The following is a 144179-nucleotide window of genomic DNA, read 5'->3' on the forward strand; positions in this document are numbered from 1 at the left end:
CTAGGCGCTGTAATGCCAACTAAAATCATAGCAGTTACAAGCTGGGTTGTAACTAATGAATTCAGCCTCTTCTGCTATTTATACTAATAGTTGGGGTCATGTGAAATTACTGACCTGTATGTGGGATGACAACCAGAAAGAACTTAAGAATCTGCATGCTCAGAAACATCAGTTTTATCCAAGACTTTTAAAAAAGTCTGCCTTACCATGAAAAAATGACAAGGATTCCCACATTACTTCTTCAGAACAAACGGCTTTGAGAAAATTGATATTTCAGCCCCTGCCAGGATTTTCTGTTCTAAATCACAGAATTTACATTTCATTTAATGATCTGGAAAACCTGATGTACAAGGAGGAAAGAGTGGGTTTGTGCTGTTTGCGCTCCTTTCAGTTGTATACATGAAGCCAGAGAGGTTTATTCCTGAAGAAAACTAGGGGAAAGGTCATGTTCACATGGGTTTTCTCACTCTGGAAGTGTATATCATCTCTTCTGTACTAGAAATTTTGCTAATTCCCAACAGTACTATAGGAATTTCCATCATGGATTTCCATGAGCAAAAATGGCTCTGGAAGTCTTTTTGTTGCCATATTAGCAACGCTGACAAACAGGTTTGACTACAGTCTTTCAACAAGAGGTGTACAATTTGTCAGTCCTGATATTTCTGTAAGCAAACAAGCTGAAATGCATATATATTTAAATATAATAATGGGCTTCTCGGTTGTTTGTCAGGACTTACGCGCTGATGTTTTCTACATGTACCTCCCGCTAACCTTTGAGCCCAGTGGCCACTTTCCATCGAACTTCACAAAGGGTAGCAGGGCTTTCTGGGATATTACAATAGTGAAGGTTTCAAGAATAAGGGGCTATTAAGAGAGAGGGAGAGTGCAAGCTTACAAGCATATCCACTGATAAGAACGCTAATAAGCTTTCTCCTTTCTAGCCACCAGAGAATTCAAATGGAGCAGGCTGAGAGGGAAATACGGAACTACTTGCTTTCACTTGCAAATCACCTGTAAAGAATGTGGCAGTTCAAGGCCCCACTAGTCTGCAATAGGTGACTGGCGGACAGACTGCAACATGGAACTGGACTTCCAATTACTTCAGCTGGGCTGTGCAGTTTCAACATTTAACTAACTTCTGGAAGGAAATCCTGCAAGACCAAATACCTGGTTTCTAACAGGGGTGTGAAGTTGGTTTTATTGACAAATCCTGAAAACACGTATTACTCGGTGCGATGTTACTAGCAGGGGTAGTCCAGTTGGCAACAAACGTGTAAGGAATAACTTCTTGAAATGGTTAAATGAAAATGTGATTCATCTGCAAATAATTTTGCCCTGATGATATCTTCAAGACTGAAGACGAGTAGCAGTTATCTGTAAATTTTCCCTCTAACACGTGAGGTGCTTCAACAGAGACATACAGGTAAGAGAATGTCATGGTATCTTGTTTCAAGGCAAATCAAACAATAAATATGCTGGTTAAACAACTGCAGAGATAGAAAAGTTTTAGGTGAGCAGTGGCTTTCTGGGACAGAACTTAAATGGACCCTTCTTTATCCTGTAAAACTGCAGTATAAAAGAGCTAGACCGCTGTGTTATACGGTCTCAGATCAGATCTCTGATTTGATCTCAGACATGGACTATGGTTGTAGAGAATGGCTTTTTGCTTACGGATTTAGCATGGAGTTTTATTTGGAACTTTTTTTTGTGTGCTATTAATTCTTCCTAAGTATGGGTTCAAATTAGACCTATTTTGTCAATAATTTGTCATCCATTTTAAACATGAGAATTATCCAAACCATTGTTAAAATGTCTATAAATTGTTTTGTTGCGGAGTGCTGAAAAGACACAATTTCAAATATTCAATTTAAAACAAATTGTTAAAATGGCCATGGGAAATCTAGCAAAACCAGGTACCGTCATGATTTTTTTTTTAGAAGAGCATTTGTCTTTGTAAAAAATACTATTTCCATTTAGCAAATTCCTTGTCTTTTTAAATCTCAGATAATTCTAAGTCACCACCAAGAAAAACTGGAGTTAAATCATCATTGCTACGAAGGAAGATCTCTTTTGCAGGGCAGTGAATAGAAGAAAAGAAAATCTACTAATATAATTGATTTTTAACTTTCAAAAAGCCTTTGACCTTATTGCCTGCAAGAGGCTACTGAGGAGATCAGTGGTGTGATCCAGCTTCTGCTTTCATCCGCAGCATTCTTTATTCATGTGACGGCCCATTGGCATTAAGGGACCTAGCAGCCTGCCCACATGAAAGAAATGGCAGTCACTTCCTACACAGACACTGATAGGGTAATACGTGATAGAGGGACACCGAGAGCTGAAAAATTATTCCTCACTCTAAATGTTTCCTTGTTTTCTGTTTCTTGCTTGACTTTCTTGTGAGGTTATAAGCCCTTTGGGGTAGAGACCATTCTCCACAGTGCCTAGCTGTAGACTGAGTAACTAGCTCCTTGTGCCTGGAGACATGCGTGAAATGAGGTAGGTGCATAACTGTCTGCAGAATCGGGGCTTATTTGTGCATTACATCCTGGCACAGTGCATGGTGCCCCAGAGTTCTGGGTCCTATAACCTTAGAAATTGTAAGTCCTAAGGGATCTCTCATTATTTGAGAACAAAGCCATATTTAATTAAATCTAGAGGAAACACAGTTAAAACCAATGAGACCCTTTTTCTTAGCTCTTTTTACAATAGCATATAATTAGGCCATGGAACTTAACTGCCTCAAGATAGCACCAAGCCCCAGTGTGGGGGGTAGTGTCAAGGATTTGGTTAGGGAAGGGCACACTTACAGGGGGAATGGAGTAACTTCTCCCCCATCTAAGAACTACCCAGCTGCAGCCTGAGAAGATGCCTGTTCCATTCTCTGTAATATACAAGCTAAGTTGAGGCATTGCCTATAAGGGTATCATCCCTTCCACCTCCAGGAAGCAGTGATGGACTCGTCTGGATCAATGGCAATGTAAAATTTACTGTCATTGGAAAGATCACTCCTTCCTATAGGCTAAATTTTTCTCTGACTGTGTTCAGGATTAAAAACTGATAAAGGAAAGAAAACAAGCGACTTGATGGTAGCCAGAATTTTTCACGCTCAAAGGAAAAGTTCTGAAACCTGATAGGTTGTTGATTTACATTACAAGGGCTCTGTCAGATATTTTAAAAGTGTTTTATCTTGCCTTGCGTAAAGTTTGTGCCAGCATCTCTAATTTCAGCTCAGGACAACACAGGCAGAAATGCGGATACAGGCATCTCCTGGCACGTACTCAGATAACTAGCACCTGTGCAGTAAGCGTGACATGCTCCAGATACCTCAGATTTACATTCACTTGAAGTGCAGTTGACCTGTGTATGTGCGCTGGCCATTTATCAGGACAGCCATCATTTGATCTGCACTGTTACACATCCAGTCAGGTTGCTAGCTATCCAGAAATCCCAGACATGAGGCCAAATTCCTGTTTTTCTGTTTGAACAAAATTTAGGGGGTGAGGGCAAGAAAGGACACGCATGGAAAGAATTAAGATATGTAAGTGAATACCCAGCTTTTTATTATAGAAAGGATTGCTCTTCCACTAACTGCTACAGTGCTGTTTGTCTCCGAGTGCCTCCCCAGCTCCCGGGACATGGTGTGAGGAAGTGGCAAGGGCAGAGCAGAGCAGCACTGCTAGTTCCAAGCCTTCTTCACCACTCTCCAGGCACGGCATGGCCCAGCACCACTGCCTTATTCCGGTGGCATCTGAGGCAGAAGGAGTGTCCGGGTAGGAATAGGGTAGGGGGAGCGCAGTGATGAAAATGCTTGGATTAGCAAGGCAGCTCCTCCCTGCTTGCAACTCTGGTGTCATCATTGCCTCCTGGCAGTATCCCTCGCAACGCTGCCTGCGGCATTTCTCTCTCCCCCACTACCATATGCCCTGTGTGTCAATGCTGCACAGGTTGAAAATAGCCACATAAATAATTCCCAGATTGTTGGGAGAGCATGCAAGGCCAAGAATGTACTTTTGTGAGGTGGAAGAGGAAAAACTTTTAAGACCTGCCAATCTAATGATTATGAAATGTCTAATCTTTTCTCCGCCTCTGCTTTATAGCTTTACATATAAGGCTTATTATTATTTGTAACAGAAATGGCCACGTGCTTGCTAAGTATTATCCAGTCCATAGAAAAGAAACCATCGCTCTTCAGAAGAATTTATCATTTTCGAAGTTCCATTCCTACAGGTTTGCAAATGTCACTGCACATGACTGGAGACTTACAGACTCTAACCAGTAACTTTACACATGATCAATCCCAGGAAACTCAATGCATCCACTCATGTGCATAAGTCCTTACAGAAACAAGATCCAGTTGTTCTGGAAATCCGTATGTTTTGTATATTTATAATTTGTGCTGTCTGAGCCACTGTCTCATGTCAGTCGTGATGACACTCATTTATTTTTGAGTGGAAACAAGCTGGTTTAGGTTTTGCTTCCAAATGCTTTCAAATATTTTGTTTTCAAATGCTTCTCTATACTTGTTTGTCTTTTTAGGTGTCATCCTTACATCTGTACTCTGGAAAATATAACCACCTCGGCCTGAAATGCTCTTCTTGTAGCTGTAAGATTTTATAATAGCATGATATTTATCTCTGTCCATTAAATATCACACTCTTATTAAAGGAAGTTTTTACAAGTTCTTGAGTATTAGAAGGAGAGTCTCGAGTCTCAGTTTAAAGTCTCAAATGCTTGTTGCCGATACGTGTGGAGCTTTACACTGTGTTGTGAGAATCTATAGTAACATCTCATTTACAATAGCAAGATATAATAAAATAACCTAGGAGTGGTATTTTGCCTGTAGTTCTTGATGCCTTGGCTTTTGGTTGTTCTAAAAATTGGAAAGGGTGATTTCAGCCTATATGTTATGTAGGCAATAGGGATTAAACATAGTTAGAATTTAATTCAGGCCGTGCTGAAGTGGTTGCAGGAGGAAGAAGGGCCCAGTTTCCTCACAGTGACACTTCAAAGCGAAGTCTTAGTCGTGTAAATCTGGATGCTCCAGTTCCAGCAAGGGTAGGAACCATACGTGGATATGTAGGTCAGCTAGCTCCAACAGTTGCAATCAGCCCTCCGCCTCGACAGCGTTTAGCGCCTCCACAGCAGCACTGCAGGTTACACGGCTCCTCCTAAACCTACGGAGGATGGTGGGACTTCATTCACCATTTGTGAAAACGACGTTCTGTAAGCTGTCGTGAGGCTCACTGTGCAGAGTCGGTTGCTCTGGTCAGTCTTGATCCCTACAGTTGTTTCGTAACAATGTAAGACTGGTTTTATATTTACACGTAGTTTGATGCCTCACTATGTTTTCGTGAATGCCTTTTGGACTGCTCAGCCAGCCACTTGTGCACTAAGTATGCCAGGTATTTTTTTCAGTTTGCTGACACAGACGCTGTTCCTGCTGAGCCTTGTATGATTATTAACCAACGCTTCATTTTCCTTTAAGGATTGCAGAAGCCTTTTGGTAAAAGGGAGCTTCTTGACATTGTTCAGGATCTAGGTGTTACTGTAATACAAAGTGTCTTTAAAAGCAGCGTTTCATCCACTTTCATTCCATTTTCGCATCTTTCATTGTAGTTGTATGAACTTGAAATGTTCTTCATTAGTTTGTTTCAGTAAGAGCCTGGCAAGACCTGGACTTCCTGCAAGATTCCATGGTCTTAGGATATGCGAGCCCTTAAGTCACGTAACACGCAGGGTATTGCACATCAGACTCCATTTTCAAACACCTGCATCATCGCACTACCTATGAACAGCTCTTAAACGCAGTTAAATATCCTGAATAATTGCTGAGTCAAAGACTCCCATCCCCTTATTTTGCCAGGTTGCTTTGTCAACATTGTGTTGGTGTCCAGAGTGTTTCTCTGACTTCTACAAAGTGCTCGGTGTTCAGCAAACACCAACCTGAGGTGTCAAAAGGCGAACAGGACGGCCACAGGCATCAGGGAGTCTTGTCACATTCTTTGGTGGAAATGTATTCTGATTATGATTTTCTCTTAGCCCTATGCAGCAGCGGGGACGTGGGAACGGAGCCCTTGCATGTCAACTGCAAGATGCGATGCCAACTTACACTTGGGGAAAATACATGGCACATGCTTAGGAGTGCTTATACACGCAGCTACCTAACCAGATGTCAAAGCAATGAGTAATAAGGAGAGCCAGCAAGTTACTAATCAGCTATTAATTGTGTGCTTCGGTAATTAGCTTCTGCTGAAAACCAGTTTTCCACAGGCCACAATTTTAGGATGGAAATAGAGAGCGAGTTAAATGACAAGCACATAAACATGCTGTGGTTAACCTTGTCAGTCAGTAGATGGCTGTATTGCTTCTAGCCATCTTCAGGGAAGAAAACTGCATTTCCATGGCCAAGAACGAGAGCGCCTTTCCCCAGGGATATAAGGAGCCACTGACAGTGCATGCAGACCTTTGCACTTTGTTGTTTTAAAATGGTTCAATTTGCATTCAATATTGTTCCTCTTTTTTTTTTTTTTATGTAATTATTTGTTAGTTGCACGAAATCTTTTTAACGCTGTGGTTCAGCAGTCTGTCTGTTGCTGTTTTATACAACTTAGCTGAAGTAATTATCATCCGCTCTTGACATCACCTTAATTTCACAGCAATAGGTTGCAAAATCACAAATAAGCCACTATGGGGGAACTGAGTATTTCAACTGTTTAAAAGTGGGCTGTGAGTTTCTTCAGCTGTGTTGTGGGCTCAGATCTGGTCCATATTCATAGTCACTGTCCTGGTTCCTTCTCATTCTCACCTGGTGGCCTAGCAACCGTACACGTGAGTGGTTTCCTGTCAGTTTAAAACACGCCGATGCTCACATCACCAAAAAATACAATTGCTTCATTGATGAGCCCCAGCAATGAGAATGAATAAGCACAGAGTTCAATCTGCTCTTTCCTTCCAAAAAACCAGTCACACCAAATTGGAATTGCAGGAGACTGCCAGGGCATCAGGAGGAAGCTTGCAGTGTTAGGCTCTATTCTGCAGATAAAAACATTTCAGTTACCCAGAAAATCTACTAATGGGTTTTCTCATGCATTAAATGACCACACAAAGCCCTCTTCCCCTCTGCCCTAAAAACACAAGCCAGCATGATGCCAGAAGATCTCAGTGGTGGAGGAATTTGCAACAGGCACAAGGAGATTGTATTGGCTGCAATGGAAAGAAATGAAAAAAGAGACAAGTTTATTCTTTGGCAGTTGTGGGCAAGTACATGAAAATAAGAGGCAGATGTAAAAAGCTCAGGAAAAAAAAAATAGTAAACACTTTCAGACATAGGTGGATTTATGTTCAGAAGGTAGTGATATTATCCGAGTTCTTGGAGTGCTGTCACGGCACAAGGAAAGCAGCCTGGAGGCAGGATCCGCAGTCCTCTGAAAGCACTGGGAACGTTTTTATGGGTTTCAATAGCCCACAGAGCAATGGAGCTGCCAAATGTCATGCATTTCACTCAGGCTAGCGAGGACCTTCTCACGCTGGCCTGGCTCTCGGCTGGGTTGTCAGGCGGTCAGGTTGGCGGTGGGAAAATGTGGCAGGCTTTTGGCTTGTAGGTCTGTCTCGGGGCTGCTAGGGGCCCCCGTGGCTCTGTTCCTGAGGCACCGAACCATGTCCTGTCTGTAACTGGATTATGCCCCTAAGCAGTGGACCTGATCCAGGCTAAGGCAACCAGGATAAAGGTTCCCAAGCTGACACGTCTGTAGCCAGTTACGGCAGGATCCCTTCCAACATTTTGCTCCGCAGGTCAAGTAGCTTCTACCTGTAGAAAGTCCAAAAGCCAGAGCATCCACTGCTTTCCTCACCCAGCAATGTCTTACCCGTCCAGCATCCTTCTGCCACTGAAATCGTCTGGGTCCAATGTCTCTCTGCTTCCCTACCGATGGTACAGTCAGCCTTGGCGACCATCTCTCCCCATCAATCCCCTTGCTACTTCCCAGCAGCACCCATCCAGTAGCCCTCTCCAGCACTGCACTACCTTGCGCCTCTGCTCCGACATGGCTTAAAGCAATGTGTGTTGCTCGCTAGTCTGAAAATTGTTTGCAAGTATGTGTAAAATTGCACACAGGGGGTGGGGCACCTTTCGAAAGCGCTGTTTCAGTCCCAGTCTGGGACAACATAATGAGGAGAATAATAACAACAAAATCAAAGAAACAGTAGTAGCTGAGGCACATCAAACGTTTCAGCTCATGGAAAATGCCTGCAGTCAAGAACAGCATATGGAAATGAACGACCAAGCTCTGGAACAAGACAGGATTTATATTGCCATAGGTTTCATACTGGATTGCAAAAAAACAGCAAACATTGAAATAGCAGGGGAATTTATCTAGAAAATGCTGCCTTACAGAGCTATGAGAACATGGAACGTTAAAAATTCACACTCAATGAGGGGTCAAGAGAGATATTTAACCTTTCTTGGACTGTACACATATGAAAAACTTGTGTTAGATGGTTACAAGCTTTAAAGAAGACTGACCCATTTTGCTGTTTAAAATATTCTGAGACTTCCATGGAGACTTATCTGATGCCACCTATATATAATGACCTAGATTTTAAAAACAGTTGGGAAGCAGACGTCTGGAAACCTGCTGTGAATTTTAACATTTCCCATACAAAGATCAAGTGTAAACTTGTAGTTTCGTTTCACTTAGGAAAGACTAAAATGCTTTTAGGACTTCTCAGTTACACAATTAGGATCATCTTGTTTGGGAGATGACCATGAAGTGACAACAGAGCCATCCTTTCCCAGGCAGATTCCTGTCTTAAAGGACACTCAGGTAAGCACAGGTCTAAAGTCATTACTATCTATTAACTGTATAATTGTCTATATGCTGTATCTTAATATGCTTATTAGTAAATGGGTGTCAGTGTCACAAAATTCACCGGCACCATTAGTGGCTGCCGGCTGAGTTATCACAGTGACCGACAAATGAAGCGGTGAAGAGAATGAATTACTTTGCCAAGATGAAGCATGCAGAATAAAAAAGACATGTGATGATCAGGATGAAGCAATTTAGAGGATGGCTTCCCCTCTCCTCAGATTAACAGGCTTCGGTCCACAGGTTTGTCTTCCCAGCTATATTCTCTGGAAGTCACTCAACCATCCAAAGCATGGACTATGTGAAGTGGCATTTCTAGAGTTCAGTAGGCAGGCTGCCAAAAGAATCTCCTCTACTCCTATTTTAACATGAATTTCTATGAGTTGGGGAAACAAAATTAAGCAGTCATATAAAAGGGAATTGCTGGCAGAAAATATTTGGGAAAAAAAATAAAAGGAAACTGAAATGTCTCCTTTTGGATTTTAAATAGGAAAAATATCCCAGAGCCTCATAGGCTTAGGGATCCAAAGGTCAGTAGAAACAATAAGTAGTAAGCCTTAAAAAAATAAATAATCTAGTAGAGGGAAAAAAGGGAAATTTGTAAAAATAAGCAAAAGCAAGTTAAAGGGTAATTAGTGAGATAAATAATAGTGAATTCCAAAAAAATATTTTGGCTGACAGCAAAGGGGGACAAATATGTTTTTAGTGGAAGTCAACCAAAGATAACTAAAAATTGGTCCATGGGAGCATAATTGTCTTGATTGTCACAGCTATTCAAATAGGAGTTTTGAGATTATGAAAACAGTTGTGTGATACTGCTGAAAGGGCTCATTAAAATAAAGCAGGCATTTCTGCAGGCTGCTAACGAGAGTTTCCTAGGAAAAGGTTTGATTAGAGTTTGTTCTTGAAAACCTCTGCAGAGCTTTTGGAGACCAGTGTACACGTGGAACCAGAGGAAAATAGAATTAACTATCTTCACTTTTCTCCCACGGTTTCATCAAAACCTTAGTGAATCACAGTCTCTCTTATAAAATCAATGCTCTTTCTAATGCCCTGCAAGTCTCACAAGTGCAATCCCTGTTACACAAACAAGGATGACTCCAGACACAACAATTATGTCTTGAGAAATATCAAGCCAGATCATCTTTCACCAGGACAAATAAAGACCAGAAAAGATAAAATACTATAAAAGTATGTTATCCATTTTAGCAGATGTCAAGGAATAATCTGTGTTATAGTGGTAATACTGAATGAAGTCAGGGCTAATCTTAAAGTGATTATTGTTGTGCAGAACAATACGTTAGCAGACCTGTGTGCTACGAATCCAAACATACCAGATGCTTGTTCAGATGAGTCTTTGCAAAAATGAAGTCTAGCGCAATAAATTTTACAGCTTCAGCTTCTCAGAACATGCTTTGAACTACTGCCCGTAAATATTTGGTGGTTACTCTTGCAACTCTTCTTATTTCCTGGCTGCAGTCCTGTTAGTATGAGCTGATGTTCCTTGAGGCTATTTAAGTCCAGCATCAGAGGGGACTTCCACCTGTTTTATGCTGGCCCCGTGGCAGAACACACGGGTTTTCGACAAGGCAAGCATCAAGGGCATTTGAGTGGCTACTGGAGGCACCAGGTGGAAACCCGTGGCAAAGGAAGGCCTGCAGCGGTGCAGTGGACACACAGAGCCTGAGCAGAAGGCAAGAAAAAGCTAGGGATGGACAGAAGACCAGTGCTACCAGACCTGATGCTTTAATATCACCTGAGTAACATCCAGTAATTTTCACTTAACTGTTCTTTCTTACAGCTGGAACACAGAGAAGTTTCGCCAAAGCCTCGCATTCTTAACTGCACTTTTGCAGTGGAGAATTTAAACCTCGCAGAAGCCAAGATGGTACTGCTGGCAGCAGAATGGGTTTTGTACCGGATTTTTTTTAACTGCAAATGGAACTAAACTTTTGGTAGTGTATATTCTAATTTCCAAAATTGACTAGTTATTGCCTATCATAGATTCCAACTTTATTTAAGAATAACTCAGATGGTAAAAACATATAGCCACTTAACCATCTCATAGCTTGCAAAGTTGTCTTCCCAATAATTTATAGTTCATGCCCTCCACAAACATGACAAGAGTCAATCCCCAGAAGTTAAACGAACCACATCCTCTGTGAATATACCAGCCCCCAGCCATCTGCAGAAGGCCTGAGAAAATAGAGCTAGCAGCATAACCCAGAAGGTCAATAAACTGATTCTTTCAAACCTGCACTATTTTGGAGTTGGAGATAAAAGCCAGGATGTGAGCTCTCTGAGGCCATTGCTTCTCTATCTATAGCTGCACGTTCATAAACTGCCTAAAGACAATTCAGGGCTATGTAAAGTCTTCAGCTTTTCACACTTATTTGATATTTCCTCGTTACAATTCCCCTCAGTGACAGGCCGATTGACATTCCTATGATCCCTGTTGTAGTTGTTTTGCAGGCTTCCTTTATCTACATAAACATTTCCTGTTCTGCTTTCTCATCCTCCCCCAGTGTCCTATAATGGCTTCCTATCATCGTCTTTTTATCATTTCTTTCACTTGAGTCCAAATTGTTTTTCACTGGTGACAGCTCTCTCTGTGATATTTCTTGCTGTAGAAATACATCACAGCTTCTCACCAAGTGAAGTAGTTTTCTGTGTGCTACTAAATGCTTTAGATAAAATGTGTAGCATAATGTTTAAAATTCTTGACTGCATCTTAATTTGACCAGAGCTCGGGCGCATCTGGTTCATTGTATTGTTGTGATGGCACCACTCTCTTCTGCACACTCACGACATACAGAGGGTTCTTGTTGGACAAGAGATCCTCTCAAAACTAAAATTAACTTTCTTTTACCACTACTTTTTCCCAAAAAAACCTGCTCCACTAGTATTCCCACCCTGTTGCCAGAACCACTCCACAAGTACAAGTTCTGCATCCTATCCTTTTGTAATCTATTTATGCAATTCATTTTTACAGCTGGGTAGGTTATTATTCATAGAGCACCACAGGTGTCCTTTAGATACCATTCAGGTGCTGTGATTCTCTGCGCTTTATACTTTACCGCTATAATGGTTTACTATGGAGCTTGCGGTCTGACTGAGAAAGTTACAGACCACACAGCAAAAACCAAGGCAAAGACTGAGGCCGTACAGCACCAGTGTGGAAGTTAGTTCATTAAAGTCAAGTCAAAGTCAAGCCAAAAGAGAGGAATCTTAAGGAGGATCTTAAGTCTTTGTTCTGTGGAATAAGGGAGGTAGTGCATCCTGAGGAAGGTCTGGGAAACAAGCCTGAGTGACGTTTGTCTGTCCTCACACTCGCTGTTCTGCTCTGACCCAAAAACTTGCCTCCAGTGACTGCTTCATCCTCTGCTCTCTCTCCTTACTGGCCTTAAACCGTATTAGTCACTTCTACAGCCTTTGCTTCTCATTTTCTTCCTTTCTAGCCATGCAATTTATGAATATCCCCCAGCTACCACCATTGGCCCTGTCCTCCTTACCAGCTCCACCAGCCTCTTGTTCTTCCTATGCCTACAATTTTGGGTATCATAATCATGTGCATGTCTGCAGCACATTTTGCTGCCAGTCACCTAAACCTCACCAACACTACAGCCCAAGGGATTCTCCCAGTAACACTTAAGGGGGCTTTGTGCTCTCTTTGGTGCTTTTCATTGCAAAAATGTACAAGCCTGGTCTTTTTCCCTTCCCTGAAGGCCTTTCATGAAATACTAGTTTGCAGCATGTAACTGCATCCTTCTCTGCGATGGTGAGGGACTCCACCCTCTACACCTGCAGGCACTTCTGTTGGTGGGTCTCAGTTCTCAAGTAAGAGTACTCATCGTTAACCCATATGCATTCCCATCGTAATTGTCATTATTGGGTATGGCCATCAAATAAAAGACACAATTTTCCACATCGCTTTGCTAAAACAAGGGCCAGTTTTAACTCAGATGGGAGAGAAGATGGGACGTGGCTGCTTTTTAGCATGCTGCATGTCACTTAAGAGGAAGACGTTGTAAACATGGCTTCACCTAGCTCTGAGGATTGTGTTGGTCCATCCTCAGCTGGAATGTCACTTCTATAGCTCTTGTCTTTGGAGGAATTAGTGGATATAGTACAGTTCAAGTAGGAGACGAGGGAGGTCATTTAGCAAGCAATGTATCACTGCTTCTGTTGACGGAAGGCTTAGAATAGAATATAGAATAGACTATTTCAACTGGAAGGGACCTACAATGATCATCTAGTCCAACTGTCTGACCAGTTCAGGGCTGACCAAAAGCTAAAGCATGGGATTAAGGGCATTGTCCAAATGCCTCTTAAACACTGACAGGCATGGGGCATCGACCGTCTCGCCACGAAGTCTGGTCCAGGGTTTTACCACCCTCTTGGTAAAGAAATGCTTCCTAATGTCCAGTCTAAACCTTCCCCGGCGCAGCTTTGAGCCATTCCCACGCGTCCTGGCACTGGCTACCAGGGAGAAGAGCTCAGCACCTCCCTCTCCACATCCCCTCCTTAGGAAGCTGTAGAGAGCCATGAGGTCACCCCTCAGCTGCCTTCTCTCCAAACTAGACAAAGCCCCTGTCCTCAGCCGCTCCTCAGAGGACATGCCTTCCAGCCCCTTCACCAGCTTTGGTGCCCTCCCCAGGACACATTCAAGGACCTTCACATCCTTTTTAAGTCATGGGGCCGAGAACTGCACACCATACTCAAGGCAAGGCCACAGCAGCGTTAAATACAGCAGGCTAATCACCTCTTTTGACCAGCTGGTTATGCTGTGTTTGATGCACCCCAGGATGCAGTTTGCCCCCTTGGCTGCCAGGGCATGCTGCTGACTCACATTGAACCTGCTGGCGACCAGCACCCCCAGACCCCTTTCTGCAGGGCTGCTCTCCAGCCACTCCTCTCCCAATTTATACTTGTGCCTGGCAGTATTCCATCCCAGGTGCAGAATGCAGCATTTGTTCTTGTTCAACGTCATGCCATTGATTGCCCAGTGCTCCAAGCTATCCAGATCCCTCTGCAAGGCCTCTTGTCCCTCAAGAGAGTCAACAGCACCTCCCAGTTTGGTGTCATCAGCAAACTGGCTAATGGTGCATTCAACTCCTGCATCCAAATCAATGATAAATATATTGGACAAAATTGGCCCTAGAATTGAGCCCTGAGGAACACCGCTGGTGACCGGTCACCAGCCAGCTGTAGCCCCATTCACTACAACCCTTTGAGCTCTGCCCTTCAGCCAGTAAAAGCTTGAGTAAACAATATGCATCTTGCAATCTTTTTTAAAAAAAGCAAGCAATGATCTTCTGCACTTTTTCTTTTTTTTTCTTTGCCAGATGAATTTCTGTAGCAAATGTGTGTTCTTCACACTCAGTCTCCTGAACTGATCAGAGTTTCATTTCAGTCATGACAATTACATCATCCCCTCTCAGCAAGTATCCTTGGAGTGGTAGGGAGGAAATACAGTCATTAATGGGGTTGAACCCTATCCCGTGGAAAGCCGAAAAGAGAAAGATCATTGTTCTGGGTTAAAGCAGCTACTGAATGTGGAGTCACTAAGCTGCAGGGAAATATGTTCTGACATGGTCCCATTTGCCTTTGCAGCTCAAGAGATGCGTAACTGCATGGTGGACCAGTTAACGGTTCTGAGCAGCCTTCTGATCAGTTTAAAAGATAGAGCATTCCCATCTTCCATCTTAGAAATAGAGTCCCAGGGATGAATGCCGCAGTCCCAAGAGCAGGTTGGATTAATATGGAAGGAGATGTAAGATGGCTTCATGGGTGTTCAAACACTGGTCAGAATTAAGTACTACCTGAATGCTGATATTCTTGATTTCTCGTATATAATCTCTCCTTAGCAACTGATGGAAGGAGGGGAAAGTCGTGATTTCCTTAAAGTGCAGTACCATCTGTCAGCTCTACTCATCTTTTCTTCAAACTTATTTTGAGTTAGCTCCTTTTCTCCTTCTGACATTCACTGTTCCAAGGCTTGGCTATAGTTGGATGATTGTAATGTTCAGTACAGATTATGAGATACATATAACTGTTCATTTTAAAAATCTGAAGTATCTCATCAAGTGACATCCCATTGACGCAAATATTGACAACTCGCTTTCCATGAGGGGATGTGAAGCAAGGAAGATAACCAATATGACCCTGGGGAGTGCAGATAGTTTTCATCTGCACTGATCCCAGTTTTCATCTGCATCTGATCCCAGATAGCTTCTGTAGAAAAGCAGCCAGATCTTAAGTTCATTTGTGTCAAAAGCTGCTGATAAACCTTGCAGACTTTTACCAGAGATAAGAGGATCATGTTGCACAATGGCCATAAACCATGCTAAGAAAGGTTTGGATTCCTGTGAAATTTGTGCATTACTGAACCTGGATTTTTCATATTTTTCTTGAACTCAAAAAATACAGTGATTATACAATGCAATAAATATGATTCTTTTATATTTAAACATGATTCTTTTATTGAGTAACATCATTGCTGTTCAACAATGCACATTTTAAATCCTGTCCCTGTTTTATCAATTTTAGTTTTGCCTATACTTTTTTTTGGCTTTTTAATTTTCTTTTTGCTGTCAGTAGGTCTTTATTTTAGGGTTTGAATGTTTGGACTTACCCTTTGCAGTCTTTCTCTTCGACAGAGCACTAACCCTCAAGAGGTTAAAATGACAAAAAGGGCACATCCTCATACAATCAGGATGCTAAACCCAGCTGAGCAAAGCAAAGCAGAGTGCAGATGCAAGACAGAAATAAAATATGCAGCAAACTCAGAAGGGAAAGAATAAAGAAGTCAGTATGGCAAACAGTGAGAAACTAAACAAACACATTCAAAACACAGCCCACGAGGGAAGCAAACACGCACCAAATACAATGAGAAAGGAAAAGTCAGGCTTGGGCCATCCCCACTCATTGGCAACACATGAAGAGAGTCAGCAAATGGAAACTGCACGGGTTTCTCTAAAAAGAAAGGCTTGATTTTCCAGAAGCACTTTTGAGGATGGAATTTTCTTCTTCCCATGAAGCAGCAGACCGCTTTGTAAAAGTTAATCTCTCCAAAAAGTCAAGGCAAATACCGGAATGTGGTTTAGTGTTTTGTCTTCTGGGGAAATGTTTACCCCTGCTAACTAGGGGTAATTGGAAAGGAAGCATTATAAATTATCTGTGGAACTTCAAAATTTGTCTTTTTCATTGTGTCATGTGCTGGCAGTAAAGCAGAAGTAAGTAAGTTAACATCGGGGGTTCGGGGGCGGGAGAGCTGGAACAGGAAACATCAGGCACAGCTAATCCATAATACGTAATTCCCAATATGTGGATGTTATACACACACCTGGCGCAAAACATGTGTATGTACGCACATGAGTATGTATGCACACACCTCCGCCACGCAGACGCTGAGGCAAGAGGCAGAAAGACTGGAGAAACGAACAGCTTAAGTGCCCTGGGCCTATGTTCACACATGTTAGACCTCTGTCCCAAGCCCACCCACACCAAGCCCTTTTTGTCTACTTTGCTAGTCTCGAAAAATCTGATGAAGAGCCCTGGCACATGGGAAAAAGCTAGTGGTTTGCTAAAGCTCTTAGCGGTTGGTCTCCTTTTTAAATCCTGTGTTAAATGTGCTCACAGCCCGGAATACATACTTTTTTATGTTTCACAAATTGAAATCCAAATAAATAAATAGCTAAAAGGAGCTTGCTGGCAAATTTAAATTATTTATGTGTTGTTATAATTCTGCTAGCAAACACAGAGTTTTTCAGAGGACAGCAGACAGGGCTCAGGGCTTAGAAGAACAAAAAAGCAGAAATAAGGGAGCAGAGAGCTACATCCTATGCCACCAGCCCAGCACCTATTACTAATGTTGTCATACAGAGGCAGCAGTGATGTATTCTGAGCTCAGGAAGATCTCTCATATATCACATAGATGGAAATAACAAAATTTAAAAAGATGTGTCATTTTAAAGGATAATCAATAAAGATCTATGTGCCTTGTTCCGTATTCCAGAAATGAGCATATATTCCGAACAGGGAACTGAATAAACCTATCGCTTCACATCACCTTCAATTCTTCTTCCATAATTTTCACAGCCAGAATAACTTAATGGGAAGGTGACACAGGTCACCAACATAGCAAAAAGCTGAACGTCAGATGGTGAGGAAAAAAAAATCATCAGTGGCTGTAATATTATCAAGAGAATCAGAGGCCCGTGCTTCCCTGAAGCAAATGCTGTCTACAGCCAGCTCTGACAGCATTTGAACTAGGGGAACTGCTGATGCAAACGAGGCAAAGCGAAATGAAGTTCAAGTAAAGACCTATTGCCAGGGGTGGAAAGGTTTAAGCACAACAAATGCCTCAGCTTGACAATGTAAATTCTGCAAAGACTCAAACAGAAAGGGGCAATTACTACCTTATGTTCCAGTTCTAATCTTAAATTACAGGATCGTTGACTAATGAGGGGGAACATTGCCGGAGACAGCCGTGGTGGATGGAAGGGAACACTGCTGTAATTACAGATCCTTGCACATCGGTGACAGAAGTTCCCAAACTCTGGGGGGGAAACACCTTAGTAATGTTTGTTTTTGCAGAATCAAATAACATTCTCAATTTGCAATGGAAGGGAAACTTTCGAGTATGTGAGCCTTTAAACCAGATTGCAGCCCTACCTGGTGCATGTTAGGAGCTAGACTAAATTGGCAGAGGTGAGCTAGTGCACTGGGATCCTAACTCAGAGTGGGGGTACAGTAATGATGGTCAGCTAGAGAAATGCACGATATGGCAGTGGCAATCTAGAGAAAGAAAACAAATAAAGAAAACAAGGAGAGAAGTCTTAGACAGAACATCTGATGCGGCAAATTCAAAACAAACGTGTTCCCTTCTTTCAAGATTACTGCTAGCAGCAAGGGTGCTGAATGTTTCATGCACTGTCTTATTACACAGAGCATGTTAGTGGAAGGACTGAGAAAACGATTCTTGATTTAACAGCGTTTTTTTGCCTTTGTGAGCTATACAGTCGGAGACAGTGGTTTACAACATGTGGTCTACAGACTCCTAGGGTTCCACAGATGACTTCCAAGGGCCGCAGAAGAGGTAACTAAGGAACAAGCTGTTGTCTTGTCCCTATCCAAGGGTCTGTATCTCTCCTGCAAAGTTTATAGGGACCTACAAGTGAAGAAAGCTCAAAACCACTGCTTGTACACTATTACTATTACATGAAAAGAAATGGGTGGTATTTTTCCAATTCATACTTCCATGGATGACTCAGCTCCTAGTAGCATGATACATAACTATATTTTCAGGGTAGCTCTGCTTCAGCCAGTACACAGAACAAGAGCTGGTCGTGTAATGAGCAACTGTTCAATGATTTGTATTCTCCTGGTTGTTTAATGGGGCTTCAGACTTTACTGTTCTGTATTCTTTTATTTTGCTCTGAAGGAAGAATTGTTTGTTCCCCAAGGTACTTATTTACTGGCATTTAATGTTATAAAATCTGAATACTTCACAAATATTAATGTTTTTTTTAAATAAAACTCTGAGGTGAGTGTATGAAAAAATGGGGGAAAAGATAAATTAATTTTGGCATCCAATTTGAGATATTAAAACCTGATCCTTCTAAGCACTTGACTTTTTTTTTTTTTTTTGTATACATGAAAAACATAGCCTCCATTGACTTTAGTTATAGCTCTGAACACTCAGCACTTTCTCACGTCAGGCATCACTTTGATCACTGGGGAAATGAGGAGCTTCCAGGTATCCATATGCAAAGCTTGCCTGGTGTGCAAGGAGTTCCGGAGCAGTGGGACAGAGTCCAAGGCAGCATTTAAACCCCAGGGGCCATTTATCCACACCGCATCTTCTCCTTGCTCTCAGCTTTAAGTCCTGTACCTCTGATTGAGCCAGCCCTCGCCTCCGCTCCGTAAACTTCCCGCCCAGTCCTAATCTTCTTGCTCAGCAAATCCTGGGCCCTAGCAAATCCGAGATAAGTGGACTGCAGACATCAGCCCCATGCACAGCTCGTTGCCTGGACCAGCGCCGTTAGCCTCTCCCTGTCTCGGTGTCGCTGTCCCCGCTGCCTTTCTCCCTTTCTCCCATGCCACCTCAGGCAGGTTCAGCCCCAAGCTCTGCTCGTGGGTACTTCCCAGGTCCCCCCGCTCTGATGCTCCCTTCCCAGCTCCCTTCCAACTTCTGCCTTGCCATTTGCTTCAGCGCCAGCGTTCTGCCCCCATCTCTGCCGCCAGTTTAAACCTCTTGCCCTTCCTCCTGCCACCTCCGGGGCCAGTTTATGCCATTCTGAGGCTCCTTCTCCCCAGCGGCTTCCCCTTCCCTCCGTAGCGCCAGCCAGGGCATGCTGGCTGGAAACCAGGCTGTGTCCCCCACTCAGTTCGGATCTCAACATTAAGCGTGACCTACCACAGAGCCTTGTAACTACTGTACGGGGGAAAAAACTATCTTAAATTTGGACCGGGGTGTGCTCAAGGCAGACAAAATCATCGGGGAGGTTAGCTGCTAAAATTGTAAAGGTTTCTGTTGAACATGTGTGAGCTGCAAGCTTTCAAAGGTCTCTCTCTGCCTGAGCTAACTGTGGCTGAATTTGTTGAAGGAGTGTAAAAGAGAGAGCCCTTTCAGAAAGACCACTTCTCCCTCCTCCCCCCACACCTCCTGACTGCAAAGGCCAAATCCTCACTCCAAACCCCTTCGACCTGAGCAAGATAGACGTTTTACTTTTATCCTGTATCTGAAAAGTCCAGCCACATATGCGTAGGTGTACCTAGTACAGCCAGACGGCTCTAAATGGCTCAATTCTAGGAGCTGCACTCAGAAGTTACAACCGGCTGGAAACAGGGCTTTGTAATGAGATGTGCAGGCAGCTTTAATAATACCTGGAGCCACCAGCCTCACCTACAGTAACTGATTTCATTTGGAGAAATCTATACAAGAACTGTTTTGGTGAAGGCTACAGTAAACAGGCTTTTGTTTTATCCTCCTCCTCCCCATGTTAATTGTGACAGATACAGCCTGACATCATTTTCATCTGGGAACCAGATAGTTAGGAGAGCAATTGCAGCCACGCCAGCACCTAGCTTTCCTCTGACTTCTTTTTGCTCTTTGATCTCTTTAGCTGACTAATTAAGAAGCTTGAATCAGCACCCTGCCGAAATAGGTTGTGCCTTTTTCCGTACCTGTGACCCTCAGAAAGAGCATCCAGTGTACTCATGTTCAGTAAGAAACGTATTACTTGCGAGTCTTTCAGCTCTGTTCATTTAGGCGACCATATAAATGTGTGCTGTGTTCTACTACGGACCCTCCTCTTTCTGCGTTTCCTATTTTAAGATTAATTGAGGGGGGAAAAAATATAAGCCTTGACATCACATTTTGCAAAGGAAGCAAATGCATTCCTCCCTAAAGTCTAAATGAATGGCCTTTTAAGGTGACTGCTGAATTAAATTCCTGAATGATGAAATCAACAGGCATTAGAAGGTTCTTATTTCCGAAAAAGAAAAAAGCTGCAGGAAAAAAAAACAACCACCCTACCCCATAGTGTGATTGCAGGGCTGAGAGCTGAATAGGAGCTGTTTACACTGACTCAATAAAGACACTTTACTCAGCTTTGGTAGTAATGCAGCTTCACAGGCTGAAGGGAAACGGGGATATACATATTCTGAGCCTGCTAAGCTTCTCTAATGTAAGACATATGCATTTAGCTGAAGTCCTGAAATACCTCACTAAGAAGAAAGATGATTGAAACCCCAAGCACATCTTTCTGTTTATCATACGTTACATATTTCTGACATATTTTAAGCAGTACTGTATGCAGCCAACATTGGTCTTTATATATATAATATGCCTGTAAGGTATGCAGCTAAAACCCAGTTTCTGTGAAGACCTAAAATACCCTCAAGACAGAGTAAAAATAATCTCATTAGGGGAATGGGGCATGTCTGGACATTCTCAGGATAGAAGCTCTACCCGAGCACAGCAAGTCACTCTACCCTTGCAGGGGGAAATCACAGTGAATCCGACCACCATGAAACACAGAAATGAAACAATCTCCCTGTAATCTTGAAAAAAAGAGCCAGAGACCTCCATAAAAGCCATAAATTCCCTAGAGCTCAGGAGGTCGCTAGTGGTTGATTAACACTACCTAAGCACTTATTTAATCATTTTTCACAGGGTTATCGCAGAAAGACAAGAACACAATGGACATGAAATCTAGTTCCCATTTTTTTCCTCTCCTTATATCTGCTGCCCCAGTGTAACTCCAAAACTCCACCAGACTTTCCTCCATAACGTCTTCCATTGTTGGGACTTCCCTTGTGGCTGGAGTGTCGATTGCAATATGAGCTTTAGGGCAGGAGAGGTACTGTTAGGCTTTGGTATATTTTTTTTTTTATTATTACTACATCAACAAGACTTGCTTTAAGTAAGGTTAGACCACACAGTGATAAAACACTGATGTCTTATCTTAATTGTTCTCAGTCTTGCTACAGGCAATGGTGCTACACCAGAGATAACTGACTGTTAGGGGAGGGTGGCTATTTTAGACAAGCCTACATCTGCAGGAAGGAAGGGAATGTGACACCTCTGTAGGGATTTAGTTTTAAGATAAATGAAGCAGAAAGCAGTGATTTTCCTTTTTTGAACGTAATTCCTCCTACTATCACAGATTTACAGATAGTAAATTAATTACTTGGACAGTTCAAATAGGGAATGAAGAGGGAGCTGAATGATGGCTTGAAGACTTTCCACAGCTTAGTCACTTCAGTGGACTAGGAGGATGTTAGGGCCAGATTATCACACCAGGCAGGGGAACACTACAGTGAAAGCTACTTTCTGTGTTGTGATCTGGAGCTAACCCTGAATTCGATGTCTCAGCAGGAGATGTGACAGCACTACACTCTTTTAAGTTCTTCTGTCTTCTTTGCTCTCTGTCTACTAAAAGAGTGAATTCTGAGTTTTGGACCCTACGTATATTTTATCCATAGCAACCACAACACTTCCCTCAGATTTGCTAAAACGCAAGTCTTTAATTTAGAACAAGGAAGACGGACCTTCCCCCTGATACTCTACTTCTGAGCTTGACTGAAATTTAGAAGCCAGCATCTTTGTTAGCATCAGGGCTTCCTGATGGCCCTTCCCATCTTAGAGCCTCCAAACTCTGGCTTAGCAACCCATGACCTTTGCTAGCAATCATGGGGAAAGCACTGAAGAAAAATCGTTGAGTGATGACTCACTCTGCCGCAGTTTGGTTGCTTTATCATTTTCTAATGCTGCTGATGGGAAGATATTTTCTATTGTGAGAGGCTTGTTTTCCTGCTCCACAGGAACAATGATCCATAAGGATTTCCTGGGGAGTGACTTCTCCTTAGAGTGTGTGAGATTTCTTGTCTCTGAGCTCCTGGAAGGCTAATTTAATTACCCATCACCCAGTTACTTATTACCTTCCTGTTCCCTCTCGCCTTTTCAACACCTTCTTTAATGCAGAGGTCTCCTCATAGGACACAGGCACTGGGAAACAGGGTGTGACTAATGAAAAGCCTTCATAAATCAGCAGCAGAGGAGGAAACGCGTAGGACCGGGCTAGGGCAATCAGGGGCCGCGTGTGGACAACAGCGTGGGGGATCGCACATGGAAGGGAGCAACGCTGCAGGTTCAGTCCTGGCTCTGCTGGCCTTCTGTGTGAACTCCAGCGTGGAACGGCCACGGCCGATGACGAAGGTCACAGCAGAGGACTTCTCTCTTCTCTGATCACAAGCAGCACTTGGGGCTTCTTAAGAAAGCAAAGGCGCAACAGCAGTCAAGGTTTATCTGCTTGGGCAAAAGGCCCAAAGCCACTATATTCTTCTCCTTTTATTTACGGCCTTCGGCGGGGACTCTTCTCCTCTGATGATCGCAGACTGTAATGTTTCCTTGCAAGCACAGCTGGCTGGTTTGGGCGGCTTACGGGCAGAGCGGCACCTGTTAGATTAGATGCTAAGAAAAAAGACATGTTCTGACAGATAGAGGGAAATTGTCTGATCAGTGATGGATTGCAGGGCCATAAGAGTTTGTTAAGACCATCCTGTGTGACCTCCTGCATTGACCATCCGTTGACTCCTGGTTGGGTGACAGAAAGTCTTTTAAGATGATACTGAACCTATAGAAATGACTCTGACCTGATGGTGAGTATGGGCAAATACATGTGTGTGCCTTGAGGCTGGCGGGGTAGAAGAGATGTCAATCATACTGCATAGCTCGCTATTGTCCCCTTCTCTGCTCCCAGAGGCCGGGAGAAGCAGCTGTATTGCAGGGATGCCAACTGTCAGCAAAATACAGCAATTGTTTTATGAGTTTAATGCTCTTTATCTCCTAATTTATTTACCAGGGGCATGTGTAATGCTCAGTGAAAGCCAGTTTGCTGAAGAGAAAAGTCTTAAGAAAACCCTTGCATTTGATAATGTGTTGTTTCTTAATAAATAAAAGTGTTATGCTTTAGGCAATGAAAGCTTTATTAAAAAAAAAAACAAACAAAACAAACCAAAAACCGAGGGTGGGGAGGGAAGGGACAGACAGGCAAACTCCAGAATAGCGAAATACCTGCTCGGCGCACGCTGAGAGAAGACAGCAACAGGTAAATGGGAAAGCAGGGCAGCCAGGTCTCATCTTCTTTTTCTAATTACTTGCCCCAGCAAGGATGGGGACCCCATTGCCCTGGGAGCGTATGGTCCCTGCCCAAAGGCTCACATGCTGAAGGGTGACCGGTTGATTTGTGTAACCATACCTGAAGGAGTTCCATCTGATCTCCATGCAAATGCGAGAAAGCTGCTGGCTTGGTATTTGTTAGCTCAGGTACTGCTATCATCTCCTTCGTGTTTACGTACAGATGTCTGTAATGGCTGGGACCCCACGGTGAGCACTGCCAGCCTCTGTACCAAGTGGAATTAATTGCAGGATAGGGGCCTGCTGTGGGGCAGATAAGAAGGATCTAGAAAAGCGATGGAGGCCAGACAGCATTAGATAAATGGTGGTGAGAAAGCTTGCATTAATAGCACTAATGTAGCTGTGTTTCCTGAAAAGAGAGCAAGAAATTCCCTAGTGTAGACATACTTCTTGTTGGCCAAAAAGCATTCTGAATTCCTCAACAATCAGGCAGGAAGTGGTAAAATCCGTCAAAGTGACCAATATGTTATTTTTTCCAATATCAAAAATATATTTTAGGTCATAACTACTAGAGAAAAACATTTTGTGGCCAATCAGATTTATTTTTTCAGCCATACTAAATTTGTCGGTGATGTATAGCAAATGGAATTCCTGTACACAAAAATGTATTTTAAGAACTTTGTTTCAGTCCAGATCAGTACTTTACCTAATGCGTGCATTATTCATAAGCACTCACGGCTCCTTAAAAAATTTGCACAAAGAGAAATTTTGTTTTGGTATTTTCCCAGGCAAGTAATCAGAGAGAAAAGAATTCTAATAAGCATGCGGTTTGTGCTACCTGTAAACAGCTGGAGTTTTTATCACAAACTGACACAGAACATGTAAGGTAGTTTCTGATTTAATTTCATCACTTTGTGTGATTACTTTTATTTAGTTTCCTGCATGACCTAAGTCAAATTGTTGACTCTGTATCACAACGGGTCTACAGTCTTGTACCTAACTTGCTTTTGGTTGGCCGTGCTGAGAACCTCCTACTGAGATTTTCTGTCGTCTCCGTTTTAGAGGAGCTCTGCCTTTTCTCTGATGAGTGGAAGTTAGTAAGACCCACCTGGAGCTGCTGCCTGAGTTCAGTCAGCAGAGTAACACTGCAATTCCTTCCAGCTTCTTTGCTTGTAGATAAAGAGGAAGGAGGATGCTAGCTTAATAACTTCTCCCCATTGTGCCCCAGAGGTTAGGCACCTTGCCATATACAGATGTTATCAAAAATGGAATCATTTTATAAATAAACTGTGAATTAACAGCAGTCTGGATAAATGTATGCTTTGGTTCAAGACTGATGTATTCCATTCTTTGAGAACATCCTTTAAATAAACTGAATGTTTTCATTTTGTACTTTGTTATGATTTATTGCATTGTGGTTTATTTAAGCCTTTCAATGCTCTCTCTTCCATTTGCTGAACTTTAGATATGGAATTAAAATACCCTTGACTGCACAGTCTTCCCTCTGTGTTCGAAGGAGAAGCCATGTAGCTATCACAATGGATTAAGACCTCCTACATTAAAAACCTGTGTCATTTTTGCAACTGTGTGCAGTTATGCAACAAGACATCAGTAGCTAATGGGTCCATCTAAGACATTAAGTTGAATGGACACTTTTTTCATAGCTGTGGTAATTATGAGTACTCTGAAAAAGGCTTCTTTGCCAATTGTAGCCCAAGAAAATTGAATACTGTTCTCTGGCAAAAAATGCTCTGCAAGTATTGAGGCATCTTATTCCATTACATGCCATTACAAAAAACAGCGACTTGTTTATTCATTGGAAGTTACATGCACATACAGTAGATCTTTTGAAGGTCCATAAATGCTGCTGTACCCTGCTTTCTGTCAAAGGCATGGCCTCAAGCTAAGAACCTGCTCCATTTATCTGTGATGGACAGCCCATAGCACTAAGAGATCCATAATCACAAAAATTCAATGATCCCCGATTCGTTCATACAGAATTACAACGGCCACCTTTGCTCTCTGGGCTCAGTCACAACAGAGTTGTGGGGCGATCCACCCATTCACAGGGAAAGGGTTTCTTTTGAGGGACATCTTCCAAAACATCAGGACCAAAGTCTCAAATGTGCCCAAACCAACTTTTTCTAGAACTAGGGTTTTCCAGGGAAGAATATTAATGGTGTTGAGGTATATTCACAATAAACACCTTCTGCTGTTACCAAACATATCAACTTCCATTTGGTATTTAGTTATGCCTTAAACCATTTATTTACTGTCTAGTTATGATTCATATAACTATATGTTGCTGCCAAGTGAATTCCATTACCATGGGGATATTTGCAGACATTTTAAATAGTTGAGATAAATACAATAAACTAGAAAAGCACCAAGAAATAAATTGATATAAAATGGGAGATCACTGGCTCGCAAACTGGAATTAAATAAACTGAATTTTTGGACCAACCAGTCAACACAACAGTAACTGCATGAGCCGTGTAATAATACGCTACAGGTAGAACGATACTATAGTCACGTCCAATAGACGATTTCTATCGCAGTGTCTTTGGTGAAGATGAGTAATATCTGAAAACGGGCATGGGCATTACAAATACTCATGTATTCATAAAACATGAAGTCATGCAACTAGGCATTCCGTGCACTAAAAAAAAAAAAAAAGTGGTTTTATTTAGCATATTATATAACAGAGGTGTTCCCATGCACTCTGTAGAGCACAAGATCAACTATCAAAAAGTGCTATCAATGTATAACCAAACAGTACGTGTTTCATGTATATTCAGCCACAGGGTTTAACGATGGTTTTTACAGAACATTGGGCATTACATTAGACTGTTAGGAAAAAAGAGAAGAAGAAATGTTGGCAAGGAGCTTAGGAACATCCTGGGTAGGAAGAGTCCATGCTGCTAGTTAGTCCAAGAAGGATATTTAATTACCCCATGATCCAGAAGTGGGAAAAAACTGTTGTTTCATAAAACATATCTGTGATATTATGCAAATAACCCCAACCCTAATTTTTCTACACTAACACAGATTATATATTTTGCTTCAAAATGTATACACTGAAAGAACTGAGCCTGAAGTTTGGCTCTGTAACAGACACATAATTTCTTCAAAAACTCTCTAACACTCTAACTTTCTGTTATTACAATAATACAAGAACTTTTCTTATCTGGAAGGCCGAGGATATGTCTTGGGTTATGCTAATGGATCTACTTTGAAACAAGGTCTTGAAATATTCTTGGCTTATACAGTGGATTCATCATCAAAAAGACCATTATCTTCCATTATGAATCCCAAACGTCTACATAACGGATTCTTTCAGAACTGTGCTCTATTTCTAGTATTGCTCAGTCATCATAGCAAAATCACTAAGTAGTATTCTCCTTATGTAAGAAAAGAATTTCAGCATGATGTAATTCAGAATACAAATATGAAAAAGCAATCTGAATTAAGTTTCCGCATTTTCCTTGATCTACGTTCCAGTTTTTAATTTTTTCCACATTAAGCACCTATAATTTAACTAACTGGATTGAACTCTAATGTGTTTTGAGTATTTCTATACTGTTGCATTCATATTTTAGCTGTTTGTGGTTTTCTTAGAAAACATAGTTTTGAGAATTTTTTTTATAATAGATAGGTTTGACTGTGGGAGATTTTATAACCCTTAAAACCAATTGCAAAATTCCCACTGTCATTGGAGGCAGTAGGCTTCCTTACACATGGCTTAAGAAAAAATCGGGTTTGCTTTTTACTTATTGCTAAGTGTTTAATATCACCTTTTGTTGCAAGGGACAAGGGAGTAGCTCTGTTGGATTAACCAGAGCTACATACGTAAGTGTGTTCAGCTTAATGGCTGCCGCTATATAAACTTATCACCAAAGCCTGAAAGACAGGTACAAATAAGCCATCCTCTGACAAAAGCAGGAGATAAAGCCAGGCAGTGAGCTGTAAAGATTGTATTAATTAATTGTAGCCCAAGGGTTCAACGACTGTTTTTAGGCTGGAACCTGAAGATCAAAAGCACATTGAATATCTGAAATGGAGCAGTGCAATTGAAAAGCTGAAAAGTGACTTTCAGGAAGCGTAGGGTGGATGTTCTGGTGCCGAGGCACCGATAATTTCATTCATACAAAGCAGCTGGTCAGAAAAACAGGAAGGATGGTCTGACTGCCTTGGGCGAGTTACATGTGGACGTGTGGTGGATTAGACAGGTGTGGAGGTTCACCTCCTCTCTGTGAAGTGCTGCGCGCCTGATGGTCACGATAAGCAATTCATTTTGCTTAATCGATCCATTTAAGTGCCAGGTGCAGCCTCAAAGGGTGGATCCGGGAGCCCAGTCATGCGCAGGTCAGAAGAATAAGCGCAGCGGTGGACTCGGGACCTGCCTACCCAGAGGGAGCAGGGTCCAGGCTGGTCCAGCTTGCAGGAGAGACGTGTTGCTTTGGGATGAGTTTGGAGAGGACTCCAGGTTGTAGGCAGCCCAGTAACCGTGTCGGAAGCTGGAGGCACGTTTTCACAGGTAAAGGAAATGGAACAAAGTGACAAAGTGATTAAAATGCCACTAAGTAGCACAGTCTGCAACACTTGGCTTCAGTTGTTCAACATTTGTACCCAAGGCCTTGATGTGGCATACTGCTACCTCAAGTCTGATGTCAAGTACTAGGCACGCTGTCGCTTCAGTGTTTGCAAGGACAAAGCCCGATGCAATGTTCCTAGGGTGATGTAGATGTCCTTTAATCAAAAGGGGAGAACTGGAAAATACAAAGCCGGACTGCTGGGACCGCAATGGCACAGGGTACACAGTACTTCTTTCCTATCAGAACCCGTAATTGACTTTGCTTTTGTAGGAGCAATGTTCCAATACGAGTAAAGAGAATAAAGAGCTGATCACTGTACATACAGAATTCATCTGTTTTCATTCTGTAATATTTTACTATTATTTATTCTATAATATTTTATTTCTGGAATAAAAGAAAACTGGCTAGCATTTACATTTTAAGCTCATTAATTCATTTTAAGAAAAATTATATTTCTTTTGGAGAGCATAACTCCTTTCCTCAAATAAAAAAAAAAGTAATAAAATGACACATTGCATTACATGTCCAAGTATTTTTTTTCCCTAATGTAATATGCAAAGTATGACGGCAGTACCTTATGCTACGCTAGGAAGGACTTGCTAATGTACATAGGCAGTAAGCCCAGCTCTCCGAAGGCCTTGCTCTGGCAGCAGTGGCAGTACGAGCAGACCCTTTATGCCCACCGGACTCTGCTCAGACACGATGGTTCATCAGTACATGTTTGGCTGCAGCACTGGGTATTAATGATTACACATCTGGGTATACAGAAAACCTCTTAAGGATTTACCGAGACCTGCCCAACCCCAGTGGGGTTTACTTATTAACAAATAAACAAACGGAGAACTGGAATTACAGGACGCGCCCCACACACAATCACCTTGCTCCTGGTCATCCGAGGAGTTGCTGCTGGTGCCTGTGAGCGGAGGGGCGGAAGGGCGAGAGGGGCGTTTGCTTAAGGCTCCAGCTCCCAGGCGTAGGAAATATATCTTACGATCTGCCAGTTCACCGGCTTGCATCTGTGAATGTTGTACGCACAATGTATTAGATGGTGCATTTTTCAAATGCTTTAACATTACTGGAAATCTGCTGTGTTTCCCAAGCCGCAAGTCGTTCACAAGGATGAAGGAAAACTACCATGAAGGTTGTATCTCACCTCACTTAAGGAAGTAATCGCTGGTATGAGTACATGACTAAGGGTCAGGCTGCCTTCCTGCTTCTACTGATCTATATTCCCCGCTACACAACTATAACTGCACAAAGCAACCATTTTCTACCTTAAACAATAAGTGCATGTGTGTGCCTCTCACAAGGATCACATCATTGGGCTGTAATCTATCAAAGCCTCTTTCTTTAGATAATTGAAGTAATGGATGTATACCAGGACGATACAGTAAACACACTACAAAACAAGTGATGCTGTATTTTTCCCATAGCAATTGTTCAATAGAAGCCTGTGTTCATAACTTTTACAGCATTTTATAAGCATTTGCCGATGAATATAGCTCTTTCGTATCATTGCAGAGCATTTCTAAGCAGCAAATGGCAAGACTTAAAAGGGCGCCAAGAGGTAAACGTTTTATCTTGCGTATTCATATTTGCATGTTCATAGAATAACGTTGTAGGTGGCAGCCAAAGACAACAGCCGTGATGGCAAGGACGCCGATAGTTAGGTTAGTTGGTTACTGTGCTGCTTGTGAGTTTGCAAGGGTTTTCTGTTTCATGACAGCCCTCCTCTGAATACAGAAAAGTGACGCAAATGCAGGCCTGATTCTGGAAACCTTTATTCAGAGAAGTGGCCCAAGAAGACTTGGTATGTCTCAAAATAGGAAAGGGTTGATGGACAAGACATCAGGGCCCAATTAGATGTGACCCCAGATGCCTCATACTATTGTTAGCATTTGTATTACCATTGTGTTGGGCCGTTTCTTGCGCTAGCAAACAAAGCAAAATGGCAGCATTTACAAAAAGATCATCCAATGTAAAGGGCAGCAGATGTCAAAGAGGCAACAAAGTCCAAGGACAAGGGACAATACTGCTCAGCGTGACAAACAGTGGTCAAAGAGCGGTCAAGATGCTGGTAGGCGTGACTGCAAAGCTGAGATTTAAGGATGGGTTTGAAGGAGGATTCTGTGCTTATTATTCACTGTTGAGCATCCTCAGCCTCCTACCTTGCAAGAGCTAGATTGTTTACAGGAGTGGGAGTTTAGGACTTCACCCAGTCAGTGTAATGAAAGTGGTTGTTTTGGCAAGTGATCGCTTGGCATGCAAAGATCTGTTTTACACTGGCACTGCAGCTCGAAAGGATGCTGCCTACATTGGAGCGAGTGAGCAAGCGCAATTCAGTCTGGAGATGCACCACGTGCCCTGCAAATCCAGGAGGTACTGGCGTTGCCGTGCAGGAGCAAGTCAACAGGGTACAAGCGCAATAATTCCACCACATCCCATGCTGGAGCTAATGCTATGTGCAAATTCACCTAGTGAGTCACGTCTGCTTGCATTAAAAAAAAAAAAAAAAACAAACAAAACCAAAAACCGAAAACAAAATAGTCTTCATATGTCTCACTGGCAAGAAGACACTGAAACTGGCTAGGCTGGTTGGGAACCAACCTGGTGGCAACCCTAGTTAGCAGATTTTGTAAATAAGGTGAGTGGGTTTTGTTTCTGTATCTGAAGACAAGAAGGACGCAGATGGGTTCTGAGTTATGGCAGGTAGTGTTCTCCATTTAAGTTTGCAAAGCTTTTTATTAATTTCACAAAAAGCAGTCACAAAATTCTATCTTCTTTCAAAAGAATCAAATAAATAGAATGTAGAGAGTCTTGAAACGTACTTGTCAAGTTCAGGTTTTAGTGACAGATTTAGTGAAGGCTTTTCCATTTGAAGGAAGAACAGCAGATCGCTACAGGAATGGAAAAGTTTGGATTTATTATATTGTACACAGAGCACAGTATTCTTGAAACCTCGGGGACCCATTTGCATTTGCTTTATTTCTTCTCCAAATGAACACAATTTTACAGAATCTTCCTATCCCTATGAAAAACCTTCCTTACCGTATGAAAAGAGAAACACCCCCCCCCCGCTATTCACAACACAGAAAAATGGGACATTAACCTCACATAAAACCCACTGGCTTGCATCTTGCTTCCTCATTAAGCCTGTGCCAGTTTTGCAGTAGATTTCAAAGGTGCAAGCTCATTTTTGTTTCTCCAATGATCAATCCACAAAGTAATGTCTTACTTAAGAGGAAATTACTTAAAAAGCATCATTCCCTTTTTGAAGATATCGCCATCAGTTACATACTATTTTCTCAACATTGCATATCTGAAAACCAAAATAAATGTTTTTGAGCAAGTTGAAGCCCTTACTACAAGAGACAAAACAAGTATTATTCGTATTGTTTGTTTTCCCACAATGTATTTTTATGGGAGAGCTGCGGGGACCATATTTTGTATTCAGTGAACAACTTCTGTGGTGTAAAATGTCTCTTTTTGGTACTCAACTAACCACAAAAGCAATGTAGCTATATCTCCTTGCCATGGACATTACCACCTAAACCAACCAGAATGAAAAAAAAGGTTATTTCTTACCTCATCCATTGTGAAAGACACAGATTTATGAGATAACATTTGGCAGTCCCGTGACCAATGATAATAAAAATCTCTTTCCCTTGGGCACTCGAGAACCACAGTATATTGTAACACTTCCAGTTCTGAAACAGTGCTGAACCACATTGTGCAGGGCTGCATACCTTTCTGAAAAGATGATGCATTTTCCTTGTTGTCGTAAAAAGTGTTTATCAAATGCACCCAAAAAAGGAAAGTCAGACATAAGACAAGAAAGAACTGGATGGAAATCGGTGAGAAACAAGGACAGTCTTAGCGTCTTCATTGTTGCTCCTGTCTGCCTTGCTACAACTCTACCTACAGAAATACCAAATTATTGAATGTTTCCCTTTTGCTGCTGAAATGAAAATTGCTATTTTTGTTCTTCTAGTAGCAGGGCATGCTCTTAAAATGTACTCTTAATAATGGCAGAAACAACTTGTATCATGGGCACAATAAATTTATATATTTTTCCCTGTTTGCCAAGTACTTTTCCCTACTAGAGAAGCGTACTGTGCCTTGTGTGAAAGAAAAGGCAAGGAACGGACCATACTCAGAAACCCCTACCACAAAATAAAGTATGTTAGGTTTCAAAATCACACATCATAAATACAAGTCTCCAGTATCTCAGTTTGGGCATAAAATATCCCAGCGTTGAAAAAGCTCTAAAGATACCTGTCCCAAACATAAAAAGGAAATGCAATGTTGAGAGCTGTATTGGAACAGGAAAGGCAAAAGTCATTTTTCTGCCTTTCTTGGAGTCCGTCCTTTCCCGGTGTCACTTCTTTACTGCGGCGGGCCTTTACCCCGAGGGGTAGCAGCGCTGCGGAGGAGCCGACCCAGGGCCTGGGGGGCGCGCCCGACCGGCCCCAGCGGGAGGGCTGCTCCGTCCCATTCCCAGGGCGTACGAGCACCCCGCTGCCCTCCTGGAAGGATTGTGCCTGCTGCCTGCCCACTGTTGTGTTCAAATGGGGGTTTTTTTTGTTTTTTTTTTTTTTTAAATAAGTTCTCATTCATTTCGGGGGACTCGGGCACCAAATTATCCCTTGCTGATGGCAAGAAACGCCAGGCTTCGGGCCCATTTGCGGGCCTGAACGTGGGGAAGCAGCCGGCTCGGCAGCGCCTTCACCTCCCCGCCGCGGCGGCCGCCGGGCAGAGGCCACAGCCGCCGGAGAACGCCAGCCACAAAGCCCCCGGCCTCCTGCGGGAGGGGGGCCCGTCTCGGCCGCCGGGGCCCGCAGCCGCGGCGGGAAGCGGCTCCACGCCCGCCGGGGCGGCGGCTCCGTCAATGAGGCGGCGGCGATGAATGGGAGGCGAACGCCCGGCCCGGGGGCGGGCGCGCCGGAGCCGCGGCGGGGGGAGAGCCCGGCGCCAGCCCGCTGCGGCGGGGCCCCCTCGGCCGTGCCGGGGGGCTGCGGGAGGGCGCAGCGGGGAAGCGGAGGGACGGACGCCTGATCGCCCGCCGCAGTGCTGCGGCCCGAGCGCTCGGCCGGGACGAGGGCGGCTGGCGGGCCCTCGCCCCAGCGCTCCCGGCCTGAAGGCGGCCCAGGGGCGGCCGCTGGGCCCCCGGTCCCTCTCCCCGTCCCCGGGTCCCCCTCTCGGGCCGGCCTCTCGCACGCCAACTGCGCGAGCGGGCGGGCGGAGGCGGCGTAAGGCGCCGCGGCGCTCACTGGGCTCCGCGAGGCGCGTAAGGCGTAGCGACGCTCCGAGAATAGCCCCGGAGAAAGGCGGGGGCGTCCTAACCGCCTCGCCCGGCCCGTCAAACTCGGCGGCCATCTTTGTTCCGGGCAAAGCCCCGTGGCCGCCGCGGGGCTTTCGCGCTGCGGAGCGTGCCCGGTTTCAAAATGTCCGCCGCGCGGTGCCTTTTTTCTCTGAGCGGGAGGAAATAACAGCCAGCCAGCTCCCGGGCGGGGAGGGGCGGGGTAGGGACGCGGGGACGGCGGCGAGCCCCACGCCGAGCCCAGGGGCCGAGCCGGAAGCCGCCGCCGCTGCGTGCTGGGGAAGGCGGGCAAGGAGCGAGCGTGTGAGGAGCGGGGCGGAGGTGGCGAGGGAGAAGGAGGAGGAGCAGGAGCAGGCGGCGGCGGCGGCGGCGGCGGGGGGGGGCGTAGCGTAGCGTAGCCGAGCGGCTCAGCCCGGGCGGCCGCCGCCAGAGCGGGCGCGCGTCGGCGCTGTGCGGAAGGGCCGCGGCCCCTCGGCGGAATCGGCGTAGGGGGCGTTGGAGAATCGCCGCGGCGGCCGGCGGGTTGGCTGGCGGGCGGCGCGCGGGGAGGAGGGGGCGGCCCGCTCGCTGCTGCTGCTGCTGCTGCTGCCGCCGCGGCTGAGGGAGGGCGGGAGGGCGGGCAGCCAGCCGGAGCCCAGCGTCACCAGCGGCAGCGACACCGACACCGGCCAGCGCCATGGGTGAGTCTCCAGCCCGGGGCCGAGGCGCGGGGGGGGGGGGGGGAGGGCGGCCGTGACAGTCCGAGGCGGGAGCCCGCGGGGTCTCCATGATGGGTGGGCTGGGAGGCAGCCCTGGAGGAGCGGGCGGCGGCGGCGGGGGGGGGAAGGATGAGAGACCCATCCCGGTGGCGGGGAGCAGCGGCCCCGCCGGGGGCGCCCCGTCCCTCTGGCCGCCCCCCGCCTTCCTCCCCCTCAGACGCGGCTCCAGCCCCCCTCGCCGCCCCCCCCCCCCCCCCGCAGTCACTTCCTGCCTCGCCGAAATTGTATAATGCCGGCGCGGAGCTGGGGGCCGGGCCCCGAAAATGCCGGAGATATTTCTTCTCCCTCGCTTTCTCCCCTTCCCCCCCATCCCTCCTCCCCTTTCCTCCTTTTGCGCCCAAATTTGGGAGGGAGGAATTTGCTGCAGGAATTAAAGCAGCCTTCAGATATGTGGGAGAGGAGCGGGTGGGACCGCAATCACGGCGGCGGGGGAGGAGGAGGAGGAAGGGGCAGGGGAGGAAGGGGCCGCCTGTGCGCGGGTGGGTGCGTGTGTGGCAGCGGGAGAGGGCGGGCGGCACCGCGCCGTGCTCGCCGCCAGCCGCCTGCCCGCCTCCGTAGCCTTTTTTTCTTTTCTTTTTCTTTTTTTTTTTTTTAGTGCGTAAGGGCTTTTTTGGAGGGCTTTGTGCCGCTCGGGTCTGGCTTTTATTTGCCGTGCGTGGGGCTGGTGGCCGCCTCCGCGGGGCGCCCGGTCCGCGCCCGCCCGCACCGCCCCGCCAGGCCAGGGCCGGGGCCGGGGCCTCGGCCGGTCGTTTTTAAAACAAAACAAGACAAAAATATTAAAAATCACAATTTAGGAACAGCTTCCCCCCGGGAATCTGTATGAAATGCTTTATGGGCAGTTTCAGCGTGATCCCCTCGTTGAGCCAACCAGTCCTGCAGAATAAATTGGAGGGTGGTTTAGTGTTTCAGGAGGGTGACTGGGAAAAGGCGCGATTACGTACGACAATTTTAATGGGCAACTTAAGGAAAAGCAGCTGAACTTATTTTAGCATGAAGTTGTTGACTTCACGCTGAAGCAGTCATGTACAAATGTAATTCTGTGAAAGACAACGTTCAGGAATCTTCTGCGTGCAGTTTGGTGTGCCGCCTCCTGCAGATGAAAGACCGGCGAACAGAAGACTGTCAGAAGTACCTATTCACTGAATGTTTTTGCTTGGCCATAACAATCTCCCTCTGATTGACTTTAGTGGCTTTAGGTTTATGTTCAGTGAAAGGAATGCTTCCGTATGTAGAAATACTTATTATCTGTATTAATATTGGGACCAAAAAAGTGTCAGCTTGTGTGAATATGCAGGCTCGGCTCCCTTGAAAGTTAGATGGGCCGCTGCTGTATATCTCAGCTAAAAGGTAGACCATACCTTCTTATGCAAGATTTTTTTGTAGTAGTAGCTTTTCAGTGCTAAGTGATAACTTAATTTCTGAGTGGAACTTTCACTGAGATATCAAACTAGTATTAGGGTAAAGTATTTCTCCTTTCTAAATCTGTCTACATATATTTTAGAGTTCTTGCCTGCAGAAATGTTGGGAAATTGGGGAAGAAGTATTTTTGTGTAGTGTTTAACATCTTTCACTTGATACCTACTTAGTTCGTAATGTTTGTGTCTTGTTTGCTCTGTGAGATTACTAGCATCTCTGGATGGTGACTTGTGAAAGCAAAAGCATTATTTTGTACTCGCTTCAGATGACTGCATTTTTTTTTTTTAAGCCAATATGTGAGTAACATAACCCAATAAATAGGAATTTTACTTAGGAGAGCAGGTTTCAAAAAGCCATTGCTTTAAAGGTCAGTTACTGCCTTGTCTGTGTTGAAACCTGGATTGAAATGCAAGAACATCACCTGTTCTGTGTTTGCTACCCTGGAAGAAAGGGTTGCTACTTAGTCATTCTGAAATTGAAGCAAATGCACCCAGAACCGTGCATATCAGTCTGTGCGCTGATAATAACTCACAGCATTTCCTTCAGTTTACCCACAAGGACAAGCGACTAGTCTCAGTTAAAATGGTGCTTCGGATGTATACTCGGTGTGACAAACAAATGTGTGTTTGTGTATGTATGGATAAAAACTTGATTGTTTGTCTTTTGCAGAAACAAAGGATCAGATTTTTCTTCTTTGTAAGCTAAAATACAATAGATTTTGCTTTTTTTTTTTCCCATAGATGTATCTAAATGTGCACAGTAGAAGTCTCATCATTTTTTCCTTAACTGGCTGGCAACTTAGTGGTAGTTTCATTGCTCTCTTCCATGGGTCATGCTCGTACTTCTTGTACTTTAATTTCTTCAGTTCTAGTAGTTCAGCGCTGCTGTGGTGGTGTTCTTAATACTGTCTTAAAATACACATTAAGACAACAAATAGCTATAAAATACAACGACTACAGATTCAAAACCTCATTTTAAACACAAAGTCAATGAAGAAAAATCTGCCTTGGAGAAGGTGTAGGAGAGAGATTTCTACTCGGAACTGTAGTGTGACATACATTTTTAGGTTTAATTTATTGCCAGACTATTCACTTAACCTGTCTAGACCAGAGATGCGTATGTATGAGCTACGTTCTGTTTTCTGTAAATTGGTGCTCTAGCTCCTGAAATAAGCTAGTTAATTGCAAATGTGTTCTCTGTAATTAGAATGGCATTTAGTCACCATTTAAGTAGTTTAGTTAAGTCTCGTTTAAATTTGTAATTCAAATTTGGGGTAGTGTTAAACTGGAGGCGGACACGAACTATTCCCTAGGAGGGTTTGAACGTCGTGAACTGATGTTTATAGAATCAGTGTCTTACAGAGGTGTGGGGATGGTGGCAGAGGTGAGGTAAAGATATTTCTCGACTGCGAGGGCCAGCAACTCGGTTCGCAGAAACCAATGACTTCCTTCCTGTTCACCTTGCCAGGGTGAGTTTCATGTATGTCAGGCGTCAGTCAAACTGGACTTTTTTCCAGCCCTGGTTTAATGGTAGCATTGTGATAGCTCTGTAATGTCATCAGGTAGCTCTTTTCTATTTGTGGGGTTTTTAATAGGAAAGAATCAAATCAATATTTAATTACATAACTTCTAGTTTTGCCTGCTGCTTTAGTATAATGCAGCCGCCCTGCAAAACCAGGTATTTGCTGCATTGCACGACCGTGGCTGTGAAGCTACTGTAAGTTATGACATTCTTTGTGTTACATTAAAAATCGAAAAGTAACCAGTAGGCTCATAAGCACTTCGGAAGACAGTATGTATCCACTTTCCTTTTGACAGAGTTTGAGCTAGTGGTATGTAAAGCATACACCTGAACTAAACCTTGTTCTGATGTAGATCCTGGACTTCCTTCCTGCAAAAGCCACTTAATCTTACTTCTGCTTTTTGTGCATCAGTGCTGTTCCATGCTTCCAAATGTGCCGTACAGAAACCCGGCAGTCGCACACCGAATTCAGTGTCTGGACGGGCAGTGCTGCTGCGCGGAGCCCTTCTTAAAGCCACTTAGGGGGAGTCTGTTCTTCAGTGGCTTTAGCTCTGTATCTTATTTACAAATGGCTCTTTGTGTGGCCGTTTTCACGCCAGATTTCTACGATTTAACGCCATGATAGGTCAGAATGCATTTGCAAATAATTTTGGAAGCAGTATTGCAGAACAATAACACTATGGGTGTTACATTCAGAAGCACTTAAGCAACTAAAATAGAACTGAATTATTTCTTCGTAGCACAGAAGATTTAGAATTTTTTTTTTTTGTCAACACTGAAAATCGCATCTCAAGATGTAGGGTTTTTAAATGCTTCTTTTCCTGTTTTAGACTTAATGCTTGGGTGCTTTTTGTTTGTTTATTTTTAACCTGAATAGTAAAGATGTTAGGGCTTACAAGCAGGGGGAGGATTGATTAGAACATTAGGGAGATTTCTCCCTCATTTGACCCCCTGTAGCTTTAGGGGGATCAATATTAAGATACAGCCCCTAGTTTTGGTGTCAGCATTTTTAAGATAGAGCTTTTTAAATGGAAAGATTGCATCATACTCACAAAAGATGTGAGACCAGAAGAAAGAAAGAAAAAAAAAAATTGACTTTCGACTCGTCTTTCATGTGATCACAAAAAAGATGAAGGGGTGACACTGGGCTTAGAGGCATGCTTCTGAAGCAGAGAATATCGCATACTAAGCTTTTTCCAGTGCTTTGGGGTAAAGCATGACAGGAACGGTGACCAGAAAAAGAGAAATGCAAACTAGATAGATAAGGCATGCTCTTTAAGGTTGTTGGTGAGTGTTGAGCTACAAAGTAGCAGTTTATCAAATTCCAATCAAAATAGTCTTCTTATATGTAGAAATCAGTCTATCATGCAGTAATGTTATTGCAAAGAGACCTTTCAGAAAGGCAGCCGAAGTCATTGATGGCAGAATTTCTGGTGTGACATTTGTCTGAAAAAGCATTGTAGGTCATTGCAGTTGATGCTGAGAAAAATTTAAGATAGTGTGAATGCTGGTACTGGTGCCAGTGGTTGTCAATCTATTATGCGCAGGCAGATTATTAGAAGAATGTGTGAATTATTACCTCTTTTTATATCTCGTACGTTAAAAGACCATTCATGTAATGATTCAAGTTGAACTTCAAATAAAATGAAACTTCACCTAGTGAGGTGGTCAAAATTGCCAAGAATGCTTACGTTAACATAAAGCTTAAATCAAACCTTTTCAAGTGTTGGCTGGTTGGAGTGTTTCAGTCTCATTTATGTATAAGTCTCTCACAACTTGCAGGAAGTATACCCAGCAGTATTTTCAAACAGTATCCTCTGCTTTTCTTTTTATTCTTCCTTAAGCATCTTATTATGCGATTTCATGGCTTACACTGGTATAACTGGACTGCAGCCGAAAAACACTGTCTTGATTCTGAGTTCCTTTCCTTTGTGTTACCTCTAGTGTTCATGTACTGACCGGTATGATTAGATGAGCTTGCTGATGTAACTGAAAGCTAACCTTAGGGTAGGGTAGTTTTCAGCTGGATATGTGAGCTAATCTGGCTTGTTCTCTACCTGTACAGTTACCAAAACTGATAGGAGGGAAGCCCAAGTGCACCCTCGATGGTGCAGTTGCTGGGCAAGGCCAGCTGCTTGAAAGGAGGTGGTTCTGCTGCTCTGCCCACCCTTGCAGCAGTGCCTCTCTGGCCCTGCAGTGAGTCAGTTCATGGAGCTCAACTCACAGGAATTGCCTGTTTTTTCTTCCCCGCGATTATTTTTCTTTCTATCAGTTGAGCTCCCTGAACCTTTCATATCATGGGATCACAGAAGTGTTGGCATGAAAAAAGAAATGCGAGTGTGCTCTAGGCAAGAGGTGGAGCTTCAGCTGACCATTTCGACTGTAGACAGGTACGTGCAATCCTGATGTAGCGCCTGTTTTAGACTACTGTACCATGGCACTGCTGCAAAGAGAAGCGAGCTTGATTTTCTGTTCCCACCCTAACACTGAATCTTAATGTAGGCTGAAAGCTGTGGTAGTGTGCCCAAGGCAGCAGAGATACGTGGTGGTTGATCTAGTTGTACAACTTGTTTATTTCCACTTCAGCAGTGGTTAACATCGGAAAAGAGGAAAACCCTATCCTGTTGGAGGAATTGATGCTACTGGTTAAGAAGGTAGTACTCTCCCCTTGGTGCTGAGCTGGTGACTTAGCTGAGGATAAACACAAGTGGGCAAAGTTTAATGGCTCTTGTTGCAGCTGCTATCATTTACTCCTTGAGCACTGAATGGGTGAGGTGATTTGCTTTTTATTATCTGCTGTTGCATCATTGCCTACCACATTTATGGTAATGCTAATATTAGCATTAGGGCTTTCTTGAGTGATGGGCAAAACTAAAGCCCTGACTAATAATGGCTGCAAAAATCCGGCAGTGCAGAGGGTCTTGTAGTCAGATCAGTCTTGATCAGATCCTAACTGTAATGGTATCTTAAGTAAGTTGAGATACCCGTTTTAGCTGACTTCCTGTCAAAAACAAAGCAGTTGTGAGGCATTAAAAGCTGTTGCTGGAGAAATGTAATTTTTCTGGAAGCTTTCTGACAGCAGAGATTTTTCTGGCCGTGCAATCTTACCAATACTCACTCTAGCTTTTTAAAACAAGAATGCAAAACTCAGAGTATGTGACTCAAAATCTGAGTTCCAGATGCCGGCTTAAATGTAATTGAATGCTTTCAAGTTTGGGACAGCAAAAATTTCCAAAGTAGGATGAGGCCAAGAAACCCATCTTCTTATTTCTCCTCCCCCTGCCCCTGCTTCTGGAAACAAATGCTTCCTAATTGTAGTTAGTAAAGGTATACTGACAAACCAAGAGATTCAAGATTAGTTTCCTCTTGGGAGGCTTTGCCAGATGGTGCGAAATCAATGTCTGAGTAATCTCTTGGTGATGAGCAAAGGGGAGCCATCCAGTTGCTTTCTTCTGTGTTCTTTATTTTTTTAGCAGTTAGTTGAGGGAGAACTCAGTGAGGAGAGTAGTCTGCAAACTGCTGCCGTATTAGTTACTGAAGCTCGCAGTCATCTCCTACTGTTCAGCTGTGCCATGTGTTGACCTTCAGTGCTCTTATTTGCAATTCTGTGGGCATCTGCAAACCTGTAAGTTTTCCGGGCAGTGGAAGGAACCTGCAGTTTGTAAGCGACAGACTGAAGCAATGGCGAACAAGACATTAAAGACCGGGGCAAAAACTACAGGATATGCTTGTTCAGTCCTTTTTCAGATGTTGTGAAGTTGTGGGTTGTGAATAAAAGGAGTCTCCTTTTTAATCAGTTAAAGGAAAAATGTCTTAATGTTATAAGTTCAAAACAGTACTGAAGACTAGATGCTTGAAAGGAGGACAAGGTAGGGGTAATGAGCCCCCATCCTCTAAAAATTTGGCAAGGAAAGCTGGGAATTTCAGCAAGGGGTTTTTCCTTACCAGCAGTTTCAGATTTAGTTAGCAAGTTAATTTTTGAGCTGGTTGGTGTTTGTTCCTTTTTAGGTGTTTAACAGGGCCTCTGTAAAAGGTCTTGAAGATTTGTTGTGTTCTGAATCCTTAAACAGTTGAAATTTTCAGCAGGTGAGTTCAAAATTGTATCAGTGCTCAGTGTTTTATGCAGACCAAGTGAAGTTATTTGAGTGTTAATACCTTAGTAATGAAAGGACACTGGCATCTTGTTTGTCCAAACGTATGCAGGAGTTGATTTTGGAAAAGACTTTGAAGGTGATTAAGGCACAGCTTCTCCAAAGAAATGTTCAATGGATGGCCTCTAGCCTGGTTGCTGAATGAATTTCACTGGGACCTAACTGTGTGTCTCTGGCTTCTTGCCTAGCAATACGCCTGCAAGACAGCCAGTATCGCCTTAGGTAAAGGTGACTCTCCTTCGGTATGTTCAAGTCTTTGTAGCTGTGGGTAGCAAAAATGATTCTGGGTTTCTTGTTCTTTTGAGTTGTGTTCCCAGTTGTAAATCTTGGCCATCAGGTACTCTGGTGTGGCAGCCAGGTATGGAGAGGAGTTAACTCCCACTCTGAAATGTCTCATGGCTAATCATGCAGGATAGCTCCTCTGCTGGTGTACATATTGGACCATGTAAAGCATGCTCTTCACAGCCAGCTTTGTTACTAATGCCAAAACCAAAAGTACTTGGGAAGTTGAGAAACAGATTTGGCGCTGATGATCACTGGGATGGTTTGCTATCGAGCTGTGGCCTCAGTCCTCGCAGTCTTTAATTTTTTCATCCCAGGCAATTAGACTACTGGTGTCCTGGATGCTCTCAAATGGGTTGCCTTCCTCTTTGAAAAATGTATGCAGTAAATGCCAAGTTAAAAATTAATTCCTTGACGTGGAATAAATTAAATCAAAACTTAGGGTTTCTATCTGCCAACTTATAATGCAGATGAGTGGTGATTATACCAATTATATATTGTAATAGTCTTAATATTAAACCTGAGTGATACATTTTATTATCAGTATGGACCATTCTTTTGTATCAGTTGCCATTGCAACCTGCAGGGAAACAATCTTAAGTTTTACTTACTATCTTCCTTACACAGTAATTATAATGGGAGCTATCTTTCTGTGGTATCTCTCTAGCTTAAAAATAAAGACAGTTAAAATCAATGCAGCCAGCCAGCTGTGTTTCAAAACATTTAAGTTTAACACATGGAGAGGTTTTTATTAGTTGGCGTAGTTCTTTATAATAGCACCTGCGTCTCCTTTTTTTATCTTCTTGGTCTCATTAGAGTTCTTTGTATTATAAATACAGAACTCCTCTGACAGTGTGGAAATAGTTAAAAAGTAAAATCCTCTAAGTATTAGTAACTTAATATCCTTCAGGACCTCTCCTGGCAGTGTTCGATGAACCTTGTAGTAGAAGTATTGAAACATAGAAATAAACATGATTTCAGAGTATCCTGAAAACTCAGTTTATAATTAAAAGTCTAACTTCTGTCTTTTAGTGTCATTGAGATACGCTGTCATGGGGGGAAATGAATGCTGTGGAAAAATACCTAACCTGCTTCAGGCGATAAAAAAATACAGTAACTTAACTTTCAACTATCACTATGCTTTTTTCATAAAAATATGTTTTAAATTATTAGTTGGTAACAGCTTGTTAATGATGAGATAGTCTCAAGATGTATTTTCATTTTTCCAAAGGAATTGCTTGTATGAGAGAAAAGGATTGGTGCTTTCAGAAGTACTTAGGTGTTCAGCGTAGAAAACTAGTATAGGAAAACAAGAGAATATACAGAAAAAACAGATGGCTTCCTTGTGGGAATGAGTTGCATCCACCATACAGAAGTGTATGGTAAAAGCCCTCACCCTGGTTACTTTAAATGAGAATTCCTGATGTTAACAGAAGCACCAGAGGTGAAATACTGTAATTTCTCTCATGATTTTAAGGGGAACACGCTTCACTTAGAGTTTGTTGAACATACTTGAGTATTTCTGCATGAGTGATTCACTTCTTATTAGCATTTCTGCATCTGCATGTTCACAAAATTTTACTAGATCCGATAGTAGCCCTTTAGGCTAGAAATATAACAATACTGTTTCTTGTATTGCCATCCTTACAGCTGCCTGATGAGGGGAACGGGATATAATGCTGGGGAGTTCACTTCTGTTGGTATTCAAGGCGTAGAACAGAAGGGAGCACAGAGTGCACACCTGCAAATGCCTTTTTCCGAGTCCCTTGGTTGAAATACTGCCAGTTGGACTGCAGGAATGTACTCTTCCTGAAAAATTCATTCCTGTGCTTGGGCAGCTGTGAGATGCCCTTGCTGCTGCTGCTGCTCCACCCAGAGATTTGGGGTGGGAGAGGGAGGGAATCAGTTGATTTGTATTTGGTTTGGTTTTGTTTTTAAACAAGTCTAAATGTATAAACCATAATTTATCACCACCTGCTGAGTCTTTGTGTTAACTGACCAATCTGTATGCAAATTTTGAAGGAAAATGCAATGTTAAGGTGAACCTGAAGGAACTGAAAAATGCTCAACAGTAACTTAGATTAAAAGGAAATGGCAAAGGAACTAAATGATACATCACAGCGTGATACTTCAGTGTGTTTCTTAATACTTACTATGCTTTTTTGCTTCTTTCTACTGTGTTTCCAGTGCAGAGTAAGACTCTTGAAATGGTCTCCAGGTTGAGGTGCTAACCCACTTTGTGGAGAATGTCTATTTCCTTAAGAATGGCTTTTTTCAAACCCATGGTTTTGTTCATTTCATAAGAGTTGAAAGTAGTGTGAGATAAAACTGCCTGAAAGTTCCCATGGTGTGTTTTTTTTTTTTTTATTATTTTAAAATCTTTTATTTACATCTCCTTGGGAAACTTCCACAAACTAAATAGACAAGAGACATGTTAAATATGAAGTGTAGTACAGATACTTTTTAAATTTTGTTTTTGTTGTTTTTTTTTGTGTTGTGTTTCTTTTTTTTTTTTTTTCTTCTTTCCCTTAGAGGTTTTGTATCCAGGAATCCTTCATAGCTTTTTTCAAAATATTTTTCCTTTGCATCTTTCATCTTCAACCCCTGTCTCAGTGTTTGTATTGGAATAAACATTCAAGGATAGCAAAACTGAGGAGGAGGAGTTAGGAAGGAAGGTTCAAAGTGGTGATAGACACAGCAAGTGATGTGCGGTTGGTGCTTGATGTGCTGCGGTTCCTGACGCCAGTTCCCCGTCTGCCGTTTTGGTGACCTCTTTCTGTAGGCTTCCCTGTCTTCTGTGCCATTTCTTGCTGTCATCATTTTGACCCCTGCTTTATGGAGTGGAAGATAATCGGTCACTTTACTGCCAAATTTGATTTTGAATTGGTCATTTCAGTTAGATGCAGGTTGCTATGTGATGGTGGTTTGTGTGCTGCTTTCTGCAGGCAGACCAAGGCTTCCTTAAAGCCAGAATAAAAGAGAAAATGCACAAAAAGAACAAGAAGCTTTAAAATTGTAGTCCTGTACTTTTAAATTGTATTTAAAATGCACAAAAAAAGCTTACTTTTTCTTCAAGGAATTAGTTGTCTAGCTAATTCTAGAGAAGGATGAACTACTACATAAAAAAATGTCAGTATGGGTGGCTGGCCTGCATGTTTTGTAGAGTCATCATGGGTAGATCTTCTTTTAATATTGTGTGCTGTAGTTATACAGGCCTGCTTTGGTAGTTTGACAGCCTTCCCCCCCATCTATCTATAATTAGTTTTGTTTTTCTAAATAGTCAAATGACTTCATTTTCCTGTAGTTGTCTGCTTTCTTCCATTTCTTTGGCCGCTGTAAGAATTGCAGCACTGGCTGTGTTCGCTGTAGCTGCTGCGGACTGTGCACAGTTTGCTCAGGCATGCCCTCATATACTGTAGGCTGGCTCTGAAGCTTGGCACGTTTCTCGTTAACAGGCGAGCTAAGGTTTCCTAGCGTGCCTGCTACATCCCCTTTGTTTTTCTTCAGTTTTCTGCTTTCCTTCTGGACACGCTGCCTGTAGCTCAACAGATGGACTGTGCTGTCTGCTCTTTCTGATCTTTTACAGTACAGAACCCTTCTTGCAGAATCCTTTTGCTCTTAGGCATCACATGTGTTTCAACGCTGTGTGTTAATAAACCAGATACTAGTGTCTGGCACAGGAAAAGAGAGAGAGTCTAAAGCTCACTCTTCGCTGATACTGACTCGCTATGCCCAGTGAGATTTTCAGGAACAGTTGAATTGAAAGTCCATTCACTGGATCAGCGATCCAAGTTATTGGTTATTGACTTAATCAGCTTGCTCCTAGAGACTGAAAGAGATCCTCATTTCTTAATCATGGTTACACATTGAAACAATTTTTTTTTTTGGCTCCTTTTTGAGGATAGTTTAGTTTTAATTTTTTCTGATGTGGGCAAGACCCTAGGTTTGCACTTGGAAGCCAAGTTGTCTTATTATAAAAGAAGGCTTTTAATAGGTTTCTTCTGTTTGCAGTTGACACCTGTTTGAGGGAATAAAAGTGCTGATTTCCTTTCCATCAGTACTAGACTTCTGCCATGCAGATTACAGCTGACGTTATTGACCTGGCAGATGTTTTTACTTTACTTTGAATAGTGAAAGGAGAAACATGTTTGTAGATGTTCAGCATAAGTTTAACTTTACAGCTAGAGCTGATGAGTGCCACCTTTTATATTGTTATTTCCATACTTTTTAAATTCAGTGTTTTTTTTTTTAATGTGGATTGCATATATCTTGATCTATTATATTAACAAGTGCTCAGGGCTTGTGGAAGCACCACTACACTAAATACTGCTACCTAAAGCTCCTACTTCAAGAATGTGGTAACAAAACTTGTCAGTTGCAATCTGCCTCTGGGATGTGGCAGGACAAGATGGAGGTATGTATTAGCTGTATGTTTTATGTATTGCCTCCATATTGAATTATTAATATTTCCTGCTAGTTTGGCTAGGTCATAAGTCCTTGAAGAGTTTCCATAACATCATGCAGCAGGCTGCCAGTTACTACCAGTGCGCAGCAGCTGCACTTACCCGTGTAGAGTGTGAGCTGAGCTCTCAAGCTGCATGTAGTAGAGGTAAAAAATGGCTTTAGCTCACCTTGTATTTGCATCTCTTCTTGATAAGAGGGTTAAGGTACGCTGTTTTGTCAGGCAATAGACCTTATACCAGAGACTGTCATCTTTTGGCTCAGGTGGTAGTACTTGAAGAATGACTTTAGATTTATCGTTCCTGGACACAGCACAGAATAAAGGAGAGATGCAAATTATGGTGTATGGGCAATAACAAAGATGATAGACAGAATTGTTAGAAAACAAGGGAAAGCGGATTTTTTGATTGTCGGTGTTCTTCCATAAAACTCCTTGGAAAGCCACTGTGGGTGCTTCCTTTCTCTCTTTTCACTCATTTGCATAGTTACAGCAGCTTGCTGCTGGCTATTAATCCATCAGTTCAGATGATGGATCTAAAAGCACCAGCTCTGCAGCCAGTTTATGTGGGCTTTGACATTTTGCTTGGGAGAGACCTACATTAAAGTAACATGGAGTGCACAGAGTGGATGCATCAAAAGTCAGCTAAGGCCAAATTTATAATTGTTTATATGGCTTGCCTTCATTTGTGCTAAGTTAGAGCAGAGATGATGGACAACTAGAAGGACTTAAAAATGTTAGAAGACTTGATATAAAATGATAGCTGAAGTGCAGTGTAGGTGAATATAAAGTGATATATACACGGACTGCTTTCACGCTGTACACTCAGTGATAAGCTGTGAACATCTGTTAAAGCTCAGGAGCAAGGTCTTGGGCCCGTGTACAGTTCACAGTATCATCAGCTCAGTACTCAAAGTTGTAAAAAAAGCCAATTGCATGTTGGGAATCAGTAAGAAAGCATCAGAGAACAAGAGGTACCGCATGGTCAGACTGTGGACCTGTGGCTGATTTGCCTCTGGGTTGCTGTATGCAGCTTTCACGCTGGCCTCTCCAGAAGAGTACAGAGCTGGAGCTGTTACAGAAGAGCAGCAGAGGCGATCAGAGGCACAATAACTGCTTCTTCTCAATTAAGTGTGCTAGATTATTAAGGCTGTTTTCCAACACAGGTAGTACTGTGCAGCAATTAAGCTACCAGGTGGTGATTGTGAAATGATAAAGTTCTCCCTTTAACAATGCACAGGTAATCAGAGGGAGTCCTTGGTACGGGGGCTTTTATGGATGCTCTGTTCACGTGATGCTAAGAAGAGTGTATGAGTGCATGGAAGAGAAATCAATCAAATGCTATTTAAGTGGAAAAATACCCTCATCTTAACAAATACTTGAGAGGTAGATTTTTGGTGGTTGCGGAGGTGTTTAGAGAAATACTGCTGTCTGTTTAATCAGTTGTATGTGCTACCTTAGATGTATGTTTTTGGCCACTGTTGAAGGCAGGAACTTTGGTCTGACCCACGTGGCTGTTCTTGCTGGATGGTGATTTTAAAATCACACTGTTTAATACTGCTTTTGTGTAGGGAACCAGGCCCTCCTGTGCGCTTCGTGAACTGATGCAGATAAGTCGTCTGTGCTTGACAACGCTACCTTGTTTCAAAGTTGAAAGTAGTGATGTGCAACATGATAAATGCTAGTAATACAGTGCTTAAGGTGGTTGATATCAAACCCGTTGGGCGTTCATACTGCTGCAGGATCTGCAGTATGAGTCGTATCCCAGCCTGTACAGCTTGTTCCCCTTCTGCTGCTCGTGCATCTGTCCTCCTCCCAAAGCTACGTGGAGCGCCTGTCTTGTGCCACCTCTCTGCAGGGCACAGAGAGGGACTGGAACTGATCGGCAGCGCTCTGCTTTTTTTGTCCTCTCAGAAGAGTGCAGCAGCAAAGTACCCAATGTGGTGAATTGTTATGGCTCTGGACACTGATAGAATACGAGGGGGACTGTAAAACAGAAGGCTCATATCCCATTAGGTAGAAAAGGAGAAGGGGACCCTGGTGCCACTTTGAGCTGTAGTCTCCATCACAGTGTAAATTTTCTAAAAATAGGCTCTGAGCCTCTGGGAGTATGGGATTGATTAACAAATTAGATGTTAGGATGCAGAAGCATCATTGACTGCTGGCCTAGAACTTGGTATTGAGGTTTTTTTTCCTCCCCTCTCTTTTGTATTGGTGTCTTGAAATACTCAAGCGTGGGAAGGTGGTTAGTGAAAACCAGCAATTTAAAGGGTCTTTGGGATATGGGTTTGTAGTTGAAGTATTTTAAGTGCCATGTTGGAGAACTAGCATAGGTCTCTTGTCATCTACAGAGTTAGGTGATGCTGAACAGACACTTAACTTGTGCCCTCTAATTTGTTCTTTATTTTCTGGCTGTTCAATCATGACACTTATGCCCAAATTTGCAATAGTGCTCTCATGCTCAGTATTGCAAATAAAGTGAATTGACATCGTTCACTGAATGTATAAAGTGACATAGAAGTACAAAATCCTGAGAGGCATTTATGATGATGATGGCTTTGATCTTTGTACCTTTTCCACTCTAAAATAAGAATATTGTGCAGTAGTGTGGTGAAATGAGATTACGTGTTCTGGTGAACACCTCTGAAGAAAATAAATACCCTTGAACATGTTACAGGTTCAGATAGCATATGGTGAACAAAAAGCACATGGAATAACTAGAGTAAAAAGAATTATCTAATAACTACCTGTATTGATCATTAAATGGTGTGGAGGTCATGTAGTATATTATCGTGAAATGAAGCTGTCATACGTATTAAAAAACCCCTAAATTAAGGTTACATAAAACACCGTAAGCTAAGCATACTAGATTAAAAGTATTGCGCGTAACTTTATTGGTCAAATGTAAGTAACTTTTTCTTTCCTTTTCTTTCTCTCCTCACACCATCCCTGTTCCTCTTTCTGGATTGCCGCTGCACCTGCATGGACTCGTTGCTGCAATGGTTCAAATTCATCGTTTTATTGGACTACTTTTGGATGTATTATATCAATACCTTCAACACTGGAAATGATGGAAATGTGTTGTTTACAAAGTAGCTGTAAGTATTCCTTTAATAAAGATGTATTACAGCTATTGTGGAAATAGAAGAAGCATTAGGGTTTTAGTAGGTGAACTGAAACTGAGCTTAGATAGCAGCTGGTTGAAAATCAGGAAGGGATGAAAGTTAAAGGGAAGCTATTGTAAGTATTAGAAACATGAGATTTCACCTGGCAAAATGATCAATACAATGGAAGTCAATGCTTCAACAAAAAAAGTAGTAAGTAACTTCTTTTAAAAGCTGTTGCAGGAATTTAAGAACCTCAATTCCTAGTTTGTTTTTGTCTGTTTAGAAGTAGCAAGTTATGAACAAATGCAACTGTTTAAAAATCAGTATGTTGAAAGCTTCAATTTTAATTGGCATTGGTATACCAGAAGTCTGAATCTGGCATCCAACTTCAGTTTTTTAAAAGGCTCTTTCTTACGGAGTATAAATGCTCACATTAAATACAGCATTAATGCCAAGTGTAACACTTCATACATCTTTCTGATTAGTAACATTTATATTTCATTATCTAAAATTGTGGGTGTAAATGCTATAGACCCACTTAACAGAGCAAACAACCCAAAAGTTGCCATCTATTCTTGTTTAGCATTTCATACTCAGCATTCTTAAAGTTCTTAGTAGTAAAACTAGCCTGAATGTGGAGCTGTATGTGAAGGGGAAGAGAAATAAAAGTAACTTAAAACAAGAATTACGTGTAAACCCATTCTTTTAAGCACAAGAAAGTATTACCTAGATTTAATGAGGGGTTGAGCTGTTTCTGGTAAGCATGACATACATTAAAAGGTATGTAGGCATTAAAAGATGCAGGTGGTTGACAAGTAGAACTGTAAGGAGTGTCTGACTGACTAGATGTTTTACATCTGGTAGGATGAATAGCAATTGCATATCCTTAATAGTCATTAAGGACCTGCACTGTTAAGGAGCTCTTTAAAGAGCACCCACCTGCATGTCTGTAATATTTCTGAAGCATTGGCTCCTGTTCAGGGTTTTAGATTGTGACAGACTGTATTCCTTGCATGTAGTTGTAGTAATAGATTGGAAAAGTAAAACACTCTTTGGATTTTTGAATTCCTAGCTGATTTTTTTTTTCTAATCTTTTGAAACCTTTCATATGAGACTATTGCTGCACCAAGGCTGAATTGAAACAAAAAGCATCTTAAAAAGAGTTTCTTGATGACATAAGGCAAACATTCCTACGTTTAGAGAATTAATAACACTTTTTGCATTGCGTGTATTTGAACTTGAAACTATAACATCTAGCTTTAGCTGGCTATCATTAGATGTTCCTCTCTTATTCTGTGTGAGTTAGGGTTTAGAGATACTGCCTTTTTTTAAACTTGAAGGAGAATTGACGCGGTGTATTATCACTAAATGAGAGGTGATACTAATTTGCAGTAGGATTAAATCTATCTATTTCAAAGTGGTCCTGCTAAGTTCAGACTTTTCAGGCTTATTTAAATTTGATGATGGCACCAGTATAATATGTCTTTGTAGTGGTGTAGCATCGCTTGAGAATAATGGTTTGTTTGCCAAATGGAGAAATCAGCTATGTGGCTTAAAGCTGAGAGTCAATTCATTGATTAGTGCTATTGGATTGCAAAGAAGCTAGTTCTTCTTGGATGCAATGCTTTAAAAGGGGTAGTGTTTTTTATATCCTTGCAGTGGATGTGTGCTTTAATTAAAAAAAAAAAAAATTCTAAAAGTTATTACTGTAATAAGTTTATTCTGTCAGTTTTAGAAAAAACATCCAAATAAGCATGAGTCAACCACATACCAAACTTTAATTAACCATACTCTATCCCATACAGAGAAGTTCTGAGGCAATAGTGCCTGTAGTAGAACAGATGTTATTTTTTATTATTTTTTAGAATTCCTCTGTCCTCTTGAAGGTAATCTTAGGGAGGGAAATTTAAACTTGTAGACAGCGCTTCAGCTCTGTGTATGTACATAACTCTCAAGTTCTGACATTGAGGTAGTATCAAATCACATCCTCTCAACTTTGGATGGACATAAAGGCTAAAGGCTGAAATCATTGCTCCATGAGAAACAGTATCTTGTGTTGCTTTAAGTAGACAGTTGTCTCTGTAAGTATTTTCAGATTCTCTGTAAAAGAACTAAACTGTTTGTCTCATAAGACAATCCTCAGACATGCTGTGTTGTCAAACGCATTTCTAGGATTCTACTGGAAGAGCGGTTTAAAAGTAGCATGGCCGATCTCTGGAGGATCGCTGGGTCTAGTACAGTGAGGCAGAGGCATTTTAAGCACCTTCAACATTTTCATCAATGTGGTGAGAAGTAATGGCTAACATCCAGAATTCTCCTCTCTTTTCATAGTAGGCAATGTTTTGAATAACTTCTTCACAGTACAAGGCAACTGAAGTTTTGCCTTCATGGAGGATTTGTTGCAATGCATGCTGTATTAGCGTAGATCTAGATTTAATATGAAGGCCTCCAATTGCGTGACCCAGAAGTAGAGGGTGTCACGTTAGTCCCCATTGCATTCGGGCGGTACCACCATGACTCTCGAAGTATAGGAAAGCTACACTCATACTACTTACTTGCATTTCAAATGGGCATTGGAATAAAGTTGATTATATTTTAATCTGTTTGCGCTTGTACACTGGTGCTTGCACAGTTATAATGTGATAATTGTACTTGCTCAAATTACTGTTAGCACAGCTAACTTTCTGTGCCAGTCTTTTGGCTATCCAGTCAAAAAACCCCAATTTTTCTTATTTATTGTTGCTGTTCATTGTGCTGTCTTTGATGTAGACAGCTCAGGTTATTGAGAGTTTGGGTAGACAGCATCTTTCTACAAATGTGTAAATGAATCATAGAATCATTTAGGTTGGAAGAGACCTTTAAGATCAAGTCCAACCGTTAACCTAGCACTGCCAAGTCCACCACTAAACAATGTCCCTAAGCACCACATCTACCCATCTTTTAAATACCTCTAGGGATGGGGACTCAACTGCTTCCTGGGTAGCCTGTTGCAATGACTGACAACCCTTTGGGTGAAGAAATTTTTCCTAATATCTGCTCTAAACCTGTCCTGGCGCATCTTGAGGCCATTTTCTCTCGTCTTATTGGTTGTTACGTGGCAGAAGAGACCGACCCCCACTTTGCTACAGCCTCCTTTCAGGTAGTTGTAGAGAGCAATAAGGTCTCCCCCAGCCTCCTTTTCTCCAAACTAAACACCCCCAGCTCCCTCAGCCGCTCTTCATAAGACTTGTGCTCTAGATCCTTCATCAGCTTCGTTGCCCTTCTTTGGACACGCTCCAGCACCTCGATGTCCTTCGTGTAGTGAGGGGCCCAAAACTGAACACAGTACTCGAGGTGCGGCCTCACCAGTGCCGAGTGCAGGGGAACAATTGCTTCCCTGGTCCTGCTGGCCACACTATTGCTGATGCAAGCCAGGACACCATTGGCCCTCTTGGCCACCTGAGCACACTGCTGGCTCATGTTCAGCCAGCTGTTGACCAACACCCCCAGGTCCTTTTCTGCCAGGCAGCTCTCCAGCCACTGCTCCCCAAGCCTGTAGCATTGCATGGGGTTGTTGTGACCCAAGTGCAGGACCTGGCACTGAGCCTTGTTGAACCTCATACAGTTGGCCTCAGCCCATTGATCCAGCCTGTCAAGATCCCTCTGTAGAGCCTTCCTACCCTCCAGCAGATCACTACTGCATAACTTGGTGTCATCTGCAAACTTACTGAGGGTGCATACGATCCCCTCTTCCAGATTATTGATAAAGATGTTAAACAGAGCTGGCCCCAATACTGAGCCCTGGGGAACACCACTTGTGACCGGCTGCCAACTGGATTTAACTCCATTCACCACCACTCTCTGGGCCCGGCCATCCAGCCAGTTTTTAACCCAGTGAAGAGACGCTTGTCTAAGCCATGAGGAGCTAGTTTCTCCAAGACAACGCTGTGGGAAAGGGTGTCAAAGGCTTTACTGAAGTCCAGGTAGACAACATCTGCAGCCTTTCCCTCATCCACTTAGTGGGTCACCTTGTCACAGAAGGAGATCAGGTTAGTCAAGTAGGACCTGCCTTTCATGAACCCATACCGCCTGGGCCTGATCCCCTGCTTGTCACGTACATGCCGCATGATGGCACTCAGGGTGATCTGCTCCTTAGCCTTCCCCGGCACCGAGGTCAGGCTGATGGGCCTGTAGTTGCCCAGATCCTCCTTCCAGCCTTTCTTGTAGATGCAAGTCACATTTGCTAACCTCCAGTCAACTGGGACCTCCCTGGTTAACCAGGACTGCTGATAAATGATGGAAAGTGGCGTGGTGAGCACTTCCACCAGCTCCCTCAGTACCCTTGGGTGGATCCCATCCGGCCCCATAGACTTGTGCATGTCTGAGTGCTGTAGCAAGTCGCTAACCATTTCCCCTTGGATTATGGGGGCTTCATTCTGCTCCCCGTCCCTGTCTTCCAGCTCAGGGGCTGGGTACCCAGAGAACAACTGGTCTTACCATTAAAGACTGAGGAAAAGGCAGCATTAAGTTGCTTAGCCTTTTCCTCATCCTTTGTCACTATGTTTCCCCCCTGCATCCAATAAAGGATGGAGATTATCTTTATCCCTCCTTTTGTTGCTAATGTATTTATAGAAACACTTTTTATTGTCTTTTATGGCAGTAGCCAGATTAAGTTCTAGTTGGGCTTTGGACCTTCTGATTTTTTTCCCTGCATAACCTCATGACATCCTCATAGTCCTCCTGAGTTGCCTGCCCCTTCTTCCAAAGTTCATAAACTCTCTCTTTTTCCCTGAGTTCCAGCTAAAGCTCTCTGTTCAGCCAGGCCAGTCTTCTTCCCTGCCAGCTCATCTTTCGGCACATGGGGATGGCCTGCTCCTCTGTGCCTTTAAGATTTCCTTCTTGAAGAATATCCAACCTTCCTGGACTCCTTTGTCCTTCAGAACTGCCTCCCAAGGGACTTTGTCTTCCAGGCCCCTAAACAGGCCAAAGTCTGCCCTCAAGAAGTCCAAGGTAGCAGTTCTGCTGGCCCCCCGCCTTACTTCTCTGAGAACTGAAAACACTATCATCTTGTGATCACTGTGCCCCAGACAGCCTCCAACCATCACATCACCCACAAGTCCTTCTCTGTTTGCAAACAAAGTGAATATTTAAATAACTTAAAAAAAAAAATACAAGCAAAGTAAGATGTTACAAGCTTTTCTTTTAACTTTTTTTTTTTTCTAAATATCTCTTGCCTTAGCAACAGAAGAACCTTGAAGGATATGTGGGGTTTGCAAATCTTCCCAATCAAGTTTACCGGAAGTCTGTGAAGAGAGGATTTGAATTCACACTCATGGTAGTAGGTAAGTTTCTTCCTTTGTTTTGAGTGGTGATCACTTGAAGTATATTGACGTAGTTCTTAAAATTGATGATGATGGTGTAAATGTTTTGCGTGAGCTCATGAGAAAATATGGATCTTCCTTTTCTAGACTGTTAAATCTAGAGTGTTTGAAAAGAAAATGTTGTCCAATGTGCAAGTAGATGAGGAGGAGAATAAAGAATGAGAACTGTATAGTTCATACGGTCTAAGAAAAAAGTTTGGTGTGGATCTAGTCTAAAATGTGACTTGCAAGTATGACATAATAGAAGTCATTTGAACTTGGATTTTCATTTGAACAAAAAAAAATTGAACTGCTTTTACAATTGAGTGCAACATGGCAAACTGAGATCCAGAAGTAAAGTTGGAATCTTTCCTTGCACATAACCAGGCAGCAGGATTCTGTATATCCTGCACTTCTGTGGCCACAGAACTGTGCTACAAAATCAAAGCTTTAATTTAAACAAACCTTTCTAGTTTGTATGGTTGCAAAGAAAACCAAATGTAAACAATGCGTTCCCTATGGACTACAGAGAATGGGAAACTATAGTTAGTATGGATGAATAATAGCATGCAGAATGGTTCATTTAGGCTTCAGTGATGACCCAAATTGTCATCCCTCCTGCTAGGACATCCAATTTCCTTCCTCCCCTTTCCCCCCTTTTGAGTACTTGTATGATAGTAGACTGTTATTAAGGTTGGGTACATTTGTGTGTAACTGATACATATATACTGGATATGTGACTAAGTTTTGACATGTTAATGGTTGAAATAATAATAATAATAATAATTTAAAAAGTGTTTTATAATAGCCAGCTGTCTCTTTGTTGATGTCCACCTTTATCTTTTGTAGTTTGGCTAGCTTGATAATGCTTTGATGTTTTGTCATCAATACAGTGGATATCTTGTGCAGTCATTATGTACATGTAGCATGTTACATAATAGTACTATTGACGGAGTTAGAAATCAAGGTCAAATTGGTGAAAACTCATTGTAGATCACTTATAATTTTCTTTTGATTACAAAGTGAGAATTTTAAAATTTGAGGGTTACTTTTTTTCTTTTGGAACATGATTACAGGTTCCTTTGTAATCTAGCATCCAAGTACATAATTGGTTATTTGGTACAAAACTGTTTAGTCTTAAATAAAATTTGGTTTTCTGCTATCTGCAGGAAAAAGGGAGGAGGAAGGGAGGGAACTGTCTTCATAAAGTATTATTCCAGAATGGGGTATAATTTGTACTTCCAAGTTTCATTCTCACAAAAAGCAAGTCACTTAAAGCAAAAGTAGTAGATGTAGTGATGTATTAGAAAAGGAGAAAGTGTGTAAAATTACCTTGGTGTTCTTCTTGGGCCTGTAGTACAGTCTAATGCAATTGCACTTAGGACAACTGTAGAAAATTGTGGCTACTGAGAAGAAAAGTTGGTCCAAAATCAGATTGAAAATGAGATATTGGTCAGAAAATTTTGTTACTAGTTTTACTTCTAATATTTGTGTATTTACTACTAAGACTTAATTCATTTGCATGTAAATTCGTGCCATTGTCTGGAAGTTTACTGGGGGAATTGGCAGTAGTTTTCTAAGTTAAAAATACATCTAATTCTCTCCTTCTAACCCCCAAGTATAGAAATCAGATACTTGAAAGTGAGTGGTTAAACAAAATGATGGCTGATCTTTTAGTACTCTAACATCTAGGGAGGGGCAGGGGGGAGAAATGATTTTGTTTGAAAGTGATGTGTCTGGTAGTAGTATGTGCTGAAAAAATGTATCTATTTTAAGTGTGAAGATGAAATAGTTTGTGTATTACTGATCATTTTTGTTGGTAAACATTGTAATGTAATGTGCGATTAGATTCTTAGAATTGTAATTTAGTGCTGCGTTCATCCTGTGAGGTAGTGTACTCTGATTTGTTTTGAGGCCTTTAGCTGACATTATGATACAGTTCTGTAATAGTAAATGGAATTACTTATGATCTACTTATTAAAACTTAAAAGTTTTAGAATGTAGTGCTAATCTGCGTATGGTCAGTGCTGGCTGAATAAGAATACTGTATATATCATCTCTTGGAAGTAATCTGAAATATTCTCTTGCTCTTTCTGCTACTAAGAATCGTGCGTGCGTGGCTGCCTTTTACTGTAGATTGCACAATTACAAGTCTGCTGGCTGTGCTTTATAGGTCCTTCAGTGTTAGTATGTTACCTGTTTGTTCTGAAATGAAAAACGAGAAAAACAATGCTTGTGGTTGTTAAACAGGTACAAGGAAGAAAACAAATCATGTTTGGGATCTGCGATCTGTGTCCAGATATTTTCAGGTGTCTGTGAGGCTTGATATTGCAGCTAGTGCATTTGTATAGAAACTGTTTTCCGGTCGTCCATTTAGTCTGGAATTATCAGTTAAACTTAATAGATGTGCATAATGTGGTATCTGGCTTCTTTGTCTTGAAATGTGTAGTATAAAAAGTCAGCGTTTTGGGGGGACTGGTCAATATGGTTGTACAGCTGTACTGACTGTTGCAGAAACAATTCTGTTTTCAGGTTTTGCAAGATACTTGTCACTGAGGAAGTAGTAAGTACAGCATCCAACAGATGTGACATGGTTTCCAGTAAGAATTTTTGCGGGGAGATAAATCAGTTTTACAGAAACTTTCTTATACATCAAGCATGAATGTACTCCATAAAATGTGCATTCCTCAGGCTGCTAAGTTACTGTCATTGCTACAGGCAGCCCCATCATCTCCAGGGCAATGTGTGGTGGCTTCCTGCACTTCTATTGTGCCAGTGAAGTTGGAGAGGGGGCTTTGAAATTTGGGTGTGCATAAGGCTGAGTAGTTGTTCAGTAGTCTAGAGCATGGTTTCTGGAGGAGGTTCAGGACATAGGTGCTCCTTAGCTGAGCTGATGTAAGCTGGCTGGGGGCATTGCTTTGGAAGCGGCTCCATTTCAGCCGTGTGGGCCGTGCTCTGTCCTGTAACTTGCTCTGAGTCAGGACTCAGTAAGATTACTTTATTTGAGGCTTATAATGCTAGTGAAGTCTCTTCTGTAAGTACAGTTGCTAATTTCCAGGTGTTCTGGTATTTACATTAAATGTAACTAAAGGATGAAGTGTTTATGAACTACATGCATGTAAATACAAAAAGTTGATGTTAAAGTATCCTTTTTGTATTTAATATTTTAAGAATCATTGAAAAGTTAACCTTAATAGGAACTGGGGTTACTCCATAATATTTACCCATAATAAACATTTCAAGTTTCTATCTCATTAACTGTATTTATGTTTTCTCTAAGTTGTGTTGTTTCTTTTGGTAGTGTTTCTAAACTTTTCTTAAGAAAACGAAGACTGAGATAGCCCTTTGTTTTCCTTATTGATCAGTTGTCATTGGACATTGATTTGTCTTTAAAATCTTCATGACACAATGAATTTCATATTAGTCCTATTCTAAAAGGCTAATCAGTAGTTTAAATCACCCTCCTTCTGAAATGACTTGGTTTTGTAGAATAAAAACTTAACAAGCGCCTCCTCTGAGGATAAGACATAAGGTAGGCAGAAATATGCATTAAACTGAGCTTCATTCTTGATGCTTTCAAAAGAAGACATTTAAATAGCGGTTTAAAGTGACTAATTCTCCATCTGAAATATTAAAGCTCACCAGTGGAAAAAATGTCAAGTTTGCCTCGGTAGGCTGCTTCCTTCATAATCTTTTGTAATCTCTTCAAGTATAAGATAGTTGTTGAAACATTTGAGAATACGATGTAAATATTTGGTCCAAATCCAAAGTGTATTCTCTGTGTTTCTCTGCTGTATAGGTTTTTTGGAGGAAAGTACCTGCTTAAGTCAGATGCTTAAGAAAATAAAACTTCCAGAAGTTATACTACCATGGTTAGTAGCTCACAGTTAAAGAAAATCTTAATTGTGAAATTGTAGTTATATCTGTTTATTAATATAATTACCCTTGCTTAAGTAGTGGGGGTGTGGTTTTCTTTTTGTTTTAGTGTAATGAGGTGTGGAACGAAGAGTTGCTCTTCGGCGTGTCTTTTTTCTAAACACTGAACCAGGAAATCCCTCTTTTCTTGTTCTTGCGTTGAAATTACGCTGGTAACGTGATTTGAATCAACACCCAGGTAGATGCAAAGTCATAATTTTTAAAAATTCTTTTGTCCTATAGACTTTATGTACTTAAGGATAATTATTTGGGGTGGTTTTTCCTAGAGCTGTATACTTTAAGGTGTTCAGGCTTCATGAGCCTTATTAGAGGTTGGACTCTAAAATTTTACTTTATTTTTTTTAAAAGCATCTGACTTGCAAAGTACAGAACGCTTACAGTCAAGTGACTTTCCAGAGGACCTTTCTACATCATTCCTATTTCTTGAACAACTCTTTGGTAGCTTCCACTCTGAAAGCTGTTTTGAAACCTCTCCTATAGTAAATTGTCTGTTTTGTTTTCTAATTGTCGCTTTAGCCTTGTAGATCACCTGTAGATTACAACTTAAAGGAAAATGTCATGCAATATTCTTTTAGTGTTTCATTCGTAATTATATGCACACTCAAATGTTTCGGTTTCAACATGGCTTTTTGGCATGGACACAAAGGAAAAGGCTGTATTTTGCAAGACTTGAAGTTACATTAAAGAAAAAGCACACTCTGATTTTTAAAACACTTTTATTGTTCGCTGAAGAAAACTTGGACTGGTTTCATACTGGTATCTTCTGGTGATGGATCGTGTTCTGATTAGAATTACCCCTTTCATTTGTTCACTTTCTGAGGCAGTTTACTTATCAAGCCAACCAGTGGTACCAAGAGCCTCAGATACTCACAGCTACTTGTTCTTTGCTAGTGTGATATCTTTCCCCCCAATTCTAAAGCCAGGAACAAAATCATTAAGCATATGGCAGCTTAAATTAAAACATGTTTTCTTTTAAACCCACTGGAGGGGAAAAAAAAAGTGAATTTTGACCTTTCCAGTCAGTTCTTAGCTTCCCTGGGCTATATTGTTGCATTATCGGTTATGGAGCTTTTCCTTGTTTATACAGTCAGGGTGTACACTGGCGTACATATCTTAGAAAGAAAAAGCATATTATGGAAAAGAACTAGCAAAGCCTTTTTTGTTTCTTGAATGCATCCTGCCTCCTTTTCCCCTGTAACTTCACTTCTTCAAAATACCTCAATTCCTTCAATTCTCTCATCCTCTGAAAACTGTCACATATTCCATGCTACGACCTTGGCTGCAGCGCATTTTGAGCTACTTGCATGACATCTGTCTGCCTGTCCTGTACTGCTGTGCCAGTGGCCTAGGACCAGGTTAGAAGACGGCACACTTTCAGTTCCCAGGGTACTCTTTCTGTAAAGAAAAGTAGTAGTTTGGGTTCAACTGTTATGTAGCAGATATGGCTCCCTTAGGAAACTAGATTTAAAAAAAAAAAGAAAAAGTTGCAGGTGTTCTGTTGACAGGATTATGAGGTTTCAGTGAAGTACAGAAATAAGAAAGGTTCTTTGAAGAATTTTGTAACCTTAAAAAAAATAATTTACTTCCTTTCATGTACTGGTTCTGTGGATATGTGTTCCAGCAATGGTGTCTACAGAGTATTAAAATTGATAGCTTAATACTTAGATGAACCTGATAGGGATGCCAAAGCAAAATATGTTGAATTCGGGACAATTGGCAGTGATTAAAATGAAAGAAATAGAAAACTGGTGGAACTTAGAATGGAGCCAGGGTATTCTTAGAGATGACACGTTTCTCTGGAGTAATCTCTGTTGATGGAGTAATGCCTCACCAATAGCGTATCAGCCCTTTTTGTGGAAAGAAGTTGATAAAGGTTTTTTGAGAAGGCAGAATAGATGAACTCTGAAGATCTTTCTGTGGAAAAGAAGTGAATATCTCTTCAAGATGTGAAAGGTCAGTAATCTGACAGTGAGTTTACTGGCTGCAATGCATGATTTTCCACTGAGTTACTTTCAGATGAGAGCTTGAAGTATAGATTCATGTGACTACTTGGCTTCAATTAGAAAGTCTTCTCTCATGCTTGGTTGGTTGTATGGGTGGGTCTTTTCTTCCCCCCCCCCTCTTTTGTAATGCAATGAAATACAGTTTGCAGTGTGCTTGTTCTTGCCTCTTTGTGGTATTTTCCTGTGCCTTTTTTTAGTGTTGGGGAAAGAAACCTGCACAAAGTCTAAAACCTGATGAAGGAAGAGAAACTTTCTAGTATATTATTGTTGAAAATTGGTGTTGGGGAAAGTTGGTTAATCTACCTATTTGAGCTTATCTAGAAACCATAGCTCTTCAAATACTCTCACAAGCTGGTCGTAGTATAGGGGTTTTTGGTCACTCAGTATGAAAAAACATTTTTTAATCTTAATTCTTCTTAAGATCATTTTAAATGTTTCCCTCACTGTGCAATAGCTTAGACTTGTACTGAAGGATGCTTAAAGACTCTAATGACCAGAACTGAAGCTGGTATTTAAAATGATTGCTCTTCAATTCTGAATTTTTCATTGTTTGCAACTACAACACTAATTGGAATTGTAGTGCTTACTGGACAACTTTTAAAGAGCCTTTGGGTTTTTATTTTCTTTGTTAACTGTTTGGACGCAAAGCTTCTTGCGAAGATTGTATGAAAGCCACCTTCAGTATGGTATCTCTTACTGGTTGCTTGCCGTTGTATGAATCTTGAGTTCTGACAACTAACCTTAAGTACCAAGTATTATTACATTAAAATATTGCTTTGAAAAATTAAGCAAAGGTTTTGTAAAGCTTTGGTGGTTGTATTTAAACTAAACTGAACTGTTTATTATGTGGCAGCATTTTGGTCAGAGCCTAATTTCTCTTTTAAAATTCTTTGTTTCCTGGCAAAAGTTTTCAAGGCAAGAGACTTCTACCTAAGTGTGTGGATGTGAACCAATAATTTGGCAAAAATCTGCCTGTAACCTAATTGGCTTTTATTTCTTTAAACAAGTGATGATTCCATTGGAAACATTTTCTTTTTTCTACTTCATATATAATTTCCTTGTCAGTCTCATAACAAATAGTATGAATTCTTTTACTTCTATCTGTATTTAAAACTGTGTCTCTAATAGATGAATGCAGGGATTTTAATGAAAACCATCTAATGAGATACTGTGCTCTGCATTGTGTAGGTGTCAACTCCACTGTCTTTTTTTCTTTTTTTTTTTTTTCTTTTTTTTTTTTTTAAGCTTTGTGGAGTTTTTCAGTACTTACCTACATAATTAATCCGGTCATGGTATTAGCTGTCTTCAGGCCAGTTGTAATTTTAGCTGTGTTTGTAACTACATAAATGTTTTTGCTCTGGGTGTTTTTTCTTATCCTAGCTTACCAGTTTTTTGTTTTATTTCTAAAGACAAATGTCCTTGCTGAGTTTACACATCTGAATATGTGTGCACATGCACACAAACACAGTTACTCTGTTGTTATTTCATATATTACAGTACAGTTGTTCATTATGGTGAGATCAGTGTTTGAACCTGGTCCTTGTTCCTGTTGGTGACAGGTTTGTAGGTTGCAATTTAACTGAAATGAGTCATTTTTTGATATTAGAGTAAGAATAATGAATCGCTGCATGATGTTCTAGTTATGCTTTTGTAGATGCTCAGATGTAATGGTGTTTAATGTAACGTGTGAACTTAAACACATCTTAGAGAAGGTACCTGACTAATGGATATGTTTTACTTCTTAAATGGGTTATCAGGTGGCCAACACTTGCTTTGATTCTACCCTCAAAAGTCAAGAGATTGTCCTGAGCTGTCATGGTGCGTTGGTAGGGTGAGAGCTAGTAGTCATGCTACTACTGTTTCCAGTTCCTTAGCCCTGGATAATCAGGTGCCAGTTTACTGCAGGGATGTTTTTGGGGCCGCTTTTGCTACAAGCCCAGAGTGAGATTCAAAGTAGAAGTCAGCTTTTTGTATAGATAAATATGGTGTATGAGTTGAAAACTGCTTTCTTCCTGTTGGCTGAAAATGTTAGGCTTGCCTGCTGTATCAAGAAATGCTGACAATTTCATGAATGAATAGGTTAATATTGTAACCAAAGTGATATTTTTGGATGGTGTATTTGTGGTCTAAATATCCAATTGTAGTAAAGCCACTGTGACCCGTTAAATGTGACTCTTCTGATTCAGTATGCATGTTTTCCTTCTGGCTGATTTTGCAATAGTCAGTTCAGATCTTCGCTGTGAACCCATTTGAAGCTGTTAAATTTTGTTCCTTTTTCCAGGGTTTTTTTCTGTATATAGTATGGCTGTTGCACGCAACTGTTTCATTTTGGGTTTTGGATGTTTTTCTGTTGAGCTTCTGAGCACATTTACTGACAAATTAGAGTTTATATCATACTCTTCTCTAGAATTTCTTTTATTAATAAACATCTTCTTGGAAGAATTTCTTCTCACTTCTATTTTGGCGTTGTAGTCTGTTTTTTTCCATTTACCATAATAGGTAAAGGCAGAATATTTACACTTACCAGGGTTGGAGGTGAGAAAGGCTGCTGAAGCTGACTGTTTCATCAAATTAGTTTTTCTGTTTGAGTTCTTGTCAGCCTTTACTTCTATCCCAATTTTTCATTGTAGGTAGTTCTGTTACGCGTACCAAGAGCACAAATGTAAGAACTTTTATCCTGTATCTCGGAAGGGTGCTAAGTTTCTGTCAGTGTTGATATAAGCTGTATTAAGTGTGTAGTGATGCCATTCAACGTAGTTCCTTCCCTCTATTGACGTGAAAGTTTTTTGGAGAGTCCCGACTTCCTAATTTCACAAGCAGTTCTGGTTTTGTATCACTGAAATTTTGACTTCTGTCATTGATGAAGCTTTAAGTCAAAAATTATGCTGACATCTTGTAACCGAAACTACAAGTGTGTCAAAGCTAATGGAAAGTGCATCATTCTGATACTTCTGTTCATGAAACTTCTGCTGCAAAGGCTAAATGAGTGTTTTTCATGGGGCAGATGCTTCTCCAGAAGGGCAGAAATGGTTTGCGATTTAAGGGAGTTAAACTCTTGGCCTTCCTCAGAATGAGAAGCAACGCAACGGAAGGACATAAATAAATGCGGGCCACGTAAGGACAGCAAGTGCCAGTTCTAACAGCATCTGGCTCTGGTATTTTACTACTTGGGATGGGTGAAGTGGTGCTGCTTTCTGTGTAAGGTGACAGTTTGCTTATTTGAAAAGAATCTGAAGCATTCCCAGGTAACACTTCTAACTGCAAACGGCAGTGCTTTTTAAAATAGCAATTTTGCAGTCTGAAGTCGTCATGTGTTAAGTTTTGAATTTATGGGTTAATCCTGAACCTTGGGTCCATTTTATATTGCTAAGTCAGTTAAAAATAGTAATTAAGTGGTCTGAAGGCAGTTGTTGGATGTCTGTGGAGCACTTTGCAGTATAAGCTAACAAGCATTGTGTTAAAATGAAGAACTGTGAAACAGCTGCTGAAAAATATTATTATCAGGTAAGTAGTTGGTGACACTTGATAAGCTCGAATGGCATGGCGCAACAAAGGGAATTCATTGTACACATGCATTGATTATTTTTACTGCCTTGATCCATATTGCCCATGTCTTCTATCTTTCAAGATAGAAATACTATGCTTTGTATTCAAAAGCATGGTAGGAAACCATGTGTTTCAGAAGCAAGTGACATTGATCTTCTGTTTGTTCCAGTGTTTTGGAACTTGCTGTCCTTGATCCATTCTCATTTAAGACCTGTATTTTTTGACCTTAAATGTTACTTGCCAGTGATATAACAAAATGCTATGATGTTCTGCTGTGATGGAAATGCTTGTTATCAAGGCTCTGGTTGTCGCCAGTCAGACCAACAGTTCACCAAACTAAAGGATTTTGAACTATTGCACCAAATGTAGTTGGATTTTTATTCTTTTGGAATAATCTGATTTTGTTACAAATGAGGTAATGTCAGGAATGTTCTGAAGTTGTCTCATGAAAGATTTGAATGGTTTGCCTGTGATAGAATATTCTGGTAAAGAGCTAGTTGAGCTTTCATCTATAAATATCTTCTCAAACCCTATGATGTAAATCTGTAAAATATTTACTTTGTATCTGTATTAAACTGTGATCCATGAATTTGCCTTCGCATCTACATGATTTTTCTGATGAGATATTGTTGAACTTTCTGTCCCACACTGCAGAGTTAAAAGGGAGGTGTAGGTTTTCTGGGAGTAAACTTTGTTTTTCTTGAAAGTCAGCAATTCTCTTTTACCATCTGTTCTTCCTTGGTTTAAGGTATGAGAAAGTTTATTGTTAGTTTCCGGTTATTTTTACTTCACTGTTTTCCTTGCTAGCTCTTTCCATCTGCCATTGATGAAGAGGATTTGTCGTGTTGTTTTTTTGTGGTTTTTTTTTTCTTTTTTCACCCCCAGAAAATGCTTTACATGACAAGTGGCACAGCCTGTCAGCAATTAATGTAAGACCCTGAAGTAAAAATATTATTGTCTTAATGTAGGATGGCACAAGTAAATAACAGAAGGAGCTCTTCAAAGGACCTGAAGACTAGCTTGACTCTGAACATCAGTTTTCTTGGGTCTTGGATAATGTGTGATGGTGTTTTACTTAATGACCTGTGGAGAGGTTAGCAATGTAAAATAGTGTTCAAGTTTAATTATTTTTAGGAGGATTTCCCTTTTGAACTTACTACATTTTGGTCACAAGAATTCTGATCTTGTATCTCCAGACTTTTGGCAAAAGACTTGGGGAATGCAGAAACCTTTGAGATGGTTGCACGGGTTTGTGGCTAACCATTCATCTGTGCTCCCAGCAACAGAACTGAAGTTGTGAAAAGAAATTATGTCATCTCTTTGTAGACGTTTAGTGTATGGCACTCCTTACTTTGAAAATGCTAAAGGTAGCCTTGTTAGTATGAGTCTTCTGGTGCAGAAAGAGTGTTAAATAAAATCCTAACCACCTTGTTTCCACATGCTCTGAAGCCTGCACGGGCGGGGGATTAATGGGAGGGTTAGCCTGAGCAGGACAAGTGAAGCCGCTTGTCCCACACCCCAGGTATGTTCCACAGCGCTACCATTTGTGGCCCATTGATTAACTTTAGTGAAACCCTAGCGAAGTCAGACCTTGAACAGCACGATCTCACCTGCTATACCAAATGCTCTCCTGTATGTATATTACTGTATCAATAAAAACAGCATTGTACGTTCACTTGTTCTGTAAAGTTGTGCTGGAATTTTTACATTTTTATTCTTTTATGGTCTGGGATGCTTACAGTACATAAAATATTTATTTGAGTGATTATTTCAAGGGTATATTTTGTCTCCTGCTTCTTCCTGAGTAACTGTCAGTGAAAAGCTAAACCATTTACCACTGCAGGGAAATGTCTTCTGTCAGTGATTTTGCAAAATCAATACCTGCTTCTGCTTCCATACAGGTAGAGCTTAATCCAGTAATGCACGTTACTTATTAATTCACTTAATAGACTAACACGATCTAGTGGTTGGAAAACTAAATCCATGTACTTTCTTTATGAGGAAATACACATTGTGTTTCTGAAATACAGTTCTTGCTCTGTGCATTTTGGTCCTTTTACCTGCTGTTGTTGAACTGTTCAGTAGTGAGGTTAATCTATGATCAAACATTTTTAGTGACTGAATGCAAAGAAATGAGTTGAGACTTGGATGATGGGTCCAGATTTTAGCTTTAAGTATTCCTTGAATTGAAACAATTTGGCTTGAATTATCACAGCTATTTCAGTCTATACAATAAGTAAAAGGAGGTGATTTTTTATATGCTATTAGACTGTGCTTTGGACTGAGGGCAGTGTCCAAATTTTTATTTGACTGTGAATTTATCTGCTTTGGTCGATTTATGTCAAATGGCAAGCGTTCAGATAGCTGAATAAAACAAAACTGACTCAGAGGAAATATTTTATGAACTTTGCAGATACTTGGACTGTTTGACGTTCTACTCAAAAAACAGCTTCTGCTTCAAGTAACAACAAAACCACTTACTCTACAACTAACTGCAAGACATTTTTATACACCTGTCTAATTAGAAAGGAGTTGAGACCTACAAGTTCAAAACATCAACTGTACTATGTAATCAACAGACAAACTTCTAGGCAGTGTGTGTATATATATCTTCTCATCCCTCAGTTTTGGCACTCTTCTGAAGTTTTCTATCTGTCTGGTTTTTTTGCTAAAAATAAACTTAATTTCTTAGAAGTAATTTGCTTTTTGGGCACAGTGTAGAATGCTGTAATTGTATTTTCTAATGCCTATTAAATTGTGTTGAGTGGCTGACTGAGACCAGGCAAGGATACAGACAGCAGGATAAGTGGAAAATACAGGAAATCAGAAGGAGAATCAGCATAATGACAGTAGCTGAAATCATGACATGGTACTGTTTGGAGAAAGCAGGTATCTGTGAACATGAGTGAAGAGGTCTCCCAGTTGTGTGCCTCCTGCAGTTTCTTGACTGCATCTACAGAGCTCTTTTAAAAGGCTTCAGAATAGCCCTCCTGCTAATACATGTTAGGCAGCCATTTCTTGCTCAGAGTTTGTGACTAGCTGAAGTCAATGCCTTTTGGTTTTTTGAGAAATAAATTTTAATAGCATCAGGGCCTGACTGTAGATGATGCTTGCTTTCTTGTTTACTATTTGTAACTTCTCACAAGCACATGTTGTTAAAGAGGTCAAAATAAAGATCTCTATCAACTAGCACTATAAACTTTGGGAGATAAACGGTATTTCAGGACGTATCACTGCTTGCTCGCATGCCTTTTCACAGAATCATGGAATAGTTCAAGTTGGATGGCATCTCTCAAAGTTGTCTGGTCCGGCCCCTGTTCAAAGCACTTTCATGTGCTTTTTCGAGGGCATCTGCTTTTGTCCTCTGTCGGGAGGAGGATATTGGGTTAGGTAAAGTAAGCTAGGTCCCATTTTGAAGTCACAGTTGATGAAAGTTTATCAGCGTTTCAGGAAGGTGCTGGCATGGAGCACTTGGTCAGACCAGAGGTTTTAAGTTCTGCACATAGCCTTTATTGAAAAGGCTTATTGAATTCTTTTAAAATGTTAGTGAGTGATTGTCTGACTTTATGTTCATACTGAAAGAGCAGTTGTGTTTAAGGCTAGAGGTTTGGGTTTTTTTATTTTTCCTTGTACTGGAGGTCACACTTGATACTGGAGTTTTCTGAAAGGTCTTCTGTGTGTTACCTGTGGCTACATAGTATCAGGGGAAGCAATGTAGGTTTTAAGTGGAGGAAGGCAAGGAAAAACCAAAATCCTGAGTTCGTGCACAATGCCGGTTCATTTTTCTGTAGGTTATTTTATTGCTGTACGCCACTATTTAGAAAGCCAAGGGTGAAATCCAGCAGGACTACCCTGCTGATGTTCACTGCACAGTCATATTTTAATACTGTAGGTATGGTAGAGCATATTTGGTCCAACGCATGTATGTGTCTTATTGAATAAATTAATGTATACAGTGGTCTGGTGTCTGTTGCATTCTTGAACTTCTGATGAAACATAAGCTCTCCAGTCTAGTTATTAAAATTACTTGACAAATGTTTCTGTCAGATTGGTTTGTGATGTTAACTTGACAGTCCAAGTGTTTCCAGAGACAGACAGCATTATAACCTAGGGATTCATCATACGGATGAGATGCTGCATAGGAGTCTCTACCATTCAGCTTTCTCATTTTACCATTTAGGTGGTTTCATTTTACCTCAAAAAAGGCTGCACTACAAAAATGTAGTTTTCATCTCAACTAGAAGTAGAGTTCAGGAAGATGGAAGACATTGTTGATAGTTTGAAATGACTCTGAAATCTTTGTGAATCTAATACCCTTTAGAATTTTTCTCTGGCTAAATTTGTCCTGACATGCTTTGCAGTTGCTGATCAGGTGAGGTTAGGCCATCATCAGTTTCTCATTAACCAGATACTGTGAATATTTTATTAAAAAGTAGTTTTTTAACCAAAGATTAAGTAGGGTTGCCTCAGATAGAAACTAGCATTTGATTAAATTGCATATAATGACAGTTCTTATTTGAATGCCACTAATTCGAATCTGCAGAATGTGAAGACCTTTGTCAATGTATGTCTTTTTTTAATAAACTGTTAAAGAAAAGATCATACAATTAAGTAAACCTGTAGTTGATTATCTTATTCCTTTAGCATTTTAAAACTGATATGTTATTGCATCATTTTTTGTGCCATTGGAAAGCACGGCAAGAAAGGCTGCCCTGTTACTAGTAAATAAGATGAGCTGATGGCAGATGCAGAGAATTTTTTCTGCTTATTTAAATAAGGTTATGTTTGTCAACATTGTGTATTTACCAGTTTCTTTAACTGACTGCTGCTGTCAGCTTAAAAAAAAAAAAATCAATTTCATGAATGTTGAATTTGATTAATATTTAAATAAATAGCTTATCACAGTGAAATAAAAAAAAAAAAATAGCCAAACAACAACCATGCTTCACTAAAGATGTTGTGTTCTTTACTTGTTTGCATGTTTCTAAGTGGTTTAATTCAGATATATCTTTCTAAGGTTAGGTTATCCTTGACTTGCTGAATGCAAAAATAAGCACCAAGGTTAGGGCCTTAGCCTCAGTAAAGAGGGATCTTTACTGACTGCATTTTGTGGTTTTGGGGAGGCATTTCATAACTTGTTCTGTGTGCTGTTCATATTGGTGCTTTGTGGAATGCTCCCTCTTGAGGAGTCACCCTCTCTCCCCAGGTAAGTGGCTAAAGGCTTAATTTGCATTTTCATCCATATCCTTGGCTATAAAACTTTTAATTCTCCAGAACCACCTTCCCTATCCAATCAATAATAAAATGGTAGGATTTTTTTGGTTTTCTTTTTTCTTGTTGTGTTTTTGCAGGTTTTTAATAAGGAGAAGAAAGCTGCTTGCTAATTGTACAGCTACTGAGAGCTAGACCTTTGCAGGTATACTAGAAGAGTCAGTACTTCCTAGAAAAAGCATTGCATCTTAAAAGCTGTTTGCTTCCTTCAAGTAGACACACTGTTCTAACAACACCCACTGTCAATGTACTTTAGATGAAGGTTGAGGCTGGCTCTTATTGGATAAGAATTTGAGAGCCTCTAGCGCTTTTAACTCTACAGAAAAGATAAAAGATTAACTTTGACACAATATTGCAGATTGTGGTATCTTTTAGAGAGGTGGGTGTATGTGCCAAATTTAGGTTGGCAGTAATTGCTGTATGTTTCCTGTCCTGAGGATTTTCCCCATGAAGTGTCTATCTTTTTAAAATACCTGTTTTTTCATGTAAGATGTTTCCGATGCATATACTACTACTGACAGTATTGTCTGAGTGCCATGAACATCTCAATAAATGTTACGTATTTATTATGAAGAAGTGTAAATATGCAGCTCTTCTTACTTGTAATGAACTGCAGTCTTGATTTGCTGTGTAAGGTTTCCCCTCCTCTCCCTCCCCTCCTTTGGCTTTTTATATAAAGCCTCTTCATAGCTGAAGTTTTATGATAGGTTTTGTTAAATATAGAGCAAAAGTATTTAAAAAACCACTCAACTGGGTTTTCTTGATACAGTGAGAAGCTTGTAAATGAGGTGTCTTTTTTAAAAAACAAACAAACAAAAACCCCCCAACCAAAACAACAACAAAAAAAAACCCCAGGAGAAATAAGCAACTGAGCAATTTTTATTTTCCAGCTGAGAAGACTAAGATAACTAAAAAGGCTATCTTTGTTTCTGTGGGTGATCACATATGACCTTTTAGTTAAATTGTGCCTTAATTATGTTTATGCTTCTGAGAATGGAAGATCAAGGGCTGTATCTTACATGCCTTTCTACCTGTTTTGTTCAATCTGCTGTGTCATAGCAGTACTGTTGAGTATATTTAGCATCCTTTCATGTCCAGTAAATTGTAGATCTTGTTTCTGATGTCTCTGGCTGCAGCTTTTTTTGTTGATGTACTTTGGACCCTTTCCGGAAGGCTTTTTATTACTTACTCTTCAAAAACATCTTTAGCTCTTTCCACATATTCTAACAAAATGACTGCATATGTCAAAACATATGTATAGCTTCAGAGTTACCTGCTTCTAGAAGCAAGCAAAAGCTGTGGTTCTTGAAGCTATTCTGGGAGAAAGTGAGGACTTGATATGCTGGGTGTGAAGGTGGGAAAGTACTGAAAGGGAAGGGGAAAACAGAAGACAAAGGAAAGTTCTTGTATTGCTGCTTAATCTTGAGATGTAAATTTTGATTTGCAAAAATAATCAGTAATTGAATATCCATGGATAAAAAGGTGGAAAAACGTGACTGAGACAGATATTCCTGCTGTGTGCTGCCGTCTCGGTTCGAATCCCACGATTCAGATATAGCACCAGCAGCTGCTGAAGAAGTGGAAACTGCGTGGCTGGCTGGTGATAAGGTAGGCAGGGACAGCAGAGAGCTGTGGTTCATGGGCAAGTTTCCTTGGTCAGATCTGCTAACAAAGGTGAATTTCTCTTCAGCCTCTTGCAGTATGCCATGAGAGGTTGTCAGGTAGTACCTTGCTACCAACAAGGGTTTCTCTTGTCTCAAACCTGCTGAATACTGCAGTTTTATGTGATCTTTCTTGGAGGTCACTGAAGTTGTTGCAAATGAGGATAAGAGGACACATTGGAATCATGCAGTTGAGTGAAGTAGAGGTGGTATACAGTGTTTACCTAAAAGGTTAGGATAAATGAGTTGCCACTTAACACAGTTTGCTACAAAGCAGATCTGTTAGGGGAGGCTTGTTTGTCTGTCTGTCTGAGTCGGGTGGGTACTGTGCCTGGGACATTGTGCATAGACACTCTGTTCAGTATGAATGCAATTGCTGATGTTCTACATAAGCTTTTGGAGCTGGTCTGAATATTGTATCATGGGGCCTTTTTATAGGCATAAATCCTTCTCCATGCCTCTCGCATCAGAAGCTTTTTTGCCGTTTTTGTTATATGTGAGCTCATTGGGTGTTTCCTCTTGAAGGCTTAAATGTGTTTTGGTCCTGCCCTTTCTGTCATCAAAGTATCACTAAATAATTTGGCAATCCTCTGAGTAACTCTTTCTGACTTACATGACTCATGGCAAACAAAGGCAGGCAGCGTAAAGGTTAAGCGCAGAACTGGTTCTTGCACAGATGTGGTGGTCCATTTGTTCACAGTCCAACTCATGCTGTGGGTCTGTTGACTACTGACATTCTGAAGGGTTTTCTTGCTTTTTGCCTTGTAGCTTGTTGAGAAGCTGGGTCAGTTTACTGGCTTCAAAGAAGGGTGTTTGGCATAAAACTTTAATCTGAAGTCTCCATCTAAAACTGTAGATCATAGTAAATCAGCTGCATCCAGAACAGCAGATCATACTGGTTTTACTTTCAGAGTCCAGTATGGCTGAAAAGAATGCAAAGGAATACATGGAAGCTATTCCTAAGCTCTTTGCCTTCAGCTATTTTGAGACATTTAATTTCACTCTAAGCTAGTTATAGAGACCTTAAGTATAGAAATACAGATTTATATTTTTTCATTAAAAAAATGGATATGGAAATTATGGTTCTGTGTTTTGGCTGGTTTTTTAAGTCTTGCAAAGTAGCAAAGAAAACTTTGAACAGTCTATATTAAAAAAAAAAAGTTCCCAACAAAGTGTACGTTTTGCTAAAATGCAGTAAATGTTTACCTTTTACCTTTTTTATTTGTGTGTATAAGTTGTTGTATAATGCTGTTTTTGAAAAGTGGTATGGGTTTTTGGTGGGGGTTTTGTGTGTGTGTGTGTGTGTGTTTTGGTTTGGTGGTTTTTTTTTTGTTTTTTTTTTTTTTTTTTAAACCACGTCTGTATTCCCTGTTGGCCATATTTGAGTTTATGCATAGTGATTATTACTTGTACTATGTTAATAATTTAACTACTCAAGCTTGTCGAAACTACAGGAGCTTGCCTTTCGGAACAGGCTTCTTAATATCTCAGTTCTAAGCCTGCTAATGAGTAGTTAGCATTGGTCATAAGTCAAAACTAAGCACTGTTTGTGTATGCTATGAACAGGATGAATTAATAGAGCTTTCTGTCTTATTACATGTGTGTTTTTCTTGGCACTTCTTGTTTGAGGGTATATGAAATGTAATAGTTGTTTAATGTTGATCCTTCTCGGTTAAATGCAATGAAGTTCTAAAATATATTTTATCTATGCTTTGGGTCAATAGTGCTTTGGGAAAGAAGCAAATGAAAGAGAAGGACAACTTTAAAGCTGTAGTGGTGTGGGGTTTTTTGGTTTTGTTTTTCAGTAATAGTGATTTATTTAGTTTTACATAAAGCTTGTATGCAAAAAGGTTCTCAAATAGGTTGTTTTTTATGAAGTCTTATGAGATCTGGTGCATAATAACACATTCCAGGTTGGAGTATGTTTGCTACGTACTGTGCCATCCTTCGTTTTCAGAACTGTGAGGACAGAGATTGCATTAAATTTCCTCCCCTATGATCCAAAGATGCTAAATTCATTTTCTTGTAAGACGTTCATATATACTTGCCAAAATACTACTCAAAATAGCCTAACCATATTCTGCAGCTTGTTGCTCTCTGGGTCAATGGACTAATGTTAGAATTGTGAATAAAATGTATTCAGTGGGTTATGAAATCTCTGAGAGTAGGAGTGTGGTTGCAAAAATTGCATGGTTTTGTATAGGCTATTTCAGGTTTGTTTTCTTGAGCGGGATTCCTGAATAGAAGGTTAAGAGAACTAATTTCCAGTCCCTCTTTGATAGTGGAGTCAACTGGTTGCTCCCAATGATTATATTCCCCTTCTAGGCACCAACATTATTATGATTTTTCAGCTTTGGCTCTGGAAGGGGGAGCATCTCTGCTGTTCTGTGTGAATCCTGCTGCCTTGGTTGGCAAACCACCACTGTGTCTCGCTGGGGTCGGTGAAAGTGGCTCTTGCCTCAGTGGGGGCTGCTTTAGGTAGCCTGAGGGGATGAGGGCTGGGCAGTACTGTTCTGCTGTGGGTGAAACAACGCTTCTGCACCCAAAGGGAAAAGGAGTAAGCAGACCAACTGCAAGGCTCTGTGTAAGGAAGCTGAGTCCAAAAGCATTAATACAGATGTACATGAAATACATAATGTAAGGAAAAAACTATTTGGGGTGTGTTCCTCTCTTGGCTGAATAAAAGCTTACTTCCTCACTCCCATCCCTGCATGTGGGAAGACAGACCCTTAAGTTTTGAGGAAAAGGGGAGAAGGGAGGTTTGTTTCCTTTCTGGATTGAATATAAATTATACCCCTATAATAGTTTATCTAGGAAAAAGCTTTTAGATAACTAAGGCCAGCAGTGATCATGCAAAAGAGCCCCTTGAGACTGGGGAAGTATTATGCGTTCAGATTTTAAAATTAGTGCTTTTATAGCCTAACTCAGGATTGTAGATGTCTGTGTAAAGTATCAGTGCTGTTTTTTTTCCCCATACCTTTTGTCTGACACCAGAACACTTCTTGTTGTTCTTTATGGGTGGAAGACACAGTGATCATGCTGCCTGTTGTCAGATCCCTTTTACTCTACTACCTCATTAGATGACACTGGGACCTCCTGAAGAATTTCAAAAGGTGCCAAAGACTAGAAATGTCATGTAATTATGTAGACGCTGCTTTTGCAGGATTATTATAGGATTGTTTGACTTTCTCTTCCTGGGAGACAACATAAATAAGTTTTTTTGTTTGGTTTTTTTGGTTTTTTTTTCTTCTATTCTACAGTTGGTGTTAGTTGGCTGATTAGTTAGCACAAGTGTTACTGGCTAGCAAGTCCTACTTGTGTTTCTGGTCTGGCGAAACAGTGTGCTAGGTGGTTGCATCTACAAGGCAGTTTTAGCTCTGATTTTAATTCCATTTTTGAAAGTGAGTCTCTCAGTTGTTCCCACTTACTGGGCTTTCCTTCGCATCATGGGGCAGTCTGGCCACATGTGAACTCAATTTCTTTCAGAAAAAATACTAAATCAGGCGATTCTGTCAAGGATTACATCTAATAGGGTCCATTTGCTGATTAGCATTCAGTCCGTCTGCCTTGAGGCTTATGCCGAGGATGCTTTTCAGGAAGACAGAGAGGCAGGAGGGCTGAAAGAGGAACCTGCACTAACTGCCTGGTGGGAAGTGATGGCCACCGGTGCCTAGAAACTCAAACTTGGTTCTGCCAGTTATGGAAAAGCTTGTACAATAACAAAACATAAAATTTATAAACATTTTTGTAAGTATATACGTGCAATTAAGCCCATATTAACTGTTTACAAATGAAGACAATTTTTCTGAGCATAGCTGCTGTTCCAGTAAAAGTGTAAACATGGCCTTAGGTGTAGTGAAGTCTTAGTTCCTGTAGTACAACTTTTTATGCAAATTTTGCAGTGCTTGGCTTTTCTTGTATGTAGGAAGTAGTTCATACTTTCTGTGAAGTGGTGCTGATTTCTTTAAAAAGGAGAAAAAGAAGCAAGGTGCCTATTAGCAAGTTTTAGAAGTCTGGGGTTTTTTGTTATGTAGAAACTCTGAAAATCCATAAGAGCATATGACGTATTTAACATGCAGGCCGTAAGCTGTGACTTAAACATTTCGAGTTAAATTGAATTAACCAAAGTAGTTCTGACCTCTTTTTATTGATCGTTTGCTTTGTTAACTGTTGCAAATTTGTCAGCGGTAAAAGCTTCAAGCTTGGTTGTCTTAATTCCATAAATGTCGAGGTGTAGCATAGACAGGCAGCACTTGAGGATCTGCAGTGAGCTTGCTGTGTTTGCTTTTCTTAATGAGGAAATTGGCAGATAGTTCTGTTTCCTCTTTGATGGATGGTGGGTTTTTAATGATATTCACCCCAGTTTGTTCCCGTTTGTGACTTTTGAAGACGGTCAGTTAAGCAAGAGGAAGCACGCAGGAACATAGGTATGGTATGTCTGTAGTAGACTTGAGGGGCTTCCAAACGTTTGCTGAGTAAAGGCCAATAGTTGTAATGATCTTTAAGATTAGGAAATGGATCCTAACAGCAAAAAGAAACCGGTGAAAATATGTTGCAAATCTAGTCTGTAATAAAGATATGACCAAATTTTTTGTGCTTCTAGACAAATGCTGTGAAATCAATGTAGCTTTGAGCAAATATGACCCGATTTGAAATAACAAATTTAATACTAGAGAGTATCTTGTATCTGCTATCAGAGGCACTATAGCTGAAAATGGCCTTTGTATTTCTTCCCTGTGCTGCAGACATTACTGTTGTCTGATCACTTTAAAGATCTTAATGTAGCTCTTTATGGGCTATTTATATTTAAATAAATAATAATTTAAAAAAAAAAATCTATGCTTTGGGACTGGAAGAAGCCATCCAGATCACTTTGTCTCATGGTAATTAGCCCTTTTAATCATTGCAACGAAACCTTTCAAATCAAAAAAACACTGTCATGTCTCTCACACACACACACACACACACACACACACGTACACCCCAACCAACCCACCCCAAAAAACCCCAAGCTCGACATACGCTTTTTGCTGAAATACCTTCAGTAGGCCTGGTACAAGGACTTCAGGAGTCGCTAGTTGAAATACTTTATTTTTCAAGAAGAGTTTCAACTTAAATCTTTATTGTATATGCTTTAAATGGCTCCTTTCAGAATCATAGCTAGATATGTTTTAAGAAAAATTTTGACCTAGAAATATGCAAACTTTATGTCCAGTACTTCAGGATTGTTTTAAGCAGCAGAAAAGACACAGCTTATGGTCATGATGAGGAGGGGGGAAGCCCTTACATCTAGGAAGAGACAAGAGTATGCCTCTCATTCTTTTTGCAGGGGCCTAGAGGCAGGAGGATGCTCCTTTTCCAGTAATAAGAATAGAGAAGAATTTTTTTTTATTTTTGAACTTACCTGAATAGTTGAAAGAAAAAATACAGCATCCTGATAGATTACAGTGCTGCATCTCCGATTGAGGGGATGGAGGATGTTGTGAAATGTAACTCACTTGGTAAAAGTAGCAAGTTATGTCCAATTATGAATAAGTCTGGTCATTTCAGTACCTGAATTATCTCTGAAGCAATTTAGGCCTGTAATTCAAATGAAGTGTTATTAGAGGTGAGTGGGGAGAAAAAAAAATCCTCATGGAAGTTTGGAAGGAAAGATGATGTTTTGCAGGGGTGGTAGTGACAACCTTGATCTTTATTTTACGATATAGATGAATTTGGATCAAACTGTAAAAAGTAGTCAAGCTGAAACAAATAATGTAAAGAGGAAGTTTGTTGTGGTTGTTTATGGTGAGGTTATTTTTGGAAGGAATATTCTTGGGAGAGCAGAGGGCTTATTGATGTGCACTGTAACACAGCTCAGTGCAGCAGAGATTTTTGCTGAAGTCTGAATCTTGCCTAAAACCATTTTCCACAGCTTTCTGATTGATTTTTCTGTAGGACTATTTCACTCCAGCGTAATGGATGCTGGGGTGACTAGTGCTGCTCTCCCAGTATGATACTCGATTTAGGACTCTGTCCTTGTTTTCTCTCTGATTCGCCTGTGTGGCTTAAGTTCTTTACTGTTGAGAAGTTTTGTTCAGAAGCAGCATAGATTTGGGCTGCCTATATATAGCTATTATTTTCAGATGGAGCTAGCAGTTTATTTTTTCAATTTTATTCAAACTTCCTTATACTTTTTGAAGACTTTCTACCTTTCTCTTCTCCCAGTTCCTCTCATCCCAGCCCCAGGTTTTCTGTTGATTCTGGTGTATGCTTGCATGCTGGGTCACCTTCTGATGAGTATTGGTGTTTGAGATACCTTACAGTGCAACATAACTACTGAATCTGCGGGCTTCATCCTTTTATTTCCCTGTCTTTTAGGCTGCTTCATTTAGGCCTTCATTTTTGTGGTCTTGACTTGGCTGTTGTCTTGCCTTTACTTTTCGGAACAGGGTTCCCGATAACAGTATGGATATTCAAGTACAAAAAGTTGGCCTGTTTTTTTCATCATAGTAAGTTTGAACAGTAACTGATGTTTTTGAAACTGTAAAAGCGCGCCCCCCCCCCCCCCCCCCCCCCCCCCCCCTTACAAGGATGTTGTACTACACAATGACCTATCTTAGCCGTAGCATTGGAAACAGCTGGGAAGAACCCAGACTTGCATCTTCCTTTTCAAAAATATTAGAATCAATGCAAATTCCTTGGCAGTCACTGCCTTAGCCATGACTTTCTTTTGCAGTTCTTTACCTCATCTGGCTGCTTTTTTTTCATATTGATAGCAGTGGATTTCTTTGACGTGGCTTTCTTTCCACTGACCAATCTGATGTGGCAAACTGTGTTTCTAGTCCTCCTTTGATCATTTTAATGTTGGTAGATCTGTAATGTGACCAGCATAAAGTTACCACTGGAAAATAACTAGAGCTGCTGTCTCCAAGATCACTGGTTCCTTTGAGAGGTTTCCCATCAGAATATGGCAAGGACGATTAGCATCACAGATGTTAATGGATAAAACACTGTACAGAAAACCACTTTTTTAATATGGCACTGGAGTCGCTATAAGACTTGTTTATTTCAGGGTTTGTGTCTTTCTCATTTTTTCCTAGCTTTTCAGTACTTGAACATCTTTAAAAACTGTAAAATTTAAATGCATATTTTCATTTCAGTATTGTGTGCTTGTCAATTTCTTTTCCCAAACCAGGTTATGGTGACTTTTAGGAAAATGAGACTTGAGTACTTTTTGTTGAAGCAGGGAGGGGGGGAATCCAATCAAAAACTTGAAGGGTTTTCTTGCTTAATGAAAAACAGAACAAAGTGAAGGGGAAAAAATTAAACTGTGCATTCCATATGCGGTCAGCTTCTTTTCAGCTAGTTTTTCTGTAGAGCTTTTTTTTTTTTACTGAGTCTTTTTTTTTTTAACAGATTCTGGAATTCCCCTTTTACACTGTTTCTTAATATAGTGGACAACCTTTTGAAGATGCTTGGATGGGAAAGTTTGGTTGATGTAGAGGGTGTCAGTTGCGTAAATAAGAGTATGGAAATGATTCTCCATCATTTTTAAGTACTTGAAGAGGCATATTGGCCTCAGTGGCATTTATGAAGTGTTGTTCTGGTTTGATTAGGAAAAACTGTGATCCAACAACAGCAGCTGTTCCTCTAGGCTGAAGTTCAGATTTTAACCTGGCTGAAAGAACTAATAGCACTCGGCCCAAATTGGATTAGTGTGTGAATCCAGCTGGAGAGTTTTCTGGGAGCTGCAAAGCAGGTTAGTCTTTGGTCCATTTGCAGCATGGCAAAAGAAAAATCTTGTGTCAGCACAAACAAGGGGTGGCACGGAGGCTGGGATTTAATTTTTTTTGGTGGCAGTACTGGTTGATATGACAGTGATTAGGCATTTGTTTCAGAAATTGTCAAAATTAGCCTCAGTTGTATTGAAATAATGCTTGCTTCTGGCTAAAAATCTTCAGCATTATAATTACTGGCTATACTGTGGTGGTTGTAATGAAGGATCTATGTTTATGTCTGAGATTTTTCCTTGAAGAATTTTAAGACTTCTATAGTTGGAAGAGCAGCTTGTCCTATGGATACCTTCATACTAAAAATACTAAATGAAGCTATGCACAAGTCAGTCTTGTAGGATGCAACTGAAAAATATTCCTAGCTAGATGTTTAAAAATTGTATTTTGTGGATTCTGTATGTGTCTGAAATTTTTGAGAGCTCCGGGAGAGCACAACCTGTAGCACCACAGAGCTGAAGTGATGCCTCACATCAGCTGATGTTGATGGATGCATAACTCTACACTTTGGCAACATGCTTTTGAGTTGACACTTCTTTGAAGCACTGGTTGTTGCAGCTGCCCAATGTGGTGTAGGATGAAGGCAAGTCTTTGTTCCTTGTTTTAAAAAGAACAACTTGGAGTTTTGTAAATGACACATCATTTAGCATACATACAGTCTTGGCTTTAAATCCGTTCTTTAGGATGTGTGTTTCAAGCAAAACATTTGTGGGGCATGGAAATCTTATTTGTATGTATTTTCAAATGACTCCCCAAGTTTTTATTGAATGAGAAGCTTTTGTATATGTTAAACTGTAACTAAATAACTACATGTTAATCAGATGTATCTTATTTGGACTTCCATGCATCAGTGAAGCTTTTCTTAATTTTTTTGTAAAGTCTTATTAGTAGAATTACTATTTCAGTATGAACAGGTAGATGATATACACTTTCAACAACAAACTTGAGTAAGAACCTGACAATCACTCAAGCAAATTCTTAAAGATGGCACATGAGGAGTGGGAAGCTTTTTGCTGTGGGAAAGCAACATGAGACTTTTTCAATTCAGATTTTGAAGTTCAGATAAAATGAAAATCCATAGTACTGCAAAGGGGGTATCCTCATATTCTAACTTACAGAATGTAGAAATGACTAGAATATTTTGTGCTGCTAGCCTTACAAAAGCAAGTAACTTTAAAATCCACTGTGAAACTCGAAGCCTTAGAGTAGCACAAATATTGAAATAGGAGATGAGGTAAGATTTTGTGATATTTTGTATTAACAAGACTAATTTAAAGGGATACCATTACAGTGTAGTGGAGAAGGAATTGCAAGGTTTCTTTATTTTTTAGGTCTTGGAGGCATAGGATGCTGACAAAAATGTGGAATATATACAAAGTTGCTAATTTAGAGGAAACTGACTATTGGCAAGTATTTATTCACAGCTTTTCTGCTACATCAGTGCCAGGCATACAAACCAATAGATGACCACTCAGCAGACGGTGGGAGGGAAAAGAGGATGTCAGGTTTTCACTAACTCACCAAGTTGGTACTTTTTTTTGCATGGCATTTGACTGAATCATTTAACAATTTATGTGAGAAAATATTTTAAGAATTATGTTTTGTATTTCTTTTACCTAAACTCATTGTGTATCATCCTCACCTTCTGTAAAGGACAAGCCTGTGACTTACCCGATTCTGCGTCCTTGGCTCTGGGCTGTGTCCTCCCTAGCTGGCAGGAATTCCAGAAGGAGTCCTAGTCCACCTCCCGTGTCTGTCCTTCATGCTCATCCGCTGCAAAACATAGCAAGCACACTAGGCAGGTCTTAGGATATCACCTTATCATCAGACCTATCAGTTTTCCTTTCAGCTTTGTAAATGTATGCTTCTGTTGTTGGCTACAAAAGCAGCTCAGCTTTCCTCTAAGTAATTAGAAAACTAAATAGTGGTGGCAGCAATTTGGAAGCAATTGCTTAGCACTTAGGCAAAACAGGTCTTCGGACCATATTAAAAAGGGTGTAGTCTTGACGGCCCAAGTTTATTCCAACCTACCTCAGCCTTTGTTAGAGATTAAAATACCCATTTTTACGACTACAGTGGAAGCTGTCTTGTGGAGACAAAAGCATGTAACCGCCCCCAAGTAACTCAGGTATCAAATTTGTGTATTTTGCCAAGGTTGCTTAGAAGTGGCAGCAGTGTATCCAGCAGAGCACATCTCTGCAATCCTTTTGCTCCTTGTTTGACTAACACTAGACCAAATATTGAAAAGCATAATTCTCCTAACTTGCAAATTGCATTGCCCTAACTTTTCATTCCTTATTGCTCCAAAAATAATATCACTGGGGTAAATTTGCAGAATTCTGTTAAGCTATATGTATCATTCTCTTGCTACTTGTGCCGGTTAAGTGTCTTGTCCTAACATTTTCCCTTGTGGTGCCTACAATAACAAGTGCTTCCAAAGACATTAAGGAGAGAAGGCATCAAGAGGCAAGGTATGAGGTATTGAAAGAAATTTTGACTAGCACTAGAAATCTTCTAAGTTTGGTCGTCTGTCAGATTTTTGTGGATTGGCTTAATAGCAGAATATCCCACCTGGGATATTTTGAGAGCACTCAACACTTACTTCCAGTAGTTTTTATTGTGTTCACATGTAAATTTTCAAGGGAAGAGCTGATGCAGTGTTGAGTAAGTCAATCTAGGTGCTCTTTGTAGAGTTCTGTAGAGACTCATTAGTTTCCATGTAAACAAAAATAATTTTTGTCCTTTCGAAATTTTCTGTGATACTTATACCTTAGATGTATCAGTTGGGTGGTTTTTTTGAGTAACATCCTGCCTAATGTGCTTCACCTTTCTCTCCTTTTGCTCGAGTTGATCTGTAATACTTCTTGTTCTTAAGCAGAATGCTAGTAATGCAAGCTATACTGTCTTTAAGGTGTTGACCTTATATCTGTACTAAGTATTTTTGTCTTAAAGATTAAGTAAACCCAATCACTCATCAGCATATAGATAGCTGTGTGGGTTTTATTTCTGCCCAAGTAATGAAAGATCCTACTGTGACTAATTAATCTGTGATCTGTTGATTAATTTACCTTTCATTCTTGAGTTGGAATGTTAGAATTTATGTTAGAAATTAGGTACTGGAAATGCTGTACAATTGGTTGTCAATAGTAATGTATAGATGACAAATTTAATGTTCCTGTCATCTCTCTTTTTTTTAAAGTTCATATAATTGGGGATTTTAATGAATTATATTTGTCACTGTATATGTCTCAGAGAGCAAGTCCAGCTCTGCAGCTTTCCCTAGGCACACAATTCTTCCAGACCAAGCAGTGGTGGTCTCGGATGTATGCTTTCTTAGCCTTAAAGAGAGCATCTTTCATAACTGCTCTTCTTGCTTTCATTTTGAAGCAATATGGGTTTTTGCTTCTCTTGTGAAGGCTCTTTATTTTGGCTTTCTCAAAGCCTGTGAAAATTCAAGGCATATGCTGATTTTGAGGTTTAACCATAGAAGATTTGTTGTCCTGGAACTCTGCAGGTTCTGTCATTTCCAGTTGAATCCCTTAACCCAGTTATTTCACAGAGAGCTTGTGCATTCAGATTTTCCATGTAGGTCAGTTTTGACAACTTCTTGTTGCTTGCAGTGTCTCTGAAACTGCATTGCAGTATGACTGCAGCTTGATCAGACATAGGAGTTTTCTTTTAACTAAAATAGGAAAAAAAGCGAGGTATGCTTTGGCAAACCTGGGCTGCAGCTGCTAATTGTGTACTTGTAATTCCATGCAAGATCGGATGCTGAAGCCCAGGTTGTCACGTTTCAGCTGTTGTTGGTAGTAGATATGGGTGGACCAGTGCCGTGGGGTGTTTTTTTCATGTGCAGTCATGTTGAAGAACTAAAAATGAAGAGAAACTTGTGATTTCAGTTCCTTGGTTTTACTAGACTAGAACTTTTTTAAAAATGCTGAAAACTTGCTTCCTTTGCCTCATGTTTAATTAAGTAACATAGCCTATTTTAAATGGCTACTTTGCAGAAATGCTATCTATCAGGAGCAAAGCCTATATACGTAATTAGAGCAAATGTGACTTTCTTCATGAAGTGCCACAAATTCTTTGACTTGTGAATTGTTGGTGGTCATTTTGTTGCAGAGAAGAGATCTAGTTTTAAATGCAGATTTTTACATTTACCCTCCCCTCTTTTTGGAAACGTGTGGATTTGACTTACCTCATCTCTCTGGTGTCATCTTTCCCTCATTTTCCCATCCTAAAGGCTCTAGTGCCCTGGTTTGTTGGATCGCTTCTTGCCTCACCATGCTGCATTATGAATTCTAGTGCAAGTGGTGGATTGGGACTAGGGGACCATTTCTTTTGGCAGCAGCCAAAATCTCGCCTGTGAAGTTACGCCATTGTTTCATGGCCATTTGAATCTGTTAGTTGTAGAAAGCTAGAACTGCTTCTGCTTTGAGGGGAAATAATAGAACTTGAAAAATGCTATCTAGAATCTGTTGCAGTATTCTTCTGAAGTACTTCCATTCCCTGCTTTTAATGGTTTTTCTGAATTTTTTAAATTGCATCCGTGACAAAACCGATATGCCAAGAGTCTTTCCTCAGTTATTGCACTTAAAATTTAAATTTTGCTCTAAGAAAGTCGATTAAATTCTTACTGTATCCTGAATGCTGAAATTTTGTTGCTGTTGATGCAGTTGCTTATAGGCAAAAGTGAATTTATCATTGGTAGACTTCCCTGTTAACTCTGTTTTGCTAGGATCAGCTTTGTGGCTCTAACAGATGTTACTTCCATAATTTATGCTCCAAATTCAAGTTGTGAAATGGTGGAGCTTTGGGTTTCTTGCCTTTATAAACATCTATAAAACACAAAGTTGAACTTTTTGCAGGATTTCACATGACACCCTCCTAAATGGAAGTGTAGACATGTGGGAGCAGCTGTGTAGCACGGTGCTGCTCCCACTCTTCCTCCTGATGGGTTTCATGTGGATGTTCTTGTATGTTTATCGAAATGTTGGTTCGTATTTTGTAGAGTGCTGAAAACAGGAACTAGCCTTTACGAAAGCTTCTAAAATCAGACTTAAAATTAAAAGCATCTTGTAGTCTCTGTTTTTGTGGTCATCTATAATGACATGGCAGAGCATCATTCCCCCTCGGCGAGAGAATGATTCCATCATACCATTCGGGCTAGTTCAGGCTCTTTGATTATTTATGTAGCTTCCCTTCTGTATAAAAGCAAAAAACTGTGTGTTACAGTGTTATCAAAGCCATTGCACATTTGCATAAAGCCGCAGGTGCTGTTGTGCGCATAATGTGTGAATTGTACAAGGATGAAAGAAGATGAAATGCATTATTTTTTATGTCTTCTGACGAGCTTTTTACCCCTCTTTGAGTCACCAGCAATCAAACTGATGGGATTATATTTTAAGCAAAAACTGTCACAATAATTAGAATTTATAAAATGGAAAAAAATCCATGAAAAAACTCACTCACCTGCTAAAAATAAAATATGCTTTGATGTAAACACTCTGTATATGTAAGTTGTGGAGAAGTACAGCATTTTTCTCTTGAATTTGATCCCTTTGTAATAACCCTTTGGGGTTATCAAATACACAAAAAATCTCTGCACCCTCACATCAGAGAAGAAACGTGTTGTTGGATATCTTCATTCTGATAAAGCAGTAAAGCAACTGCAGCTTGTGTTTGACTGTTTGTATCAAGTAACTCTAAATACAGACTTCTACTTAGAATGCAGTGGAAACTTTGAAAAAAATGGTGCAATTTGTAGCAAACCCGTTAACCCTGGGACATTAGGTGTTGGTGACTTGTCCCTAATAAGCTACAAGCCCCACTGGGATGAATTACCTTCTCTCAGCCACCAGAGTTGTTAGCATTTGGTGCACTTTCTGAATCTGCAGTTCCTACCGTCCTCAGTTAATAGATACAGCGACGGAGACTGGGTCATCTTCTTGCTGACAATATGCGAAGCATGCTTCTTTGAGCAATTTCACTGAAGTCTTGGTTTACGATGCTGTGGTTGCCAAAAGCGTTTTCCTTGCAGGTCGGTGGTTCCTAGGCAGTCTTGTAGTCCCACCTGGAGCTTGGGAAAGCAACTTGACATTCCTAAGTCCAGATAGCACGTGTGGTCACATTCCCAGTGGTGCAGTTGACTGTCACAGGCCATGAGCGTGAAATACTGTTTGACTGATACATAGCCAAGTAATTGTTAGTGAAGAATAGAAAAACTCCTGGTGATTTCCACAAGAGTAATTTCTTTCTTATTTAATGAAGAGGTGGGAAATAAAATATGCAGAGAGCACACAGAGAATGTTCAATATTGGTTAGTGATCTTGATCACTTGATATGTTTAACGAACTCTCACATGGGGTCATAAATCTAAGAATGTAAGTCATGCTTTTAAGTTAAGGGCTTGGATTTTAGAAAACAAGATCCTAAAAATACAGTAGAAAACTGATTCTGGATTTTCAGAGCGATGTGGTAGCTAGAAGATGTAGTGTGGTGCATTATCAGGAGATGTAATATATGAATGAGAAAATAGCAGTCTCCAACAGGAGTTACATATACAGCTGGAAGCTGGATTGGGCTGGACTGCTTGTCCGTTTCTGTTGTAGGTATTTGAGTAAGAATGGCGGAGGCCGAGAAGTTGGAGGAGGCTGGAAATATGCCACATTCTCAATGTGCCACAACACTGAATGGTGAAAAAAGCAGCATCATTAAGATTTAAGGATAACAATTCTCGCTTCTATTATCAGAGGGAGGAGATGCTTGCAGTTTAAGTTTCTTTGTAGTAATAAAGTCATAACAGGAGCTGATGAAGTTGAACTGAAAAAAACCCATGTATTGAACACTTGCAACTTAGCTGTGAGTAGATTTTCTAACTGGTTATCACAGATTAGGATTTCTGGTTCATTTACAGGGAGTGATTTGGAAACGAAGGTGAAAGATTTACGTAGCTCCGTTGAGAACAACCTGACTTACTTATTTTATATTTCATCTCTGGAGCACTACTTTATCCCCATTCCCATGGATTGCACTTCATTGTTCCAGTTTTTTAATTGTTAATTCTCTGTACTTACCTGCTTTAATATTATTCTGGAGACTACTTACCATGGTTTGCAAACCATTCCAGTGGTTGCTGGTAATCTCTTCTGACCCCCAAAAATGTGCTTGAGATAGAAAAGAAAAAGCTGAATGTGTTGTGGTTTTTTTTTTTTTTTTTTCCCCTCCCTTGTCATGTTACATCTAGTCTCATCTGTGTAGAGAAAAAGGGAAGTACTTCATCAATGTTTTGTTTACAGAAGAAGAAATTTTGATATCCAAGGTTAAATTTAAATGGTGTGCCATGGGCCATCTGTATAAGGGTGCTAGTTGTCGACAGGTAATTGTTAAACCAAGTGTATAAGCAAAGCTCCAATATTTGTACAGCCATTTAGAAATTCATAACCTTGAAGAGCTGGAACTTTTGCTAGTCCTATAAGGCCTGACAAAAGATTCTGACCTTTGCAAGACTGACAGGAGTATGTTAGTAAAAGTACATGCTTATTTCTACCAACTAGAGGGGCCAGGTTGATGTATTTGAATGTGATTATAGAGGAAAAATAGCTTGAGAAAATGCTGAAATTTTGAAACACCAATTTGCTGATAAACATGAGACACAAAATAATGAAGAAAAAGAACCATGTATTTGTTCGGAAGAAGTTGAAGCATGTATGAAACTTTCAATGGGGGTGTGAGGGCAAGGTAAAAGCAGAAGCTGGATACCAAAAATCATTAAACTCTTGGATTCAGGATTATCCTGCAAAGTCAAAGTATTTTTTTTTCTTTTGAAACAAAACATTTCATGCTGAAAACAGAAGACATAGGATATTTCTAAAAATCACTCACTCTAAATGAGGCAGCTAGATCTAACTGCATCATGATGCATTAAGTGATTGGAAGTTATTCCTGCTGAAATGGTTCTATTACCTTGCATCCTTTTGCCACTTAATGTAATGGTGAAAGGGCAAAATCTTATCAGAAATGCTTACTGAGAGTGGGAAGATGCGTTTTATTTGGGATGAGTATGTTTTGTCCCGTTCCGTCCCCCCCCCCCCCCCCCCATGTTAGGGCAAAGTAAATTTCACTTGTTTTCCCTTGTGTTTTGTTTGTCATATTCATAGCCTGTTGCATCCTTGGAAGCTGCATTCCCAGCCTTTCCAGTAGGGAATCCTTTCAGGTGAATTTGGGTTGAGCAAGGTTCTACATGGGAAGAACAGAGGGTTTTGTGCATTTTTTTTCTTTGGTTTTTTTTTTTTTTTTTTTTTCCTGACCGTATTTCTAGCTAAGATCAGAATATTTTAATGTTTCCAATAGGCTGCTAGAATTGTTCAAATACACTTGGTTTCTTTAATTCTGCTTCCCCTGCAGTCAGCAGAGAAATTCCTGTTTGATTACAGTGGACACAGCATGACTAGCTGTAGTACAATATTGAATGTTCCAGTTGTGTTTTTTACCTACAGTTTCAGTGTAATTGTTTTATTTGATATTATAGCCTTTTACTACCATCATAGGTGTTGACTGTTACGTGGTCTAAGGCGCAACTGCGTCCAGGATTGGTGCATTGATGCAAACTCTTACGTGTAAAACCTCAATTACTGGTAGTAGTTGAGCAGTCTAAACTGTTACAGTCTGCACTAGCTGATTAAAGTTAGCATGGGTAGACGGATCTAGGAGGCTGGGCACCTTTGGGAACAAGGTAGTACATAAATATCCTTAGCATACTTGTCTTTTCACTAATTTCAGCTCAAAACTGCCTTCCCATCCTTTCTGCTGTAAGAGGAGGGGGGAACAAACCTCAAATTTATCCAGGCGTAATGCTTCAGCAGTTCAGGAACTGTTTGGTATGGAGTGCCACAGCTGCAGGAACCATCTAGGGAGAGCTGCTGGTTTTCCATCGCATTCTTTCAAAGCTGAAAATCTTATTTCCATATGTTGAATTTCAATGGCAACTTGACAAGCACTGTGATTTTCAGGAGAAGTGGTTGTTCTGAGCATTTTCGACTTTAAATTCTGTAGCATGTTAAGACAAGCAATAGCCCTAATAGAAAGGAGAAGAAGGAACAACCTTTTTGTGTATTTAAGTAGAATCTGATATACAAATCTTTCTTCAATAGTGCAGTAGGGTGCCTTTTGCAGGATTATGGTCAGCTAAAAAAGCAATGTTCACTGAAAGGATATGAATTGTACATTGTAAAATTGGAGCCCTCCTCTTGCGGGGTTCAGTAGGGTGCATAAAAAACTCTTCGGTTTAACTGGAATGATACGTGCTTCTTGAGCAGAGTTGGGAGGTGAAGAAGGTTAAGCTTCAAACTGGCTGCAGCTATGAGGTTGGAAAGCTGTGCTTTTCAGAAGCTTCTCTCTATTGCAGGCTTGGTAGGGAGGCCTCTCAGCTGCAGCCGACCCTGCGCTGAAGATCTTGCAAGAGCAGAGTAGAAGACGTGTGTCCCTTACAACCAGACACTTTTAGGCACTGTATTTACCGCGTGGTTCTGAAATGGCTAATGCATCTGACCACAGGAAAAGGCAGAATCTGCAGTGGTAGTAATGAAATGCTTGTCAGCGAGCCTGTCCGTTCTGGCTCACATGTAGCCGTCCTGCTGGGGATGGTGTTCCCAGCCCTGCTATCTTGAGGTTATAACTTGAGTATCTCCTAGTTCCTTGGCTGCCGCAGCCCATCTTCCCAGCTGTAGCCAGACCCTGCTTGCAACATGGGTTAGCTCATCTGTCGGACAGGGTGGGGTTTGAAGAACAAGCACAACTAATAATGTAGCCAGCCTGCAGGAGCTCTGGTTGCAATGTTTCATCAGCTGCTAATCCATTTACAGTATAGCTAATCAGATTGCTCTGGTGCTGCAGAGACTTTGTGCTCCACCATTGTAGGCGAAATGGCTGATGTGTATGAAATCGAGCCAGCTATTACAGTGGAGACAAGGTCTTGTCTGCTGAGGTTCGTAGCTACTTTCTGTTTTGTAACTCTTGAGTACTTGCATTAACCCAGGACATTTATCTCAAGATAAGTTTTGAAGCTTACTGAGTTTAGTCTCTAAATCAACTGTTATTTGTTGGGGATGGGGGGATTAGTGAGTTAGGTTTTTTCTTTTCAAAGTCAGGTAGTGCAGCTCATTCTCCTCCCCCAGTGAAAGTGTGTAGCTTGCACCCAAATTCATTATCTTAAGAGCAAATTTTTGTGTGACTGTTTCTGTTTAGGTCAATGTACTAACAGCACTGCATATGAAAACTTAAACAGCATCATTTTCAAATACTTTTTTCCTTCGGTCTCATGCCAGTGTGAATTGTTGTGTTGAAGTAGTTTCTTTACAATAGAAAACTAAGCAAAAGACTTGTATTTTTAAATACTATAATAAGTAGCTGATCTGAAATTCTTGCTCCTGTCTCTGTAGAGCTGTAAATGAGGGGTAATCTTTGCTGTGGGAATTCTAACTGTATTTGCTTGGATTGTCATGGCAGTAGTGTCTCCAGATTCTTCAGCAAGGCTGACTTATTGTTGCTCATGAACAAATTACCAAAAAAACAAACAAAATCCAATCCCCCTTCCCTGCCCCAACAACAACAAAATTCCCAGGCAAACCACAAAGTTCTGAAACTTCATTTTGGCTCTTGTGGCTTTAGTAGTTGGACCAAATGAATCTCAGTCTCTCTTCCCCACCCCACCCCCTTCTTCTTTCGTCCCCTCCCTGACAGTAAGACTCTCAAATAATACTTGAAATGCAGGAGATAACTTTGTCTGCTTTGGCATTATCATAGGAAGTCATACCAGGAATATAGCTTGTTTATAAAATTTAATGTGGAGTAATATAATCTTTGTGTGTTCCAGCGGGAGCAGTGGAGAAGTGCTAAATGCATTCAGTCTATAGAATCCAACAGTGACAGTTGGATTTGCAGGGTTTTCCTTGAAATTGGAAAAGATAATAGATTCTCAAAGCCTTATGTTTTCGCAGTGCATGTTTTCAGGTACTACGTTTCAAGAGTATTTTGAAATGTAGATCTAAATGTTTATACTTGGTGTGATACTCCCGGTTTTACTGAAACTGTTCTGTTTTCTTCCAGGTGAATCTGGACTGGGCAAATCAACATTAATCAACTCGTTATTCTTAACAGAATTGTATTCCCCAGAGTATCCAGGTCCTTCACACAGAATTAAAAAGACTGTACAGGTATGTCTGGGGGAAAAAACTGCAGCTTGAATAATGTAACTTGCAATTTAGTAATGTAAGGTGATACAGTTGTCACATAAGCACCTATATTTCAAATACATTTAGCCATGATGTGAACCACTAAGAAATATTCAGTCTCTTTCAGTGTGCCTTAGCTATGCAAAACTTCCAGGTTCTGAAACTTGTAGCCCGTTGAAGTATGGGAGCCCTGAAGTGAAGTACTTTGTGTGCTGCCTGTACTTTAGAAACCTTGTACAGGTGCAGTCCTGTTTGGGAATGGAATGTTTTATTATCAATTAAAATATTGAGTATATCTGTAGAAATCTGTAGATGAGCACTAAAACCCCTGACTGTTTAAGGCAGGCTTTTAGAAACCATGTCTTAAAGGATTTGACTTAAGTGTAAGGACCTAAGGTATAAAAGTATCCACCAATCTTTTGCAGCCTGTATCCTTTGTGGTGCATTTTTTTTTAACCTATTATAAGTTGTTATTCTGAAACATACTAGGGACTAGGGTGAACCTGGCTGACTTTAAGCACTAGACTTAAACAGGCAAAGAAGATGTTCCTGCAAGCGCATGATACAACTGAAATATTTAGGCTGGAAAACTGCAGTTGATCCATTTGTTTTGTATAATAATTTGCCATTGATAAGTATTTTCTCTCTCAAAAAAAAAAAGCATGCTTTTTGTATTATAAGAAGGTTATTAAAAAAACCCCAAACCTCATACTAAGAAATAATTAAATAATGTTGTGGGTAGTTTAGGAAATCATTATGTTTCAGCAGGGTATTTTCTGCCTTCACAGCTGAGCAGCTGAATAAGGATGCATGAGCTCTGTTCGTCTCCCTTGATGTGCATCAGACACTTGTTTAAGATTTTGGTGAAGAAAGCTTGTGATAATCTAACTTTGTACAAATGAGGACTGGGGGGTGCTTACCATTGCTGCTGTTGTCCAGCAGAGTCACTCCAGCTGCAAAATGGCAGTCTTCTACAACCTCAGCTGTGGCTGAAGTGATTGTGCAATTACAGAGCTGCCATAAATTGATTTAGCCTTGTGTTGAGTTAGGAGGGTGTGCAAGGTGCTAAACAGAAGCTGTAAAATTGAAATTTTTTTTTTTTTTTTTTTTTTTTTTTTATTCAATGGAGTCGAATAACTGTGCTCCAGTGCTATGATCCACTGACCTTACTGTTTTGTGGGGCTTTTGGTTTGTTTTTGGTTGGGGTTTTGGGTAAGGCTTTTTTTAATGGAGTCTCAAAACACTCAATAATTACCACAGGGCCAGGAAAAAGTTAGTTATGCTCATACTAAGAAGGTTAAATGACATTGCTTGTTAGCTCAACATCAAAGTCTTGAATACTAATACAAAATGCATTTGCTGCAGAATATCAATTTTTTAATTTAAAGTCTTTTGAACATCCTGAGTTTGATTAACAATGTATTTATTTTTTCTAAGCTTTGGTCATGTCTATTAGGCTATTTTATCAGTTTAATGTAAAACCATAGTGACTGACAAAATGGACTTAAAAGCTTGTTAGCAGGGGCATTAGACAATTATTTGAATTAGAAGGGTTGAATTTATGTACCTGTTTCAAAGAGATGTTAAGTGGGATGGAAAAGGTGTGCAAATAGTTTAGCTCTGGTATAATATACTTATTAATGAAATAATCAGTGACTGTTGGAAAAATTAGTAGAAGCATGACTTCTTTTTTTATTGGGAGACAGACATAGTGTGATTTCATTACTGTTGATTACACGTTGGTTTAGAGGAAGCTAAACCAATTCAGGTTATGTTCGTTGAATTATAGTTTACAGAACTTAAGGGTGGGTTGGATTCCCTGTCATTGGAAGATTTTTTTTTTTTTTTTTTTTTATTTGGGACAAATCATAGGAAGGATTTACATACAAACTGACAAAAAAAAAAAAAAAAACACAAGACATCTTTCGAAGATAACTCAGTCCCATCTTGGCTAAAGGTGGATCAGTGTAGGAAAAATTAAACTAAAACTGTGTGTGTGGAGCTCCTGGAATCCGAGTTAAGTATTTTCGTCTGTTCAGTGGCAAAATTAGATGATCTGTTCATCCTGACCTTTTGAGTTCTTCAGAGGTCGTTTGATTTCTATTAATTTACTGGTTGAAGAAAAAACGCCAGACTCTTCAGGAAGCTTCACGTAATTTTTTTTTAAATTTATTTTCTTTTTCTTTTTAAGACATGTAAAGCTAAAAAAAAAAAAAAAAGGGCTTGAACAGAGCACTGGCTGAAAAGCCAATGCATTTTTTCCTGCTTCCACTGTGTGGGCTAAAGCCTGATGGTGGCCGAGAAGAGCTAGAGAAAACTATTTTCAGTAGTGAATTGGGGTCTATCATGATTAGCAAATAATAAGATTGGAATAAAATATATTTAATGACCGCCTTCCCCCTTAGAAACTATTGCTTACTTTATCTAAGGAGTATTTTTTTTTTTTGTTTGAGTACACTTGTAGTGCAACATAGCTTTGCTTTCAGTTACTTGTTGAGATGAGTGAAAAATCGGTAAGTGTAGCATTTTAAGAAGAAAACTGAAACTGTCTTATTTCAGTGTCAGTGTCTAAGTGAGGATAAAATTATTTCCCCCTACAACCTTGAAAATTGTGTGTGCTAGCAACTATGTGTATGATGTGGAGGTGATTCCAGTCAAATGTTAAATCAAAGAATTAACAGTGGGAGCTGCTCTTTGGATCCATGGGATTTGTACCGTTCGCCAGTGTAAACTGTTCTAAGTTGAGGATGTGAAGGGTTTTCTAGGGTGGAGATAAGACAGCACCACAGCTTCCTAAAATCTTGATGGTAATAATTGCCTGCTCTTCTATGGTGGGAATAACTTATTGATTAGGAATTGTATAAGAGTCTTGCGTAGCTAAATACAAAGTGTGGTTTGGGCTTGAAAACACTCGCAGTTTGAAGTTGCTTTGTGAGGCAGGTCCTTTGTATTAATTTCACAGAAAACACAGGAAACCAGTTAATACTAAGTGATTTTATGTCAGATGAATTCAAAGGAAACTTCTTCAGAAATGATGGGGTATGAAATATATTTTCTCTGATCATTATTTGAATCTATTAAATGGAGTATGGTAAAGGCTTGTTTAATCCGTTAAAAGTAGTCAAGCTGTAATAGGCATCATGTCATGAATGCTGTGCAGTAACTGCCAAGGAGACCCGTATGACCCAGTTGACTGGAGTGCATGGGAAAATGGCCATTTGGAGGAGACTTTTATTAAAAAGTTTTAAATTCCAAGACTTGAACTAATGTTTTCCATGAATCCCTTGGGAATACTTGTAAATCAGATGATAGGATGCAGTTGGATGCTTAACTATGAATGACACTAGTTTACAGTGATTTTCTGGATCTTTTCCAGATGTTGCTGCTTTCTGTGCCTTTGACCATGTATGGACACATCCATTTAGGTTAGAAAAATGCAACTTTACAGAGGCTTTATGGCAGGTTCTTCACCTACTATCTCTTACAAGTAGTCTCTACCGCTTACAATATATGGTGGATATGGTCTGATTGTCCACAACACAAGCATAGGACATTTAATTTGATCAAGTAATGTTTCTTGTTCTGTAGGTTTTTGAAAACCCCGCTCTGATAGAAAGATACCTACATGAATTTATGAAAAGTAAGAATTAATTTAAATCCTCACCACCCAGTAAGGTATTACCACTGCCTGCAGAGATTCAGTTACTGCAGACTATTTGTCAGAAGGTGACTTCACAAATTCAGCCACACTTACATTTTACAAGCATACAGAATCAGGAAAAATGTTTGGCGTGGCATTTCTGAGGATCTCCTGACCTTCCCTTTCCTTTGTTATAAACACACATTCAAGATAATGTTTTATTAATTGCTTCTTTTGTAAAAGCATTCCACCGTGAGTGCTTAATAATTTAATAGTTATTGCTGGGAATTTTTGTGCTGGAGAATAAAGCCGCTACCTTGTAGCACTTGGCGAGAGTACAGCTCTTCACATTATCATCTCTAGTATATTGAAAGTGTTACAGGCTTCTTATACTGGCAGAGAGTTTGGTTATAGGAGGGCTTTGTGGTTACTGTATGTAAGACAGCAAAAAGAATGCGAGGAATCAGAAGTTAATCTCCTGTGTGCTAAAGCTTGTGAGCACTAAACTCTTGGCTGAGTTGACTGTGTGGCTGGGGATTACTGTCTTCATTTTTGGCATCGATGGTATACAATAAAATTTTTCTGCCTCAAGAAGTCTACAGAGAAATACATTCACCACAATTAAAATGTAAGTTTTTAAAGCACTGCATGTATTCCTAGGTTCTCATGGCTTTGGACTGGGCACTTTTGGAACGATAGGAGTTGTACAGTTAGTGAAAGCGTAACTTGATGGTGTCTTAGTCTGGTGTGTGTGTGTGTTGGGTCTTTTTTTTTTTTTTTTTTTAAGACCTTCCTAACCTTGCAGTAAGGCTTGCTCAAGTAGGAGATTGAATTGGGTGGCCTTGAAGTCCACCCCAACCTGGATTCTTCTGTGACTAGCATCCAGGTAGCCCAGTGTTGGGGACTCTTGTTTTATGAAGATGCCTTACTGAATTTTTTTTGTCTTTTTGTTAGGTGAGGAACCAGCTCATGACGATTGCATGCTGTACACAGCCATACTGTAGCCGAGTTAATTTTTTGAGACCTAGCAGTGAAAGGGATTGATCTAGCTTGGGTAGGGTCCCTACTGATAAGTAGATAAAAATAGCATCCTGCATACTTAGAGTTTAAATATGGAGCTTTCTTTGCAGTCAGTTACTGTTTTCTGTGTTTCTGTATATTGTCTTCTGAATCGGAATCATTGTTTTGCTTGTGCAAGACGTATTTAGTTTGACTTTTTGCAGAATGGTAATTTATCTTGTAGATTTACATTGCATCACATAACCAGTGATGGCAAAGTGTTTACAACAATGTTCAGGTGTGGCTGTGAGAGAGTCTGGTTCACCTACGTAGGGATGTGCAAGCGCTTAAACAGCATTGATACGATCTCTCTCAAATCTTGAGCTGGTCAAGAGACCATCCAGATAGGATTTATTATCCAAGTTTCTACTCTCTGAAAATTCATTACTGAATGTTCTTGCAGGTGTTCACCTAGTTACGTTTAACTTTCTTTTCTCTCCCCAGTTAGGGTTCAGGAGGCTTAAGAAATGTTAAGGAATGAGCAACAAGGTGTCATCAATGTCTGCCAACTCGTGTGTGGCTCTGAATAAATGGCTCGCATGGTTGATTTCTTGAATCCATATCTAGAAAATGGCATCACTAGTGATTTAATAGAAATTGTCTTAATATCAGGGGAAAAAAGTATGATTAAACGTGTGAGCAATTGGAAAGAACCAGTATGCTAACATGAGTTTGTCATTTCTTACTGCTGTGGATCAGACTGACTGATGGTCAGTGGTGTACAGCGCTTTCTCAGGCAGATACACCTGACATTGGCATTATCAGTAATTACTGAGATACGAGTAGAAAGAAAGGGGTAGCAGTCCATTTGCTGTTTAGCCTAAACTTTCTGTGTTGTGACGTGCTTACTGCAAGCTGACTGAGCTGTACTGCAGATGGGTGGTCACAACTCGAGGCAGGCGTTCCCACGCCCAGGTCTTGCATCATGCCTTGTGCTGATGCAGTTGCCTTCGGAGCCAGGTTTCCATCAGTGACCTGAGCTAACAGGAACCAATCCATTACGGTCACATGAGGTCTCGCTCAGCAGATTGCAGCTAGATTGTATTACTTTCCAATATCAATCTGTTTGTAACAGGAGGCCATCACTTTCTGTGATTCCTTTCCCAGGCATTATACTAGCTGAAGAATAAATGTATTCTTAAAAATACGTTAACAGGACTAGAAATGTAGTGTCTAAGGTGCTTGGGGGGAGGATTAGTTTTGAAAAGTGTGATTTTCTTTGAAGTGACTAAAGTTAACAATTTCAGCAAGTATAATGCCTGGTGTATCAGAATGTCTGGATATCTCAGAACTTTTTTTTTTTTTTTTTTTTTTTAAATACTGGCATTAGTATTGTTCGTTAGGGTTTTTCCTGTTTTGACAGGAGATAAAATATTAAGATCTCCTATATATTTAGATGAGTTCTTTTATCACTGACTTTATTTAAATTATGACCCTTTTTTCTTTTAAAAAACAAACAAACAAAAGATTATCAAATTATTGGGATTTTATAAGCAAAACACGGACCCCCCAGTATCACTGTGAAGCAGAAAAGTTAGCAATTCTTTGTCAGATTTGTTATTCATTGGATGGTTTTCCCAGTGTTTAAGATGGGCGACTAAATTGCTAAAAATTTAATCTTACTTTATTCATTTTACAGGTTGAGCAGTCAAAAGTTTTAATCAAAGAGGGTGGTGTTCAGTTACTACTTACAATAGTTGACACACCAGGATTTGGAGATGCTGTGGATAATAGTAATTGGTAAGACATTCTTTGTATGTTCTCCCACAATAATTCTGAATTGTACTTTGTGTGTGTGTGTGAGATACAATACCCTGTGACCTTTTCTAAATGCACACTTCGATCTTCAGTTAAAATATGAACGCTTTTAAACTTTTCAGTTAGCTGAAAACTTCAACTACTGTAGTTCCAAGTACCTTTATAACTTGATTGAAATGCTGTCAGCTTTTCCCTTTAAAGTGAATGGAGCATTGGCTCTTTATCCACACATGCAATGTGCAGAACCAACTTCTGTGCTGTCACAAGATGTGACCAGTAAAGCGTATTCCTTTGGCTACTGTTCTTAAGTGTTCTATTTAATGCTGTTACAATGAAGGTAATTGTGTTTGAAAGGGTTTTTCAGTGAACTCACAGATTGTATCTTCAGAGCTATGTAACTCAGTTGTATGTTGAGGAGCTGGTCAGTTAAAATGTGTTGTGTTAAAGTCTCTTCATTTAAAAAAAAAAAAAAAAAAAAGGCAAGCCACGGGGAAATAGCCTGCATCTATTTTTTAGCAAAGACAGACTTTTTTACATAAATGATATAACTTACAGGTTTTTATTCATGTAACCTCTGCAGTTGGCAGCCAGTTATCGACTACATTGACAGTAAATTTGAGGACTACCTGAATGCAGAATCTCGAGTGAACAGACGTCAGATGCCAGATAATAGAGTGCAGTGTTGTTTATACTTCATTGCTCCTTCAGGACATGGGTTCGTATTAGTGTATTTTATGTTTCCTTTCTATGTCTTTTATCTTAGATAAACATTCAAATTTGGCATTCTTAGTTATGTAAAGTTCCAAATAGGGTTTTCTTAATGGCCTGCACACCATGCTTAATTTCAAAGATGAGCTTGCTTTGGCTTGTCAAACATCAGCAAGCCAGACAAGTAATAAGTTAGACCACTAGAAAACATGATTGTGCATTAATTACATAACAAGAAAAATAGTATTAGAACAATGAAAAATACACAGGTGTTCACAAGTGCCATGTCTATTTGTGATCTATATGTCTTTTGTTGACATTAGAAGGAGAAACTGGTTCACACTTCAAGCAACAGGATTTTTCCTTTCCATTCTTGTTCCCTTCCTCCCTCGCTTTGATTTTAACGGTAAATTAAAGATGGGAAGTTTCATGCATGCTTTAATTCATCTGGGGTGTAATATTTATCTAGTGACAATTTCAATATAGGCATTCTGGATTTTTTTCAATTATTATGCAATCTGCCTCCCCTACTTAGTGTTTAACTTGATCAGACTTCTATCTAGTGGTAGAGAGAGAGAACTGCATTTCCAGGGTGTATTAGATGCAGATTGACTATATCTGAAATTGGTTGCTTAGCATTTTATCATTGTATTATAACTGATTAAATTTGTCAGACTCCTAAGTAATACCTTCAAAACCAGAAGGAGGAGAAGACAAGTAGCCTATTCTATAGTATGGGTCAAAAGTAAAACTTGTTGAAGGGAGTAATGAAGGAATTCTGAGGAATATTCCTCAGGCAGTGAAAAATGCCAACTATTACAGAATCATAGAATCATTAGGGTTGGAAAGGACTTCTGAGATCATCAAGTCCAACCATTAACCTAACTGCCAGGTCCACCTCTAAACCATGTCCCTAAGCACCACATCCACATGTCTTTTTAAATACTTCCAGGGACTATGATTGCACCACTTCCCTGGGCAGTCTGTTCCAATGCCTAACTACTGTCTCCGTGAAGAAATTTTTCCTAATATCTAATCTAAATCTCCCCTGGCACAACTTGAGGCCATTTCCTCTCGTCTTGTTGCTTGCTACCTGGAGAAGAGACCGACCCCCACCTCGCTACCACCTCCTTTCAGGTAGTTGTCGAGAGTCATAAGGTCCCCCCTCAGCCTCTTCTCCAAACTAAACAACCCCAGCTCCCTCAGCTGCTCCTCATAGGACTTGTGCTCCATACCCTTCACCGACTTCGTTGCCCTCCTCTGGACACGCTCCAGCACCTCAATGTCCTTGTAGTGAGGGGCCTGAAACTGAACACAGTACTCAAGGTGTGGCCTCACCAGTGCCGAGCACAGGGGCACTATCACCTCCCTGGTCCTGCTGGCCACGCTGTTTCTGATACAAGCCAGGATGCCATTGGCCCTCTTGGCCACCTGAGCACGCTGCTGGCTCATGTTCAGGTGGCTGTCAGCCAGCACCCCCAGGTCCTTTTCCGCCAGGCAGCTCTCCAGCCACTGCTTCCCAAGCCTGCAGCGTTGCATGGGGTTGTTGTGACCCAAGTGCAGGACCTGGCACTGAGCCTTGTTGAACCTCATATGGTTGACCTCAGCCCATTGATCCAGGCTGTCCAGGTCCCTCTGTAGGGCCTTCCTACCTTCAGGCAGATCAACACTTCCATTATGCTCAGCTTCTGTAGCTACCTTTGGAATGGTTCTAATAATTTTGAACTAGACAGACTTCTCAAATTTGGAAAGAAATATTGGGGGGTGGAGAAGAGTTTTTCTTAAACTGTTTGTTTGTTTGTTTGTTTTTCCCTTAAACTTGCCTTAATTAAACATTTTGCTGTTGTTGTTCAACATGCATGTTTGTAATGTCAGTTTTGCTTAACATGCATGTCAATTTTAAATGCAAACACCTGAATCCTTGACATACATGGTTTTACTAGTGTGCAAAATCAAAATTTAAATAAAGGGAAGATGATCCATTCCTTGTGTTAGTCAGTCTTTTTGATCTAACTTTCAGATTCTTCAAAAAAAGATTGTCTTCCCTCCACACCCCCACACCCCTCTTCTCTGTTAAAACTTTCTAAACCAGTGGGAGGTACAAATTGTTTGTAAGGAGAAATGAAGGTAATGCTTGAGATAAATTAAGTTTTGGTCACTAAAATTGTGAGGCTAAAAGCTGGAAAAGTATGTTCCTTATACAGGTATTTCATGTTATTCTTTGGGGGGGGAGGTGGGAAGTGTAAAGTTGAGCTAGGTTTGCATAGTGTTTTTCAATTACTGGAGTAAATACTTGGAACTGTCATCTAATTAAGGAAATGAATGGAGCACAGAGAAAAATGGTGCTGCCGTTAGCATGCATTTCCTCTTTTAAGATACTGTCTTTTCTGAAAGGACGTTGCTCACTTCCTACCTGGTTTTTGTGGCGGTGCAGTATTCGGTCATGTTTCCTGTGCAGACAGCAGCACATGTAACCTTTTGAGTAATCACTTTTAATGCATGATTGTATTTACATTGAATTAAAGCATTTGTAGGTGAATTTACTTCTGTTTGTCGTTATGACTTAATACATTTGTAAAAGCCAGCTTGTTACAGTTTATAAAGGAAAAAAAAAATTGCAGGTTAGGACCTTCCATTTAATGCGTCCCACCATTTTTACCTGGTATCCCCATAAACATCTGAACTGATAGGTTAGTTTGTGTGGGGATAGGGGGAGAGAGTGAAGGGGCAGGAGGAGCCTTCCAGGTAAGTGAATGGGGTGATAATGAATTGCAGCCTCTTTCTGCAATTGTAGGATTTTTATGTAAAGGCTTCCTGCTTCAGTCTCCACTCTAAACTCAAGACCTTGAGGTGAGCACTGTTGTCATTCTAAACTCTTCTGCTTCGGCAACTGCCCTTCAACCTGGTGTTGTCCCAGGTAGCTTTTTTGAAATGAGGAGGGGGAAAGCATATTAAGGTGAATGGATAGCCAAACCAGTGCTCTTAATCTAGACATGCATTAGTGTTAGCTATTTAATGGAAAAATGTGGAGAAGCTGAGAAATTCAGTGGCAGGTAGAAAATGTTAAAGTGAAGTTAAGTATGTGTTCTTTAACGTTTTCTTTATTCTTTTATATATGGTTTGGAGAAGAAGCTAAATTTGAGTACCAAATGAATCTGGTTTTAATGTTCCTAATCCTAATTTCTTTTATATGAGAAATAATCTTGTTAAATCCTTTAAGTGAATCCTTTAAGCCTGACTAAACTTGCTATAATTCTGAAGCATTAATGCATCAAAACCTCCGTGGCTTTACTTTAGCAAGCAGGAAATATTGACCACTTTGATCCACATTGATGGTTTTATATACCCATGTGGTGGGTGTTTTAGTTTTTATGTCATTGTCATCCACTTTCATAGTGGTCTTTTTGTTATACATAGTGATTTAGACATGAGATGTTTCTGCTTCATTTGTACACAGGCCACAGAGTTTACTGTCTTCAGCAATCAAATGTATAAAAAAATCACACAGCCCACTCTCAAGAAGAAGCATACAAAGAAACCTGACTTTCAGAAACAGAAACTGTGTATGTGAACTGAACATGATTCACGACTCTAAACTCTTACCAGTCAGGCTTTAAATGGAGCTATCTTCCAGCTAATGACACAAGCTTTACTACCTTCATAGAAGAGTTCTTATCACTTGCTTAAATGAGCGTAATTTCAGCTAGCAGAAGTCTCATGACTACTAGTAATATTAACTTATGACTTTTTCCTCTGGTATACAATTCTAGAGGATTTCCTATAGCAGTTGCAGGTAGCCTTTTTGAATTTCATTCAAGCATCTATCACTCGTAAATCAGTGTCTTAAGAGTAGTTGTCAGGACAAATCTCAAATCATTTGTACATTCTTGTTTAATTAATATAAATTGCAAAGCTCTAATGCTGTCTTTCAGACTTAAGCCTTTGGATATAGAGTTTATGAAGCGCCTGCATGAAAAAGTGAATATCATTCCGCTTATTGCCAAAGCAGACACACTTACACCCGAGGAATGCCAACAGTTTAAAAAACAGGTGAGTTGAAAGATTAATATTTACAACATGGGATAATTTAGTAAGTCGATCCCTAGGGAAATCGTGAGATTTAACTTCTTACATGCAAAGTTTAAACCCTGAAGCAATGACTTGAGACAGCAAAGCTAAGTAATTTATATCTCTAGATTTAATTATATTTCTTGGTGAAATAGTTTTGTTTCTATCCTCAGGGGAAGAGGTTTCAAGTGTAGTATGATTCTTGGCCAAGTGAAATAACTCACTGCTGAGATAAAAATCAGTAAGGGAGGAAGGGAGCTTTCAAGGTTTAGGTGCCTAACAGAAGTTGTGTGTTTTTTAAAAAAAAAAAAAAAAAAAAAAGGGTATTTAATAGTATTACAGTATTATTGATTGTATTGTGGTATTCATTTTCATGTTGATGTGCTATATTTATTAAAGATGCCTCAGGTATTAAATGAGAATCAGAATACCTGTTATTCAGTCTTGGGCTGTGGTGATGCATTTTAAAGATGGTGAGATAATTCTAACATTGATACAACTGATATAATTTCTTTGTATTTGTAGAATAAATTTGGTATTAATGTCTCCAAGTGGTTTAAGTTTTATTTCAACTACGTGATCAGAGTAGAACATTTAGGCTTTGCGTATTGTATGAGGAGGATAAGGAGGACGCAGAACAGGACAAGACAAGACATAAGTTTGTTTTATTGAACTGTGTCCAGTCCCAGTTTTAGAAGAACACAGGTTCTGAAAAGAAGTTGGCATTAAGAGATGTTGTGTGCAAAACTCTTGATTTAAGACTAAAAATTAAAGGAAATTTTTTGCCTTGGAGAAACTTAAGCAAGGTGCTATAGACCTAAAGTCTGTTTTGGTTGCATTTCATGAGGGTTTTTTTTTATGTAAAGGGGGGGAAAAATGGTAGAACACAGAATATTTCTTACTATATCAGCAGCTTTATCAACGAGTTGGTGTTAAATAGGGGAGACTTTCCCAAATCAAACTTTAAAAATAAGTCCTTGCATGAATTGGAAAGTTATGTTCTTACAAGATTGCAAACCCATGAACCAGAAATATTCCCCAGGGCTCTGCAGTGTAGCTGTCAGCTAAATGGTCTAATATTTTTCCGTTCTAAAATTCTGGAAAACTAATCAGCTTGTTTTTAAAAATACCTTTCAGACAAATCGAGCGCCAAAACACTACAGTCTCATTTTTGATGACGCTGTCAGTTATTCTTAAATTTTCATTAGTGCTTGCAAATATTTTTCAACACAACTAACCACTAGAGTCAGTCCATCTGTCACAAGCTCTATTAAAATAGGCAGGTGATCCTGCTTCAAGCAACTGATGCTCAGGTGAGCTAGAAACAGAAAAGGAGTGACATCAGTAGCTATTCTGGGAACTCAAAGGGCTGAAGTGTGCCTGCAGTTATCTATTCAAATCTTTTTTTTTTTTTTTTAAGGGCGTCAATTGCAAGACTACTCTGAGAATTTAAGCTGTATTGTATTAGTTTTTGCATGTGCAGGTAGAATGCCCATTAGTGTAAATCTGTTTGCCTCACTGTAGAAAACTTAGGTTCATTTTTGCTGCCTTATATTGATGGATAGAATTCTGTTAGCTGTGAGGCTCTGGCTCTGATCCTGTCTTCTGGCTAAGGAGAGATGGTCATGCTGATAATCCCTTGGGGTCACCTGGTGGTGTTAAACATGTGCCAGTTTTGTGATGTTAACTTGGTCACCTTAATATGCAAGGATCTTACCTGTCAGACAAAAGGAGGGAGAACCAAACTGCAGCAAGAAATAGTTATTACAAAGTATGAATTCCTCCAACAAATCACATATTTTTGTTTTTAGATAATGAAAGAAATCCAAGAACACAAAATTAAAATATATGAATTTCCAGAAACAGATGATGAAGAAGAAAATAAGATTGTTAAAAAGATAAAGGTAAATAATTTTCTTTTGAAAAACTGCTTAAGGGGGGGTGTATGTGTAAAGAGTGAAAAGCCTTTTGTCATTAATGAAGAGCCCACCAAAATGCTTAGAAGATAGAAATCAGATGTAAAGCTGTTGTAAGAGTCACTGTTCCTCAGGAGAGGCAATGAACGGCACTCTTAGACAGATGACTTAAGTCCTGTAATGGCTAAAATTCAGAACGAGAGCACTAGATCACATGTTCATTTAATAAACTCTTAGAAGATCACTTTCTTTTTATTCCATCCCTATTTGACTTTTATCCACTTACCACATTTTGTTTGATTCTGAGCTCTGAAGGAGGCAGGGATTGTCTTTGACAGAGGTGCACAGTGGCACAGAGTGCGTGTACTACAGTTAATAGCTGTCCGACTGATATACTGAAACCTTAATGGAGATGAATGACTAAAGAAAATCAAAAGGACTGTCAGGCTGTTGAAAGGCTTTTTCTTTGTTTACTCATGTTTTTGGTTTGTTCTTTTATGTTGGAGTCCATTTTGTATATGTTTCCTGAGCCTTGCTTCTGTTTGTTCAGTAGCTTTAATAGCCTGTAAGAGCTTTTTTTGAATTTTTTTTGTTACTGTGGGAATCACCTAGGATAGATAAATAGCACAAATGGAAGATATTCTGGGACTCAGCCTAAAGGAGAAGAGCAGAATAAAAGGACAAAAGTCAAAAATGCTTAGCTTTGTACACTGTTCCTTTCAGCTACTTGAAGCTGCTCTTGGCTCCTTTGTCGCTTGTTACACTGGAAGGATTTTTGGTGCAGCTGAAAACAAGAAGTTGAAGTAGTTCTTTGCCAAACCTTTGAAAACTGAAATCCAGTCAAAGTAGCAGTCCTTGTAGCCAGTGGGAATATGAATTGATAAATAATTACTGTGCAATTGAGTAAACAGGAAATGGTTTGCCTGCTGCTTAGCTTGCTAAGTAACAGTAATGTCTGTTTCTTAACTAGATTTACAGAATACAACAGTGTAAGGAATTTCAGAGCGGGGGGGGGGGGGGGGTGTATATATGCCATTAAACCAGGCAGAGGTCAGTAAACATAACTATCCTTGCACTTTGGGTAAGCTGCATTGCAGTGTTATAGCACCAAACTAGCTTACGTCAAGTTTATATGTAGGCATGCTTTCAGTATCTCTTGGCAGTAGACATTTCGATTTTTAAAGTAATACTTTATCTTGTAGGACCGTTTACCTCTTGCTGTGGTAGGTAGTAATACGATCATTGAAGTCAATGGCAAGAGAGTTAGAGGAAGGCAGTACCCATGGGGTGTTGCAGAAGGTAAGGCTTTCTCATTATTTTTATCCATTTAAAACTTATTAGACATTAGTCTGTATTTGAAATGTTTAAAATGCTTAATTTGAATGTGCTTTTGTCTGGAAATTTATTGAATTTACTATTTTGTTATTCTGACAGTCTTGGAACAAGGTGAAGGTTCAGCAACGTGTAACTTTGCAAGCAGATTCCTGTTGAAGCCTCACTGAGGAATTGTAGAACCTATAGTAACTTATTGCAGTTAATGAGGAGGCTTAGATTACAACTGTTTGCTAGCATTCTTATTTTAATTTTCTTCGTATAAAAACTATGTATTTCTTAAATTCTTCTTTCTAGAGTATTCACATTATAAATGTTAATTTGATCAGTTTGACTAGCATAAATTCAATTTAAAGTTTCTGGAAGAACTTGGTTTTTTCCCCAAAACATATGAGTCTTAATTGCTGGGGTGTAGCAACAGGAAGGTACCTGGTAATTAATTGAATACTTCTGAGAGTTTTTTTTTTTTTTTTTTTTAATTAATTTCAAACTTATTTTCTGCTGTTATAGAGGCTTGAAGATAACTGCATGTACTTCTGGCAACCATCGTTCGTGCTTTAATGCTGTTGACTTATTTCAAATGGCACATGGCACCATGCTGTATTGTATAGTGAAACAATCACTATTACACTGTTTTTTCCATGATCATTGAACTTTTTCCTTGTAGTGTACATGTATTGAATAAAGAGAAGATTTTGCTCCCCCCCCCCCCCCCCCCCCCCCCCCCCTTTTCTGCCTTCTGAGGGCAATGGAGTATAAATTGGATGCAGTGTAAAATAGACCAAAAAAACCCCAACCAACAAGTGGGGTATGGACCAGTACTTTAAAGAGAAATGCTGTAGCACTTTGAAGTGCGTGTCTGGCAGGAAATGAGGTTTGGCAGAAAGTAAAAACCAGCTGCACCAGAGAGGATCAAGCTTTATTTAAGGCTCATGCGTTAACATTTGGAGATGTATAAAATGGTGCTGCTTTTCTTTATTTTAAAACAAACTTAATAAATTTTTCACACTCATGTGATTGTACAACTTTTGGAAGGGAAGAACTAGCCTAACTAATAGGAACCTCTTTAAGTGGCTTTGAGTCTGCCAGCTAAGGACAGAATACTTGGAGATGATGCTTTTTTGGGAGTGTGACTTCATGTACTATCTGAGCAGAACTTACCAGTTTCAGTAAAACCATGGAATAAAATAATGCAGGAGTGCCAGATACAAGATGAACACACAAAGAAGCTACGTGCTTCGTTTTTCTGTAGGATTCACTGAACTTACTTGGGTTATTTTAATTCCTTGATCCTTGTTTTTCTTCCTCTTTCCCATGAAAATGTTCATCCGTACTTCAGGGGCACATTGGAACCTGCCTCATGCCTTTCTTTTGTGCGTGCTTTTTGCGTGTTGCCTTCTCTACCTGCACACCAGAGAGTTCTGGGGTGTGCATTTTTCTCCAGTGTCCTTTCATTATCTGTCAGGGAAATGCCGCTCCCAGCATCAGCCTCTTCAACAGTAATGGGATGAGAAGGCATGGTGGAATAGGTGGCATCTAATGACAGCTGCCAATGCTCTCTTTTGGTCTGTAGGCAGGTGCATCAAATAAAATATACAACCTTCCTTTGCTTAGTTAATAAAGAACTAAATTCACATTAAAATTAAAATGGCGACTTTTGCAACTCATTTGGTGGGGCGGGGAGAAACAGGCTGCATTAAGTCTGTCTTCTAAGGGTTTTGGATATAGCGGGATGTAGACTGAGGTCTTCAGTTAGTGTCTGATCCTTAATTATACAACTGTGCTGGCAGGGCCTCCAAAGAATCATAAAGTTAGTTAAGCTGGCAAAACTGTTTCTGTTTTGGTAGCTTAATCTGCTGTACTGTACAGTTCGCCAGTATGGTTTAGAGGAGCAGAACTTTTGGTGAGATATATCGATATAGTTATATTGTTAATGCTTTCCTACTGTTAACACACATACTGTTTGAGTAAGGAAAGGCTGGAAGTAATCTTTGTTGGAATGAACGTAGGAGATGGGTGACATCTAAAAGCTTTACCTCTGTGTAAGGCACATATTTTGGTTGGCGTCTCAACAAAAATTTACCTCTTTCTGCAGTTGAAAATGGTGAACACTGTGACTTCACAATTCTGAGGAACATGTTGATAAGGTAAGTAACTTACAGGTAACATTGAGTTTTCTAGTATGTCTGAGAGATTGGAAAGTCACGCATTGGAGAAAAAAGGATTTGAGCTAGTGAGTTCATATTAATCCCCATATTTTTAATTCTATACAGTATCTTAAACTTTATGATACCTTGTTTAACCACATATTTAGCAAGCAGTGGTGGTGGTGATTATTTTTTTAAATAGTTCTCTTTACTTTCTGATTACTTGTTCTTAAAAATTGTGATAAGCCATAGGAACCCGAGTTGTCTGTTAGTGCTGATGTGTACTTAGTTGTAGGCATTTTTGTTTTAAATTTTCAGTGCTGCAGTTATCTAAAGCCAGACTGCCTGCACTTTGCTGGGTTAGGCGTTGAGTCCTATACTCACAGCAGGTCAGTAAGTGACATCTGCTGCAACAGCTGTTGGTTTGATTATTAAGTGTTGCTTTTCTCCAAGCTAATGATGTAAAATTATTAAAGGAAGCTAATGTTTGTATCTTAGTCTTGAACTTTACATTTAGCTTTTGCAGACTTAAAAGATAGAAACTAAGTAGTTTTGGCTTGTTTGTTGTTTCTTGCCTGACATGCTTTGGCGCACATACTACAGTAGTAATACACAGTTTTCATATCTGTTCTCCAAATACTTGCAAGTTTATCCACAGAGCTCAAATTTTCTAAAGATTGGTCCTGTAAGTTAATGTTTGGAATATAGCAAACTTGAGATAGTTCAGTGCAAAATAATCTGGTATTTCTGTGACTTTGCTGTCTTGACAGCTCTAATTTAAATGGAAGAATGATGACATTGTGGGGAATGGGATGTTAATGGAGGGATATAATTTAAGTGAATTTGCAAAATGAACATGGACTGATTTTTCAGATGGTGTTTTGTATTTGTGCACTAAGCTGATAAATTACACTTATTGACAGAACTCATATGCAGGACCTGAAGGATGTCACTAACAACGTACATTATGAGAACTACAGAAGCAGAAAACTGGCAGCTGTTACATACAACGGTGTTGACAACAACAAAAATAAAGGGCAGCTAACAAAGTAAGTTCTTGTTAAGGTTGTATTGTGCTTTTAATCTTTTTGCTCTTTTTTTGGTTGGTTGGTTTTGTGTATGTGTGATGGGGTTTTGAGGTGGGGGGAGATGGTTTTGGTTGTATTTATCCTCTAGTCAGTTGCCTCTTCAGTGTGTTCTGGTCTGAACACTGTATACTTCTGGTTTACTTATGATTTGTGTTTTTCTATTTCACTAAGGTTTACACTGGTTTATGTTAAATAACTGGGTTTTACTTAGATTCAGTTCTGAAGAGAATCCTTACGTTTACTATTTCAGTTCGTAAGTTTTATTTCACTAGTACTTATTGCAAAGTTGTTGTGCCTTAGTGTTTCTATTTCGGTGTATATATACTGCTTTTGAAATTATTGGCTCTTTTGGTATGAATGCCCAATATTCAGTGTCAGGGATGTTTTTGAGAAGAATGGGTTAATGTTTGTTGAGAAACTCTGAAAATCCAGATGCAGTACTGTCATCTTTGAAATGCTGCCCTGGCTACTTCTGGGGTTGCTTATCATGGCAGGGAAATTATTGCAACATCTTTATCTTTTGTGAGAGGAGAGTTGCAATGCAGGGTTTTTGGGTTTTGTTGTTGCTAGTTTTTTTTAACCCTAGTATGTCATTTTAATTACCTCAGACAGCAAGTTGTTTGCCAACCTGATGAAATTATTGGAAGATTTGAAAGTAGGCTCTACTGTATTTTTCATTTGATAATGCTATTTGAGAATAGCTACGCTCTTAAATTTAAATATTTTTCCTTCTCTACATGTGTCAATTGTATAAACAATAATTAGTGATTAAATAATTAGTAATTAGTGATACTCTTTTTTATTTGTATTATATTTAAATACAAATTTCTCAACCAAAATATAGGGTAATATTCTGTTCAGCTAATGATATGCCAAATTATAGCTGTTCTTCCTGAGAAAGATCCCTGAAATTAGCTGGAAATATCTGCTGTTCCCATCCATATGACAGTTGCAAAGCCATTTTTCACTAAAGGAGTGTCTGTTCTACACTATCTTAATGCTTTGAAAGTGCCTGTGAGGGAATGATTTAAGTGGATGTGATTTAGTTTCATCTAGAGTGAGCCTACATGAGGCTTCCCTCCTCAGCACTGACAAAAAATATAATAATGTATGTCAGTTATATCAACTCTTCAAAAGTGTACTTAAGTTTAGGTAAAGTTTCTAGTGAGGTCAAGTCTTAAAAAGAATAGTATTCAAATATGTGTATCCATAACACAGTGCTCATTTCTCACTGTCATGTTTATTGCCATCATGTTATCTCTGACTTGTATTTCAAGGCTTCTGAACGCATATAGCAAGTATGTTAGAAATATTTCTCAAGCCACACTTGTTCTCATAACAGTACAGTGTTGGTGGCAGGGAGAGGAGGGCTTTTAAGAAGTAAAATTACTAAATGAGGTGGTCACTGTGGGGAAAATTGGGGTGGGGGTCATGTGAGGTAGTTCGCACATTTGAGAACAAAACGGTGCAGGTGGGCACATCAGAGAAGAAAATGTGCTTGAGCGCAAGAACTTAAGCCAGCTTTCTCTTTGCTGAGGTGATAGTGTGTTAACAGTAGTGTCAAACAAAATTCTGCATTTCTTCCAGGACTTCTACCTTGCTATTACTATACTTTTTACTGTACTATTATTTACTGTTACTGTACTGAAAAGTTACACTTTTTCATTACAATTTTGACTATCAGAGGAAGTTGTTCTCATTTTCTTGTGCTGTTAATACTATTTTTATCCCTTTCCAAATCTTAGTATGTTTTCCGTGGATTCAGAAAAGCCTTAATTTTATTGATAACACTTTCACCACTTTTTGTTTGTGCCTGCTTACATTTGTGTTAGTCTGCACCTACAGACTTTGTCTGTTACCTAATTCAAGTAAGGATTGGTTATTCTGCATTCTTCTTAAAAAGAATAACGCATTGATTTTTTTATTATTTTTTATTCCCATATTGCAAATATAAGATGTGTTTTTGTATAAATGCATCTACCAGAAGGTTTAAAAACTGTTTTCGTGTCGTTCATTCACCACCACCACCACCACCCACCCAGTCAATTGGTGATAGCATTGCTGAGATTTCTTTTTTAGTTAGAATTTATGCTAAGAGGGTCTGGAATTACTCTGCTTTCTGAAGCACGCTAACTTTTGCACCTTCTGCCATCTCAGGTCACTGTGCTATCCCACCTGAATATTTCTAGATAAACGTGCCTTTTGGAACAATTTTCTGCATAAGAAATCTGTTGCTCAGAACACTGCAGTACTGCAGCTCAGAAGTGAATAAAAACAACTGGTGCTTTTAGCTATAAGGTTTTTGGGTTTTTTTTTTTTTTTTTTTTTTTTTTTTTTTTTTTTCCCAAGAGAAGAAATAAATTTTCACAGTTTGTTTCATTCAGCCATCTGGAATATGGCACAATCTATTGCAAACTTTTAAGAAATATTTTGAACCTTTCCTTAGAGTTTGTTTCTCCAAACATAGAGTGACTTAATAAATAAATAAATAAAATTCTTGAATGTATATACTGGTTATGAAGCAGCTGATGCTATTCTTGTCTTGTTACCTTATCCATGTGTGGAGCCGCAGCATTTTGGTTTTTTAAGTTTTAACATGCTTTTTTGGCTTCGATGTGTTTTCGTAGTTTTGAAATAGTTGAAGCAGCATAGAAGGAATTTTCCTAATAACCATGTGTCTTCCTGGAAATTAACTGGAAGAGGGAAGAACAGATATTAACAGTTTATCTGTGTATCCCCTTAGGAATTTTATGCTTGCCTGCTTGCCTTTTGAAAGAAGTGTCTGTGTCTCAAAATGGAGCAATATTTGACTTGTCCACTGGAAATCTGATTCTTTCTGATCCTCTATCTCTGTATGAGAATTGAGACATGCTCTGATGCTACCTGGTGGTATTACAAGCATACTGTTAAATACAGATACAGTCTCTGGCTCTGGAAACTCCTAAGCTGTTCTTTTGTAAGCTGTGAGGGTAGGCATAAAAGAGGAGATACACATGCAGTGGTTCTTGCACTTTTCCAAAAGTATCTCCTACTGGCAGCTGTTGGAGACTGGATTGACCTTTTGCACCTTTAAAACAGCTGTATTTTTGTGACCTTAGCAGATCTTTGTTTTTCATGCAAATGTTAACATATTTCTTTGAACAAAAATGCAAACATGAAAACAAATAGAAGTATGTGCTACAAGTTTTAATAACAACTGTGCAGATGAATTGGTTTCTTCTGTCCAGTTGATAATTTTCTCTCTGATTTGTCTCCTTTGATTTGGTGAAACTAATTGACTGTTCTACAAGTAACTCATTGACCTAAGAGCAATCCAAAGCATGTTATTTTCCATGATTATGTGGTCTTTTTGTATTTTAGGTTTAGTGTCTGATTTCCTCAAATTATCATCATCCCAGCCATTAAAAAAAATAAAATAAAATGTCAAGGGTAGTTTTCACATATGTGGATAACTTGTTTCTTCAAACTATGTGGTAATTGTAATTTCACATGTGTACTACATGACTTGAAAAAAATTAGCATTTGCTCTGAAATGTAAAATTTTTAATTTGAGAAATCTTTTCAGTTTGCTGTATGAAGCTGATATCTTCAGTGAGTTTAAAAGTAAAACCTTATTTTATTGAAAGTCATATTGTACACTGTAAAGATGAACTTTATCTATCTACTGATCTGTTCAATAACCCATGACACAGGGTAACAAAATACACAATGCACAGGTCCTTCTAAATGCTTAGCTTAGACTAGTTCTAACTCCTTTTGCCTATGTTCTTAGTGAATTCTGTGAAGCGGTTCTAATGTTATTAAGCCCATCTTACTATATGGTGAGACTTAATATCAGAATCTTTTTTTCAGACTTCTTTTCCCTCCTGTAGTACTAGTGAAGTGCTAACACAAGGCATGCTCGGGTTACGCGTCATGCTCTGGGGAGGTGACGTTGCAGCCAAGCCTTCTTCAGAGCTGAGCTCAGCCGCCGGTGAGACCTCTGCTGGCCATTGAAGTCAAGTGCTCTTTTTGTAGCACAAGAACATTCATGGGGTTTTAATATGATGTCCTTTACTAGGTGGCAGTTTTTAATTGAACAGATAAGCCTCGATATGGCATTGGTTTCTGAAAAATTGTTTAGAGCAAGTGGTTGTTCATGTCACTAAAATATTTAAAATCGCTTTAAAAGCATGCATATTCTAGGGAAACTATTCCTGACAGTACCCACACATCAAACCTGCATTAATATTTACATGGTGTAGTGATTTACTAATTGAATTTTAAATAAAGATAACAAGCTTTAACTAACAGTCTTTCCTTTTACTGTGAAAAATTTGCTTTTGGGGGAGCACATAATTAGCTTTAGGAAACTATTAATAATGAATTTACTTTTTTAATTATTGCTTTTTGGTTTTGTGGTTTTATTAAAGCATGCTAAGCTAAGCCTCTGTATTTTTTGTTTTTTAGATTTGACACAGTTGAAGGCATGTAAGTGGTCATTTAAATTTTTCCAAAAAACTTAAAGACAAAAATTTTATAAACACAAAAAGGGTTTCACTGTTTAATGTTTCAAATTTAAAACAGTTTCCTGTTATCCCGCTCTTGGCATTGTTTTTTTCCCTAGCAGTTTTTTTTTTTTTTTTTTCTTTTTGTTCTAAAGCTGTGCTGATGTAAACTTTAGGAATTTATAAATACTTTCAGTAACAAATATCTCTGTAAAAACCTATCCTCTTTAGAAACTTTTTGGCTAAGCCTTAAGATGAATTTGGTCGAATTTCAACAATGAGTAGAAGTGCATAAGTTATTAAATTCTCACAGTTTGTCCATAGCTCCATCATCTTTATATAGATGCTTATAAAGAATTAGTGGAATTTTCATCCTTATCTGTAAATTTACAACTCTTCATTGGATTGGGGAATTAGTTGCTTTAATCTTTTCTGACCATGGTTTTATCTCATTACTGGCTCGCAGAGGTTCCACTTTGCACATATCTAGAATAATTTTTTATTTTTATAGATTAACTTAGAGGGCTGTTTTAACATACCTCATGTAAAATCAGTTAAATGTTTTACATCTTTCAGTGGTTTGGTTTTTTTCCTTCAGCTCTATTTTTCTTCAAGTCCCTTGTATAGTTTTATCCTGAAATACAGGATGATGTGCTTTTAGCCATGTCACATGTTTAAGATCTAACAAAACCAGTTGTGACCTATGTTGTAAAGCTCTCAGCTGTAAATGCTCGCTTGTTAGTTTTATCAAATTTTCTGTGAAGACTGATTTTTACCACTTTCTCAAATACTGATCACATCCCCATTAGATTGTTAGGTTGTCAATAGAAGGATGGTTCGGCTCCCTTTTCAAGTCTGTAGAAACTGCAACTATGATTCCTCAGTATTCAGATCTAATTCCTAGGTTAATTTTTGAAGAGCAGATACATTTGAGAACTTTACACTTCTAAAAGGTGACAACAAGAAAATAGTCTTGTTTTGACAGCTGGTTAGCTTCCACAAGTACTGCTACTCACCTGTTCTTTCATTTTCCTTGTATTTTTGTGCATTATTGTATTTCACCTGTGTTTAACCATTTTTTTTTCTTAACAAAAGCTGCTAGCAGTTGGCCTTTTGAAGGGCTAAAGTAAACATTAGGTTGAGGATCAGTTTCAGTTCTGTATATTATATAGCATTTTACTCACTAATCCAAGCTTTGCAACTATTAGTTCAGATTCAGTTTGTTGTTTTTTTTTTTTAAATAGAAATACCATTTTCTTCCTCCTCGCCTCCCCAACTGTCACCTTTAAAATATTGGTATTTGGGGAAAAAGTTCATATGGCCTTGAGTTCATATGACATTGATTACTTTCACTGTATGGTTAGTTGGTGAAAATGGGCCAGCAGGAAGGATAAAATGAGCCATTAATAGTCAGACCAGATCTTAACTATGTTTGATGTATATATAACCTCCTTTAAGAATGAGTGGCAAATTCTGAATCAAAATAGATGCTGGTAATTGTTTCAATCATCACTGGAAGTCAATTCTTTCTCCTTTTAGAATGCTTTTTCTGCATGATTTGGATCAGAATCAGTTTTTTTGGTGTTTGTTTGTTGTGGTTTGTTTTTTTTGGTTTTTTTTTTTTAAGAAATGAAAACAAAAATACTATTTTTGATAGGGCTTAGGCTTGCCACCTCTATTTTACAATTTGCTGGTCTGAGTGACTTTTGCATATGTTACAGTAGATGCCCTCTGCTGGTTGATTGTAACAGTTCCAAATAGATTCAGTTCTTCATTTTTACCAACACAGTAGTTAAAACTTTGTCATTTTAAGCCATACATACTCAAAACTGAAACAAAAGGCTGGTGATTTGTTTTGATTGCTCTTTGTTGAACAGCAGAAAAGTCTTAAAAGACTGTATGTAGCAATCATCACTAGATCAAAATCATCCTGTTTTATTGGATGTTTAATGTGAAACTTGCTATTTAGAACCTGTATCACCATAACATGGATAGCAAGCTTTTACAGCTTTAAAAATTCAGTAGAAACCACAAAAGTAGTTACCATAAAGTGTATAGAAAAATTAAAAGTAATGCACATTATTTTTCTATGTTAAGTTTATTAATAGCTTTCTAAAGGAAAATCTTCCAACTAACACTTTCATGAAATACTGATGTTCAGTTGCCCAGACCTTTTTTTGCAAAGTTGCTTTCTCTTCAAAAGTATGACCACAGCATTCAACACAGTTGTAATGTTAACTTACCATTGGGCTCACTTTGGACAGTGAAGATTTAGAGAGGGAATGGGACGTGTATCTGCAATGCTCTTAAAATTTTTATTATGTCCACTAATTTTTGTATATACTTGAATGGGAAAGAAAAAGATGCCTGAAGATCACTTGGAAGATGCTAATTTTTTTTGTTGTAACTTTGATTTCCTCTCTTCCCATGACCAGGTTCTACTAAAGATAGAAAGACAAGAGTTTCTGTTAACCTAAATGTAATGTAAATCAGTTGTGGGGGAGGAAGAGATATTGTATGAAATGTCTTTTTGAGGAAAGCTTAACAAAACAGTTAATAATGCAAATTGAATTTAAGCTAGCAGTGCATACAGCAATGTTATTTCTCTTAATGCTTCAGCATTCTTATCTTGGTTTTTACAGATGCCCTAATGTAACAGACAGGAAAAAAAGTTCTTACTAGCTAACTTCTTCTTCTGGATTTATGGCAGGAGCCCGTTGGCACAGATGGAGGAGGAAAGGAGGGAGCATGTAGCCAAAATGAAAAAAATGGAAATGGAAATGGAACAGGTGTTTGAGATGAAAGTCAAAGAAAAAGTTCAGAAACTGAAGGACTCTGAAGCTGAGGTAATTGAAATGTCTTAAACCCCAATGTGCTTGAGGCTGAACAAGTGTAGAGATGGCTCTTTTTGCCAAGACTTTGCAACGTAACCTCTGTCTAGGAATTTATTCTGTAGTTAGATTTTATGTTTATAGACAACTCAGTTATTCTTGCTCAGCTCATTGTCTTTGCTGAAATGGTATAATTTTAAACGGCAATTTTAATGTTCACATGCATTCTCTTTATTTTCACAGTCATAGTATGTTAAAATACTCCTTAACTTTCTTACTCCCCCTCTTTTTCGGAATATTTTATGCCTATTTTCTTCCATGTGCTATAAAAAGTTCTTGAGACTTTCATGGTTTACATAAGCTAATGTAGTAATAATAATTTGCTTTGTATATTAAAAAAGCATTTCAGAAATTTGATACGATGTCTATAAGAAATCATCTAAATGAGAATTACAAGACTAAGAAAGAGTCAGGGATATGTTGTTGTCAGTGTTTTGGTGTCATTCGAACATACAGAAATTTTATGGATATTAAAATTAAATTCACTTAACTTAAATTTCTGTCATCTCCAGATGAAGTTGTCACAGTGAAACTGTTTTTTATGGGCTTCAAGCAGCTCTTGAACTGATCTTTTTAAGAGATGATTATAAAATTACATTTAAGTAGAAAATTAATTTTAAGTTTTGAGAAGGCAGCTTCTCACAAGAAGCCTAATAGAGAAGTTCAAAACTGTCTATGTTCCTAAAGACAGTTTGGCTCCAAATTTGAGGGGAAGTGAGGAAACTTGGAAGGGTAGTTGAAATGCTTGGCCGCCTAGGCACTGTAAGGAGCCAAGGCATACTGGATCAGACAAAAACCATGTCAGTCTAGACTTTTCTTTTTTTCCTTTTGGAGAAGCGAATAGATAAGGATATAAATGCTAAGATACACCAGTCAGCAATTTGTGGATCTTAAAGCTAGGTATTTTAGCTGGATCACGGTGTTTAGTTAATCACTATATTTATCCTTCCTCAGTTTCTGTCTCAGATCTTTTTGAACACATTTATACTTCTGGCCTCCACACTCTCCTTGTTATATGAAAAGCAAACAAACAAAAATCTTTGTTTTTCATGTACTACCCCATGACTTTTTGACTGAGTGCATCATGTGATATCAGTTTTTAAATGGTCATACAATTCTTTCTTTTTTTCCTTTACCATTCATGACTTCGTAAGCTTCTGTTGTTTTTCTCTAAATGGAGAAAAGTAGGCAATAGACAGTGCTGAGTGTAAAGCATTTTTAAAAAATCTGTAAAAGGAAATATGTTTTGAAGGGTTTGTGTAAGACAGGGACTTGCAAGAAAGTAAGGAAAAAGGGACTCTTATTTAACTCAATTCAAAAACGTGTTAGACCACGCAAAGGAATCACTTTTCCTGACAGTGTCTCCATTCTCACATACAACACATTTGATTGTCAGTCTATCCCATCAACTTGCAGGAGAGACTTCCTGGCAGTGTAGACAATCCACTTCAATAATACTAATAATAATTCATTTAATTAGTGAATAAATTAATCCACTTAATAATAATGTTTTCCCAAATAGATCCTTAATATAGTTAATACTATAGGGTGAAATCAATGTTTGGGGTGTCAAAGATGCTGCTCATTTATGCTCTACAATTTGCTTTTTAACATCTGCATCGAGTATCAAAGTATTCTTGAATTTCCTTTTGTTTGCCACATGTAGCTGCTTACAACTCCTGTTTGTAACTTGAGCAGCATTTGGGGTGTTTTCTGTTAACTGTATAATGAGGCTATGGGATTAATACCCTTTTTGTTTCTGTGATTGGCAATACCTATACCCTTAGAGTTTTCAGTCCAAGACTTAGTTTCTCTGAAGAGAAAATATAATACTATATTTTCTTGCATTAGTATAGTTGCTGATGTTTGTTACTACAGCTCCAAAAGTTGCTGCGCTTTCTGCGCTTACTGACTCTGTTCATAACTTTTTTCTATAGCTGCAGCGACGCCATGAGCAAATGAAAAAGAATTTGGAGGCACAACACAAAGAATTAGAGGAAAAGCGTCGCCAATTTGAGGACGAGAAAGCAAACTGGGAAGCTCAACAACGTATTTTGGAACAACAGAATTCTTCCAGGTAAATTGGAGTCTTGTCCTGCAGTTCACAGTAAATGGTCTGTAGCTTTCTGCTAAAAGGCAATTTCTGTGGTAATAATGGTCAATGGTGGTTGACCACTAAAGAAGTGTCACTTAAAAGTCAAGAAAAATATTGAGCTCCTCTTAGTTATAAATGAACATATATCAGAAATATTGGGAAGATTATTAGCTTCTAAAGCAGATTTTAATCTGCAAAAACACTGTATCCATACATAACTAGATCTATCTAAAAAAATAATGTTTGTATTTGAAAGCTAGACTGCATCAGAATTCTGAGGGATGAAGAGTTAAAGCTTTGAGAATGAAAGTGTGTTATCCTCCTGGCCCTTGGAAGGGGAAATCTAGTGATAAATGCATTGCTTGACTTCATGTGGTACAAGTACTGTGTACACAATATGTTTCATACATCATATTGCAACCAGTAAAGCTCTATCAAATGCGTATTTTTAAAAGATGTACATTAATGATTTCTTTAAAAAAATCAGAGCATGTATGCATTATTTAACATACTTTTTTGATATCATTTTTAGAACCTTGGAAAAGAATAAGAAGAAAGGGAAGATATTTTAAATGCATCATTTTGACCACCAGTTATGTATTAGTTGCCAATATGCCAGCCTGGACATCAGTGTTTGTTGGATCCGTTTGACCAATTTTGCACCAGTTGTATCCATAGTAATGGATTTAACAGCATGACAAAATTTTTGTTAATTTTGATGGAGAATGAGATGCCTTGAATTGTCTAGGGTGTTGTGTACTTGGAAAAATAACAGCTCTAAGTACCTTTTTCTTTCTTTCTTTTTTTTTTTAAACAGATGTCATTTTAATGCAAAAGAAAACATTTTACTGTTGTACAATCATGTTCTGGTGGTTTGACGGTTTACAGGATATTAAAAATGCAAGGACTCTAGACGGTTTTTAGTGAGGATAAATTGCCATAATATGATGCAAACAATGCTTCTCTATTATTATAATACAAGAACTCCATTCAGTGCAGCATATACAATAATGTAATTTAGTCTAACACAGTTGACCCTATTTTTGACACTTCCATTGTTTAAAAGTACACATGGAAAAACAAAAGTTGTAGGCTTACAGTGCACCTAAGCTTTTTATAACAACCCTTTTATGTTTTGGATTCTTTAAATATATGCTATTCTCATTTAGTAACTTCTTTAGCCAGAAGGATCTCATTACTGCTTCATTTTTTGTAATAACATTTAATTTAGATATTTTTCCATATATTGGCCCTCCTAAATAGAATATAGCTTCTTTCATATGGTAGGAACCAGTGAGTAAAACTTTCCTTTAACTCCCTTTTTACATTTTATGGTAAGTAGCAGGAAAACGCATTTATAGGTCATTTCTAGGCAAAATTGTGGAGTTAACTACCAACCTGTTTCTACCTGCGTGCAGTCTTTCTTTATTTTACTAGAAATGGGAATATGGCCTCAAGAAAAACATCACCATTTCGCATTTAGCTGTATTCATATACTGCATTTCTGTATTTTTGTTTGTATTGTAAAAAGTCACATAATAAACAATGTTGTGATGTAACACGCTGCTGTGTCAGAAATTTTAAAGGCGTTAAAACAGCCAGGTGCTTCTTGGGAAACCCTTGAACCTTCCCTCTTCCATCCAGACTGGATTGACCCACGTCCTTGGTTTGCCCGAGGGTGAGTATAAGGTACAGAAAATGCCTTTGCATTGTGGAATTGTTAGAAAATCCCGTTTCGGTGGCTGTGCTCTGAATTGGGAAGAGAAGGGTCTGTCTTGCCCAGAAGAGGGCACCAAGTGTCCGCGCCGCTCTGCCGTGTCCCGCTGGCTCCCGTTTCGGCTGTCGCGCCTTCCGCGCTCTCTTACGCCTTCTGCAAGCTTTGACGCCTGTCTGGTGAGGCTGCGGTGGAGCAACGCATTTGTAGCCTCTTGGGGTACTTCTCTTAGGCTCGTTGGCAAGAGTGGGGTTTTTTGTTCTGGTTTTGATTTCAGTTAATTGAGTCTGTTTTAATAAATGCAGTAGCCAGGAACTTTATATTTAAAATACAACCTGTAAGTTGTTAAAAAAAATCATGGGGTCTTTTAATGTCTGTCTGTGCGTGTGAAACAAGGAAGAATGGCTCATCTTTTGCAGATGTTCCTTGTATTACCCCTGCTGTCACTCGTTCTGTTAATTTTTCATTTACATGCATTATGCTTATCAGCAATTCATCTCTTCAGCTAGAGCTTCCCAATGAAATGAAGATGATTTCAGTAGTCTATATAAAGGCCTCCTTAGAACTCATTTCAAATATTCTGCCTGTCTCTTTTCAGAGAAGACACAGATTATCAGTAAGTGGACATAGCTTCCCCTTGCAAGTAAACGGAATTGCAAAATCTCATCTTCTAATACATCAGGGAGAACGTACACCGCCTGCATCTGTCCCCCACTCCCTTAGGTTTCAGTTTAATTTGATAAATTGAATAATATAAAGTACTGTCTGTGGATATGCTAGTGCTTTAGCATTCCCATTTGCTCGGAAATAGGGATTTCACTTAGCAGGAAACTTGTTTTAATTGTGCTTGTCATCTTTCTCCCCGCTCCTATTGCCTGTCCTCACACACCCACACTTGGGATAATCAGAAACTAGTATAAGCTCTTGCTAGGTGTTTTGTATGAGAGCACGTAGATGTTCTAGGATGTAGCATTTGTATTTCTATGAAAATTTAGAGCACATAGAAATCAAGTGTTCTGAGTTCTCTTCTGAAATGGACCATTGTCCTTTTGGGAAGACTTTTGTCACCTTTTAACTTGTTTCTTAAATGCTCTGGTTCTTATGGTAGGCTTGGGCTGTACCAGAAGAGTACAAGTACAAATTAGAATTTGTTTTCAGACTTTCTGCACTCTCTAGTTGTGGTTTTTTTTTTTTTTTTAATTAAAAATATTGAGAACCTGTGGAAGCTTGTGATATAGTAGCTGTGTAGCCAATAAAGAGTCTATAAGCTAAAGAGGTGCTATGATACAGCCCAGATTTTTTTTTTCCTTCCACTGAATAAATCATAATTTAAATGTGTGTTTTTCTGTAAAGTCAAAACTCATTTTACATGCTAATAAATGGCAGTTAAATTTAAGCAGAGGTTTTGTGGTGTGTATGCTAGTTGGTCAGAAACGTGTTGCATCCAGGTGTCACTGGACAGTACTACAGACTTGTCTCCAGTTTCCCGTGCGGCATGCTGTGAAACTGCCTGCTCTGCTGAGGCACAAAAGAAGAGGTATTAAAGAGCAGTTCTGTGCATCTGCTGCATGTTCCTCTGTCAGTGGTTGTTCGAATAAGGTAGGCCAGTCCTCACGCAGTCGTCAGGCTGGGAATTTTGCTACTCTGTTTTAGAATGAAGATCACAATTCAGCTTAGAGTGTGTTCTGTTAAAGAGGAAGGGAAAATAATCGTGGTCCTGCCATGCCTGGCACTGCCCACAGCCCTGTTGAAAGTGCAACTACACTAGCCCATACGTTTATATCGGGGGGGTGGGTATAGTTACTTTCATATAGAGACAGGCATGCAAATGCATCCATATTTTTATGTATGAAAAAGTGAATAAAGACTGCAAACCTGACACTTCCTTTTGATGTGAAACACATTCCCATATTGGGTTGCTTATCTGGCTGACCACGATTCAGGGTCAGCCTCCTAAGTATCTGGGTGCTAATACTCCTGTTTCCAGCAGGAAATACGAAGTGTCAAGTTTTGATGGAGTGGCGTTGTGGTTCTTTTCCGTTTTCACTGTGGTTTTCCCATTTGGTAGTCAGTGATGAGCGGATGCCCTTGCTGACTCCGCGAAAGGCCACGTTGGACCTCTTGAGTTCAGGTGACCTTGTATCACCAGCGTACTCCTTGTGGTCAGGCTGCTCAAGCAATACCAAAACCGTTCCTCAACTTGGCACCCCAGGGAGCGAGGCAATCTACATTTCCACTTACAATTTCCAGAGTAAGCATAAAGAATAGATCCTTAATTGTTTGAGAAGAGTATTGGTTTTGTCTTCATTGATTCAAGAAACCCCTCGATCTGATTTAACTGTAATTGCCCTAGAACATGAATGCTTTTAAATGATTCAATACCAATAAATCAATATGGAAATCAAGACTGGGCAGGGTTAGCAGTTCATGCTTTGGAAATAAGCGGGAAGCGTAGCTGAACCTGTGGGGCAAACCAGTATATGAAGGGTTCATCTTCCTAGTTTGTGCAACACTGCCAAGCTTCATGTGTCTCTGGGCAGCCAGGACAGGCTGTGTTGGGTGCCCAAGGTAAGGATATGCTTTTCCCTGAGGGCTGGCTGCTGAGGTTGCTTTTGCATACAGTGCTTGGGTTTCCTGACTGCTTAACCTTCATGTTTACAAGCCTGGCTTAATGCAGTTTACGTTTCTGCACTGCCAACATCTTTGCTTCCTGACCTTACGCTGTTTAAGGCTCAGCGAAGGCAATCATTCCCTTCTCCACAACCCGCGCCTGCTTCATCCCATCTTCTGTTGAGCATCTTGCTCTGCCAGGTGGCTGGGGGGTTTGGTGGCCAGCCATCGTGACAGCCTGCCCCTGACGCCAGGATCTGCTGTGTCGCCCTTCCTGAAATGAGCTGCTTGTACCAGCGCTTTCAGGAATGGAGCTCTTCTGAAGCTTTGCATGGTGGTGGGGTTTCGCCCACCCCTGCCTTTCTGTTGCCGCATGGTTGCTTCTCCCAGAAGCTACTCAGCTGTTGGTCTTGGCAGCTTCCTTTGCTTCTAACTAGTCACAAATGTTCATCTTCAGAAATGTGCGCTGTATCCTGGTAAAAATGGCAGAGGTCTTCTTCAGAGGGTGCGAATGGGATTCCTCCCCCGCACCCGGATCTAACCACCCACCACTCCTGGAATGCAGCGCTGTTCCCGTCGCCTTGGTTTGTTGATACAGGTTATTGGCTGTCTTTGGCTCCGGCTGGCAGCGAGGAAGCACAGTAAACAGAAGGCCTTTCCCTTCCTATCGTCAGCAGGCTATACAGCTGTGAGATCGCAGAGTCTGATCCGTTCATTGGGTACCCACAGCTGCCTGGGGCATCCCCGCCTGAGCAGGAGGGGGTGCAGGAGGGTGACTGTGGGTGGGGGCCCTGCAGCTGCCCTGCGGGACCTGCAAGTGGATGGGGATGCCAGGCAGCCCTGCTGTGGAGGCTGCAGGTGCGAATCATCCCTGCGTGCTCTATCCCGTTTTCTTCTAATGAGCTTTTAAATGCAGATGACCAAGGGAACAGATTCTTGAGCAATATCATGAGAAGAGACTGCTGACTGGCATAGGAAAACAAGTAGAAAACTTTATCCATTCTCCTCGTGACGGGGAACGCAGCTCTGGTTCTCTTTCTGTAATATATCACCTCTGCGCTGTCATCCGGAGAGGTCTCTGAGGCAGCCAAGACGCCTGCTTTGTGCAGCCAGAGCAATTTTTTAATGAAGGTGATCATCTTTCAGCTTGCCCTGGGACAGCTAGACCACATGAGTCAAGATAAAACTTGCGTTTTTGCTTTATTAAGAGAATATTATTCCTCTGGTTTCTCTGATTTGCACACCCCCCTTCCCCCCCCCCCCCCAGTCTGCTGGCAATAATCTTCATGGAAGCCAATGAAATGCAAAAAGTAGCCATGTTGCAATGACCAAAGCAGATTTTTATAGTTTATCAAGATTACTGAGGAGCAAGAGGAATCCCTTTTCAGCTCTCAAGAGCTTCTCATTTAGGCACTTTGAAAATAATTGGCTCCTCTCCTTTGAGAGAGCTGCTGAATCACTTCTCCCCAGACTTGACTCATCCACATGGTTCTCACAATGCAAGCGCGATGGTGAAGTTTTGAAATCTTTTCTGATTTGAACTTCACTTACGCCTGAGGAGACGTTGTTAAAATTCTGAAACAATTTGATACTGCCAGCTTCTTCCCAGCAAAAGCAGCCCTGGTCTGTGGGCTTTAGCAAAGATGAACTGGAGCAGTATGAGAATACCAGCACACTGCTGGTTCTTCGCTAAGAGGAAGGCTTTACTTTATATGTGCCAAGTCTGAGAATCATGCTGACAGCCTTCAGGCTTTCACTTGGCCAATAAAGGCCTCTGAGAACTTGGGAAAGTCACCTAAATTGTAGTTTTCTTCAGTTCTCCATCTGGAAAACAGAAATTCTGGTCTCCCTGCAGAAGCAAAAATATCTTTCTTGCAGGAGATGAAGGCAGGGGCGTGAGTCTTGGCAAAATGGATGAAATGTGTTTGGCCAGCTTTGGTGGCTGAGTGTCCTGCCACCTGGTATGGCGTGAGCTCCTCGCCTTCCCTCTCAGCTGCTGCTTTGGTGGTTTTAGACCCCGCGTGGAGCTGATTCAACTCCTAGAAAGCTAACCAAGAAAAGAAGTAGCAGCGTAATTTCATCCTCTTCGGAGACCTTAAGTGACCAGAAAGTAGGTTCAGATTGCATCAGCATGATTCCCAAGACTTTGCATCTCCATTGCTGTGCACCAAACCCCGGTGAGGTTTTTCCCCTGGTGCCACAGATGGATGTAGCGTGGTCACCATGTGCTGTCCCTGCCCAGCCACGGCGCTGCTCTGGCTGCTCAGCCCTGTCCCCAGCTCTGTCCTGCCATCCCCTCCCCAGCATCACGCCTGCATCTGCAGCTGAGACTCTCTTCCAGATGGTTGTAATTAATAGATCTTTCCCCAGAGGCACTTCACCGGGGGAACAGCAGTCCAATGCTGCTGCTTCATCAGCTCTGCCTGCAGAGCATCCCCGGCTGGTTTTACTTCGTTTCTCTCTGACTGCCAAGCCACTGTCTCACGGAAACACGGGCCTTTTTATTTAATCCTGTACAAAGAGTGTATGCTCTAATCCTCAATACTATGGCCCAATTCTCTGAATTGCAAATAAGGGCACCAGTTCAACACCCATTCCTAGTGTGTTTAGGTTATGCACTTTTTACAGTTCTTTAAAAATAATTTTAAAAGCGCCTTCTCTCTTGAATTTGCTTTTGGGTGCCCAAGGTTTGGCCACCCATGATCCTTGTCATCCCTGAAGATTTGCACCTTGTACTAGGAGGCACCAGGGAAGAAGTGGCAGCTGGGTACCTACCCAGCCTCCTCTGAAGGCTTTGCAGGTGACGTTCCCTTGCTGTGGTAGCCCACCTGATTTGCAAACCTGTTTACAGTGAAGAAACTGCAGAGAAGGGAGTGTTTCGTGGTCTGTTGTGTTTGCCAGCAGTACAGTGGAAGAGGAGTCACTGACAGCTGAGTTACAAGCGCAAAAAAGCAGCTGTTAGTCCCTGGAACATGCAGTACTAGCCCACTCTGTCCCTCCCCAACCAGGCTTATTGGGCTACAAAACAGTTTAAAACCCAGAAATGACCCAAACCCCAGGAAAACTAACGTCTGCCCATATTTAAGCAGCAGGTGGCAACATCCTCGGCCTTATGAAATTCAACTTACAGGTTTGCGAAGGGTTCATTTTTCCTCCTCTGGGAGCAGGAGAAACTTCAGGCTCTGTTTGCAGCCTCTGCCCGTCTCAGGAGCACCTTGCCAGTGCCTCCAATAAAGTCTCCAAAGCACAGTAGGGAAGGACCTTGAATTTAGAGTTACGGTTCCTCTTTAGAGAAGGTGGATTTTTCCCAATGTCTTCCCATGAGGACAACCTGAAGTGAGTTGGTGGTGTGTGGGGGTGTGCAGGAATGCCTCCCTGTGTATTGACAAACACTTTTCCTACACGGTGGCTTTAGTAGGTTTGGGAAAGATGCAGGAAAAAAGCTTTCCCTGAATACAAGGATGTGCACCGGTGTGCACTTTAATGGCTTCTCAAAGGGGCAATTTAGAAAAACATCTCCACTTTTCCATTCCCAGCATTTCCCTGCAGGGCAGCTTATTGACAGGTCACCTCCAGGACCTTCCTCCTCTTCCTCCTCCTGCCCTTGTTTCCCCATTCTCCTGCCTGCCTTTCCCATGACCATGCCCTTCTCCCTCAGCCCTGGCCTCTCCTTCTCCTGCTCCTCCAGCAACTGTGGGAAAAGACCCCATGGGGCTGCCCCCACCCCAGAGCCCCCATGGCCTCATGCCCCCCTGATGCTGTCCTGCCCTTCTCCTCTACCTCCCCATCGTCACCTCCTGCCATTCACCTCATCTCCTCTTCCCACTGCGCCTGTGAGAGCTCCTTGTACTGAGGTGGTTGTTGCTCTGGTGAGCAAGGGGATAACGAGGCAAAGCCAGTCGGTAATTGCCGTGCCGGGCGAGCAGCGTTCAGCCCTCACGCGCTCCTGTTCACGGCTGCTCCTCACGCACTTCAGCTCTCCGGGTGCTTTCTGCAGCGCTGGGCACAGGGTCTGCTCAGCTGTCCCATCAGAGATCTGCTCTGGCCTGCAGGGAGAGGTGTCTCGATGCTGAGATGGGGCATAGCACAGCTGTAGTCCCATGCGCTTGGCATGCATCAGATTGCCAGCTGGGTATTCATCCTGAGTGAATTTTAAAAGCACGACTCTGTGTGCCTTGCTCGTATTGCCTTTAATGGCACATCAAGTTCCTGGTTTAAAGGATGTTGCTGCTGCTGTTGTTCTTTCTGGCTCCCACCACTAAATCTTAGCATCCTCCTGAAGTCTTGTGTGGGCCTTAGCGGGTTGCAGGCAAAACACTTTAAATATGAATTCAAGCTTTACCTTGGAATATCCTGGCAGCCCGTTGGTGCCGCAGCAGTTAGACCTGAGATACGCTGGCTCCACCAGGTGTGGCTCTTTGGCTTTACTGCCATCCTTGGGGCCACAAACTCATAGCAAGTCCACAGCAGATAACTCGGGCGTCTTTTAACCTCAGCGTCTGGAAAAGCTGCTGTAAACTCATTAAGCCGCTTCACTGTTTGTTTCTGCGTGCTTCATCCACTGCATTGCTCAGCCTTAGACTGGTGGGATGGGGAAGGACATTTGGGACTAATCCCAAAAGGGATAAGGCTAAAGCTATTTTTTAAATGGGAGCTGCTTGAAGAAGCCTAAAATTATGGCACTCCTGGCATAGGAAGATAGAGACAATGGGCCCAGGGTCCAGACAGAGTGGTTTAATGGTATAATTTCTAATTAATCAAAGAAAATGCCAGTTAAATTCTTCTATGTGCTGCCTTCACCTTACATCTGTTGTTCTTCTGAGGCATACTCAGTCTCTGCTGTCCAGCTCTTCCATGCCTCTGGCTAGCAAAAGCAAAATGGTTGCAGGTATGAAGCAAGAGACATTTTTGACATTCAAAAATGCAGTGATTTTAAACAAACACACACCCCCAGGCCCCTGACCAAATCCCCTTCTGACTGTAGTGCAACTCTGTCTGGCACTTCCAGATTTCAAATCTGTGAGTAGCTGCTTATGGTGAAGAAGATGAGCTGCTGTGTAGAAGGGTGCAAAATCTACATAGTGAGGCCGAGCTCTAAAAAAATGGAGAAAAATATTCTGTAAAAAAATATATTCTGTAAAGTCATCTTGTTTGGGTCATTGATGGATAATGTTGAGGGCCAGAGGTAAGGTCACATTGTTTTAAACGTGGAGGAACTAACAAAATAAAGGAGCCTATTATGGAGAAAGAAGCAGCCAGAAAATTAAGTCAGATCACAAGATTTTGGTACAACAAAAGATCATCTCTGTAGCTGTGCAGACAGTAAATGCTAGCCCAGAAATTCCTGGAAATTGTGGAAGAGACACACGTGATGCTGATTTAAAAGATACTAAAATATTTCTGCCTGTAAAGACAGATGGTCAACAGTAGATGCCTGAAAGCCTGCGGGATTTCATTTGATACGGGTGAGGAGGCCAGTTTATTAAGTCACGAAGTGATTATAAGCAGTGGGGTTCGTTATGGGCACTGGCAATAGGCATGCTTCCACTTTCTATTTCATCTTCTCTTGTCATGATCGTCATTCTGGCATGTGAGTCATATTACTCTTTGATCAGGTTTTCATTTGGCTCAAACTCTTCCTTTTAAAATCTGCTGTTACTATTAACGTTGTTTTTTCCTAAATACCAGGTTTATGTGTCTTCCGGTCTTTCCATCTACAAGGACAATCCCCATCCACGTGAAGCTATGGAAAGGCAGTCGCATGGAGAAAGCATGCAAACAAACAGTCCCATTTACTTAGAAATTCAATTTTCCATGACCAGAAAAGGCGTCATCTTAACACCTGCTCCTTCCTACTCGATGATTTCAGTTCCTCTTCCACGTGTTCTTCCTGCACCCGAATTTGTAATCCATAGTCCTGGCTGGATGTGGTGGTCCCATTTGGTGGGAGTCTGGGAGGAGCTGGATCGACTCTGGGCTTACGGCCGAGAACGTGACCCATGCACGTCCTCCTGAGCAGCTGGGCTGCACGTGCACCCGAGGGCGGGGAGGGGGCTGGCCGTCTTTGCCAAACCGCTGTCTGTCACCTTTGGAAGGTCCTGGAGATCAGGGGAGGTCCCAGTGACTGGAGAAAGGCAGATGGCACATGTGGCTTCACAAAATGCTGAAAGGATCCTTATGCAATTCAGCGAGGACAAGTGCCGAGTGCTGCAAGTGGGAAGGATTATTATCCCCTGGCAGTGACACTGGGGAGGGACTGGCTGGAGAGCAGCTCTGTGGGAAAGGCCTGGGGGTGGTGGGACAGGAGCTGAGCGTGAGCCCCCAGCATGCCCTGGCAGCGATGGAGACCAGCAGCGTCCCACCCCTATGGGCAGGAGCACGGCCCGTAGGTCGAGGAAAGGTGTTATCTTCCTCTACTCAGCACTCGTTAGACCGTGTGTGAATACTGCGTCCCCCCCAGTACACGATGGATGTCAAAGAACTGCAGCCAGTTCAGGGGAGGCCCCGGGGTGGCTGTGCAGGTGCCCAGGAGGCTGTGCGGGCTCTGTCACTGGAGGTTTTGCAGCCCAGCTGGATACAGCCCTGAGCACCCTGCTCTGAGCTTTGAGCAGGAGGTCAGACCAGAGACCCCTCCACAGTCCCTTCCCACCTGAATTATTCTGCACCCCTTGGGCAGCTCCAGTGGCAGTGGAAAAGACAAAACCCTGAACTAAACTGGTCTGAAAACCACAGCCACGTGGAGCACCCCAGACTGGTGAGAGCATCACAAAATGCCAAGGGACCACCTAACAGTGTTGCTACCGCCCCTGTGTGTGCTTAAAAGAAATAAAAAACACACAGAAAACGTAATTGCCTTATAAAGGTATCTCGCAACTCAGAAACAAGGATTTTTAATGCTGCTTAAAGTGCTAATCGAGACCGATGTCTCCAAAACAGCACGTTGTTCTGTATGTCTTTATTTACCTGAGCTTACATAGAGATACTGTGTGCTTATATATGGGATATAAATAGCTGGCCCTGGTTTTGCACGGTGAATGGGAATGTGCCTCGGCAGCTGGTCTCCCCGCTGGCTGTGGCCTCCTCCCGTGACTGAGCCGGCTTTCCTGGGCTCCTGGGGTAGCTCTCAGCCTTTTCAGATAATTGGCCTCATTACCGGCAGTTCCTCCTGGTTTCCTGGGGGAGGTTTTCTGGCATTCCCTGCTGCGATTCCTCCCACACCGCCGCAATGCCTTGCAGGTGACTGACCCAGCAGCCAGCCCTGGGGAGGGCAATGCCCTCTGGAGAGGCCGGGGCCACTGCCGAGAGAGGAATGTGGGATGGGTGACCGCAGGCTCCTTCCTCTCCGGGCCCCTGGAGCAGCCCCCGAGCCCCTTGGGTGGAGGCAGAGCACAGATGTTCAGACCCGCCAGCACCCACGAGCTGCATCTCGGGGCATTTATGTCACAGCATCTGAGCGGCGCTTGTGCCTAATCCCCACGGAGAGGCAGCTGCATTGCCAGATGTTACAACTCCACTGACCTAATTCGGGATCGGGGGGCTGGCGCCTGCCATCTCTGCCACATCTTCCAGCCTCCTGGAGCAGCAGCCGCCAGAGGCAGGAGCATCCACCTCAGCTTCGGGCCCCTGCAGAGCACCTTGTCCCCAGGCACTGCTGCCTGTTGTGTCTGCACAGGGCAGCAGTGCCCAAATTTGCAGCTGGCAGCATTCCGCCTGCGGTGTCGGCTGTGCTCCGGCCCTGGCTGAGCACCGGCGGATGGGAACACAACTTGGTTTTCTGTGTGCTAAGCCGATTTGCACACCATGAAGGGACAGCATGCTGGGTTTTCATTGAGGGCTGCTTTCCCAGAGGAGGGATTCCTGTCAGGGGTATTAAGTCCCTGCTGGTTCAAGCTGAGTGCTTCAAGTGGCCCTCACTGATGTCTTAAAAATAGAGATATCCTTATGAATATATCCTGAAGGCTGAAAAGGTCATTGCTTTCCAGCAAAATATGTTGTTGCCCACACACCAAGCACCATCCTTCCTACCATGGCCTTGCTGGAGTTTGGCTTTGTCCAAAGGAAAGTCAGGAGGTTGCATCCTTTCCCTCAGATGGCATCACTTTGTCAAAGAAGAGTTTGGGCTCACTGAAACCCCAGGAGATTTCACAGACCTTGGATTTAATTTGATGCCTCCCAAGAAAGTTGATGAGTTATGCGGCACCCACCGAGGAGCAGGTGTGCAGGTGGACCTTCAGACCTGGGCTACTTAGAGATGGCAAGCACCTGATGAGTAAGCTGTGCATAAAGTGCTGCCTGCCTTCTCTGCCTGGATTGCACCCGGGATCAGCTCAAGCTCCGAGCGCTGCCAGGGACAGGGTGGTACGGGGGGCTTGGGAGAAATGTCACCAGCACTGATGGGGCAGAAGCACCAGTGACTTTCAGGTTGCTCCGGACCTTCAGATGTCTCCTCTGACTCCGAGCTGAACTAATCCATGGAAATTAAGTCTCTGACACATGCAAAATCACCTGTGAGTGAAAAGCTAAAGATTCTGCTTGTTCTTAGGTCCTGCCTGACTGCAATTTATTTCATTTTCTCAGAAGGAACGACCTATTGCCTTGGCCCAATCCCAGTCTCAACAATGTCTCTTCTGCCTGTGTGGGGAGTCAGCTGAAGGCATTTTTTTCCTTCTGTGCTAAGGCAGGGTACTGCTTCCACGTGTCCCACCTGCTGTAACAGCTCTGCTGGGGAGAGCAGGGGCTCCCAAGTCCACAGGAAAGATCCCCGGGCCCAACCTGGACCATGGGACATTTCTGTTTCAATTCCCTCCTTTTCTGTGTCACCAGAGAAAGTTACTTCAGACCAGGTTTTCCAGGTCCAGAAAAGCCGATGAATGAAAACACTTGGTGCTACTTTCATCAAAGGCTTGGCCAAATCTGGTCATGGATTGTCACTGGAAGACATAGCAGCATCCAGACATGCCCTCCTGCCTCTTCCAGACACGCAAAACCCTGCACACCCCTGCATATCGATGCCAGCATGCCAGGGATGCCCACAGAGATTTTTCTGCATGAAAACCGACTCAGACAAGGGAAACGCATGTAAGGGTCCCAGTGGCTGTCTGGGAGGGATCGGTCCCCCAGTGACTCCCTCAAGGCGTGGTTTTCCCTGTCACCCGAGGGAGGGCAGCAGAGTGGGGATGGAGAGGCTGGGTTTGGGGTGCTGAGTGCTGATGATGGTACATCCCCCTGTCTCACTTGCTGGTTTTTGGCCAGCTCTGCATCTGGCTGGGTCCTCAAGAGCCCGGCTCTGGGTTTAGGGGCTTGGGCATGCAGGGGAAAGGGCTCTGCACAGCAGAAGAACTGTAGCCAGCCTTCACGCATTGTTTATCTGAAAAAAGCCCCATGATTTTGCATTATTTTTGTCCTCAATCCACATTTGCTGTCCCTGCTAATCTTCTCTGCTGTTGTTTACGGAAGCACTGGGGTGGGATTTCAAGCACCCAGCTGTGGCTCTGACCCCGAAGATTAAACCCCATGGAGAAATGCTGCCGTTGGGTCAGTTGCAGGCTCCCTGGGCGTCAGGAGCTGGAAATCAACAATCCTGGTGGTGGGCCCGGCTGCTGATCCCGGCTCACAGCAGCCCCCAGTGACCGGCTCATGCTGTTGGAGGCACCAGCTATCCCGCCAGGAACACCAAGGGAGGAAGGTAAAAATACCTCCTCGGTCACACGCTTGCGAGATTCCTGGATGGAAGATGCTAAAAATGGCACGACAGTTTTGGACAGGTCGGGTTTCTTGGCAATGCTGTCAGCAATTAGTCTTCCTCCTGGCTTTGCACGGAAATGGAGGCGTGGGATTAGGGCTGAGGGAAAGCAGCGCTGCCCTGGGGCTGCACGCTAGGACCTGCACTAGGAGACATACCTTTTCCCAGCTTTTTTCCAGCCTTAACACATCCCGTCAGGAGATCTTCGTGGCCAAAAAGGGTGCCCTGAAATCATGAAGCTGGCCAGTAGCAGAGAAGAGGCAGGGCTGGACCAGCCCCTGCTGGTCTAGGACACCAATGCTTTATATGAGAAAGGGCTTTTTAACGGTCAGAAATAGTCTGAACACACATCTAACAAAAGGAAACTTCCAAGGAAATAATGTAGTGGGGAAAAAACTGTTTTTTTTCCCCACGGGGTGGGAGAGTGGGGGAGTCTCTGCCCTCCCAGAGCTGCTGGTGCTTTGCACTTTCCTGAAGGCAGCACATCAGTTTGGGATCCCCCAGGAGATGCCTGGGGGTGAGGGGGAGCTTGCCCTGCCTGGGAGGAAACATGCTCGGCAAACGCAGAGGCTGCTCATCTCTGGGATATTCCCTAAAATGAGGAAAGATGAGGAATGCTACACCCATTACAGGCAAACCCAGAGTAAAAGATTGGGAAAATATTTTACATGGGAAACAGAGAAGAGCTGTGGGATTTCCTTCCTGTTGTATAAATAGCCTTTCATAAACCACAAGCTTCATCCCTGTTTATTTCAGTTGTAACTACTTTCTAACAATACTAAAATGAAGACGGCAGGAGAAGTAAAGCCAGCCTCCAAAATAAACAGGGGGTAAGAGCAGGCAGAAAGACTTGCATGATCCCACTCCAATGAGCTGCAGGAGCTGTCGTAGGCAAACACGCTGGGGGGTTTGCAGGAGCCTGGCTGTGGGCAGCACCTTCAGCCAGAGGCTGGACATGGTGGGGAGGCTGGGCACCTGCGTTGAGCAGGATGAGTCCCATAAATAGAGCAGAAACCTCAGTCTGGCCTTGGCTTTGCTTAACCACGGCTTCATGCAAATGCTTTCTCCGGCTGCTCAGAGCCCCTCAGCAGCCATGTTCCTCCCCAGTATAAATGCAAACAGAAATGGTAGGTGCTCGGCCAAATAACTGCTGAAGCAGTTGCGTTGTGCTGAGACCTCAGTGGCTTGGCCATCAGCGAGAGGTGTTGTTTCTCACCAGTGCTGCCCAAAACCAGCAGCGGCTGTTGAACCCCCCCAGTGATGCTGGTGCATCTTCTGCGGTCGCTTCCCCAGGCCCAGCAAGGAGCACAAAGCAACAAGAAGCATTGGGAGGCTGATTTATTATTAGTCAGCTTCTTGTTAACTCCTGGAAGAGGAGCTTGGCCCCTTCCCCAGCTGGGGAAGGCAGCAGGGCTGCAGCCAAGGGAACAACAGGATGAATGCCATGTCCTTGGCAGCTCTGGATTTTGAATTACTACCTCAGGGAGGCATCAGCCTGTGAAAAACACCTTTGAAATCCAGTGGGCAGATAACCATCAGGTGAAGCAAGAGGTAGCTTGGGTCACCTGCCTTTGGGTTGAGTATCGTGGCTGCTCTCCACCGCTGACCCTCACCCAGCAGGCATGCAGCTCCCCTTCGGCAAGCCAGTGGTGTAGCCAGTGCTGCTGCGGGGTGCTTGGCTCCTGGTGGTGCTGCTGCTCTCCTGCCTCCACCACCTCCTTGTGAGCTGAGCTGGCTGCTGCTCACACAGGGAAAAAGGTCTCTTCATCCAGCCGAGGTGGCTGAGACATGGGGGGACAGCACCTCAAACCTGCTCTGCCCTTAGGTGTGAGGTCCTTGGCAGCGCTCGCCCATGTTATCTTAGCTAATGTGCAACACGGGGGAAGCCAAACAACTTTAAAAATATCTATCTACATGCCGTGCAACGTCAGCTCGCCGGTCTCCGGGAACAGCTGCTGCAGAAAGCTGTCCATCCCAGGGAGCTGCTCTCAAAGCACAGGCATGAGCCCGGCAGATGGGAAATTGCAGGAAGGAACAGTAAATTAGGAACTAGCACCCTTCCCATTTAATTTTAGCAGCAGCCAGTGGTGTTTACGGGAATTTCTTCTTCTTTCTCTGTGTTCCTGTTGACTTCCTTCTTGGTGATGTTACGGCTTCGGTCAGCGTGACCTGCAGGCAGACGAAAAGCAATGAAGGTTGCTGGGGGAGGTGTGGGATGAGGGCCTCTGGTGATGTGGGATGCTTCAGTCTTTTGGGTGCCCACGCTTAGCCTGAAGGGCTTAGTCCTCTGTAAGGCTGATCACTGCTTTCCTCAAATCAGACCTTGCTAAGAGTTCAAATCATCCCCCCAAAACTGTAAATGTCCCCAAATCTCCATCCCCACCTTCCTGCAAGAGGCAGGGAGCCAAAGCGAGCGCTGGCAGCAGGAGCTGCTTGTGCGCTGGCCCTTGGTTACCGGTGGCAGGCGGCAGCAGGGAATGCTCTGTGAGGATGCTCTCTCCGGGCACAAGTGGAAAAGCAATCACAATTTTCTGATGTGTTGGGCCCTGCTGGGAGGCTATCAGGCTGCTCCAGATCATGCATCTTCATTACTGTTTAACTGCACAGCCTGTTTAATTAGCCCACCTGCTCAGCAGCAGGAAAGGGATGGCATTCCCAAGCCTTGTGCATCACCTTTCCTGATCTGAGTGAGGCAGGGGCTCTGCAAAGCCTTTGGACATGAGAGCTGGCAGGGAGCATGCCAGGCAGCGTCCCACACTCTGTCCCACGGCAGGATGATGCTCCTGCTTGCCCTTCACCGGCAGGCAATAGCAAGCTTTGCCTTCCCCCTCTGCCAGTCCCCTAGCGCCCCTGCTTTCCCTCTCCCTTCTCTTTCTGGGGGAGCCCTGCCCCATTAGAAACCCCCCATACATGGCACGACAGGGCATTCAAGCCCCTCCTCAGAGCCAGAGGGCACAAACCCCTCAGCAGGGCCACCGCAGAGGGGACAAGGCTGCCCTAGATAGGCACCCACGGCTGCCCTGAACCTGCCCACAGGCCTGGCTGGTGCAGGCAGGGGGCTCAGGGCAAGGACTGCATGCGGGCAGGGCAAGGAGGGCAGCACGGCAGCCCTGCTCCCAGCCCAACATGCAGATCTCTCTGCACAGTGCTGGTTATGATTTGCCACTGCATCCACCTGATTTTGCTGATCAGGTAACATAGGCTCACTTTGCTTCCTGCTGCGCTTTGCTCCAGGTGCTACAGAGGGGATGGGCAGAGTTATGGCAAGGAGAAACCCAACCCAACCCATCCCAACCCCATCCCATCCCCCTGGGGTCAGGGTGCTCCCCTGCTGCTTTCTGGCTCAGATCATTCCCTCCCAGCACAGAGATCCCTGAGCCTTTCTGAGGTGGTAATTGTGAATTACTGCTGACCCCCATCAGCTGGGACCTAATCCCCAGCAGCTGCCAGTTGTGGGGTCAAGTTATATAGGGACCTGAAGGCCTTCTCCTAGGCAAGGAGAAGAGTTGTAAGTTGTTTTAGTGATGTGGGCAAGTTTCCAGTCTGGCCAGCATGCTGGTGTACTGGGAACCTCAGAAGAGATATTTTAGCATCTGAGAGCAGGGATGGCAGGTAAGTCACGCTTGTAGCAAGTGAGGGTGGGGGAGAAAAGGAAGGTTTTAGACCAAAAACGTTGCTTCTCATGTTTATTCCCAATGGACTAAACCCTAAAATTTTAGATGCTTATGTTCCTGCTTTAAATGCTTCTTTGTGAAACATTTGGGATCTAAGATGTTGTGTTAAAGTTCCTCATGCAGCATGTTTTACATCCTAAATATGCCTGGGGGTTGTTATCCCTGCAATGGAAACCAAAACACAAACAGATTGTGGAGCTTGGTGGTAAAATGAAGAAGCGAGGTCTAAGGTTTTAAATCCCCGTGCCGTGGGGCAGCTGGCACACAGCTCCATGCCCGACCTGCAAGGAGCAAAAGGGTTTGTCTGGGCAGCTGTCAGGAGGGAGGGATGGAGGGTGTGTGGGATGCTTTGTGGCTCGCCAGGAAACCATTTCAGACAGATGTAAAGAGTAACAATTTTCTGCTTGCGAGAGGGGCTTAAAATAGTTGGTCAGAAAACAGCCTTTGGGGATGGATGGGAGGTTTCTTCATGTGCCAAACCACCCGTAGGAACGCAGCGTGGCTGGAGGAGCGTTTGAAGAGGGTTTGGCAGCACTCCCGAGTGAGGGGTGTGTGAAAAGCTGCATACCTGGATGCATATTTCTGTGCGGCTGAACTCGAGAAGCCACCAGTTCATCTGCTCCGATGACCCGGCCCAGCTGGTTCATGTGGCTCTGCAAACTACTGGTGGCTTTCTGTCCTCTGGAGGCTTCTTTTCTTCTTCCCTGCCCGCCCCCCCGCCCCCCCCCCCCCCCCCCCCCCCCCCCGGTAAACCAGTAAAAGAACAGCTTCCATCATAGTGGTTTGAATGACAAAGGGTGGGTGAGGGGTCCCAGGTGGGGTTTTGGGGTGAAAGTCATCTGCACTGGTGCTTTCGTCTGTTCTCCTTGTCTCTCATCTCTGGACATGTTGTATGGGGAAGGCATGGCTGTGTCTTCATGCCATGAATTACACAACATTTGTGTAAATCACAGGGTATTCCCGCAGCGTTCAGCTCAAAAGATCCTCTTACCAGTTTGAGCCTTTGGAGACAAGGAGTTGTGTTGGCGTTGATGGCCGTGTCCCCTCTGCTATTGAGGTTTTCATTCATTAGGCTTGCATACAGCTCCTAGACGCTGGGTTTGGGTGATGGTTTTAAGCTGCTTTTGGAATAGCAACAACTACCAGATGCTTCTGGTATTGCGCAGAGTGAAAAACCCCGTCTTGCCCAGCCCTCAAGTAGAGAAAAGGGAGCAGCATTTTGTCTTTTATTTAAACATTGCAATAGCAAAGCTCACTGCTGCAGTTGGCAATACTTGTGTGCCTCCCTTGCTCACTGGGGTACAAGGGCACGTAGGAGTTATTTTGGTGGGAGATGCCGGTGAGGTTATTCCCTTTCCTCGAAGCTGTTTAGGATCATCATGTGGGAAGTTGTTACTGATTTCAGGACAAGGGACTTCAAAAGCCCCTGTGCTGAGATAAGTCCTGACTGAGCAGGTGATGAAACAAGCTGCCCCACAGCCCGCTCGCAGAGGCGGTGATCAAACATTGCCTCACCTGCCGCGCCCAGGGGTCTCTGCTGTCCCTCTCCCTACAAACAAGTGCAGGACTCCGGGTGACCTTGCATCTTTTCTTAGGAGCAATGATAGCAAAAGAAGCACACACCCCCCACCCCCCACCCCCCCCCCCCCAGCCTTGTCTGGGCAAGAACTGGAGTCTTTCCTCATTTGCCCTGCTTGCCGGCTTCTGGCATCTTCCCGCCTTTCTCACAAGTGAGCTGTGCAGACTTGTTTTTCAGAAAACACTGGCGTTTTGTAATTTTTTTGGCAAGTGAGACAAGTTCTTTACAGTTGTCTGAACTTTGCATTTGTTTAAGCAATTTACAGCCATGTCCCTCGGAGGGGTCATTTGTCCAAACCTGGATAGCTGCGGGGTCGGAGAATAGCCATCGGCCTCTCCGCTCTCACCTCCGCCTGGGTATTGGCTGCCCGCGGGTGATGCGAGATGAGCTTAGCTTCACCCTGTTTGCTTAACAAGTCAATGAACCCTGTATCTCTCCTGACTTCTGGAGTGACCTTTAAAATGAAGGCTGGTCTCCCTGGCCTGCCCGTCCCCTGGGTGCAGGCAGCAGCAGGAGCCGTGCATCTGTGCCCACCCTGTGGCTGCGGGGCAAACGGAGAGCCTGGCCCTGTGGTCCCAGAGAGGGACGAGGTTGCATGGTGAAATGTCCCCAGAGGCCCTGTAACAGTCAGGTTTTATTCTTAATAAAGCTGCTTTGGAGATGGCAACAGACAGCACCGTTGGATGCTTGCAGGTGGGACAGACTCGTGCCAGAGCTGGGTCTGCAGCATCTCTCTCCCTGTTCTCAGGCCAAGGCTGGTTTCCTCTGGGTCTTGTCACCCTCCTTATCTCACCCAGCAGCCTGTAAATTCTGGAGGAAATCTCTTTTATCCCCTCCTCCAGGCCAGAAATAAAAACCCTGTCAAGTGCTTAAAGATACTCGGGTTGGAGCTTTTTCTGTCACCTAGGGTGAGGGACCAGGTGAAACATCTGTGAGGCGGAAATAGCATTAGCTAGCACAGGGGGTTCACTATTTATAGATACATAAATAATTGCTCAGGTCGTTGAGCACTATTGCTACTTCTTAGAGGTCAGGCAGCTTTAGGAATGGTGAAATGTCCTGCTGTTTCACCCCAAAAAGAGCTGCCTCAGCTCAACAGCATCTCTCGGAGCACGCAGGCAAGACTCCTGTTTGTTGTGGTTTAGAACCAGCAGAGCCCTGATGATAATGACTTCTGAGCTTAAAATAAAAGAGGGAACCACCCGAAGCTAGAACGCTGTGCTGGGCGGTGAGCCCCGCAGCTTTGATAGTGCGATACACCTCGCTGCCTGGAGAGAGACGCGTTCGCTGGGCTGGCAGCCGCTGCGCCTCCGAGCCCTGCTGCAGAGCCTGACTTGGGGGTTACGCTCTGCGGTTGAAAAGTGAAAGACTGGATACCCTGAGCGTTGCTGGGCTGCTCAGCTGATTTGCATGCCAAGGGGACTTTGGGCTTCCCAAAAATACCTCCAGCGTGTCTCTCGGCAGACACTGCAGGGAAATGAAACCTTTCTCAGATGCCTATGCTTTCACATGTATAAATATGCATGCACACATGCATCTCTTGCCTGCAGCAACAGCCAGCAGCCCAGGCTGCTTGAAACGTGGAGTCAGGCCTCTTGCTTTCTGCTGGGGGAAGCCCAAATTTCTGCTTTCCACCATGTTAGGTAGCACTGCTCTGCTGTCTGTCTTGGGGACCCAAACCCTGCGGTGCAGGGCAGGGGAGAAACAAACCCAAAGCCCGTAAAACCCTTCCCATCTTGACACTCTCTGCTCGCAGTTCAGCTCCTTCTTGGGTTCACAAAGCAGCATGGTGGCAGCATCTCTGCAGATGCCTCTTTGCTGGGGCTGTGTGCTGTCTGCAGTGTTATGCCCTATGTGTTTTTAGGTTTCCCACATGGAGCGGCACAGAAGCAGAGGCACAACTTCCTTACAGATGTGCTAAAACACCGCAGAAGCTGCACGGGCCCTTTTGCTCTCTGGAAGTGCCTGCGAGATGCCTGTGATGGGCAAAGAGGGATTTGGGAGGTGTTGCTGGGTTGTTGTGGGATGGCCATGACAGTGCTGGGGAGCACACACAGCTCCCTGTGCCACTGGCGGCAGGATCAGAGCCTCCAGCGTGAGTTGGGGCTGCGGAAATAGCCCAAACCATTGGCTGGGTGGGAGCTCAGCTTGCGCTGTGTCTTGCTGGGGTAAGAAGGAAAAAACGTGAACACTCACCTCATTAAAACCCCCAGAAAAAGTCCCGGACTTTTTTACTAGCAAGACTGAAACCCCAATATGCAGAGCACAGCCCTAGCTTGGCACCTTGCCCAGCAGCATATTTGCAAGCCCTGAACTGGCAGGAAAGCCCCGCTCCCCCGGAGCATCCCTCCATGCAGGAAAGTGGTCCAGCCAGGCAGCCTTCCTGCAGCTGCCATACCATGGACACGTGCCTGCAGCACCTGACTCCAGACCTCCAGCCTTCCACATGCCACAGACGGGAGCCCTTGGCTTTCCCAAAAAAATGATGCTCTGCTCTTGCATGTAGCAAGCTGGGGTTTCTGTTCCAGCCCTGATGAGGCTGGTGACTCATGATCCTGCTTGAAAACTGTGGCTGGATTAGCAGCAACAGGCTAGTTGTTCTTCTCACTTGTCCTTTGTGCCTTATTTACCATTTTATTGTCCAATCTGAGGCTTTCTCTTTATTTACTCCTCTTCCCCCATCCTGAGTCCCACAGAGCCCTTTGCCCCGTCTTCCTGCCTTGGCAAATCTTGTTTACTCTTTTCACTCTTATTTGTTGACCCTTTCACATCATGCTGTGGATCATTCCAGTCAAAATTCAATTTGGGGGCTTCTAGAAACCCTTCTAGGAAAAGAGAGAGGCAGCCGGGGTGCATCTGTCCAGCCCCACTCAGGGGCACACACACACACACCCCCCACCCCACAGACAGTCCTGGCAGGGAGCGTGGGGCGACGTGCTGGCAGGGCTCTTGAGGAGGCTGAGGCTGGCTTGTTCGTGTGGGGTTTACTAGCAAGCACCACCAGGCTTGCTCTGCTTGAGGGCAAATTGCTACTTTTGCTCCCATCTGCCCCCCTCGCCACCTCCTCTGTGGCAGTAGTGGTGGAGCAAGCTGCCATCCAATCCTTCAAATTTTCTGATGTGTAGTTGTATGGCAAAAACAAGTTATGATGTGATTTGGGAAGAGGAATCAGACTTTTCTCAAGTGAATATTGCAACCCCACTTCACGAGCAGAGCTGCTGGTGCCCAGCCAGCGCCATGCTGTGTGGTTTGCTACTTCAGCAGAGCAGGAAAGGGAGCGGGTTCCCAAAGTGCTGCTTCAGAGAGGAAAAACTCGCATGATTTAAAGAGAAGAAAAAAAAAAAAAAAAGGCAAATGCAGTGATGCATCTGGGGGCCTGGTGCCCACAGAGACAGCAGCAAGAGCCAGCCCATGCTGTCCCTTCTCTCCAGGACCAAAGCCTCCAGATGTTGGGGCATGTTCCCCATCAATGGCTGAGGCGGGGCGCATGGAGGTGGTTGCTCAGGCCATCATTGGGACCCTGGGGCTCGGAGGGAGTGTGCTTCCTACTTCATACATACCCATGCTTGAGGTCCCCTATGGTGGACTGAGAACTGATACTCTTGCAATAACCCGGGAGGTGGTTGCCCTTGGTCTGAAGCAGAGTCAGTGGTCAGATGCAGATGATGAATGAGCCATTCAGGAGATAAACGTGCCATCTGGTGACTGGCCAGAGCATTATTTAGCATTTATGCGGGGAAAGTTCAGCCCTGCAGAAGGTGGCACGTGACTGGCATAACCAAAAGCCCAGGGACAGCAAGACCTGAAAAGCCAGGCTGCTGGCTCTGTCTGCAGGAGAGTTTTCTCTAAGGGCAGCTGGCAGAGCTCATGAGACAGCTCATGCTTCCTGAAGGACTGGATCAGAAGCACTGAGATACTGGATCTGCAAACATGATCTGGGGGAGCAAAGGCCCTTCTAAGCTGAATAAAGCTGAGAGAGAAGCCCATGTTACCACAAGATTTAGCGAGCTTGTGTTTCAGGAGTCCTTATTTCAAAAACCACATGCTACCCTGCCTGAGCAGTAAGTTAGGAATGCACCAGACCCTTGCAAGGAAGACCCACCTATATCATCATTGCTACTATGGTTATCCTCCATAGTTAACTAGCTGCTTGTAGCTCTGCACCAGCAGAGCCCGGAGATGCTGCAAAAGAGGAGAGGCGTGTTTCACAGCTGGGGAAGCTGAAGCAGGCAGGAAGGCTCAAGGGTCACTAAAATCATCTCTCCCATGTCTCCATCTTCTGCTCTGCCTGATGGGCCCCTCTGCGGGCTGCTGCTCTAAAGCAAGAGCAGCTGATGCCTGTCATGGAAGCAGGAGAGTGGGGCAGGGTATTGATACTTGTTAATTAACAGAATTGTCTGAGTTTCTTTGCTGGCATTGAAATGTATTCTTCACATAGCTCTCTGCATTGCAAAATGGTCGCTGCAGCTATTTTTGTATGTGTTTTCCCAACCATTTTTCATTTTTCTGTGCATCTGCTCCTTGCCTGATCTTGCTGGGTAGCCAGGAGCGAGGATGAAGTAAGAAAAGGGAAAATGCTGCAGTTTTCCATTTGGGCAGCCATCTGGAAGCTTTCTCAAAATGTTAAGCACCCCCTGAAACTTTGATCTTTTTGCAGTGTTTATGCTGGGCGCCCCCCAAAATGGCATCATCTTAAATCACTGCTCTCTTTGGAAAGTGAAGGCCAAGCTGTGGTGGCTGCCAGGCACGGTAACCATTGCAAACCTCCCTCCAGAGCCCCTGCGGCCTCTCTGCTTCTCCCACTTTCTCCTTGCTCTTATCCATCGGCTGCTGCACGGAGTGGCGGAGGTGGGGGGAATTGGAGGTAACCCATTTAATCTTACCTCCTTGCTCAGAGCGACTCTCCAATGTGACGCCTTTCTCTTGGCAAAAGGAAGACCTGTGCGATGAAGGGCCTTCCCGTCCGTGTGCCGTGTCCCTGCAAGGTGCGAACGGGGCTTGTGTCGGGTGCCACGTGCCACTTTGTAAAGCCCTTCAGCTGCTGCTCGTGGCGAAAAGCAACCCTAGAAGCAAGGCTGTGCTACGTCTTTCAGAGCAGAATGGCAAAACCCAGACGGGCCTTCTCCCTCCCTCTTGTTCTTTTTCCTTGCGAGGGATTTTGATTTCTTGGGAGCAAACAGGATATGATATTTCTTCAGCGTGATGGCCCTGATGCGTTTTGTGGCTGGCAGATCTTGACACCTTATATGTGTGAGCAAATCTGCCTGTCACTCATCCTGTGCAAATGTTTCCCAGGCTTCATCGCAGGCTGCCTTCAGGCATGGGGCATACCCAGGTCCCCTCCATAGCTGATGAAGAAATGTTCCTCCTGAACACAATTCCTGCTCAAAATCATGCTCTGATCTCTTTTCCTCTTCACAGATTATAATCTTTAGTAATAATGACTAAAAATAATCTCTAACAAGAATGATTAAATTGTTGCCTTGGTCTCCTAGGCTGAATTCAGCCTCCATATATTCAGGAGGTGCCCTTTAGTAATTCAGTCCTGGTGAAGCACTGGTGGGACGCCATCGCAGCAGAGGCTGCAGCACAGAGCAGAGCCACTTGGCTTCTTCTGGTACAGAGTGGTAGAGATGCTGATGTGCAGATAAAACTGTGTGGCAAGAAAGACGGAAGAAGCTGGAGGTGGAGATTGCTTGTGCGGCAGTAGATAACTCCGAAAATTGTTTGTGGAGTGCAGGGAAGTTTTGTTTTTGGGCAGCAGTGATGACACCTGGAGAGAAAGCGCTGGACTCTTCTGTGCAATTCAGTCACTGTCTGACATCCGATGGGGAAGCTGTTTCTTCATCCAGCCTGTATTGCCATCCAGGCTCGGACTTCAAACTTAATTCAGAGTGAGCAGGAAACCTAGATAAAATGCTGAGAGGCTCCTTAGCATAACCCCCAGCTCGGGTGAGCTCAGAGATGGACCTTTTCCCCCTGCTCTGCCTTTTAGGGCTTTTTTGCACTCCCTGTGGGCAGCACACCAGCACGCCCGCGTTGCATTATTGCCTTGTCTCTTCAGAGCTGTGCACAAAGTCTGGTTTGTTCCCTTAAGACAAAAGGACAAAGAAACTAAAGTTCCTCAGACACAGACCATATACAGTGTCTGTCAAACTCAGCTTTTCCCTTGCTGGTATTTTCAGTACTGGGTTTGGGCTAGTTCACAAGCCAAAGCTTCAATCTAGGCTTTGGTCCCAGAGGACTTCAGCAGTTTAACTTCTCTTCTTGAAGAGAAGTTTGGAGGGAGGGAATAAACCCCCACCCTCTGAATGCTATGCTGTGCAGAGCTCCCTGTATTTGGAGCATAAAGACAGGACGGTAGCATGTTTCTAAACTCAAGGAAAGAGTTTGGAAAGCACAAAGTGTTGGCTCGACTCTGGTCCCACCGGAGTTGGGTGTAAAACTCCAGCTGACCTCTCTGGAAACAGTGTTAGACCAATGCCCAGCAGTTTTGAAAAATCCCACTCCTTTAAAACCACCTTCACTGTGGACATCTCTGGTCATCATAGAAAGTCATTCAAGCCTTTCTAGTCTTAGGGTGGTGAGCAACATGTGGTCCCCATGGCCATGGGAATACTGGTGGGCTTATGTGCTTGTCTTCATGCAGCACGGCAAGAGCTAAGCCCCAGCTGCTGCATGGCTGGTGGGGCTGAACGGGCTCTGCACAGAACCACTGCTGAGGCTCTCTGTGTCTGAAAGAGCATGGAGAGCTTGCTGTGCGGCCAAAATCTTCCCAATAAACATCTGGCTCTCATGGTAGTGGGTTGCCCTGTGCTGTTTTTGGACATGCCTGCTTTCATGTGGGATGGGGATGGTCTGAAGGTGTCCTTCAACATGGTGTTTCTGTTGGTAGCAAACCAACCCAACAACGCAAGGTCTAGAGCAGGAAGGATAAAAGGGGAAACCCTGCCTATTGGAAAGGAAGGCAGAGTTTTACTGGGCTTTATTTAATCAGAAATTATTAATATTCCCCTGTTGCTATAGCTCCTCTGGGGCTATTCCTCCCTGCCTTGATTTTCATTTAGCATGTTTTTAATGTACTCTTTGTATATCTGCTATCCACACCAGAAAGGCAATGCTGCAATATACAACAAACAGGTGAGTGTAAGAGGGGAGAGGAGGAGGATGGAGAGAGACAAGCACAGATGCCTTTTCAGCATGCACCGGGTGGCTGGCTCTGCTGGAGAGGACCGGCTGGCAGGTAGTGCTGGGAAGCTGGTGAAAGGCTTGCTGCATGGCGTGCTGCGCCATACGCCAGCAGGCAGGGAGCTGGAAGGATGGCAGGCATTTCGATGTGTCCCAGTTGACATCTGGTGAAGGGAAAGAGTGGGAGGGGAGGAGGGAAAAAGGCAGCCTGATTTCTCAGTTAGCTGCCAGCTTCTTCTTTGCCTTCGCCGCCTTGCCGTCTCCTAGTGTTCAAAGTCGTGAGGCAGCCCATCATTTGCCTGAAACCATGAGATGTGTTTGCACCATGAAAACATCCTAATCTCCTCAGCAAAAAAGCAAAAATAAATGCCTGGCTCTTTCTGGGGTGGGAGTAAGGGCACATTTTCAAGCGCTGCTCTGCAAGCAGGAGGGCCAGAAACACATGGGTGATGAGCAAGAGCTGATGCCCTCCCAGAGCGGTTGTGGGGACCAAGCCTCTGCTGCTGGGATGCTGCCTGTCAGCTGGGGAGGCAGCACAGATTTCAGGCAGTAAGTGTTGCATCGTTGTCCAGATCCTCCACGTTTCCTTTGGATTTCTTGGGTT

The 144179-nt window shown here is 41.7% G+C and overlaps 1 protein-coding gene across 2 annotated transcripts; it reads left to right on the forward strand.

Annotated features, from left to right (window-relative positions):
* Positions 1-54344: 54344 nt before the first annotated feature.
* SEPTIN7 (septin 7) lies at positions 54345-118627 on the forward strand. Of its 2 annotated transcripts, XM_082309089.1 has the most exons (13): positions 54345-54441; positions 89755-89861; positions 96218-96318; positions 96917-97051; positions 100977-101094; positions 102924-103016; positions 104231-104327; positions 106456-106507; positions 107431-107556; positions 112045-112065; positions 114793-114928; positions 116911-117050; positions 117601-118627. In XM_082309089.1, the coding sequence occupies exons 1-13, from the start codon at positions 54432-54434 to the stop codon at positions 117638-117640; spliced, it is 1176 nt and encodes a 391-aa protein (XP_082165215.1). In that variant the 5' UTR covers positions 54345-54431; the 3' UTR covers positions 117641-118627. The 2 variants fall into 2 exon arrangements, with proteins under 2 accessions (XP_082165215.1, XP_082165216.1); XM_082309090.1 differs by lacking the exon at positions 112045-112065.
* The last annotated feature ends 25552 nt before the right edge of the window (positions 118628-144179 follow it).

The sequence above is a fragment of the Platalea leucorodia genome (assembly GCF_965183815.1).
Source record: "Platalea leucorodia genome assembly, chromosome: 1".
NCBI lineage: Eukaryota > Metazoa > Chordata > Aves > Pelecaniformes > Threskiornithidae > Platalea > Platalea leucorodia.

Bases quoted from the DNA above. Each gene is read 5' to 3' on its own strand.
- SEPTIN7 (XM_082309089.1), top strand. The intron at 96,319-96,916 runs GTAAGACATTCT...TAACCTCTGCAG, and splicing joins GCTGTGGATAATAGTAATTG to TTGGCAGCCAGTTATCGACT. The intron at 103,017-104,230 runs GTAAATAATTTT...TTTATCTTGTAG, and splicing joins AGATTGTTAAAAAGATAAAG to GACCGTTTACCTCTTGCTGT.